The following is a 114,302-nucleotide window of genomic DNA, read 5'->3' as shown; positions in this document are numbered from 1 at the left end:
AGAGGCAGGGTCCTGAGAGGAGGCGGGAGCTCTCCCGTTATGGATGCTTGGGGGAATCCGGCCTCCTTTTTCCCAGGCTTGCAACTCAAATCCGATTTCTTTCTGTCCCTGCGGTGGTGCAGGTCTCTGGCCATGCTGCAAGGGGAGGCATCGGGCACACGCTGGCATGTGAACCGTTTCCACCCGCTCTGCTCCTCCAGCTTGGTGAGAAGCGGAAGCGCTTGAGGTCCTGGGGATCCTCCTAAAATGCCAGGACTTCAGCCGAAACCCCACCGCAAAGACCTCAGCCCTTGTAAACCGTCTGTCAGCCTCTGCCTGGTCCCCCAGCTCGTCCCCCCGTGGCGGATTCGGGCTCGGGTCAGGTATGCGACCGCTTGCTGATGCTGTGGCTGGTGGCCTGCTTGGTCATGTCCTGGTAGGAGGCAGACTTCAGGAACCGGGGATAGGAGTCCTTCTCCATCAAGGTGCGGGTCTTGGCCTGGGCTTCATTGAAGCAAGCGGAGGTGGCACCCGAGAGGTTCTTCCGGGTGATCTCCCTGGTTTCGTGATCGATATTCACCTGCAAGGAAGCAGCGTCCACAAAGATTAACTCGGCGTTAACTCCCCTCCCATGGGGGGAGGAAAACTGTTTTTTTCATCTTCAGAGGAGGGTGAAGATGCTCACAAGCCTTTATATCCCTTCATGTTGGTAGACCACGTGAGGTTGAAATGAAAGCTCTCATGAACAAGAGCACATCTTCCCACTTTAATAAAACCCACTGGGATACTTTATTCCTTTCCCACCCTATTCTATGCCACAGGACAGAGGCAGAAAAATGCTCTCACCTCCCTGGGCGCCTCACTTTGGACAAACTCCTCAAAGATCCTGTTGGCCTTGGAGGCCAGCTTGGTTTTTGACCGGGTCTTTTTGAAGTCCTCGCACGCCAGCCAGAAGTCGAGGTTCTCCTCGCTGAACTCCGTCTTCAGGAAGGTGTGGAAGGCCGTCACCCCACCTGGGGAGAGGAGACAAGAGCAGTTAACAGGGCAGAAGAGGGGGAGGAAGAGCGAGCATCGCCCTGGGAGCTCAGACCATGACATCTGCAGATTTCCTTGCCCTCCGGGCAAATTCCACCCTCTGAGACGCTGCTAATTGGCCTCTAGACTCCAATAAAATCCTTTCCCACAGACAAGTAATCCTCTGTTTTATTTATCTGACCTTTCTGTAATAAGGCTTCAGAGTATTTTCTTTACAGCTTTGGAAAAGAGCTAATTCTACCTAAGGAGAAATCCACTGAAGTATCAGTACGTCTGCAGGAACCAAGCAGCGATGGCTTTATTTTTATTTCTCAGCTGAAATCTAGGAGGAATGAGATGCTGAGGGGTATGGGACAGTAATTGCAGCAAGGATTTCAGAGCCAGGCTGGGGGGATGTATTAAGTTACAAAGCCGGAGATGCTTGTTAGCCATCACAGCGCATGAGGAAGGCTGGGAAAAAAATATACCTAGCCCCAAACTAGCACTATGGAAGGGCTTTCTCTTGCATTGGAATAGCTTTTAAGGTATACAACTACTTTTGTATTAAAATTTGGCACTTCTACCATTGTGTACCTGCTGTAAAGCCCAATGTAAGGAAGGGATTATGTGTGGGACTCAAAAAGAGGTCCCCTCCCTGGGTCTGGAGGTACTGTCTGCATGGGGGAGAGGGAGATGGCACCTTACAGGAACCCTGTGCATCACCATACGTATAGCAAATATTGGAGGGGAAAATGGCTACGTGTAATTCAGTAAAGCAGCCGAATTCCTTCTCCCTGTGGAAAAGCCATCCCCGGAAGCACGGGACAGACAGACAGAGGGCAGCAACGTGGTTTTCTGAGCCAAAAAGGCCTGTGGGGAGCTGACTGCGTTGCTGTGCAAAAGAGGACACTGAGAGCAGACGCGCTGCCTTCTCCTGAGTGTGGAGAAAGGGATGGTCAGGGCATGGCAGGACGTTCCCCCTGATGGACTGCTGCACACGGGACGCCCATGATGATGCTCCTGTCCCGAGGCAGCAGCAAGGCGTTGCAAGACAGCGCTTGCGCTCCCCAAAAAGCACCCAGCCAGAAGAAAAGGATACAGCTTCACAAGCCGGGCAATGAGCCCCGTGCATCAGCTCTGTCAGGGCAGGAAAGGGCCCTCTTTCTAAATCCTAAACCATCTCGTATGAGGAGGAGGCAAGATTTCCTCGTACACTGGCTCCTGGTGTGCAGTCACCCCCTTGCTCACCAGGACCGTGTTTGTCCTACACGCTCTCACTAAGAGAAGAAAACAAGATCCTACTCACTTTTACTCTTCAGGAGCTGGTCGAAGGACTCCCTCCATTCGAGTACCTCTCGTGAGGAGTCTCTGGAAAAGACAAAAGGATGTAAGGCTCACTGTCCCACCGACAACACTTCTTCTGCCCTGCAGCGAAGGATGAGAGCACTTCAGTCAAGCGGCCCCCTTAATGGGAGACAGTACAAGAAGGAAGGCAGCGGCACTCGGTATGAAACCAAAGCAAGACCCCAGTATCCATTACCTGTGGGGTCTCTTTCCTTTCTCCCTTTCTTTTACCTTCCCCGATGGCTCACCAGACCTCAGCTCCATAGTGCAGCTTTGGCCAGGTATCTTCTCTAGAGGATACTCAACGGAGCCCTTTTCTGCTGGTACAAGCCCAGCACAGCCTCCTCTGCAAGAAGATATCTTGCCTTCAGCAGCAATATTTAGTATTTTGTTTTTAATGCTGCCTGAATTCCATGGAGGTCCCAGGCAGTGGTCAGAGACACCAGGAATTGCGGGAGCCCTTTGAGTTTCTGGCCTGTTGCTAAGGACCTGCTTTCTTGTGCCTAATGCCAGAACATCAGTTCCCCAGTCTGATTTTATAACTGGTGGAGCTGGGAAGTGATCCGCCTTCCCTGCCTGCCGGGGTGGGACCATGGGGAGGGCAAGCTGCGTTCTTTCCCCTCTGCTGCACAGATGGGCAGGAGCATCCCCCAGGACAGCCTGGTCCATGGGGACCTGTCCCGGGCTGAACCTGGGACATGGTATCGCTTGGCTTACCTCCACCTGGAGCCCAGCTGCAACTTGCTGGAGGTCCCGATCTTGTGTCCCAGCTCTGGTTTATGAAGCAGGATCCCTAAGCGGGTCTTCAGATCCTTGGCTCTGGAAGGGAGGAAAGGGAGAGGTGGGATTGTGGAACCGCCGGACTGCTGCTGCCACCCCCCGCCTCACAGGGGCTGCACCCCACGGACCCAACACAGCTTGAAGGGGCAGCCCTCGCTCCTCAGCTTCAGCTGCTTCTTTGCCTTCTGATGTACAAAATAAATGCTCCCCCAATTGCTTTTTCTGCTCCCTGGCAACCACGCTCAGCCGTGCATTAAGCCCAGGGGACTGTTTCCTCCCGCTTGCTTCCCAGGTAGCGCCACATGCATTTATAAAGCAACGGCGAGCTTTTTCCTCTGGGGCAGGTAGCAGAGCAGCTGCTGAGTGCCCAGCTGGAGCCTCCCCCAGCCCCCCAGCTCCCTGGAGCTAACCTGGCTCCTTTTCCCATCCCCCTCTCCCAGCAGCGCTGTGCTGCACTCAAAACACTGGAAAAGCACAGTGATTGCTTTCTGCTCAGCAGAGCGGGAGCATCTCCCTACTGCGAGGCTGCTGTAGCAGGTCTGATGCTCCCCTGCTTTTTTTTGGCGTGCCCCTGAATCACCAGTAGCCTGCCACCACGCCATGGAGATGGCTGCACTACCCGGTGGAACCATCCACCTACCCCATATCTTCGAGACCCAGCGAGCCTGGTGGCGGCACGATGCTCCTGTGCCAGAGCCCCCTCTGCGATAGCCTGGGAGGCAGCTGCCTATCACCGCGGCTCTGCGGCGGTGGCACAGAGGCACCTCCCTGCCGGGAAGCCTCTGCGGCAATACGGCAGGAGCTGCTGCTAAATCGGTTCCTCTCCCCGGGGTCCCCCCGAGGCAGCACGCAGCCCCGCTGCTATTTGTGTGCTGCAGCTCATTCAGGCATCCCAAGGCACTCATACAAAAATAAGTGTTTAAATGTCAAGCCAGCAGCGTGGGGCTCTGTAGCCATGTTTGGCAGGAGGAGCAACATGTCACTTAATATTTCGACCGTGTTGACAAAAATAGTCCTGCTGCTCTCAACCTGAAGCAAGTTCTGTGGAGACGGAGCCAGAGAAACAACCCTCGTGTGTTTGTCCGCCCAGACACACGCAGGGCAGCCCTATCCAGCTTCCTCTCCCTCTGCATGTTTTACATCTGTGCTCCCCTCCTGGGGATGCAGCCAAAACAAATCACTCGGACCATCCTTCGCTGTGTGTTTCCTTGCAGTCTGTGCCCCAATTTCTACCGAAACATCACGGCTGCGGCAGCAGAGGCTGGCCTGGCTGCTCCGAAGTTAGGTGCATCTTGTCCGGCTAACCCTCTGCATCCCAGAACTGCAGCGTGGCAAAGCCCCTTACCTTTCCAGACAAGTGATGGGGAGCGCGGCTAACCCCCGGCACATGCTGAGAGCTGGGCACCCAGGCATCCAGCAACTCATCGGGTCCTTACAGCGGCAGCAGGAGCGTGCAACAGGCAGCTGCGGCACCACCTGCGCCTGCGGTCGTGTGCTGTTGGCTGGAAATGCGATGAGGAGCCGTGCTTTATATCGGGTGGGAGGCGGGAGAACAGGGAGGGGGACCCGGCATCGCTCCAGCCTCCAGCCAACCAAAAGCTGCTCTGGCAGCGCCTGGAGAAGATAACGGCTTAGGTAGGTTTCTTTTGTGCTGTTAAGGGAGGGGGGAGTGGGAGGCCCAGGCTTGTCCTTGAGCATCACAGTCATAACTGCTTCCTCGATAACAGGAAAAAACAGGCTCATTTCCACCGACGTGCGGAGCCTGCTGAGTAACCGCTGGCGGGCGGGTACGCAGATGGGGAGAGTGAGAGGGACAGGACAGACGCCGTAATGCAAGGCATTTCGTCAGCTCTGTCCTGCTGCCTGAGGACTTCCAATCCTCCCGGTGCTGTGGAGGCTGGCGTGGTGGCATTGCAGCAGCATGCTTTTCCCCAGGTGGTTTAAGCAGGGGATGCCAGTCCCCAGCAGAGTCAGGCTGTTTTGCAGCATCCCAGGGGCAGACGCAAAGCCTGGGGGAAGGGTTTGCACTCCCCGGGCAATGCAGTACACCCCCCCTCACACTGCAGATAGAGCAGAAGGGTGTAATGCTTCCACATCCCCCCAAATTACACTGCCAGTCCACAGCTAGAATAAATAAGGACCGATGTCTGACCCTGTGTGCTGGCAGAAGTTGCATTTCTTCGTCACAAATTCTCTGCTGAGTCTATGGTGGGAGAAGAGAAGGGGAGGGGATGCGCATCAAAGAAAGTCTGAGCAAAGCGCGGGAAAGCATCCGATAAAGGTGGATCCTAATGAAAACTGAAGATGGAAAGAAGCGACAAAAAGCAGGGGAGAGGTTGGAAACTAGAGGGGAAGGACTGAATCAGCAAAACAGAAGGATGAAGAAGAAGAGTTAAACCAGTGTCAGACACTGCACACCAGTGAACCCCAAGGTCTGGTGCAACAAGCAGAGAGGTCCATGACAGCCAACAGGTCCCCCCCTCAACCCATGCCAAGGTTCATGCAGGGGCCCGGAGAGCTGCCCTCCCTGCAGTTCCCCAGTCAGTGGCTCTGGGAGTGGTCTCCCCACAGTGCGGGGAGTGACCCTAAACCCCCCTGCCCATGGCCATCCCAGGGCAAAGGCGAGAGCTGCCATCTCTGCTCCTCATCCTCTTCCTTCCTCCCCACTTGGTGCCTGCTATTACCAGCTCCGCAGCCAGCACAGACATTTTTCCAAAGCTCAGGTTGTCTCCTACCCTTGCTGCCTGCATTAATCACGCATAGGACATTGCCGAAGCATCTTGCCCATGGGAGATGAGTTGTGCCAGGGGAGGTGGCAGCACACAGCCTCCCCGGGCCGGGGAGAAATGTTCCTCTCAAGCTGCCTTCCAAGAGCAGAAGCACGAGGATATCAGGACAGGAGACTTTCAGAGGAGCACTAGGCACCTCAGCTCCCCTGAACCGTAATGGGGACTCCTGTTTTTCTCCCACCACGTAGAAAAAGCCACTGAATTGTCTTGCCTATGGCTAGCTAGAAAAGATGCATCAGGACTAATGACCGAACACATGATTTTAGTTCCTGTCTTGGCTTTAATGACAAGAGCAGCCTCTTTCCCGACAGCTCTGGTTTTTTTCACTTGAATAAACAAGTTTAAGGATTCTTGGTTAGCAGATATGCAGCTACAGATAAATGTTTGGAGCTACAGAAAGCTCTCATTCATGTCTTCCCTGTGCCTTAAAAACATGATTAGAGCTGTGATCCTTGCTGTGGATTTAAGGAAAGAAGGGGAAGAGTAAGGGTGGGAGGGCTGTAAGATTGCTTTTGCCTGTACAGATGCTAAGACGGTCTGTGCATGCCCACAGCGTGGCCATCACTTGATCTAACACAGGTTTTGGAAGTGCTTGGTCGCATCAGCCTGGTGCTCCACCCCAGCTTACTGCCATGCTGGGAGCACTGGTGTCACAGCAGCAGTGCCATGCTGATGTGGGTACAGGCTCCTGGTACCCACAGGAGAGGGTCACACCTGGGTATTTTGGCACTGGCCATGCACACATACCCTTTGCACTCACCTCCCAGCTGTAGCAGTTGGCCAAAACAACAGCCATGGGCCTGGGGCGGTAACAGCCCTTCTCCTCTGTTACCTGCATCTCCCTCTCTATCTCCTCCCCAGTTCTCTGCACAGATGCAGCACTCAGTGATGCTCTGGTGGTGTTTTGTCTCATCATTTTGGGGCAGGCCTGGTGTTAAGCGGGACTTCATCTGTGTCCTTCTTCCATTTAAAACTGCGCTCACACGCTGCAGCCCGTTCCCCACCTGCAGATTTACAAAGTCACAGGATGTTCTGGTGACTCTCCCCGGTGTTTGAGGCACCCCCTGAGCAGGTTGTGCCTAGAGCAAAACCTCCAGGAGGCCGGACACATGTTATAGACACACAGGACAGATGACTTCTGGCAGCAAGTCCGTGGTCCCTGAGACAGCCACTGTGCTGGGAGCCACGTGCTGCTTGAAGCAGCCGGGGAAACGTAACTGTATGACAAAAACACAGCCGGGATGGCAGCTACAGCCACGGCCCATGGGAGAGGAGCATGGGTGATGTGAGCCAGAGCGGAGAAACTCTGCACATCTCTGCCTTGGTATTACAGCCTGCTGAAACCTCCACTTTGCTTCAGCCCATGTCTCCCCACTGTGTTTTCCCATAGAAATAAAGTGTGTTGGGCAAGTGCCTATGTGGTTTTACCTTGTCCCCTCTGTAGCAGCTTTTGAAGCACTTGGCTCAGGTGAGGCAAAACCGATGGCAAGGCAGAAGTGAGGAAATGCCTGCAGTGGGAGCTTGGTCCCTGCAAGCTCCCATGGGAGGGAAAGAGTTAATCAAAGGCTGTCTCTTCTTGGGCACCACTGTCACTCAGCCAGAAGATGCACAAAGCCATAGGAAATGCCACACTCACGACTGAATCCCATGCTTGGGTGTTTGAAACCAGTGCACGGCTCTAGGACACGCCGCAGTGCCAGTACCATGTGTGCGGGTCTGAGCCCAGGCGCAGGAATGGGATCGGGCTGTTCCAGTGATGTCCTCCCCGCCAAGGCCGGGACAGACCCTTCTCCCGCTCTGCCATAGCCACCAGCGCCCTGCACAAACCACCGGCTGGCAGCTCTGCTCCCTTGGGGCAGCTTTTTTAACTCTCCCCTTCAACAGGGTGGGAGATGCTGTTCAAGGATAGGCAGCTCACCAGTGTGGGATGCAGTAGGTGCAATATTTTACAATGCGGAGCTCTTCAGTAGGGTTATGCAATAGCCTCTGAGCCCAACAATGTATGTGTACTCAGATGTCTTTATGCCACTCTATATCTAATTTAATTACGTGCTTCCTGTCTCAGTTAGCTTAGCAGCCTCCCGCGGCTCCAGCTCGGTTGCCTGTATTATCAGTCCTTGTTTTGGAACACAAAAAAAACTCATCTGTGTCGCAATGCCTGGGGTCGGGCTCCCTTCCCGTAACCGTGCGCAGCCTTGCCAGCATGAAGCCCACCTTCCATCCATGGGGACTGGCCCTCTCGGGGTTTCATTTCCACCAGGGAGGTCCTAGCAACCCAGGCAGGGTGCACTGGGGGGACCCTGCATGCTTGGGCTGGGAGATGGCTGGACCATGGAGGCACCTGCAGTGGGAGAGCTGCACCCACAGCTGCCCTTTGCCAGCTCAGCACTGGCGTTTGCAGGGGTACGGCTACCGGCTTCCCCATCAGAAGCAAAACACGAAACCTCTCAGCCCCAGGTATTGCTGCTGTTGTTTCTGGGTTACTATTTGTGAAGTGTCAGCAACCTTGAAAAATAGGAAAATAAAGTTTTCAGCCCCAAAACTACACAAATGAGGCGGGTAACAGGGAAACAGGGAGGCACTGGTGACAGGGTGCAAAGCACTTTGCGCATGTGCCCCAAAGCACAGCCAGGCTCTGTGGAGAGTTTCTGGTACCAGGTATTTTTGCATTTTTATATGGTTTGAGCGGAATAAGAAGGGGATGATACAGAAATGGGTGGGAAGGGGAGGCAGGGAGGAGGAAAGGAAGAGTCAGGGCGAGCCACGCTGCTGGGGGCTCACTGCATCACAGAAGGTGTGGGCCAGGCAGGCTTACTGAGGAGCCTGACACCTGATTTCTCCTAAACCGATGGGGAACCACAGAGGTGGCAATCAGGAACTGTAAAACCTGAAGACAGTTCCCTGCATTGCTTCAGCAGAGACTGTCAGAAGCCGGACAAGTCACTGGGAGCTGTCTGCATTAAATCAGGGAGATGACTTAAAGGCACCGCTTGTGTTGCACAGCCCCTTCCTCCACCAGCAAGCTGTTGTTAAGCTCTGCTTGTGTTTAAGGAGAGATGTTGGCAAAAGAAATGGGGAAAGGGGTGCTGTCAGGCGATCGCCCGTGGTAGGAGCTTGCTGCTGTGCAGGCAGGAGGACGGCATTGCTTGGAAGGTGGCGATGGTGCCTGGGAGGAGCAGGGAAGCCGCCGAGGCTGCAACAGCAGCGGGACATTTGCAAGGGGTCCCCAGGGAGCCACACTGCAGCTGGGTCATGGCCACGGTCACAGCTTACGAGACAGGGACGGACAGGGGCTGCTGTGGGACACCATGTCCATGTAGTTGCAGGTGAGCCTTGATCCATCCGTGCTTCCCCATACAGGGTAACCCCCACCCCGTTGCAGGATGGGCAGCTGCCTGCACAGGCACAGCGCTTGTCCCTTGGCAGCTCCTGTGCGACAACAGGCCCTCACCCTAACCTGCAGGGCGTTTAATTGATTCCCAACAAAAGCGCACTGTGTGTTCACATGAAGCACGAGAGGAAATAGCTGCTCTGGAAATTTGTAGCAGTGCGGAAAGAGATTATTGAAATAAAAAAATTAGAATTACAAATGAGCTTTTTGAGGGGCAGCTGTTATCCACTCTGCTCGCGTGCTCGCTTTGCACAGTGCCAGAGCACATCTGCGTAGGGAGAGGTATCTGACAGCAGGTATTTTTAATCTTCTCTTTCTGTTCCCAGCACCTGCTCTTTAAAGCCACTGAACAGAAAAAAAAAAAAACACCAATGTCTAAATATATCCTAACTAAGAGGAGAGACAGAGCAGCACTAATGGCAGATCCTTCCCTGGATACATGTAAATTGTTTTGGCTCAGAGGCAGGCTTAGAGGGAAGAAGCAGCAGATAAAAAGGAAAAAACAATTAAAAAAGGAAGGGAATTAAGGCAAAAAAAAGGGGGATAGAAAGAAGACAGAGGGACTAATAAATTCCAGTGCACTGATTTCCAGAGAAAAACAAGCTCATTTAATTTTTGTTTTTAAATGCAACCCTGTGCAGACCATGTAGCAAACACTCACCTTTTGGCAGGGAGGTTGGGCTGTGCACCAGGTGAGGAGTGCCCTCAGCGTGCCCAGGGCCAGGCCCAATCCCAGTCACTGCTTTCCCTCACTTGCCAGACCTGCTGAGGAGATGCTCTGCGTGGCCTCAGCCCTTCCCCATCGAAGCCCCATCTCCAGGTGGGCAGCAGCCCCCACGGAGTTGCTTCAGCCCCGCTCTGCAGCACATCTCCCACCATGCAATTTTCTGCTAACACCCAAACATCACCCCCAGCTGCCCTCACTCTGGTCTCTGCCCCTGCTAACACCTCCCTTCCCCCTTTAGCACCAGGGATTGCCCTCAGCTGCTGCCCGACCCTTCCCCAGCAAGCCCAGGCTCCTCAAAACTCTCTAAACTGGCCCTTGGGACTTGCCAAGCTGCTCTGACTTCTCCAGCTCTCGCTGCCCGCCTCTAGCTCACGCACACCATGGTTCCCAGACATGCCTGCTGAGCCAACCCTTGCCTTTCCCCTTCCTTACTTGTTCACGCCTGTCCCCACTGCCAGCCCTCATCCTGAGCTTTGCTGGTGACTCGTCAGCCTAGTCCTGCTCGCCTCTCCCCAGTTTATCCCCCAAGGATAGATCAAGCTGAGACCTCGATGCGAGCCACCTGCTGGAGCCTGGGACTGTTTTTTATAGCTGGAGAAAGCATTTGTTTGCTCTTCATGGCCTGATCATACTTGATCCATCCGCACTGCTCCATTTCCCAGGAGCGCTTGCTCGTGTATTCCCCATCACTGGTCCTGGTATGAGAAGTAGACCTGGCACTTGTTTTCACGCTTGACAGTAACACAGCGTGACCAAAATGCTGCCAGAGGGGCAGGTGGGAGCCATGCCACCTGTGGCATCAGGTCCGTGGGAAAGGCTGATGCCCGAGCCGTGCCATCTTCATCACAGCCACTTCTGGCTGCGTGTCGGTGGATTTAATGGGCTGATAAAGAGTGTTTGCTCCACAGCTATGGCCACTTCTCCCCGCAGGACGGCAGGACGCACATGGAGATGGTCAGGCTGGAACTAGCTGACCAGCTGGTTAAGCAGCCTTGTGTCCCCCTGCCATGCTTCTGTCAAGGAGAGAAGTGCTTGGTTTTCCATTTTCCCCTTGCAGCATGGCTGAACAAGCAGTTACCCACTGCTGCAGCCCTGGCTTTCCCCCCGGGAAGGTCGTGCAGGTTTGTGTGTGGTTTCCATGAGGTACCCAGTGCAGGGGAGCGGGTAATTTGTGTGTGATGAAGGACTGGTCAGACCACCCATCTGCACTGGCCACCACCGCTCTCCATGCTGCCTGCCTCCCCGGGCTGAAGCCAGCGCTCCTGCTCCCGCTCAGCTCTGGCCACAGCTGCTCCCCGGGCAGACACCAGCAGCCCCTTGCTGCGGGAAACCTTTGCTGCAGCCTTCTCCAAGAATGGCTTCTCCTGATGCTGCTTGTGCTCAGGTCCTTGGTTTTGGGGTTTGGGGTGGGCAATCCATCACAGGCAGCAGCAGGGCATACCCAGAAAAGGACAGCAATGCACCGGTGGAAAACTCTTCAGATTTACCTTCCTTATAGTCTCCTAGATCCTACTGACAATATTTCTGACTCATCTCCCCAAACTATACCTCCAGGGAGACTGCATCTAAATTGCTTCAACAGAGGAGACCGACTGCTTAGAGTTAACACATCCCTTCTTTGCTGCCCCATCCAGAATGTCTGCACCAGTGAATCCAGCACACAGAAGGATGAGGGCAGGGTCCAAGAAGGCACAAGCTTCTTCCATCCTTATCCTCCTCAGCAATTCTGCTAGGAGACACCCCTCCATCCCCAGGCTCGCAGTTCCCATTTTCCTCTCCATGCAGGAAAACGTGCTTGACTTGCATCTTTTCAGACACTCAGGCAGAGAGCAAGTAGTCTCAGGCTGTTTATTATGTCCTCACAGTCTCTATACAGTACAGGTGAGTAACACTTTACAATGCGGTGACAGGACTCGGGGGGATATCATCACTGGTCGGACATCTGGTATGGCTGAGGAGCTTCTCCAGCCTCGTTAGGGGAAGGTGAGCCTAGCAAACGAGCAGCTAATGCAGAGGGAAGGTCAAACCAAACCCGAGCCCATGCATTCCCCTGAACGGGAAGGAATCAGACTGAATAGCCCACGTGTCCTGCCCAAACAGCTCCTGCTGTTATCCACCAGCACCAGCAGCACCCAGACACTGTGGAGGCAGTTACAGCATCAGGACCTAATTAAAATAAAAACATGGCATAGGGAAGGTCTTAAAAGAGCTGGTCTTTCTACCGAGGTACCTGGTGACTGACTTCTGAGTTCACTCCATACAGTAATGCCCTCCTAAATCTCTTCTGAGCCACCCACAAGTGTGTTTCCGAAGGAACAAGAAATCTTTATTATTTAAGACAGACTTATTCGGTACTTGGGTTTGGAGTCAGGTCCTCAAGGCCCCTTCCCACTGGTGGGACACTGCCATCCCACCAAAGATGGAAGTGCCAGAGAGCTTAAAGAAAAATCTGAACTCTGCATGTCTGATTTGGGTTGCTTGTAGAGGAAGGGGGAGAGAGGTTATAGGGGGATGAGATACTTCGATTGTGGTTTTTAAGGAAGGGGGATCTACCCCAGGGAGTACTTGTACCCTGCTCTCTTCATTACCAGTAATCCTGCAGAGGACTGCATAAGTAAACACAACACAAGATGCCTCCTTCCCCTCACTGCTTTTTAGCTGGTAACTGCAGGCACTGATAGAGCAACATGAAGACATTTCTTTTAGGATAACACCGTTATCTTTGCTGTAAATGCAAAGCTGAGCAGCTCCTCATCTGTCATGCTTTAGATCCAGCCTGGGGCACACAGCACATGATGGAAACTGGGAGTTGTGGGGCTAGTGGAGACAAGTGATTCACACTGCAGCTCGTCCCCATACCTCCCTGGTATGTCAGGACCCTCCTTTTCTCCTGTGCCTTTTTGCCAGAAATGTTGGGTTTTTTCAGTAATAATCTCGTCCCCTTTTGCCACCTCCCTCCCATGCCCTCCGTTCCCTGAACTCCAGGTGAGTTTACTGCAGTCTCAAATTAGAGATACATCCCTCCAGTAAAACCAAGAGGAGGCAGAGAGCAGAACGACTGACTTTACTAAGCAAATACAACACACACACCTTTATTTACACTTTTTTTATATCAGAGAGCCAAGAGGAATCACAGCTGTGACCCTCTCTCACTTAGCCAGCCGCTGCCACAAGAGCAGCACGTGGAGCGTGGATGGAGGAAGAAGACACAATACTGGGGACAAGCTGAGCCTCTGCAAAGCCCGAGGAGTGAGTGGTAGAGAAAAGCATTCTGGTCTAGCAGCAAAATGTACTTTAATTCTAGTTCTGTGATATAATGCTTCGATGCCAGAGAAAACACAGTACTAAGGAAGAAGACAACTGAAGCAGCCCCAGGAATGAAAGATAATGCAGAAATTATGTGAAGCATTTTCTTCTTATATAATGGGCAAGGAATAGCTACTAGAAGCTTTATAGCGACAGTAGGAGGTACGCAGGAGAGAGATGGCAAGACCAGAGACAAATATCTGGGGAAGTAAAAGGCAAAGAAGAGAGGAGGGATAGATGGGGATGGAGGGTATGCAAACAGGAGGGCATGGGAGGAGGTTATGTGAGACCCAGGCTCAGATACACCGGGACAAGCAATGCTGGCGGAGAGGAAGGTTGGCATGGACAGGAGTGCTTCAGGGAGGTAACCGTAAGGAGGAGGAGGAGGAGGAGGAGGGAAGTCCGCGAGGACAGGACTGAGAAAGAGAGAGGGGTTTGGAGGGAGAAGCAAGAGGCCCCCAGTGAGGGGAGAGCTTGCACTGGCAGGTGAGAGGCACTCCAGGACTGGCATGAGGTATGGTTTGCTATTGCTCTGAATGCTGTAAACATTTTAGTTTTGTGTCTATCAGTGAACATTCAGTTCAGTTTGATACATGTGCTCTTATGGATAACTGGAAACCTAGCAGAGTTTTATGTCTCTTTTACTAGTCAAACTTACACACGAGGCAAACACAACACTGGCTAAAAATCTCATTTTATGTCATTTATGCCTAATTCTCCTATTTTAACATGCACATCTATGTCTCAGAAAAGCTTCTCTAGTAGGAGACACTAAATAACATACACATGAAGTCACATGCACTCTCACGCACCCACGCCCGCAGACACACGCACCTATTTCCCTCCCCTGCTTAGACTAGCAGGACTTTGCCCTTCACGCCTTCCCAGCGTGGAGGACAGGGACCCATCGGTACATTAACAAGTCCCATAAAAGTGATGCAAATCATCCCAAACCTGGCTGATAGGCCAAAGCAGGAGAAAGAAACTCAAAGCAGATTCAGGTTCTGCATCTGCTTCTGGAGTTAACAACATCCAAAGCTTATAGAAAAAGCTATTTGTAAACTCTTCTTCCCTTTTGCTGTCAAAGGACTTGGGAGCTGACTGGGTACACGCCAGCAAACACACAGAATAAAAAGTGCTGAGCAAAACAATTTTTTTTTCCTTTCTTCATGTGATGGCACACTCCGACATTACTTGAAACAGGAGGAAAAATTTGGAGTTGTGTGCTTGTGGAGAGGGCAAATGGGGTTTGTAAGTTATGAATATCCATTTCACATCAGTAAGAGATGAATCAAAGATAGGATATTTGTCCTTGATGAGGATTAGTCATCACTCAGTGCTTTCTGAAGCTTTGGCTCAGTCATTATTTCCTTAATCAGCCCCTGTTTTAAGGGGAAGAGCTATAAGCTGCCTATTTGAATTCACTTCAGGCTGACATTTGGCATAAAAGAAGCAGCTGGTGCCAATTTCTTGTTTTAAAAAAAAATACTTTAAATAACTAATCTGCTTTCCTGCAAGAGAGACAAACTGTAAGAGCGGCAACAAAAATAACCATGGTAGACTCATATGCCTCAGACAATACTTTTGCTCCACTCTATGCTCTAGGATGTTTCCCGTGGAGGATATTATCTGGCACCAATTTAATGGGCAAAACACTTGTCCCACATCAGCCTGCATGAATACAGTTGCTGTCACAACTGCAGCAATGCCATCTCTGAGTGTGCCTGCTCAAAGCAATTCCCCAGGTTGATGGAGGAGAGAGGGGAGCTTGGTTTTTACAGGGTGTTTGAAGTTTTTCAATGAATTCTGACATGAACTGAAAGGATGCCAGCACTGATGCTGGAGGAGCTTGCTGAGAGGTGTTACCTCCTGGGCTTTCTGGAGTCACACTCTGAATAGGACCAGCCTTTGTAGCCATCAGGGAAGCCTGGGAATTGTCCTCACTTCTGAGTTTCTGTTCCTCATTCCTCAACAAAAACATCTTGGTTCTGCTGTTTCCGCATCGCCTGGTTGTCTCTGCGACCCTCGCTGCCATGGGTGCCTGCACTTTGCTGAAAAGCCTTGTCTGGGATGCATCAGCTGGCACTAGAGGTCAGCATCATCCAAGCCCACGCAGAAGATGTATTGGTGGCTTTGAGAGAAATAACACAAGGCAGTTAACATGGCCTTCTGCCTTCTCTTTAAAAGCAATGACTGCATAAGCCTGCTGGTGCTGCCTCTCACATCCAGGGCAGCACTGGGATGCTGTTTGCGTGTACAGTCAAGAGGAGGCTGAAACGGAGGAAGGCAGGGCCAGACAAGGTGGCCTCCCTTCACCCCTTGCAACTCAGCGTGTTTGACGCCACAGCATTGGGAAGCTGAGCTGCCGTGTTGCAGCGGTTGGATCACAGGTCGCTGTGCCATTTTGCAGTCGCAGTGACACTGGGTACAACTGGCACCACAAGCCATCTCAAGGGGAACTATTTCAGCCAAAGCAACCTGTGCCCCTGAGAGATCCCAGTCCATCCTGTGTTATGCAGGGGTAGTAGGCATAGTGTTTCTTGGAAAGGAGAGTTCTTCCAGCCACTCCTCACAGTCAGTGGCTTTGCATCCTCTCTTGCAGGTCAAGCATTAAGAGTGTTTCACCACAATGTGGGATGATTTTCCCTCCTCCTTCCCTTTCACCTGTAGCAGGAGGGGGCTGTATAGGCGATGTGACTGTTCCACTTGGTATAGCTCGCACACCATCAGGGACAGCCACTGGATGCATGACTCTATGTCCTTTGCTTCTGTCTTTGACTCCTTCCAGAGCATTGCACAGGTTTCCCTAGACACCTGTCCCAGTAGACCTTCTTTGCCAGGTACCTTGTTTGCCATAAAGCTATGGGCCCATGAACAGCTAAACTCACGGCTAGCTGAGCCACTGCATGATATAGACCTCTTAGATGAATCTGGGGCACTTTCCAGTGCCCACCTTTCACTGATCTTTTCCTACAAAACAACTGGAGAATTCTAGAGCCGACAAACCAGATACTGAAAAGCAGGTTTCCCTACAGAACATAAATTTTCCACTTGCACTGTATTGAGACTTTAGTGCCTTAGAGACCACAGAAATACACCTCCAAAATAAAGCAAACATGCTTACCGTCCCTATCTTGATCCTAAACCGATTTGTCTAATAATGTCCTGCACAGCATCCTTACAAGAAGCCTTGAAACCTGCTTCCTACCTAATGCATGGACAGTAACTTTTAATATCCAAGCAGGCTTTTTGTATCTTGTTCTGAACACGTTATGCGTAGCTTTAGAATTCAGTCTAGCTAGTTTACACCACATACACTACATCTTTACCACCAGCTTTCTGATGTATCAAACCTACCCACTGCCCTAAACTAAAGCAGAGGTTTACAGCCTCTGATCTGTGGGTGACTGAGAGAAAGAAAAGATCCACGGGGTCACTTTCCAGGCCTTCATAAAACTAAGAAAATAGACCTCTGGTCTGTAGGCTCAAATCCACAGACAAGCTGTCTGCTTCTCCGCTAGAAAATATTGCAAGAATCTGGCAGCTGATAAGCTGGAAAAGCAATGCCATAGAAATGAGGCCTTCAGATCGTAAGTATTATTGCACAGCACAGAGGAGGTGCTACACAATTGACATCTGCACAGAGTCTTCTCCTGCAGCTGGCTATCCAGGCGATGGGAATAGGGCCAAAGTACACTTCACACACCACTTCACACCCGGACGCTTGTCCTGCTCACTGCATGCTTCTCTGTGTCCTGTTTTCAAGCAAGCACCATGCAGCAGGGTCTGTGTCTTTAGTAGGTCTTTACATGGCGTTGAACCCACAGTGGACAATCGGTAGGTAACAACAGTCAATAATCAGTAAAAAACAAAAATATAATTGTGTTTTTCATGTTACCTCTCCCTGCCAGTCGCTGGTCGGGTACTACATGAAAAATGCTACCTGCCATAGCAGGCAGGTCTTGTGCTCTTCTTACATCTCAGCATGGGGCAGATGGGACACTCCTTCTCTCGACTCTCACGACAGCTGGCAGGTTGTTCCCAAGAAGCCACCAAGCCTGTTAATGTCTCTGGCAGCCAGGAGCCTCTTTGTGTTAGGTTTTGGTATGGTGCCTAGCACAATGAAGCCTGAATGACGACTGGGGTCCTGAGGCTGAACTACAGTACAAATAAATAATATTAATGAAAAACAATCGTTCACACTAGAAGACTTGCCTGACCAGGTCTAGCGAGAGCTTTTGGGATCACTTTCCTCATGAGAAAAACTCAGCTCCTTGACAGTCATACGGAAAATAACTCTTAGTCTCCATCCCTAGAAGATAAGGGGCTGTGACAGGGTAGCAGCTGGTGTCATAAGGTTTGCAACAAAAATGGAAAGGTGAGCTTGGTTCGCTGATGGTTTCCACTCCGGGAAGCAGCATGAATCATGTGCCTTTGCTTTCTCTCTCTCCTCACGGTCTCTGGATCCAGACCCCAGCAGCCAGTGTGGGAGATGGTGCTTTGGACTAGACTTAGCTTCACAAGTTTCAGAACTGCCCTTAGGGCCCCTCCAAACACAGGGGAGACGTGAGAGCCAGGGAGGTGTCTGGAAGGATGGAAAGGTGCAGTGGCATTATTTACACACAAACCAAGGTAGTAATTTTAAAGAAAACCTGCCTTCCCAACAGATGACCCCATGACTAGAGAGGATTATGGTTTTGTGCTAGAGAGAAGCAACAACTGCAAGATGCTACTGCTAACCAGAAAAAGCACAGAAACTCAGAGAGTCCTAATACCACATTCTGGATCACACCCTGGAAGCCTCCTCTTCCCCTTCTCCCTCTTTTCTCATTCCCACTGCTTTTAACACCAAGAAAGTTTCACATTTAGACATGGGTTTTGGCTGTTGTGGGAAGCACATGGTTTCTGAGGGCCCCATCGCTGCTCTAGCTGAGCCTCCTCTGGGTTTGAGACAGCAGGTCTGTGTAAATTTTGGATCTCAGGAACCTGGGGTAAGAGTCTTTCTCCATCAGGCTGTGCACCTTCCCCTGAGCTTGGTCAAAGCAAGAGAGGGAGGGCTCCTGCATGTTTCTTCTTGTCAGCTCCCGTGTCTGGAAGTCTATGTTCACCTGGGAAAAGTAGCAGAAGAGAGTTTGGTACTGAGTGACCAGTTTACCTGCTTCAGGTGGCACATTTTGTCTCAGCCGTGACTATAAAAGCAGCAGCAGCATAACCCAGGTCCTACCCTTGTCCATGCCTAAACCGCCCCCCGAACTCTGTGGGGTTTAGTAATCCAGCGTTACGAATCCTGCCCCAAATTTGGAAAAGTTTAACTAGATTTATAGTGATCTGAGCACTTCTGAAATCAAATTACTTTTATTCAGGCTCTTAAGCATGGGTTTATGTAGCACATCTTCTAAAAATGCTGACTCAGCCTAACCTCTCTCCTGTTGACCAAGATTCCTCTAGTCCCTTTATTCTTCACTGCATGCCCAATATAAGGGTGAATGAACTTCTAGCTGGGTCTAAACTATTAGTACATTCTTACTAAATGTTTTAAACTCTGTTGTTATAAAATAAATGGTTCGATTTTTCCCATAACAGCTTCATGTTACAATATCTCGAGCAGGGACTTGAAAAAATAAAGCACCCTCATGTTATGACTGCCGTTTGTTTGCAGAGCCAACAACGTGAGTTTTCCTGTTTTCTTTCCCTAGCAAAGCAGTCAGTGTTTGTTAGGGTTATTGTTTAAAACCTGGCTGAAACAATGTTATTTGTTGTTATTAACCCTGGGTCCAAACTTAAAGGAGTCTAGAAAGTAAAGCTGTCTGCCTTAACTTGGATGACAAATGTAGATTAGCTCTCTGTGTCACTTAAGGGTCATTTCACATTCTGGCATGCCAAAATTATGACAGCAGGACCAAATTAGAGGAAAGACCCCGTCCAACCTGCGCTCATGTTTCCAATCCATATTCAGTCCTGCAGTCCTGAAAATCTCACCCAGCTTCATGAATAACAGCAGGAAGATGCTCGCTGAGGGCAATGGGGATTGAAGCATGCCCTGAGATGCCCCCACCACTTGGTGTAAATCTGGGTGCTTCTGAGTGGCCTCGCAATAGCCTTCCTAGTTCAAAGATGGAGTAAAGAGAGCCCTTTTAGGGGGACCCCCTCACAGACACCTGTATGGTGACAATCGTCCATGCAATCTTGCAGGAGGACTGCTGTGGGAGAGCAGGTAGATAAGTACCCTCCTGGTTGCGTTATGAATACAATAACACAACCCAACATCACGATGCAGGATCTGACAGTCGCATCAGCCTGTCAGTACTTGAAAGAGGACTTAACAATTCCAGGCTTCAGGTTGTGACTGCACTTTTTGTTCAGCTCTGAGTTATTGCTTGCATCTTTTAGGAGGTCTAATTGAGTTGGGAGTTAGTCAGCAGATAAACACTTCTCCCTGGAGAGTCAACAAGTTAGTCATTCGTGGGATGCTCTTATACAAGATGTCCTGTGAGAAACGAGCCCAATAGCCTGCTCAGGGATTGATAGTAAATGAGAGGAGCAAGGTGAAATACTCCTAGGAAGCTCACAGAGGTTAGGAAATGTAGGTTGCGGTTGCCAGTGAACTCATTGGCTGTGACTAATTTTGTATCGTCAAAGTAGTTGCCCTCACCAGGGGATGAGTCACTGTGAGCAGAGGCAGCTGTAGCAGGCAGGATGGCATTCCCATCCGCCTTGTCCACTCCTTGCCACCACCTCTGGGAGGGAAGGGAGGGCTCCCTGACCCCCTGGCACCCCGCAGGTCCCAGCTGGGGGAGATGGACCTGCTCCCTGCGCCAGAGGGATGCTCTGCCTGCCCAGAGTGCTGGCACACCCACCTCTCGAGGAGCCTGCACATCGATGAACTCCTCGAAGATCCGCTGAGCCTTGGAGGCCAGCTTTGCTGCTGAGCGAGTCTTCTTGAAGTCCTCACAGGCAAGCCAGAACTCCAGGTTTTCCTCGCTGAACTCCGTCTTCAGGAAAGCGCGGAAAGCGGCCAGCCCATCTGCAAGAGAGACACGGGGAGTTACAACGGGAGGAGAAAGAGGGCAGGGAGCACTCTCTTTAATAGACATCCTTCAATCCACCCCTGCCTACCAAAGACTATTTGATTTTTGTCCCAAGGTCTGTGATCCCAGGACATGCCCATAACTTACACCAGTGCATCAGCTGGAGTCTTGTGACCTGCCACAAAGCCAGACGTCCTTTGCTGTTGCTCTGAAAAAATGTTTTGCCAGCTAACATGGCAAAAGGCTTCCTTTGAGATTAGGGCACCTAACCTTTGAAAACTTCCTCTTGAAAATGTCAAGCTTCAATGATACAGTCTCTTTGCCACGGCATCTTGTGCGTGTTAATGCAGCACTTTGTAATGTCCTATCTGTCATTAAGAAAAACCTTTAATAAAACATGGCGTCTGTGGACTTGTCTCCTATGTTTTCTGTCACTTTGCTTTATTGCCTTGTGACATATTTTTAGTTCTTATTTAAACAGAGGAAGGATCTTAGAGAGTCTAACTGCTACAGCTACAATAAAGGGGAGAGGGAAAGGACGCAGCATAATTACTACTTGTCTAGTCAGTGGTAAAAGTGTTCTTATCACTTGTTAATGCTTAGCAATTGTGACATTTCAGTAATGTAATCTGAGTCAGCTGGGACAGATTAGAAATATGGAAAGATTTATTAGGCAATCTGTGTCCTCTTAAACTCCTGCCTGGGTGTATTTATGGACACAGCTATTGTGTTTTATTTCCTTTCCCTGAATGGCACCAGCAGAGTTGAAGTAGCTGAAGGTTTCACACGTGCCCTTTCTTCTTGCTTTAGCCTTGGGATAAATTTGGCTCCTATTTTTTTTTTTTTTCCAGTAACATGTTTCTAACTTTACCTGGTCTTTTTCTATAGGGTCTGAATATTTGTTCATGACTGGAAACATCCTGAGTCAGCACTGGCTACTTCCAAGCAAGCGTCTAAAAATATTGATGGAACTGGGAATACACTCGTCAGACTCCCCGAAAGGGTGAGGGAGCAAGTGCATGTGTGTGTTGCAGGGACAGACAAAGACTGATGAGAGTTCGTAGGATCTGAACTCCTGCAGTGCAGTGGGTCGGGAGCTCTACCTGCCCCCTTTCTGCTGCGGGAGATCTTGGCAGTGCTGCCTGCCCTCCTTCCTCCCGTGGCAGGGGGCGTGGGAGCTAGAATAGAGCCCAAGGGGCGATGCCTGATGCCGGTCATTTTCACATGTCCACAGCAAGCCCAGGCCCACCGGGGACAGGGGCCAGCCATGTCACAGGATCCACCACAAACTCCCTTACAGCTTTGTCCTTGTTTTCTTGCCTGCACCAGGTATGCAAGGAGAAGCAGCAATGTAACACCGCCCTTTTTCTCCCTTGGGTGTTCTAATCTTATTCCTGCTTCTCTCATTTCCGGTAATAACTTAGGATATGGAAATATTTTTCAGTTCTAGGTCCTGAGCCTCAGCCCTAAGAAACGGCCCCAGGTGCTGAACAGCAACTAACAATCCTATTTCTGGCTGCGCATAAGCCAGTGGAGATGTCTGACTTCTGACTGCCCAGATTCTCAAAGGGAAAGGCAGAAAATGTATTAGGCCAGACAGGACCAAACTACAGGCTAAACCTCTTCACTCTATGTTTCTCAAAGCTCCTTCATTAATGGGCTCTGCACTGCTAACTGCTCCATCAGCACGCTGCATTGCAAAGAGCACCGCAATTGGCAACTAAAACAGGTACAGCCAGTCTCAGCTATGCTTGCTTCTTCTTGTCAGCCCCAGGGGGGACAGAAATAGCTGTATCACACTAACTTGTCCTGCCACTTCTTAATTAATATACTTGTAGGAGAAGATCAGGGTTTCACACTGTTACTGTGGACAAAACGAGGGCTTTTGTCCATGAACACTGCAGAGCAATTAACAGTGCAAATTGTGGGTTCAAGCCCGGGGCAATAATGTGACATTAGCCCCAGCGAAGCCTGCAGAGCAGAGAGTGCCAAAGGCATCTCGAGGACGCAGAGGGTACCTGTCAGGATCGTGCTGCACATGGCTGCTTTGAGCCTCTCCACAGGTAGATAAATATGGTGAATGAGAGAGATGTTTTAGGGCTGCTCCCCTTCCTGAAGTCTAGGAGACAGAACAATTTTTCAAAACCTGTGTCCCCTTTAATGCCTATAAAATTCACGGGGCCTGGGTGGGAGCAAGTGGAGGACTTGAGAATGGAGCAGGGAGTCTTTGCAGGTGGAAAAGGAGAAGACATAACAGCAGGCTGACAGGTTTCAGAAAGAAAAAAGTACAAAAGGGAGAAAGCAGCAGTTCCCTGAGATGTATGTCATTTTACATATCATCAGCTCCTAAGACATTTGACATTAAATATTAGAGCACTCAAGCACTGACTATGACTTATGACTATACAGTCTCTGCTGTGTGTTCCTGCAGAGGTCTTGCTCCCTTTTCTCTGTCCTGGTCTTTTTTTTCGCCCCTTTCCTCTACAACAGCCTCAAAGCCCCAGCACTGACAGAGGATCACTTGCAGAAATAGCAGCTTTACATGGCAAATAGAATACCTGGAAAATATAATATCTGATAAAAGAAGGGGACTTCTTCATTATTGATGAGGTGAGAAAGGCGTTTGCTCCAGCCCTGCCCCAGAGAGCAGCCACAGCAGGTCCCTCCTGGGACCAGGAGGTTTCCATATGCTCTGCCTCCTGCTTTCACATCAGTCGGCTCCTTTTATCTTCAAGTAAGTTTAGATGGAGGATAGATAAATAAGAGTGTCTGGTTGTTCTCCACTTCTTTATATATTCCTGTCGTGCCCTCCTCACAGCCTTTGAGGAGCTGGAAACGATGAGGCCAGACCTGGGAGGACCTTGCAGAGGCAGCCTTGGACACAGGAGAGGTCATCCTTGACTCGAGGCTGCCTTGTTCTCCACAGATTTCATCTTTAGCCTTTGACTGCCTGCCAGCATTTACAGCTGTGCCTGGCAGCAGGAGATCAGAGATGTGAGCCCAGATGACTGCGTAGTAGTAAATTGCTGCCCACAAGTTTATCATGGAACAATGACAAATCTAATTGAAAGGGCAGGAGGACAATTAGGTGTGGGGACTGTCACCACCTGAGCTGGAATTTGACCTGGATGCTGACTTTAATCTCCTCCTGCACCTGAAGGCTTATCAAGGGGAAGCTCACAAATGATCAGCATTTCAAAGCTCACCCCACCCAACTGGATAGCTTTTTTGCTGGGGCAACCAGCACTGGATTGCAGTGTGATATGAGCAGGAGAGCATCACCTACTGAGTTAGCCTCCTGAAATATCCTGGAAGATGGTCAGAGCACCTGAGAAGTGCGATTCCAAAGGGATGCTTTACAGAAAAAGCATAGAAATGAAAAGGAGGATTAGAAGTCTTCAGAGGCAGCAGGACAAGATATCCCTAACGTGTAGCCTAAAGGCATGGCCATTCAAGAAGACACAGCTGTACTGGTATAGATGCACAGCCCTTCAAGACAACTATTGGACACTTATTCAGGAATTTGACTCAAGAAGGGTGAGCCTTGCTTGAAGCCAAAGGAGTAAATCAGTACTGATGGAGCAGGTAGGATGAAGGGAAAGAAATGGAGCTCTTCTACTGAGTGTCAAGAGTCTGAATGAGGAGTGGAAGACATTTGCTTTTTACTTTTGCAGTGCAAATGTCAGCTTCAAAATGCTCTGGTCTCCATTCAAATAGACCAAGGGAATGCACAAGAGGATTGTCAGGAAGGATTGTGCAAGTATTTGTACGTTACCCCATCCCAAGATCTTGCAGTGCACCGTACAGCTATAACCCTGCAGGTCACTTGTGAATTAGACAATGACAAGAATTTGTGTTTTATAGATGGAGACTGCCAGGCAGATCAATGACTATGTGAGGACAGGGACTCAGACGCTCCTGACATCCCATTCAAATGTTGTTCTTCAGGCCATGGAGAAGGGATCCTTTCCAGCAAGAAGGGCTGTGGAGGAAGGGACTGAATTGGCTAGCCCAAAATGCAACACAGGTCTAACTAAGGCAAGCTTCAGCAACACAAGGAAGAGCTGAGATTAGTGGCTTAAATCATTCAGGCAGACAGCTTAATAACCAGGCATTAGCCACTGTCAGAGTAAGAAAGCAATCAGCAATCATATATTTAATGCATGCATTTCATGCCATGTAGGAAATAAAGGTAGAATCCTTATGGCTGGTAGATGAACGGATTAGCTCTGTGGAGCATGTTGGGTCCAGGGCTGAAGAGACAACGCCACAATGCTCTGTACAGCATATATACAAGCTCTCATTGCTGCTTAGCATTGCTTTGGTGAGTGTTAGCTGCTTGTCACCAGCACAATGCTAATGCTAATGCTGTTCTGGCTTAGAAAGAACCACGAGTAGGTTGCGATATTCCTGTGCTGTGTAGGAAGAGGAGCAATGTGTAGACAACAGAAGGAGGAGGAGGACAATAAAGTTTGTGCAGAAGAGCAAAGACATCACAAAACATGGGGCGGGGGGGGGGGGGGGGAATCACCCTTGAGATAAAAATGGAAATTCAGCACAAAGGTTTTCTGTATCGAACGCTTCGTTGAAAAGTGACTAAGGGTTGAGGACAGACTGTCCTGCTGGATTCTGGACAAATGACAAGCCATGTGTCCAGCCCCGTGAGGGATGCAGAATGAGACATGCCATTGCTTGTATTTCCCTCCAGCAGCCTGTCAAAAGAAATCTCCATCTGCCTGACCAGCCTGTACCTCCTGGGCATGGGTACAGAGTGGGGATTACTCCTCTGTTACTCACATGCAAGCACACACACTCTGCGGACCACACTGAGCTCCACTTTCCTGGGAGCCATTGCTAATCTGCACTGGCACAAAATGGGAAAAGATGCCAAAATCTAGCATGTTAAAACTACTGCTTTTGCTCCCTGAGCATCCAAGGAAGCATCCTACATACGATCTGTCTCTTGCTCTCTCAATTCCCTGCTGCAAAGTAGGATCAAACTCCTTTCTACTGTCGCTTGCTGTGCTCAGAAGCCCTGACCCAAGGGAACACCACTACGCTGTGCTTGCATCTCTTGCAGTGAGCTCAGACAAGGCTCCTGCTGTAAAAAGGGGATCAGCTGGCTGACCCTATGGTTTCAAGTTGATTTGCTTCACCCATTAGCAAAAACAAGTAGGATATCATCGCATTGACCTATTCATCTGGGGCTGTCAATGAAACGGAGCTGAACTGCATTCTCCTATTCAGCATCAGTTACTCTAAGAGGGCTAGGCTGAGGGATGCTGAAGTCCCAAGGCCAGTGCAAAAGGAAGGTGGGGGTGTGACAGAGAGAGCCTTTCTACCTTTCCTACTCACAATCTCTTGCTGATGTCAACACAAATTATTCTTTAAATGACCAGGGAATGAATCCAAATCAGACCACTGTATACGGAGGGACATTGCCCAGCCCAGGAATCTCTGGAGACATGCAACTGCTTCAAAACCAAGGGTTTTTCAATTCTCCACTCAAGATGCTGCCAGAAATAGCATGTCAGGATCAAACATTACCTACAGAGGTCATTCATTAAAACAATCAGCAGAGAGGGAAGGGGGGGGGGAGCTCCACAGGGCCATCACACTTCAAGGGATATTTGAAAAAAATGAGCATAATGACACTCTCCATAGAGCCTGTATAATGCATAATACCTGTTCAGGTCACTTCCATTTAGAAACCTTTTGGACACTCATTAAAATAGGAAGTGGAATAGTACAAGTTGTTTGCCTTTCCCGTAAAGGGTACTGCAGCCCTGCGAGCCTCCTCCGTGTACGAGGGCAGCCTGCTCACCTTGGCACTTCAGAAAGTCTTTTAGGGAGCTCCAATCCACTTTCTTGCTCCTTGGAGCTCCTTTTTGCATCTGTCCAACCCCTTGCAATATTACCCACAAGGACTGCCCCATTTACAGCTGCTACATCCAGCTTCCGAGTCCTACTTGAGCACTCTGGGTTTTTTTCCCCCCAAAGAACAAGTTGGCTGGAAGGGACCCGAAACCACCGTAACATCTGACGCAGCAGAAAGCACCACTCAACCCCCTGAAATCAGCATCACAACCTCCCTTCCAAAATAGATGAACTGTCCGTCTAGCAAAGAAAGAGTTTATGACAGATGTGTCAAGCAGAAGCGGTCTACCTGCTGATGCTGTAAGCCTCAGGGGAAATTCTCCCTGAGCCCAGCTGGTGCTTAGCCCGTGCCCCCAGGCATGAATTCAAATTTTCCCTGGCTAATATTGTTCACCTGGGCAGTCACAGAGAAATTAGACTGAGACAGTTCTGTTTCTGCTGCCAAGAGAAGGACGGAATATTAGCTGGCAGCTTTACTACAGACAGGTGCAGGCAGGCCAGGCACTGCTTTTCTTACTCTGAAATTTTGGTCAGAGAAGGCACGAGACTTCCTTACCTAACATCACCACGAGTTTCTCAGAGCAAAAATGCAACTCTCTTTTGTTCTGTTTTCATAGCAGATCTTTGGCAATTCTTCTGTGTTTTGGATACAAGTATACATAAGCGAAACCACAATGATTTTACAAGACAGTTCCTTTTATAGATATATGCTCTTCTCTCCTTTAAAACCAGTGTAACTGAAATAACACTTCTGTTTCAACAGAGCTTTTTGTATTTGCATCGTTATAACCTTTGACTGCCAGGCTAGCAATTCCAGAAACTTCAGGTGCAGAGCAGTTGTAATATATTCCTTTAGAAAGCAGTTTATTAAACAATTTTTTTTTTGTCACTGATCACCAGGCAATGTCACCATGACTGCTGATAAAAAAAAAAAAAAAAGATTAATTTAAATTTTAAAGATCGCCTTCTGTTGCTATTAGGAACTGAATATTTTTCATTAGGTGTAAGAGAGTTATCAGAATTACGTTCCATTCTAGAGACAGGAAAAATTCTGATAATTCATTTATCACTCTATAAGGCTAATTTATTAACAAAAACAGACACTCTTGTGGAGGCTGTTGGATGAAATAATTGAAATAAGGTTTGATTTAGCATTCGCAGCAGTCAACTAAAGAGGGAACAGTCTGTATAATGTCAGTAGATAGATGTGTGAATTCACAGGCTTTTGTAACCAAAGCACTTTTGCTGCAGTCTGTATCTAATAAGGAAAATTTCAACTTTTGCACTGGTGAAGGAGGAACAGGTGCTTGAGTGCAGAATTGTAACACTGATGTGAATATCCTGGCCTTCCCCCTCCCCTGTCCCAGGCATCCTATAGTTTCTTTGGTGCATTTTTCCCTTCTTGTTTAGAATTTTGACAAAAGAAATGTTCCCTCTCAGCCGTACCCAGCTACACCATATTTTTTTTTCTACTGGCTGCAAGAGCAATGATCTCAACAAGATACTGCTGCTAAAATTATATATTGCTTTTTCTGCCTTGGACAGCCAGCCTGTTTAAAGTTGTCACTTAATTCCCTGCCAAAACTGTTGTCATCTCAGTAGAAATCCAGCAAAATTACACTTTATTTAAAATAATAATATAATTCCACACTTATATTTTAAAATATAGGTGCGGAAAAAATCTGAATCTCTAAGAAAACCAGACAGTTCCTTATTGCAATAAAATAGTTCACCGCCCACACTGACTTCTCCCCAACCTCGAGTCTCTCTTGCTTTATTCTCCAATAGAAACACATTAATGAATGTATACTGTGAACTTCGCTGTCTTGTTTATAATTTCTCAGCATGAAAACATCGGTGAAGCGGAATGATATTTTCTGAACAGAACTGATAGGATTGATCTGTTGAATGGAGCGAGGTGTGCTGATTATACGTTTGCACAAGGTTTCCAGATGTGAAATTTTCAGGTTTGCCTTGGTAACTGTAAATTAGATCCTGTTAAGGGCTACCATGCATGATTTCTCTGCTACAGAGCAAGTTGTTCAAGGTTACTGAACCACATACAGTGTTGTGTCGTAGCACTTCCAGCACTTCAACATGGCATAGCTGCACAGCAGCTCAGAAGAGCAGCTGGATGGAGAGGGAGACAAGCCGGTGTCGCGGATCCCAGGGGGCTTTAGCAAGCTGAGAACCTGCCATTTCCTGACGTGGAAAGACTGGACTCAGTGGCACTTGCCAAAGGACGGTACGCACAGCTACAGCCTTGAGGTCCTGCCTCCAGTGCATCCCCAGCAGCTGGAGAAGGCTAGACCTTGGGTTGATGACTTTATCAGTTGTGATCACCCAGTGAGAGCCAAGCCAGGAAGGGAACCCACAGAAACTCACTCCCTTGCCTTTTAACCAGAGGACAAGTCCTACCTATAAATGACTGACCATTGCCTAGTAGGTAATAAGCAGCTACCCGAGGGACCATTCCTGTGCTATGCAGTGCTTACTTTGTTTGCCCTAGCTACAACCAGTCCTAAGGCTATGAGGGAAAAAAGAGGTAGAATTTGATCTCTACTCACATTTATGGGACAAAAGGACATCAAAAGAGTCTGCCCATCTTGTTGCTTCTTCTGTTGACAGCCTTCTGTAAAGAAAAGAAGAGGCAAGTTACAGACAGCCCACGGCCGCTGATCCCCTCTGGGGCTGTTTGACAAGGACACCGAGGAAGGCTGGAATTCTTCTCACCTAACTTCGGAGGTCTACAATGTAGAGGTCTCCAGGCGAGCAAGTCACCCTGGGCTCCCTTTCGAGTCAGTGAGGAAATACCAAGGGACTTGCAGGGACTTGACTGTCTTTACCTCATATCCCCAGGTAGGCAGGTAAAATACGCCAGATGAATCACACTCAAAAAGGGAAAAATTTTTCCTCATTGACTCTAAGCAGAGGCTCAGGGAACAAGTTCAGATGTAGACATTTACATTGTAAATGCCAAAAGTTAAGTGAAATGAAATCCACCCCTGCAGAAGTGTTTATTTCTCTCTCCTGACTTTAAGGGGAAGGTTAGACTCTTAGCCTAGATGTAAGCAGTGACTTGTGATCAGATGAATCCCATCCCACTCATCTCAAATCAGGACTCTGGATTGTCTGAAGCATCTACCTGAAGTGTTATGCAAACCAATATAGGACTTTTTGGTAGTGATTAATAACAAGGCTTAGCTAAGGAAGACTGTGACCTGAAAATGCTGGTCACCTTTTATACCGAGTCAATGCTCAGACTATGATTTATGATGACAGGGAGATAAATTACATCTTCAAATACGTGCAGACATGTCCCACGTACAGCAGTGGGGACCGTGTGCATGTCCTGTCTCACAGGAGAACTCGTATCAATGATACAGGTATTTTCTGAGGCTGTTCCTGCTGTATCAGCGCTGTTTTGTTTTCCTCCTTCCTTGTGCCTAAAAGAACTAATCAAAGGTTATACAAAGTACAATAAAAGGAAAAGGGGGTGGTGGGTAGGGAGGGGAAGGACAGAAATGAGAGTGGGGTGGGATGCTGCAGCTATACTCACTTCAAAGCCCGGTTGGGCTTGTCCGGAAGAATAGCTGTGAAATCATTATATGAGTCTGATTTGTGAGACAGGCAGCCCAGGCGTGTCCTCATCCCTCTGTTCCTGTGGTCGGTGTGGGGGAGCAGGGGTGTGAGCAGGGGAAAACCAAAGAAGATGACGATTATAAGTTTAGCCAGAGTGGCAAAAAAACCCCCACAACCCAACCAAAACACCTCAGTGGTTCTGTGCCTCATCAAACCTGCATCCTTGGTTCCCTCATCTGTGGGAGGGACCCTGAAACATCTCCAGTAAGATGCCAAGCAGATGCTAAGGATGGACACAGCACCAGAGCAGCTGAAGGCTCACCCACACGAGACATTCAGCTGCTCTGACTGGCAAAAAGGCTTTTAAAGGCTGCGCTTTGGGATGGTTTCTTGGAAAGACCTGCTCTGGTCAGGTGTGAGAGGAGAGCAAAGGGCAGCAATACCAGAAATCAGTCACCACAATCCAGCAGCACCAGAAACAGCACAAATACCAGGGCTTGTGGGCAGGAGTGGGCTGGAGGAAGAACAGAGGGAGCAAGCACCTGCAAGGTGAGCCTGTGCTGCAGAGCCACGAGACCCCCGCCAGGATCCCAAGCAGCTTCTTTAGACTCGGGGTTACATAAGCAGACTAAAACTGCCTCTTTCCTGACAGGCTTATCCAGGCAGAAAATGGTTTTATTGCTTTTTTCCTCTGAATTTCAAACCAGCCCCAGAGCCTTTGCTCCTCTGCTGGCCCTTCGCGTCCTCACCAGCCCTTTCCCGGGATAGCCGGCGCATCCACAGCATCCTTCATTACATAACCTCGGGATGGGGAGGAACACAAAGGGAGAGGGAAACATTAACACACACATGCATTACACGGGACTGGCATCGTCTCCTCTGAAATACATATACGTGCCGGTTAATGGTTTTACATGGTCTCTAGAAGGGCAGAGCCTGTGATTTGCCTCTCCAGCCCAAGGGCATCTCTTCTACTAGATTCCCTGAACATCAAACAAGGCCATTCTTTTCTGCAGACCATGACAGGAGGAAGGAGGATTTAGCCACCCAGTCTCCACTTCTCAGCGCTGGAGAAAGCCCTTCTCTGAGCCCTGCTGCCAAGCAGATGCCAAATACTTTCTGTGACTGCAGAGGGAAGCACAGTATTTTTCCCTTCCATATGTAATTCTTGCAGAACACTTCAGCACCAGCAACTGAGCCAATCTGTAGCATGCCTGTTTCCCCCTTCTCCCGCCTTTCAGAGAGTTTCTATTATTGCACATTTTAATCTAATCTTAAAGCAAATTAAATGTTAATTAAATGCAATGAGTGTCTTCCTGGCGCAGCACAGGCAGCTCGCAGCGTTTAACAAGCACAAAAACCTGGAGATCGTCAGTCGCAGAAATTGTTGCACAGTCTCAAAATATGGACCCATGACCAGTGGTCTCAGGATGCTATGCTCCATAAACCTCAAACATCAATGCAAAAATACTGTTTGCAAAGTGTCCTGTTCCTAGCTGAGCATGCTGGACCTGCTGTGCTCAAACAGACACCAAGTCCACTACAGGATCTTTCTGGTACCTTTCCTGATAGCTCCTGCCCCCAACCTTTATCTTCCCTGCACTGTTTGTTCTAGCAAGCTCACGAATTTCTCAGCAAGAGGTGTGACATGCATTACCGCAATGCTGCTCAGATTTCTCTCTGATGCCTGAGATCAAGGGACTGCAGCAGGGAATCAGAGCGTATGGGGGACAGAGATGCTGCACCACGAGCAAGGAGCTTGTCTCTCATGGATCACTGATCTCTAGGTGAGGACTTCCAAGACAGGACACAGGAGAAAGATAGGGATAGAAACTGGGTCTGCAGGAGGTGGAGAGGCAAGGGAAGGGCAGGAGGGAAGAGGGGACACTGCAGGGAGCCGAAAGGCTCGCTGGACGAGGTAGACAGTGACAGGATGGGCAGGGGTGAGGGATGCATCATGTCTTTTCAGTTACCTCCGTGGGATCAGTAAGGCAGCCATTCAGGCATCCAGTTATAGTTAACCCTTTAACTGGCTGGCTTGGACAGCAGTCGGGGCTGTTTGCAGAAGGCAGGAGTGCGGAAAGGAGGGATCTACTGTTTCATGTCCTGGCACTTAAAAATATATGAAAGAATCCTTTGCAAAAAAAGGAGGACCAGTTGTTCTCAACCCATTTGATCCTTGCCTCCTAACGTGGAAGGTCGATTTTTCAATGGAAGACGTTCAGAGTTGCGGGATGATCACAGAGGAGAGGCAGCATTTCCTTCTAAGACCAGGACCGTGGGTTAAGTCCAGCTTCAGGTCTAAAGTGATTTGAGTTTGGTGTCACAGCTCACCACGGAGCAGCAGGAGTTGGCATTATCGCACTCATCATTCAACACCTCTGAAGGTCCCTCCTCAACAGGCAGATCTCCGGGCTGACCTCGCTAAGAAGACCAAACTACCTCTTGTCCCTGTCCCTCCAGGTCATGGCTGATGTTACTGGCCAGGCATCATGGAAAAGCTGGCACTGCAAATAAAATAACAGGAGGACTTCACATGTCTGCAGATGCTGGCCCTGTTACCATCACAGGCTCAATCACTCACGCAAAAGTAACTCAAAGAAAGCATCTCCTCTTCGGGGTGGTGGGAGCTGCAAGGAGCCACCAAGGAGATGCACAGTCTGCAAAGGGGAAGGAGAGAGGGAGGGAGGGACAGAGGGGATGACAGGGTCCCCGTGAGCCTTGGCACACAGGCAGCTGGTGGAACAAGTCTCACATCAGAGAGTGAAGGCAAGGTCCACCAGCCAGGAGACCGATGGGACAGAGAGCAGGACTGTATAGTGAGCAAAGGGCAGAGGTTTCTTATTTGGCAGGACAAGGCCAAGCTCCAGATAACCTCCATGTCCTCTTGCCCAGGGGAAACAACTGAGGAGGAGACAAAGGAGCTGATGAGAGCAGAGACTGTGTGCAAAGGAGCCAGGACCCTGCTCTGCTGGGGCGTTCGGAGATCCCAGAGCTTGGGCTGCCCATCGCAACATCCCTTCTAAAACCTGATTACATTAAAAACGCACAAAGCCTCTTTCCAACTAAATTAATGGAACTGGGATTGCACTACATACCAGTGAGTGCATTTCCTTAATCCCTACCCTGACCGGCTGCTTCGATGCGCTTTAACTGAAATCAATCCTTGTAATTCCTTAAGCCCCTTTAAATTTCCTCATTAACAGCCTCACCCGCATGTGGGGCCACAGCACATGATTTCCTAGAGTCCAGCAGGACTCCTCTTTCCCACAGCCACTCCAAAGTGATGGCTGGAAACGGAGCCGGGGTGCCCTCTCCCTTGCAGCCTCCTCTAGCAGCCTGCTTTTTGGGGTACTGTTATGAAAGAGCTTTCTGCTCACCCCTACTCCCACCCGCTTGCCAGCCCCCGCAACAACAACCTGCACAGCCGAGCAGCACCGAACTTCCCTGTGATCCCAAAGTCTGTCTGACTTCACGGACGCTGAGACCTATATTTTCCGTGAAGGCAATCCTGCTGCTAGGCTGACATACCCACAGATATTTCCTCTGATTACAAATAAAGCCAGTCAATTATGACTTTAGAAATATAATCTGTGGCGGCTGGTGAAGGCATCCTGGTAGGGGTCCATGGTGAGATTTTTTGCCTCCTGCTCCATCATTCATCCTACCTCCCCCTCCTATGAAAGGACCCTGGTGGTCAAGGAGAATTGCCAGTCTCATCATGGATGTGTTTTGGGGGTTTCTCCTTGGCAGACAGAAAGGGAGGGGTGTGATTATGACATTCAGGTTATCAAACCACCCCAGGAGATCACCTGAGCAAAGATGAAGCCATCCCAACAGAAAAAATTAGCAGCACAAAGGTTAAAAAAAAAAAAAAAAAAGAGATCTCGGGGGCTTCAAGAGATTAAGACCATCCATTCACATGCAGAGAAAGCCAGAAAAAAATGAACACAGAGGCACTGCAGACAGACAGACACAGAGAAAAAGATACTCACTGCCTTTGACCTGTCCTCTCTGCTGGTGGGTCTGTGCTGACAGCGTGGTCAGAGAGGCTCTGGGGAGAGAGCAGAGCGGTCTTCTTCAGAGACAACCCCCTGCACAGGGTGAAAGTCACACTTCGACACCCCTCCCCTCCCCACCTCTCTCCGAGCAGCAGCAGCGCAGCTCAGAGCAGATCGCTCTCACATCCAGCAAAACCCTACAGCAGCCTCAACCCAGCAGGCTGGAGCTCGGCTGCGCAGCCGGCTCCCACCGCTCATCGGCGGCACTGCCGAGGAGCCCACCTGATCAGCACGTTTCGCTGCATCCCTTCCTCACCCACCTGGCAGCAAAACCCCAGCTTCTCCCCCGCTGGAGATGGGGGACCGCTCCGCACGGGCGGCAGATGCCAAAGGCTGGCAGGGAGCATCTGGGGGTGGGGGATGCCTGCGAAAGCGCTCGCTGTTGTCACCCTCGGTATGTTGGAATAAAGCATCCGCCTGCATTGCTTTAATCAGCTCCTCTGAGGTTTAGGGAAGGCTGCTGCCCTCAGATCATCAGGAGTTGCCACAGACAGAAGGAATGGAAGAGTTTAATTAAAAAGCCCAGGTGTCACCAGGGCCAAATATAAAATCGTTAACAGGCAAGGGAGAACCTTATTGCAGGGAATGGGATGACAGAAGTAAAAATCCACCTGGCAAGTCAGTGATGTGACTGACCCCTTTCATCCATCTCCCCTTCTCTCACCTGATGTGCGAAATCCTGCTCGCTCCCTGCCCCGTAGCAGGCTCCCTGCAACGTCCCTTGGTGCACTCACCCCACGGTATAGGCTCCAATTCCCTTTTCTCTCCCGCACCCACACCTCCATCCTCCAGAAGATGTATATGGGATGTCCAGTGCACCCCCAGTGACTAACGACCACCTAACCCACGGCCCCCCAGCTCTGGGCTTGGCTTAGCTCAGCCATCAGTAACAACACCTGGGTGTCACACAGGCTGCGTAGGCACTGATGTGGGTCACTGACTCACTGAGGGCTCAAGCCATGGGATCTCCATTGCTTTTTTGATCCTGATGAAGTTGATTGACTAAAAAAAATTGTAAAAATAATAATAAAAAAGTCCTCTGCAGTTAAACAAGTCTTTGCCTTTTTCCTTGTAGTCACTTGCCTCTTCTCTGCTAAAACACTGCTGGGCCTGACATCCTGGTGCTACTAGCAGGAAACGTGTTGAGATAGCACTTTATCACCAAGCAACATCCCTGGGGAAAGACAGAGTCCTGCAAAACTTACTACGCAAACACAGGGCTTAGTAGCACAGCAGCGGTGATCCCAGCTCTCCATCATCTTGGATCCCCTCCTTCACAGCTCAACTTGGCAAGGAAATATTTGCCTTGTTCTCATCCTCCCATTGCAAAGGCCGGGTCATCCTGATTTGGATTAATCATATCTCCAGTTATCAGAAGACAAGCACTGAAAAAAATGCCGCAGCTGATAGAATCTCCTCTCAGCCAAGGTCAAAGGTTGAGGTTCATCTTATGCCTCTAGTACAACAGGCTGGTTTGTTCAAGTTAAACAACAGTCAGTTTCAGCCCTTGCCCCAAACCCAAGCCAAATGTAATACATCATCACCAAGGGTTTAACTTCTACCATGTCATTTTTGTTTTAATGCATTTCCACACTTCCAGGTTCTCTCTGGGCTACCGCGGGATGTCACGAGTGACAACGTTTTCATAGTACTTCCATGACATCCCTCAGGTCTCATTTACACACACAGACATTGTGGGGTGGGAGAGGTCAACAAAATATTCAATCAACAAAACTCTAGATAATTCTGGTTCATTATTCAGATACCTGGACATCGGGTCAGTCTCAAACAGATCAAAAACTCTGATCCACTCACTCTGGATGGGATAGATCAGAGGACCACATGAGTGCTCCCGGCTCCTCCTCCTGCTTTTATGCCAGTTTTATATATTGCCATTTCATAGTCATCACCAGTATGGACAGAGACCCCAGTCCCTGTTTCTCCAGTATGTCAGTACACCCTTTTCGTGACCTCAGCGACACCCTGGAGCAACCCACAAATGACTCTGGAGATCAACAGCTTTTTCTTCTAGTTTCCTGGGTCAGGTGTGAGTTAATAGAGAACAAAAATAAGTGAACTGTGTTGACACAGGCGCTATGGGAAATGTAATTAAATTGCAGATAAAGAGAATTATATTTTTACAGGATAATATTTTAGAAAGCTTCTGTGCAGTAGGAGAAGAGGTTTATAGAAAATTCCTTCTCAAATGGCCCTCCTGCTTCTGACTAGTCTGTAGCTTCTATTTAAAAGCTTTTAATAAAATAACTCATTTTGATATTAGGCTTGAATCCCATCCAAAATTTTAAATCTCTCCAAGAAATACTTTAAAACAATTTCCTCATGACCTGCTAACAGCAAACACACAAGCGGTGTACACGTGCAGTGTTGGCTGTCACTGGACAGGGTGGAAGGAAATTTGGCAGCCTGTTCCCAGGACGTTAATCTTCTCTCCACCATCTCCAGGGTCCTTTTCACCCTCCCTATTGTTTTAAATATGTCCCTGCCTATTCCCTGTGTTTTGTCCATTGATCATCATTCAAGTGCTTTTTACCCAAAAACTTTTTCTGGACCAAACACCTCCACCAGTTTCACTTGGTCCCAGTTTCTGCCACCCAACTGCTAGATAAAATTGTGTGGCCTGAAGACATCTGTTCCTTCCAGTATGGCTGCCCTCACATATCCATCCGGACCAGGAAGGCAGCTCTGGCTGGTAGCTGTGTGGCTTTTGCCTCTCCAGATACAGGGATGCTCCTCCTGGGGCTGGCAGCTGACCACCCGTCTCCATTTGGAGCTGGAAGATCAGAGGATGCCTACACATTTGCTTGGTTGACATCTCCAGTGGGTTTGCCTTAAGTAAGCTCCTTCACCTTGACATTTAAGCAGACTTCTCCCTGTCTTCTCACTCTTGCTCTGTTTCCTCGGGGGTCTGCTGCCGCCGCTCTGGGATTCCATTATTTTATGCTTAACGAGCCGTCACGCCAAGCCTGCCTCTGTCGCTTCCACTTCTCATTTCTGACTTCGTGGCCTTGTCATATTTACAGTGATCTGTGCCACAAGGGCTTTGAACTTCTTTGGGGTTGCGTTCGGCTCTTACTTCGCCACTTTTCCTGGTTCTGTGCCAACACATCTCTTTTCTAGTATCGTGCTGCAAGGAGCTTGTTCGAGGGTGTGCTTCATGACTTGCTAGTCCAAGAGGTTTTTCCCTCGCGCCAAGAAAGTGCTTCTTCAGACTGCTGTGATGTTTGGCAGCTACATCCCCACAGCTGAAGTCATTCTTTGGTACGTTTTCCTGAGATGCTGTTGCCTCTGTGATCTCTCTGGAAGATGTTCAGTGATGTAGGCTCTGAGACTGCAAAATGCCAATTACATGGGGCCAGCTGCCTCCCACGGTAGTCACTGCTTTGAGAATGCAGGTGACCCGCATGCTGCAAAGGCTGCCTTTGGCTCAACCACAGGCCTCCAGCCACGGTCCACTTCTGCTGTGACCCAAGGGGGCTTTGGTTTTTTGCTGGAGGACTGGAAGTAACAACCACCCTTGACCTGGAATGACAATCCTAGCAAATTTCTCATGACATGAAGTGTCATTTGATCTCCTCTGACACAAGGTCATTCAAAATTTATCCAGAATCCAGGCTGGTACCTATATGGGCCCAAGCCCAAGGTAGTTCAAATTAGTAATTAATTTATCTCCAGAGCTTGCTGTTCCCCACCACTGTTTGCAATTAAAGCTGGAAGAAAATTGTTAGTAACTGGCATCTGACATGCAACGCCCTGCTCACTGCACCAGGCTGCCTGCCTGCTTGTTTGAGGGTCCAGAGGAAAACACACTTGGTCCAGCACAAGGTAACTGTCTCGGCAGGAGAGACTTATGACTGACACGGATAGCTTCCTAAACTGCAAAACAAATCACAGACTTGTCTTACTTGTGAAGAGAGCCACGATAACAGCTCCCCCTCCTAAAAAAGGAGCTCCAGCAACATCAGGAAACATCCACAGATGTAGCTCAGAATGTTTTTAGGGGGGTAATGTTTTGATTCACCTTAAACCTCAAATAATTTTCCACATCAGCCCAGGCAAGCAGGAAATCCTGAAAGGTGAAACAAGGAGAGCCTGAGTTCCAGGGGTAGGTGAGGAAACCAAGCAGCTGAGGTACTGAATGGGGGGGTTGATAAAAGAAGCCACCTCTCATGTGCTAACGAGGCAGGGCAGGAGGAGACACCCACTGAGTTGAACTCCCCTTGAAAATAAAAGACCATGTTTAAAAATAAAAATGAGTTACATAAAGTGTGATCCGCGGTTCTGTCTCTGGCTTAGCTCAAGAGCATAGCAGCTATTTAAATTCTCCCCTGTGTCAATGATAAAAATGTCTCCTGGACACGTTTGCAGCTCTCGGGCATTGCGATTGCTGCAGTAGAACAGATGCCTCCACTGCGAGAGGGCTCCTGGCCCCAGCCTGCGTGCTCCCGACTCCCTCCCCAATTCCTCCAGGCAGGTAGGACGCAAAACCGACAGCTAAGCTGCGTGGGAGGCTCCGGGCTGAGAGGGGCAGCGCGCGAGACAGGAATCAAAGGGAAGAATTTCCCCTTTAAAGCACTTTATTACAATTTCATAATTGTTCTCTGAGGAAACATGCTCCCATGCCCAGGAGCAGTTATACGTAAAGAAGCGCATCGGTGCTTCTGCGTGTGCATTGGAAGGGATGCTGTTAGTGTGGAGCAGGGAGGCAGAAAGGATTGGAGTTGACACAGAGCTGCTCCGTGCAGCCTTGGAGTCCTCCCAGCTTTCAGCATCGCTGCTGCTGTCAATATGGCAGTGTCTGTAACGCAGTTGGTGTGTATGGCTGGGAAGCCGAGACAGACCCACCCCGACAGACAATGCTCCGCAAAGATCCGCTACTGCAGATGCTCCATCCCTTGGACATTTTGATTGAGATCTGATGCTTGAGACAGGCCAGGGAGTGAGGCTTGCTGACAGACGGGGTTAATTTTAATCTGCTGAGAAGGTGCTTGCAAGCAGCCTGCATTTTGCGAGCTGAACACTGCAAACTAGTCATTTACCGAATGTTAGAAATCAGCCCTGAGATCTCAGGGTTGCAGTCACAAATCCATTTATGACCGACAAGGTCTATGCTTCTTTGCTCTTATCGCTGTTATTTCAAAGGCTCAGGCTTACAGGGCCTTCAGGTCCCACAGCAAGGATTTACTGGGGCTATAACCGCTGTACAGATACACAACATGGCACTGGGAGGTCATTCCCACTGCAGCAAAACACCTGAGCACGTGCTTAACTTTAAACATGTGAGCAGCTGAATGGATATTTGTATGATGAAATATAAACTGAGTTAACCACATGGGTGAGCGGGGATTTCTCTTTCATCTCTGGAGGTTGCTCCTCTAGCCTTAATTAAAACATAAATGAAGTGAGTTAGATGGGCTCATCCTCGTTCTCCAGCAGAGGGTGGTTCTTTCATAAAAATGTCTGCTGCATCCAGCACCAACCTCTCCTCGGGAGACTGGCCTGCAATCATCCCCTGGGTCCTGACAGTCTGGATAGAGCTGCACACCGAGCTCTGCCAACACCTGCACTGGTCAAGCCCTAAGGGCTGGGCAACATCTCCAGAGCTGCATGGAAGGACTGCAGGGCAAGAGGCCAGGCTTGTCCTGTCAGTGCTGCTTCGGAGGAGCCTGGGGCTGCAGGAATGAGTCTCAGAGAAGGGCAGCACAACAGGACAGTGAAAGCACAGCCTTTTATGCAATGCGTACGCTCCCCAGATGGAGGAATGAGACTGCATTCCTCTGGGATGGGGTGCAGTGATAGCCACAGAGAAGGTGCTAGCACGATGGGTCCCTTCTATTTCTTAGCTGTGTCAAATCGCCAGCTTACTTCCCCCACCCATCAAACAGCGAAGAGATGGCCCTTGCTGCTGCAGGGATCCCCATGAGTTACGGCAGCCCCGCTGTCAGGACTGCAGGAAAACGAGCCCCTTCAGGTTAGCCCCTGGTTCTTCACCCAAAGAGCGCACACGCTCCTGCCATCTGCAAGTTTTCGCTACAGCCTCTGCTCAATACAGTTCTCTCACGTTCTCCTTTCGCTCCAATTAGTCTTATTTTTAACTAGCTCAGCCCCAGCGTTCAGCCCGGGTGTTAATCACAATGTCACAGATAGATAGCCAAATATTCAAAGGAAATAACAATCCACCATTTTAAAATAACAACAATAGCGAAGGGAGAAAAAAAATGAAAAGATGGCGAAGATCTCAGAGCTGCAGGCACCAGCACAGACTGATGTTTTCTCCCAGCATCAAAGGCCCACCACTAATCCCATTGAAACGGGGATCACCCCAGAACCAGTCCTGCTCCTGTATCAGCCCAGCCAGGACTGGGCTGGGGTTAACGTAGGAAATACACTGCTCTCTTTCCCCGCCTGCTAATTAGAAACGGTGTCTGTCCCTTTGACCATTCATAAGACGCCACGGGAAGATTAATGCACCAGGAAAAGTGCTGCTGTGACATTAATAGGGGTGACATCTGAGCAGCACCCTTCCCTTCCCGCTTTGCCTGCGGAGCCATCATTCCCCCCCAGAAAACTGGGGCAGAGGCAAGTAAAAATCCCTCCCCTGGGGCCTCGTAACCAAGCAGAGGACCACAGGGCCTTTCATCACCCACCAAGGACCTCCTAGCTCTTACCTGTCTTGCAGCTGGCAGCAGGGTGGTGGCTACGTGGCTTTTGGTGCTTGATGGACATGGCTGGTTGGGACCCTGAGGAACAGTGCCTGCAGACTCCCGGTGCATCAGGGAGGGTGAAGGACCCAGCCCCGCCACAGTTATCTCTGGAGGAGCAGCAGCACCGTGCCACTTTTCCTGGCTCCTTAGCCCTGCATCTCGTGAAAAGAACAAGAGCTGGTGGAAGGAGGGGGGTTACGAAAGAGAGAGAAGGGGGAGAAGGGAGAGTGAGAGCGCGCGCTCTCACAGACGCACACACGCAGAGCAGACAGAGGCTTGTATAGGATGGCACTGCCTGACTTGCTCTCATTATTGCCGCAGGCTGGCTGCTGCCCGTGGAGAACTCGCCAGCATCCGCTGCTGGCCCGGGGCACGGTGGGGAAAAGGGACAGGGAAGAGATTAGGACCTCCTGGACCATTGGAGCAAGGAAAACTACCTCCTGGGCACCGGGGGCTTTGTTGTCTTTGTTTGCTTTTACCTGGGAGAGGAAGGGCCGTACTAGAGGGCAGGAAGGGATTGCGGTGGTAGAGGGTTCAGCTTTTCCTTTGAACATAAAAAAATCCCCAACCCCAGTCCTGCTCAGCTGCACCGAGGGATGGCGTAGGGCTAGCCTGACCCAGAGCTTTTAAAGATAGCATTGCATCAAGACAGACAGAAAGTGGGTTGCACATACCCAAAGCACCAGCATCGTTTAAAGCTCAGCCTCCCCCCGCCATTCCCATTATCCGCGTCGTGCTGATACAGGTCCAAAGGCATGGCAGGGCTGTTGGAGAGTGTGGAAAGACACTCCAGCCATAACACCTCCCATTTGCATGTTGCACAGAAAGCTGTGTGCAGAGCTGCCTGCAGTCCCTGACACTGCTGATCTGCTGAAATGACAGACCCCAAAATGCCAGGGATTCAGAGATCTAGCTATAATCCTCCCCAAAGGGGCACCAGTTCCTCACTCCATAGATTTTTACAATGTGCTTTTCTAAAGCATCACATGTTTAGAAGCGCGTGCCCCTTTGGAAGGAAGCGAGAGCTTTGTGCCTAATGCCTTTTTCAGCTTTTTGAAAGATCCCACACTTCTTCCCCTCTTCTGCCCTAGCGGCTTACCACTCAGAGGGGCTGGGTCTCACCTGAGGTGCTCAGTTTAATCAGAAGGATTAAAATAAAAGCAAAGTCAGACGTTTAAGATATTACACCCTCCCCTGAACCCCCCGCCCCGTCACCCATTTACCGCAGCTCCCCACTCTAAGGTTTCCCACTGATGATTTCAGAGATACACAGACACCGAGCCACATGGCTGCCTTTAATAAATATCAGTAAGTGTGATGCACTGAATTATAAGCACAGAAAGTCTCCGAGTCAATAGCTTCCACAGCAGTTAACCTGAGAATACACTATGTCACCAGGTCCGTCTCTATCTCTAAGTGACTATCTTCAATAATACACCTTCAGGACTCACCTGAGATCACACACACACGTCTACTGCAAAGAGGGATAGGAGCCAGTCCTACTGAGCCAAAATCTTGCACCTCAACCGTCTGCCTGCTCAGTGGGCCTCAGGACATTGGTACCCAGCTCCAGGAAACATCTCCCTCATGGGTCACTCTGCCAGGAGCTGTCAGAACATATTTCAAGTCAGAGCATGCCATCAGCCCTGGAATAGAAAAGGTCTCACTATGGATCCATAGCTACGGATGACTCCTCTGACTGTAGCAGCAGATACCTTGGCCCAGGGGATGATCATTTTGAGGACCTACAATGAGGTATCCTTATTTGCCCTGCAACAGGACTAAGAAGCTGAGATTTGATGCTATGTCAAGATCCTGACAATTTCCCCACCACAGAGAGACCCCAGCAGCACTCAATACCTTTAGGCTGCTGAAGTAGAGAGTAATATCACTGAAAAGGGGGTCGCAGGCATCTGTTTCCCAGCCCTGTGCATCTGTATTACTTATATCACTAATAAAGCTGCCCGGAGTCTCAGCGGATGCAAGTCAGCTTTCTTACAGCGCGGGGCTGGGAGATTTTCAAATGACATCCATTCTCTATAGGGCTGTTTTTAATGCAGATATACTGCAGTGCAATCTCCCAGTACATTCAGGGGGGTGGGGGTAAACCATCTTTGGGGAAAATAATACCCACATCAGTGTCTTCTGGGGAGTGAGGAGCCATCTGCTCTGTGTCCCAAAGCATGCAGCCAACCTTCCAGTCTCCAGGATGCCATGCAGCCTGCCAAGGAGGCAGACCCTCCGTCATCCTTGCAGCCACGTGGCCGGGGTCCGACTTTCCCGGGGGGGAAAATGACAAGTCACCTTGGAAGATTTGCAATACGGTGTCCAGGACTTCGCAGGGTCGTGCCACTGTTTGTCACCACCGTGAGGCTTAATATGGGCAGGGATGGCTTCTTCCCGGGTGAGCCAAGATTTCCAGCTGCGTGTGAAAAATCAGAGGGTTTGTTTTGTATGTGTGCGAAAGCCTAAACTTAGCGAGCAAGATGTTAATTCGTGAAGGGAAAATAGGCCATATTTATGTAACTGGGAAAAGCTGCAGCGAAGGCTACGGATCCAATGGGAAAGGAGCGTATGTTCAGGGCTAACAACAAATGCTGCTATTCACTCAGCTTTGTCGAGAGCTCCAGCAACTGCATATTCATTGCCCTGCACCCCAGAGAACCAGCTTTGAGGCTTTCCAGGCTAAGAATAGAGGTCTCGTTGTGTTTGCTGCTCCGTGGCCCGGGTTTTGTCCAGGATTAGAGGCACCGGGGTGTGGAAGCCTGGCTGAAGGAGCGCTGCAAACGGCAGCATCTATGCATGCCTGTGAGCGGTGCAGGGCTCTCGGCTCAGCAGGGGTGGAGAGTGCTGAATAAAGGGCGAATTCATTCACAGCCACGCAGGATGGCATTAGTGCTGGCCCTTTGCTCACAGAGACATCCCCTGTGGTGGATGGGGCACTCACAAAACACAACTCCCTTGTGCATAAACAAAACTTGAGCATCTTTCAAAGCGGGCAGCCGGGGCAGTGCCATCACTGAAATTAGCAGCTCAGCCTGGCTGTAAAGTTTGATGGCTTGGATCCACCTTGGGAACCCTGGTCCCTGCAGGGGCAGTTTCACCGGCAGTCCGCCTGCCCGTGATACTTCCCTTCCCCTCACACACACATATTCTGCCCTACTTAAACCAGGTCGTGAATCCAGCAACACCCAGCCTTGGAAATATAAACCCAGAGCTATTCACTCAGGTGTTTTTCAGATTCCCCATACCCTAGGAGGTCTTTTAGCTCCGGGTACCATAATGCGGCAGCGCTGGCACTGGTAGGAAACAGCATGATACCACCACTCGACTGGCTTTGAGTTTGAGACCCTGGGACTCTGGTAAAGCCCTTTATTGGCTAAACTGGGCTTGCAAATGGCAGAAAAGGCAAATTCACTCCCATGGGGAAATCAAGAGAAAAAGCACTGAATTGTGGATGCTTGTGTAGCCTCTGGTTCCACTAGTGCCCAGTCCTGGGGCCATGTTCCTGGACACCTATCTGAAAGCAGCGGGGGATGAGACTTCCAGAAAGGATGGTGACCCAGGGCTTTGAATGTCTGTAAGTAGAGTCCAAGCCAAGGGCAGTACTGAACAAAGGCATCGGCTGCAGATGGCTGTATCGTAACTTCTGTGTGACTGAAGTCCAGCCTGGGAGGTAAGAGAAACCACCATGTCACAGGAGACCAACAGGCCAGAGGCTACAACCAGTATTAAGTGTTCTTTTCAAATAAATGGAGACAGAAATGAGTTTTTTGAAACATACAAGGAAAACCTCTGCAAAACAGCTTAATCTCCTGAGGGAAAGCATAGCCTCTGGAGGTCTTTTTTTGCTAAAACATACGTAACAGAGAACTCTTTTGGGAAAGGACTCTTGAGATAACCTCTCTCTCTCCTAAAGTAAATGCCCCTGGGAGCAACACTCTTGATAAAGTGTTTCTGGAGAAAAAAAGTCTTAAAAACCCCTGCTATTAATTCTGCATTTACCCTTGCTGCGGCAGCAACACACAGAGCTCAGAGGTGAGCCATCGTCTTCCAATGCTCCTTCCTAATCACAGCTGAGAAGGATATAACAACATTCCTGCTGCTCTCTCATTTCCTTTAGCTGTAGCTCATCGCTCACTCAAACTAACCCGCTGTGAGCAGCAACTCTGTAAAATGTGTTTTGGAGTCACATTCTGGCTTTGTGGTGCACAACAACAGGGGACTTCCCATCTGTTGCTGTTTGTTTAGGCCTTGCATTGCTGAACTAACATCTGGGGAAAATGCTGAGCCTCTATTTAAAGAGTGGTGCACTTGGAGAGGAGACACGCGTGTCTTTACCCTCTGTGGAAGATGGTGTGACCCAAGTACCATTTGGCAAAGAACAAGAGGCCCAAGAACTAAGTCATCCTTCTCCACTGCCTAGACTGTTGCATTTAGATGGTCTTATGACACTGGCCAAGATACATAAACAGTCCAGCCAATTTGATCCTGAGAACTGGCTTGCATGACTGGAAAATCACTTGCCAGCTCTGACTAAGAACCTGCAGGTTAACTTGTCTTTCGGATTTCTATCGCTGCAGCCCAGCAAAATCTGAAGCCACGCTGTGAGGCAGCAGAAAGTCCCTTCTAAGCAGCCATGAGCTGGGAAGGTCTATCGCCTAGGAAGGCAGGCAAGACAATCCCCAGAATCAACAGGGGTGGTGAGATGGGGCTGGCTCTAGTGCTTAAGCTTGGCTTTTACCCTACTCCCTCCCTGCCAGCCTAACCCATCACTTGCCTGACATCGACACTGCTACCGGCTTAGCCTTTGCCAACACCACCTCCAAGACTGGGGACAGTGTAATCCTCTCTCTGTAACCTTCCACCACCTCTCCAAGGGGTTCAACAGTGTCCAAGGACCCAAAGCCTAACTTCAATGCAGCCCAGCTCCCTAAAATAGGTGGAAAAAAGTGCCAAGAAGTGAAAAAAGGTATAAAATAGAGCTATGCCTGATAAGACAAAGTTACAGGATTGTTGCAGCAGGGAAAGTCAGTAGCTCAAAGATTCAAGGGGAAAAACATCAATATTGAAAATTCTATAGGAAATACTCACAGAGGCAGAAGACAGAAACTGAGCACCATTAAGGATCTGCTGCAGCAAGCATTGGAGACCAACCCTTCTGCTCCTGGCAACGCCTACAGGGCCAGCAAAGACTCTTTGGATGTCTTAGGGAGAGGAGCTTGTACTAACACTTGGTCTAGCAGCTGGTTAAAACTGACCTGCCCTCACTGTGTGCTAAAGCCATAAAGCTATATTTATTAGCCAAGTTGTGCATATCCTGCTTGTAGCCTCCTTATGCACGACTAAAGATGCCCAAACAAGGTGACCCACAGAGAGAGGGTTATATTTCAGGATTTTCCATCTACCACATCTGCTTTTAGACACTGTCTGACTGACAGCAGGCAGACGAGATGTCCCCAGGTCCCCACAGCTGCATGGGCAAGTGAGGTTGATCCAGATGATCCTGAGCTCAGACTGCCTACAAAGGCAATGTGGATGCAAGTTCCAGGAGTCCTGTGGACTTGAGGCAGCACCCAGAATCTGCAACAAAGGTACGATGTAAACATCCCTTCTGCTCTTAAAAAAATACAGTATTGGGAACATGATCATCCGCTGGGTCTGTAAGGTTAAGTCTGAGAGAAATATGCAATGAGATTAAGTAAAAAAATATAAGAATGTACTTTCACAACTACTTGAATATCAGTAGCTCTCACTCTTGGAAAACATCAACACCTACTAAACAAGACGGAGTAGTCAAATGTAGAACTAACTATCAAAGCACACCGGCATAACAGGTCAACTCTGCCTGAGCGAGGAATCAAGCTTTGGGACAGCACCACATGCAACACCAAAAAGAGAACCCAAGTTGTTCACCTGGTCAGCTCTCACATCAGTCTCTGCCTTCCCTGCTCGCAGACAGGAGAAAACAGCTTTTCTGTATCAAAGTGAATCATTCAACAGCCAAGTCACAAGGCAGCAAGCGAATAGCTCTGCTCTTTACTGGTCTAGAAGCGCAGACTGGGAATTACGGCAGCATGCAGGTCCTCTTCAAGGGCACAGCTCCAAACCTCAAATCAGGTATTGTAGCTGAAACCACACCACGCTGAGCAGAACGAAGAGATGGCAAGGTGTGTTTTGCTGTCTGCATTAGTGTTTACACCCCAGCATGGTATTTGCTTTTTCACAACAGGACAAGTTTGTTGACTCGTGTTTAGCTTGTGACCCAGTATAAACACCAGCAGTTTCTGCTGTCAGAACAGCCGGTCGGCTGCTGCTGTCTACATAGCTGTTTTTCCCTCCTAAATAGAGCATTTATCTGTATTGCATGGCATCCTAGTTTTTCCATGACTATTTCTCCATTTGTCAGAGTTTGAATCCCAGCCATATCCCTCTCCCAACAGCCTACAGATTCTCCCAGCTGCCAAATTTGTACTAGTTTGTTAATAAATATATGAAACTACATTTTTTATTCACCATCCAAAATTGAAAGAAATGTTCCTGTGACAAGCACCTGAAAATACATGTATAAATGTTTTTTTCCCCTGGGTATCATCATCTAACCGTTTTTTGCCCAGTTTCATCTAGGGTCACATTAGGAATGACTATGCCAAAAAAACTTGGTATATTGTCACGTACTGCCTCTGCCCTAGCAATAAGACCATTTAATCTTGTCATAGCATGATATTACTTTGGTTTGAGATTACTTTTCTCCAAAAAAACCACATGGTTTACTTGTCCAGCATCTTCCAGACTGCTTTCGTTTCAGATTTTTTTCTTCTGTAAATGAAAATTAAACTGATCTGTAATTACCCAGGTCCTCTTTTTATTCCTTCTAAAGATAGATACTGCACAACTTTTATGGCAGTCAGGTGCCTCACCTACCAACCATAGTTTGTCAAAAATCACCACCAATGATTCTGAAATCACTTCAGCTAACTTTTTAGCAAGATTCCTGACACTCAGGCAGCTTGAGACCACCTGATTTCCCAAGAGCCCTCTTGAATGTATTTTTTCCTCTATTCTAGGCAGAAATCTTACTATTTGTCATTATCACTAGCAGTGCGAGTCAGTACTTCTTTCTCTTGAACTTCTCAACGGTGACTAGCATGAAGAAATAAAGCATTAAACATTTTGGCCTTCTAGACATTTTTTGAATAGGTCTTTCTGTTCCCATGATTATCCCACGTGTACATTAATAGTATGAGGAGGACCAAGGAAAAAAGTGCTGACCTGCTCATTTGTTGTGCTTACCGGGACTACTGAAAGGAAAGCTTGTCACAGTCGTAACAAGTATTTCTTACATTAAGGGATCGTGACGAAGCAAAAAGCATTTGTCCTGCAGGCTTAGAGATATAGACTAATCACACGCTTACAAAGGGAGAATTGTGGTTATTCATTTAGTAGCGGCACTTTAGGTCGCTGTCACCAAAGGCTCGCTCCCTTTGCTCAAGAGGCGAGCTCCGAGTTAGGCAACCTGGAAGAAGCCAAGCGGTAATACTGAAATAGAAACCTGAAGGGGGGGGAAATTAAACCTCATTTGGCCATGCAAGCTATGCAGCACAGTCCAACATACCATCTATCAAATATTACATTAAATGTTATAAATGACAAATGCCAACAGTTAAGTGGTAACCATTTGTATAGTCTCAGAGTGCCCTGAAGATAGATCTGGATAAGCCCATGGAGCTGCCAGGAGGCATTGCCTCCTGAAGTCTCTGCCTGTGCCTGCAACAGGGACCGCAGCGACTAAGGGAATCGGAGGGAATCATCCACAGACAGAGAAGAAATTAGAGACATTAGCATGAGCAATCCTAGCTCCAGGGAGGGAAAAAAGAACAAAGACGAACCTACAGCAGTTCAAAAGCAAGGTCAAGTGAACCGCAAGAGCTGCCAAAGAGGTCATAAAAGTATTAAGCTCAGTTAGAAACGTCCTACTGTTCAGTAGCATCATGTTCAAGCCCTGACTGTTGAAAGCAAGGAGAGTTAAGTAACTCACCCTCCTGATCACCCTCAGTGTTTCTTCTTTTATGACACCAGGGTGGACACAGCCTTCAGCAGACTTTGGTGAGACTTATACTTAATAAATAAATGAACACTATAAACTGCCTTTCATGTTAAATGACATTTTCTGTTTATGAATTTTTTTAAATGCATAATAATTTTTATAACTGCACATTATGTGATGTCTGTTCTCCATAATAAGATGTATAGTATCACAGAAGATACAAATAAACACACACTGTACACCTCCAGTTTTTAGTTTATGTGACCGTGAAAGGCTAAGGAAAAAAATGGCATTCCACTCTATGATTTCAAAGGGAACAGTAACTCCTAGGAAAATGCACAAAAATCTGTATCACTGGCTATTTAAAGAACAGCTTCAGTATTTCGTACTGTTGCATGATAGATTCTGATTATTTTGACAATTTCCAGTATTTTAATATCTTTCCAAGCAGGAGCCACAAGATGGCAGCATGAATTAATCGCACATTCTTTTACTTCAAGTCAGCTTAAGCAGTCCTCATTCCTACATTCCCCAAACCTCAGTCATTTATTCCTATTCTTCACCTGTGCTGCAGCTGCTGTTTATGAGGCCATGCAGTGTGCTGGACCCAAAAATTGGTCCTAGTTGAAATAATGAAGCACTGCTCACCAGGCATCCCTCAAATGCTTTGATCGGCACTGCCAAGGAAGCAGCCAGGAGCAGAAAGGGGGGATGGAAATGACCTTGACATGAAGAAAAAGTCTGCAGGCTCACAACTTAGATTTAAACAGAAGGTTGTTCAGGTAGCATTAATAAAATGATAAACTCACAGAAATTGCCTTTCAGAAAGTATCATTCCAGCTGACTGTCATCCTGACTACAAAGTACCTCCTTGCGTATTAATTTAGTCAGCATAGTTATTTAACTGGTGAGTCTACATTTAATGGGTGCTTATATTCATTACTATTTATCTCATCTTCCACAAATGAAATTAGTAACAGCATGCCAGACATTTTCTTCATGTGGCTCCTGCAACTGCATTAAAACCAGCAAGCTACCTCCAAAGGCAATCGTGGGTAGAGCCTGGTCCTGTATATTTGTGTGGCAGCTGTACTAAAATTATGCTCCTCCCTTTAAAAGAATCATTCCCCCCCCCCCCCCCCAAACATTTGCCAGGGATTTGCTGGATCTGTCTTTAGTTATACAATATTAACAATGAAAATACGACCTGAGAATTCATGGCTTTATATCCTTTCACTTTAACTTCTATTTAAAGCATTCTTGGGATTTTTACAGGACATCCCAAACATCCAAATCAAGCTCTTACCTTCCATAATTGCTTTTTAAACTTTTACTATGAATATGACATAGTACTTTTTGTTTAAACCCCAGCATTTTTTCCTTGTAAAGAAGCACGGGAGGCTAGAGATGAGTTAGCTTCCTATGTGAGCTGTTACAGTATTCCTGGGATGCTCCCTCTGGGACTATACCCTGTGTGACCTTGAGCTAGTCAGCCTGTCATCCACCCACCTCTCCTATTTGTTCTCTGATATGTTTGTACAGAGCCACCAAAAAAAATGGCATTCTGCAGTTACCGGGGGCTGTATGACCCACAAGAAATATCACACCCATTTTGCTCTGGACACTGTTGTTTTGCTCCTCAAAGTGAAATGATGCTGTTTGAAAGGATTAGAGTTGCTCAGTACCACCCTACTCAGAGCCCTGGCACTGTAATTGCTGTCAAATTAGTTCTGTTCATGCTACAAGAAAAAAAAAACAAACAACAAAAAACATTTAAGGCTTTTCTTTTACAGAATGGTACTGGACGTATTTTTCTTTATACACAAATAAAGATCTAATGACAAGAAAAATTGAACAGGTGACAAAGGAGGAGCCTGCATTTCAAGGGACACCATCAAAGAGCTGAAGCCTTCAATTACAATGCTCTTCAAACTGCTAAGCAAGCAAGTAAAATTCTCAGGACTGAGAGTGCTTTAAATCTATCGCTCTCCAAATAGAGAATAGTATTAAAAAAATCCAATAGTACACTATGATTGTTGTTCCAGAGAAAACTGTCACTGTATGTGCCCCTTGTACTAACTGTTCTCAGGAATGTTTTTTTTATATCATTCACTTTGGTATACGCCTGCTGCTTGGGAAAGTGCAAAGTGTTGCCAAAGCCTGCCACTTCCTTTTTCAGGTACTTTGTGATCTTTCTGATAACTTTTTTGGTGCAAAACCTAGTATTAACCATGTACTTCAGTTAGTATTAAGAAAAAAAAAATTATCTATACCTTTACACAGTACAGAGCAGAAAGTGAAGGTTGGTAAATACAAACAGTAACATATATGGGGGAAAAAAAAAAGACTCCAAACAGCCTACAACAGCATCAACTTTTGGCCACTTCAGCTGTTGATGGGTGTACGGAAAGTCACGGCTGGTAGCACAGGAGGTACGCAGTGATTTCCACAGGAAGGTAGGTGAAATCGCCTAAAACTGTACAGCTTGAAATTGATGTGATTGAAAAACAGAGGATATTAATTCATGAAGTGATGAGCAGAATGGAAAACAGAAGAAATTTGAGTATTCATTCCTTCTAATAACCTACATGGGAAGGTACTTTGTGAAATGATCAGATAAGAGATTTAAATTAAGCAAGAGGAAGTACTTTTTAGAATAACACGTAATTTAACAGAACTCATGGCTATAGAAATACAAATATATTTAAAATATGACCAAATTAATGGGAGAACTGTCCATAATGCTTTTCTTCAACTCTACTTTATCATTACAGTAAACACAAAGGTTATCAAAACATAACAAGAAAGCTGGAGTCTGATGGATTATTAGAGGCAAATGTGACCAATTCATCTGAATATAGCTGTCACGGAGCTCTGTTTGCTGTAAAATTGTGGCTGGCACAGCTGGTGACTGCATGTAATCAACATTTTTTAATTACATAAAACAATGCTTTGAAAAAACCCAACAAACTAGAACACAAGCCTAAAATAAGAGCCCAAATATTTAGAGGTGAAGCCACGTGACGCTTACACAGGGGATTTCCATCTGGTACCATTTAGGTGGCTGTCAGTTATCTACACCTTTTCTGCTGCTGTTAACACATGGGCCAAAGAGCGTACCAAGCATCCTCATGAGACGGCTGGTTACATACACTGACAACAGCAAGCAAGTGCGGTCAAAACAAATCATTGTGCAAGCAACTAAAGGTATAAAGTAAGCAGGGGAAAAAATAGAAACCCTTACCTTTGAGAGCATAAGCTCTCCTTATCCTTCCGCTCTTACCATTAAAGACTTTTTCTGAGGCTGCCTGTATTCACCAGATGCTTGACATCAGCGTAGCACCACCTGATGCCTATACCTGCTCCATTCGTCCCAGTGGGAGAGATGCCGGTAAAGTACAGAGCAGCGGAGCCATGCCTTCCTGGGGCTGGAGATTCGCCGCACGAATGTACGAAGCACTGCCTCCTGCTCACATGCAGCAGCACCGGGTCTAGCATACAGTCTAGCTCCAGGGGTAGCTTTGTACACCCAAGTAACGTCCTCTGGCTTCCACCACACTGAGTGTCCTTTCACCAGGTCCGAGCTAAGGTCCCCGTGCTCTTCAAGACAGAAGAAAAGTATACACAAACATCTTCCTGTCAGACTTGGGCTACAGGAGAGTGACGGTAGAGAGCAGCAGTTCCCCCCTTTTCCTTATGGGGTAAAACAGTGGGTACAAATCCAGCTGCAAACAGCTGAAACCATTCCTTGAAAATTTCTGCTGACTTGTTACAAATGATAATACTTTCATATAGCAGTGGTCTGTTTTCAACAGAACATGGAATTAATCAGCACCCTGACCCTCTGGGTATCTGCAGCGTGGGATTACACAAAGCTGCTGTGAAGTTACGTTGTAATTTAGGTAACTCTAGAGAAATAGATACCAGCACAATATAGGATTAAACTCCAGCTTGAGTTCTGAAAACAGTTCCTGTCTTTATGGCAGTTTGTACGAAACCCTTGCCATCTGGGGTAGCCGAAATCAAATGCTGCAATCTCTCTCCAGCTTGGCCCAACCTAAAATATTGTGGATAGGCTTGGAAACTTTTCAGAAAAAAAAAGCAAATAACCTCTGGCTGCTGAGAATCCCACCAGCGTGCTACATTCCTGAAAAAAAATACCGAAACATACCAGAAACTTATCTCTGGTATTACAAAAGGGCAGTATAAACTTACTAGAGGGTTGTTCTAGTGAAATCGATTGAAACACGCACAGAGCCACTTCCCCTACAGGTGGGGAATACACTGTCTCTCCATTTGACCAGTGTTTTGTTCAGATCTAACAGAAGAAAATCAGCCAGCTGGTGGGGTTAAAGGAGTACAGAGGCCTTAGATACAACTCTGGCTCCTGCAAGAGCAATCCTTGTACAATCCTATCGCCCACCCTAATGTTCACCTCCCATGTATGCTAGTCATTAAGTTCTCTGGAGCTGAGAAGACCACGTCAGGGAACACACTCAACCATCACAAGCTGATCCATACCAGCAAAGACCCAAAACAAATCCTCAGGCAGCACCTGTGTCCAGCTGGTGATTCTATTTCCAACAAAGCCAGCTGCTCCAGGTAGAGCACTGTCCTGTCCATCATATACACACACAGACACATTGAAAAGAGGTTGAAGAAAGAGCAGAGGAGTCACGAGGGCACATGGAAATCAGTGCAGGAATCTGGAGATAGTAACGATATGGGTTTTGTTACTAATTTTACACGCATGCATGCCGCAGCATGGGAGGCTGTTCTGTGTGCCGGGGGCATTTCTGGTACCAGCCAACAGTCTCGTTAGTACCTCCAACACAGGGAGGAGTCTGTATGTACTAATTGTATTACTGCTTGCTCTTTGGACAAAAAGAAACAGTGTAAAGGCACCCTCACAGACTTTGGATTCTCATTAAGTTGATGAGCAGATTTACACTGCTAGTTTGGCTTGGGCCTGGAGACTTGTGCTGTGTGAGGAAGGGAAAAAAAAAAACAAACCAACCAACCCAAAGCACACAGCAGTACAGATTCACCAATCTTTTCTTATGCACCACATCTCTAATGAAAGATTACTTAAAGATTAACTCTTAATAGAGGAGTCCAGGACTTTGCATTTTCTAGCATAGCTGACATAGCAACATTTCTCCATAAGTTTGTCTCGTACAGGAAAAAGAAAGGAGGGTAGAAGCAACAAGGGCTCTGTGAAAGCTTGCAGTTTGTGGTTGTGCTGTAGCTTATTTTCAGCACGTCTTTCTGATGGACGTTGCGCTGAACTGAAGTAGTGGCTTTAACATCTATTTTCAGGATCACAGGCCAGCAGCTTTTCTCCAGCAGACACGAGATGTTGGTCTGCAACATGACCGCCCCTTATTCCCACGTAGTTCTTTGTAATGTCTGTCTACTCTTGCTTCTACCAAAATAGGCAGCCAAGTATGCCAACTAGATTGTGGTTTAAAAGTGACTTTCTGTAGATCAGGCTTCCACAAGCCCAAGTGAAACCTTACGCAACGCTCTATAAAACACAAAACAATCAACATCTCTGTGGCAACATTCACACAACCACTGGCAAATTCACACACTTGTATTGTAAGCCACCTTCATTCACAAATCCAAGCATAGATGGCTTGCATAAATTTGGGATACATCTTTTCTGCTGACCTAATTGCGGCAGGACCGCAGCAGCTCAGATAACACGTTCTGTTGCATTTTTTTCGCTGTAACTAATCGTAGCTGTGTCACACACTTATAACTGCAGTGAGTCCTTAATACAGCAGTGGGTAAACAAACATCGCGCAGAACAGCTTGCACAAGAAAGAGGGATGTGTTTGCCTCAGAGAGAGCTCGCTCACATGTTTTAACAAGCGCTCTCAAGAAGAACGTTCCAGTGTTACGTTTCTGCCTAAGCCTGTTAGGGCATCAGTTACCCTTTGAACGCTTGATGATAATCCTAATTTAAAGAACTGGGACTCTTCAGATGTAAACAGCATTTGCCTTTGCAGTTACTAACCAAATGATACAGCACTCCTTATTTCACAATTGAAAAAAAAAAAAAAAAAAAGAGCTCAGCAGATTATGTTTACAGTTACTATAAATAATAGTCTGGGGGGAGTGAAGAACTCTTCAGAATAACTTATTTTCTGTGATTCCATGTCCTCAAACAAACCTCTGAGATCCCTGCTTTAGGAACACAGATGATCCTCAAGCAAATTCCATGCAAATCTTAATCTCGCTAGCAGTAAAGAAACTAAACAAAATCCAGCACACTCTAAAAAGGCAGTCTGAAAAGAATACATAGCCTTGTAGTGGCTGCATTCCATATCGCCACTTACAAGTTAAGGGAACAAAAATATCTGGTATCAATCTCACAAGGTGACTCTCCTACCCGCAAAAACAACAAAAAATTTAAAAATTGTTTTTAACATGGATCTGCTTAGGGATCCAATTTTCAGCTCAGCTTCTCTCTGAAAACTGATCCTCGCCCCATTACTGACAGCTTCTACTTAGGAAAAAAAAACTGGTGAAACAAAGGTGAATTAATTTCAAGACAAGAATGAATAGCTCGTACAAGGAAAAAATTAAGGTGTTCACAGTGTTTGGCTAGAATGAATATGAATACAAATCCAGGATTGTGTTGGTTTTCTTTTTTTTTTAATAGTATTTAACCATGCTCTGAGACTGATGATAACAATCATACCATAAAAAAGGTTTAAGTTTTCTCTTACACACAACTCCATCATCTTATAATCTGCCAAGCAGCTGCACGTCAGCTCTACTATTGCTTGTCTATGGATGGTACTTTTAGCCTGTATAAAGTACTCAAAAAAAAAAAAAAAAAGACCCAACCTTAAGGAGAAGAGCTACCTCCCTTACTGTTTCATAACAACAAGACAGTCCAGTATTTAAAAAAAAAACCACAACAAAAAACCAAACCAAACAGCGTGCACCACCACATCGTGTTATCCCACAATGTGGAGACTGAATAGCCAATAACCCTTGGAGCAGCCCCGAATCTGTTAGAACCTGCAGGATAGGATCTCCTGCAGAAGGCTGGAGTTCAGTATCAGCTCAGACAAGAACTGCAGTCTTCCTTCTGTCCTCATGCACTTTCACTGGCAGGTGCCTCCCGCTGTCCTTACCAGATGGGACACAGTAGCTTACCCTTTTCTTCCTTTGCACCATCTTCCTAGCTTCTCTTTTCCTCAGTTTCTTCACCTTCCTCCCTCCCACCAATTCTCTGCTTTCTCCAACCTAAACACAGAGTTAAGAACACCTACTGGAGTGCCTCTGCAGAGGGCCTGCTGTACACTACAGAGCAGAGCCAAGTGGCTTGGTCTGGCAGGATGCTGCTAGAGCCCACGCTCCACTCAGTACAGAGTCGCTCCTGTGCTGTGGCTCTTCTGGTGCGGGACCGGGATGGAGACAGTTACTTGCAAGGAACTTGCTGCTGCATCACTCACCACTGTAGCCGCAGGTTTGCGGGACTAGGCAAAATGCACAGCAGATTGGTAACCCTGCTGTGCTGTCACAGATTTCTTGTCTCCTGAAGGGATCAGGGGTCATAAAGAACTGGTGGCTCTTTCTTCTTGTAGAGAAAGCCCAAAGCCAAGCTCAGTCAAAACCACATTGTCAGATAAATTTTATTTACAAACATACAAACTTCAGAATTAGTGTGCTGAAAAGCAGCAGGACCACAGGCCCCAAGGACAGATCACCTCCTGTTTGACAAGTATTATGAGGACAACCGTTGCAAATGATAAACCCTTCCCTCCCAGTCTTTGAAGAGAGAACACAGCTGAATATGAACTCCCTGTGTCAAGTTCTGGACGATCTTGTATCCTCCAGCATGAGATAAGCTGCTGGTCGCACTGAAGTTTTGCTGTGAAGTCTCCAGAGCTCTTGGCCCAGCACAGCACTGCTGTATTGTCACAGCCCTCAGCTAACAGATTCAAGGATCATCAGGAATACAGACCATCTGCCAGGGAAGCTGACACTGTCTCCTCTGGATGGGAGGAGAAATACTTTACAAGAGCCATGGAAAAAGTGAGGAGTGAAAAAAATTACATCTCATCATCACTCCGGTATGACATCCCAAAGCCAACATTCTCAATACCCTATGTTAAAATTATGCTCTTTTCTTTTGCTCTTCTACTTCTCTTTCCCATTACAACCTAAAGGTGAATTCCTATCGGGGAGCCCTCGTATCTATTTCCCATTCAGTCCTGAAACTGCCATGGTGCAGTGGGGTTGCACTGCCCTCCACCCTCCCATAACAGTTGGTTTTCTGAACAGAATTCTAGTATTTAGAAGCTGTAACCACCTCTGGTTAAACAGATCAGCTTACATCACTGGCTTTAAGTCAGTTTTGCTTTGCCTCTTTTTCTGCAAGAGGCCAGGAAACCTGGATGTGATATGGCTCTAGTTCTTCTGGAGTGACATAGTCTGGAGCATTGCCCATCAGGTCCCGTCCTCTGAAGGATTTAGGAAAAGCAATGACATCTCTGATACTTGGAGCATCAACAATGAGAGAGATCAGCCTGTCAAGTCCTAGAAGCAGAAAAGAAATTGGTGAACCACTTGAGTTATGGTCCTATTTTACTTCCTCCGATTCAGAAAAATCAGAAAGATGGAGTAAGATAATACTACTGAGCTTGAAGAATAAAACTGAAGCAAGTAAGGGGAAAAAATAATCTCAACCAGTAGCAGAGAAACAGACTTGCCTGAAGAGCAGAAATGCCTAGCAAAATAAAGCTTTTCAGTATTACAGAAAGTTCTGCAACACACCAAGGACTGCAAGACAGAAGCAGTGCCGTTGCAAAGACAGCATAAAAAAACCAGGGCAGCTAAGTGGCCCAAACACTGTCAGGGCTCTGCTTAACTGCTCAAACAAAGTTCTTTATCAACCAGTTCTGAAGGATTACAACTAGGAGGAATTCAAAAACAAGAGCCTCTGGGTGACTGGATGGAGGGAAATCACACTGGAAGACTGCAGGTTAAAATGCTACCTTTGTTCTTTGTAAGTTTTTTGTTTGTTTGTTTTGGCAGGGGGTTTTGCTTTGGTTTTTTTCTTCTTTTTAAAACCACAAACTTGCAAGGTTCTAGGAAAAATATTTGACATTATCTGAACTAGTGAGCAAAACAGATAAGGAAGAAGGGAAGTGAGACTGAAGCAGAGGGCAAGGTTGTGGCTGTGACCCGGGCCATGAAACAAAGTACCATGCTGTCCCAGGCCTCTGGGTATGCAGCACAGGGATCCTGTTCTGGCTGCACAGGAATGAGAATAAAGATGACCTACTCTTAACAAATATACTGTTTGTAGAGCAGCGCATAAGGATCATCTTTAGAGCCACCAACATGTGATTTGGGCCTTGCAAAAGAACTAAATCACACTATGATGCTGGGGAGGAACACCAAAACATTCTGCGCTTGGTGACAAAACCTTGGTTTCCTTCTACAAAGCAGCTACAGAGATGGAAGCACTGTGTAAACCCACACAGTGTTACCATGTTGGTGGTGCCTAATAGCAAAACAGCCCACTTTGTCAGGAGGAGACAGGGCTTTTGCTAACAAGCATGAGGCTTGTTCCTGGGATCTAATACACCAAAAAAAAAAGTCACAAGACACCGGCATCCTGGAGAGCTACAGAGCACTCACCTAAAGCGATTCCTCCATGAGGTGGAGCTCCAAACTCCAAAGCCTCAAGCAGATGGGAAAGCACCTCAGAATCCTCCTGCAAAATTACATAAGAAGTGTCACTGGACAAACGACACTCTCCCTACTAGCAACGTGAGATGAAGGTATGATGAAGTCATATATCACTCAGGGCTGGGAGTTACATTTCTTTATCTGGAGAAGCACACGAGTGTTTCTTTCAGAATTTGAAATGGATATTTAAATTAATGAGTCCTTTAAATCTCCAAGAGAATGTTAGAAACATCCATAGGTGTTACCTTCAGCACTTTCTCCAGCACAAAACGCTGCTGTTCTGCGCTATGAATTCTGATGGAGCCACCTCCAACTTCACTGCCGTTCAGCACAAGGTCATAGTGCTGGCTACGGACCTGCAGAAAGAAATGAACAAGCACCTTAGCAAGGCTGGGGCACAGCTGCATTTAACACCAACCTGCACACAGACAGCAAAGAGACTGGGAACGAAGACATGACACACTACAACACTACTCTCTCAGTGGTACCTTGCAGTTCAGCTATCAGAGTCCTATCAAAGGTATCCTGCTGACAGTGGCAGGAACAGTATAAATGCTTTTGCAAAGTTGATCAAAACCTGAAGCAACATGGGATGGGTCAGAACATAAGACTCCTCCCCTTAAGCAACTGTTTCCTATAAGCCCCTTTTGTCAGGAGCACACATGGATATTTTCCACTCACAGGAGCCATCTCTTCCAAACAGATATGTACAATATGCCGTCAGTTCCATGAAAGAACATCCTTTTTTACAGTAAAAACAGATGCTACTTGCCCAGTTTTCCAGGACACACAGCTGAAAAAGAGCCAGCATGACAGGCATGAAGTTAGTTACCTTTGTGGGATCAGAATAGAGGAGGCTGGTATCTGAAGGATGAGGAGCAGTGAAAGGGTGATGGGCAGATTCCAGTTCAGTGGGATTCTCTTCCTTGGGGAGAAAAAGTGGAAAATCCACCACCCACAGAAAGTGAAAAGTCGTAGGACCACGGAGTACCAGCCCAGCCGCCTCAAGGAGGTCAGCACTCTCCAACCGTAGGCTTCCTAATGCAGAGCACTGCAACAGAGAAGGAAGAGAATGAGACAGGGCAATTTTACTAACAGGGAAGTCACTCAAACACCAACCAAGGAAAGAGCGTTTCATAAAGGTAGTATCACAGACAGCATCAGTTATAATGCATTGTTGCCTTAAACACTTTTGCCTTGTCTCCTAAAAGATATCACCTTCCTGCTGAGGCAGCAGCAGCAGCTCCAGGGTTTGACAAAGAAAGACGAGTAAGGAGCTGGAAAGCTCATTTTCTTCCAAGTGTTCCATCCTCACAGAACTCTCCTACACTAACCTCAAGCTCTACACAAACATGGATTAACTGGCGGAGAACAGGCCAGATCTGCACTTTGCAGACAGAGAAATGAAGGCACAGAAAATTTTGACTATCAAGCAAAGCATGACACCTTGTCATAAACCAATGCCTGGAAAGCAATGTCTGCTGGCAAGAACACAGAAGGGGTTAGGGACAGAATCTCCCATCACTGCTGCTAATAAGCAGCTGTGCTTCACTCTCATCATCTGCTTATGGGAGATGAAATTACCTAGTTGACCTTGTTTTCCTATCTGTTTGATGCTTTAAAAATTACGGTGAGAAAAAAGGAGGCACTGATTTGTTCCTGTTTTATATTCCAGCCTTTGTTTCAGTTACAAGTTCTTCACAGAATTTGACTGAAAGAAATAAAAGCAATAGGTACGTTTCGTGCATTATTTGCTGTTGCTATAGCTTCAGCTCCAGAGAAACATAGAATTAGATGATGACCTATTTTAATAATAATAAGAATTAGAATAAGGTCAGATAACATCAAAGGCATCATCAGCAACATTCAACTCACACAGCCACCCAAGAAATGCCTCCTACCACTTGCTTGTGTTCACCAGCTGCCAGCAGTACCACATCATCCACCTGCATGTTCAGCGCTTGGATAAGCTCTGACTGCTGCTTCTCACTAAGAAACTTTGTAAGCAGAGACTTCAAGCTTCCATCAGGCTTGCAAATAATCTCCATGATTTCCTAGAGAAAGATAAGAGTATGTTCAGTCCAGTGCTGCCCTCTCTGGTCTTGAAGCATCACATGCTCAGGCACTGACTCTCAGCTATTAAAAAATACTCTTCTACCTTCCTCTGCCTGCAAGTGCCTTTATACACACCTTGTCATTCACCATTTCCAATGCCTCAGCAGTGTTTCTGTCTCACCTGGTTAAACTGGGATTTTGCAGACTCCTTTAATGACTCCAAATCTTTATTTTTAAGGTATCTCTGGGGAAAGAGCAAGAGAAGACACATTAAACATCAGCAAAATATATGGAAAGCCTGACCAGGATTCAAATCTACTGACCAAGCTGTTTCCAGACTTCTCAAGTTCTTTTGTTTCCAGTGAGTTCTTATGAGGGCTGTGGAACAGGACACTAGGCTGCAGCTAGGTGTCTTCTCCAAGGGCTCCTTTCAGGAAGAGGCCCCTCTAGATTGTACATCTGGCTGCAGTTTTTCCTCCCCGCTCACAGATCAGATGTAGCTGGTCAGCAGAGTGAGATTATGCCAACTAACTGTCTCCAGCATGCAGGAACAAGGTTATAACACCACAGTGTTGATGGGGAAGGCATAGCTCAATTTGGAGAAACAGAGGGAACCAATTGGGCTGACTCTCACATGCAAAGAAATGCAGTAAATGAGGACCTGCATCAAGATCTTTATTTTCTCAGCTACTCTAATGTTTAGAGAGGCTCAAGATTCCACTTTTGTTTTGCTCAAACGCACACCTTAGTGCCCTCTTGTGGGAAGTTAGTAACTTGTGTTTTGTGCCAAAATTAAAGGAATCCCAAGAGAAACCATGGTCAGAAAGTCCTATTCCCCAAATAAAACTCGGTGGTTAGTGGATTTTTTTTCCCCCCCATACTGCCCAAGCTGCTAATATAACCACAGCCAGAATTATATCTGCTTGCCTGCCAAAATAAATAGCTGTGTCAATCTTCTACATCTGTTGTCAGCCTTGGATTTGGTCTGTGACATTCTCACTACAAGACATGAGTTGTGCCCACAAACGCATCAAAAGCAAACATGAGAAGGGCTTGTAACCACCTGACTTTTCTCTCACTAGTCCAGAACAGAGTTGCGCCATACCTGGCTCTATTTCAATCTCTTGCCACAGGGCACAATTTATTATTGAGATGCACATCAGAAGCCATCCTTGACAAAAGCAAGCTGATGCTCCAAGAGGCTTCCCTATCTTCAAGGGACCTTGCAGCTCTGTGTTCTTCCGCTCCTTCCTGAGGACAATATATTCTTCCCGTCACCTGATCATCTCCATTCCCCTCTTCTAACACCACTCAGCCCAACCTGACGTCAATCACAACCAATCCCAAGTTCCCTGAAGGGCACTACTCCCCCAGTAATAGCAACGAACATTTCCATACCAGCGAAGGAATTCAAATTGGTATTTTATTTATTTCACATAAACCACAAGCAGTATGTAAAAGCATCACTTACCACTCCCTGAGGGATACAAATGGCTTTGACAGTACCGTGTGGGTAACTGAGTGCATTCTGCACAAACTGAATGTCCGATCTTTGTAAAAAGTCACTGATATCCACTATCTGAGAAAGGAAAGATCACAGGAAAAAGCAGTGGTGGTAGGAACATGAAGCAAAAATCCTGCACCTGTGTCTTAACACCTTCAACACCATTCCCTGGGACATCACTTCTTCATTCAGTGAAATCAAATGGCTCACAAAGAAGTGAATGGGGCCAAGCTGGAATAACCATTAGGAAGCTGAACACTGCAGAAACAGAAACGCAAGACAGCTGGGAAAACCCAAAATTGTGTTTGAGCCAGGAAAATCCAAGGTTGAGATGGTGACATCCTACCACAGTAGGAAGAGCTGCATACTGAAAAAGAAACCCCCAAAATTAATTCCTGGGACAATACAAGATGCTTTCTTGCTTTTTAGCACTGTTCCTCTTAATACTTTTGTCAATACTTATTTCATACTTTCGTACTCTTGTTTCATATACAAACAATGTATGCACATAACTGCTGCCAGTTATCTTGAAAGTATCTTCAGGCCATTAGAAGGCTGGAGAAGCCTGTCATGAAGCATGCTCACCAGGAGTATGCTTTGGAGTGCAGTAAACAAAAGCACTTACAGTATCTGTGGATGCCTTATGGGCTTCTGTTCCTAAGGCAGCCAAGATGCATTGCTTCCTAACACTACTTTATCTTTAAAATAAAGCTTTCTTAAAACATATGTTTTCCCACAGCCAAGAGATGATTACCTGTACAAAGCAGCGATGATGGGATAAACACCTTGGGTAAATTACAGCATTAAGAACCCCAGCCAATCGTGTATACATGATCCAAACAAACATTATTAAAACACTAACAGAAAGGAGAAGCTGCAAGTTTCCAATGGGCAAACCCTCACCTTCATCCCAAAACGAGTGTCTGGTTTATCAGTCCCATAGTCAGCCAGTGCCTCCTTGTATGTCATGGAAGGGAAAGGAGTCGTAATGCAGCCTCTTTCCTCAGGCCAGGAATATTGCAGGAGGCCCTCTATCAATCTCTGGATCCCAGCTTGATCTACAAATGACATCTCTATATCTATCTTAAAATAGAAAATAAGAGGGGGGATTCCACATTAGCTACAGGTTTTGCCTTTGCATTGCTACTTGCAGAAGCTCTTGACTATAAAGCCAGCATAAAAAGAAACAATATACTACATTAAATCATAGCACGACTGCATTAGACTGAGGGCGTGCTTACGATCTCCCTACAGCCTGATGACTCAGGACACTATCTCCTCAGAGAACGTGAATGAGGTAATGATGACAAGGACAGAAGAAGCATTGAATGAACCAGGCTAACTCTGCCTGGGATCTCAAGGCTGAGGAATGGGATGCCCGAGCCAGCAGGACAGGAGGAGATTGCATCATCAAGTACAATCACTGCTGCGACACAATTCCCACATCTACTGCAAGTAGGACTGTGCAGTCATCCAAGGACAGTAACCACTCTGTGCATGTCCCATACTAACTTCAAAGGGCTGTGTCTGTGAAACATGCAGCAAACAACACTGTGCCCCCCAAGCAGCACAAGAGCTAGTAGAAACTAAGCCATCAGAAAGCAAAACAGCTACAAGCTGTTTGGGGTGAGGAGGAGGGTAAAAGGCAGTGCGAGCTGGTTACCTGAGTGAATTCAGGCTGCCTGTCAGGCCGTGAACCTTCATCTCGGTAGCAGCGAGCAACCTGAAAGTACCTGCAATAGGACTTTTACTCAGATAACAATTTAAAGTACCCTAAACTAAATTGTGGCTATAGAATTGACCATTAAAAAAAAAAAAAAAAAAAAAAAAGAGAGAAGAGAGGTCTGTTCCCTTTGCAGCAGATGATCATAGCCCCGGTCATTCCCATCCCCTCAAAGGCATGAAACTTGGGAGTGGAAGCAACTGTATCGGTAGCTGTATCCATCTCCAACCATACCTCCAGAGGCATGTGGAGGCTACCAGGTGAGCTGCGTCCCAACAGGGGCATATGCAACCCATTTTCCCACCTTCCACTCCAAACCTGGACTCTACTGATGACCACGCAAAACTCACTCATGATGAAGACCTGGCCTGCAGTTCACTGCATGAACTGTCTCCCTCTCCTTCAATTTTATTTGGAGGACCAAGCACAGTTACAAGCTTTGTACTCATGCACCCTGAGAACATGCTTTCCTTGTCTCAGTCCTGTTCAGCTGCCCAGCCTCATCTGAATTAGTTCTATAGGTTATTGTAGAGGGGCTTTTATCACACACTAGATTTTCTGCCCTTCAGGCAGACTGCTTCAGATCAGGTTTCCATTTAAAACAACAGTGAAGACTTCAGCCTTCAAACAGGATACATTTCCTCTTACTGGGAGGCATTATTGCTGGGGGGCGGGGGGGGAAGGGCCTGGCCTAGCTGAAAAGTCCTAAGTATTTAAGGATCCCTCTTCAAAACACAAAACCCTTGGCAGTAAGTTTTTGGGGAACTATCTAAAACCTCACAGATCAAAGCAAGCAAACCCTGGACAGCACATGCAGAGGAGTCCAAGAAACTCTTACCTGTCCAGGCCTCCAATCATGAGCAGCTGCTTGAACTGCTGAGGACTCTGCGGCAAAGAGTAGAACTTGCCTGCTTCCCTCGAGGGCACAAGGAATTCTTTTGCTCCCTAGCATCAGAAAGAAAAGCTTACACAGTTCAGCAAGTGGCCTCCATTCCTGACAGAGAGCACAGACTAGGAGAGCAAGAGGACAGGACCTATTTTCCCCGTTATGAAATCCTGCCTGTGAAGGAATGGCTGTTTGTACATTACACTTAAAAAAAAAAAAAAATCTGTTAACGAACTTGGTCCAAAATATCCCAAAGGAGGATTCTCCATCTCCTGCTCTGAGAGACTAATGCATAACAATACACCATCCAAGACAGGTGTTTAAATGCAAGAAGTCCATGTGTTAGCTGCATCAATAGTTCCTGGGCTACAGCTCTGTCCTCTGTGATTATTTTTGAAATGAAAGAAAGAAATATAAATTCAGAAATTAAAATGACTCGAGTAGTGCCATTGCAGTAACCTACTAGTTAAGAGATGTGCTGGGGGAACAGCGCTTACAGGAAGTTGTTTGGTTTTATAATCTGGCTGTCCCAGGACAGGACTTGCATTCAACATGCACTCTACAAGACAGAAGCTTTATTCATTTGAAGATCCCAAATTAAGACACAAGATATCACCTCTTCCCTTTCGCACCCTCTACTTTTTAAAAGATCCATGTATCATATCAGAAATTTGCACATGAGCTGTTACTTAGTGAGGGAACAGCAATGAAGGACGAGTGGCAATTGACAATAATTCAACCATGAACTGCCTATGCAATTGCAGGAGGCTAAAATGCATTACTAACAGAATACATACCCCTGGGGTTCTTTTAAAGAGCGTTGGAGTTTCTACATCCACAAACCCTGAGGAACAGAGACATGCTTCAGACACAGAATATGCTAAGAGCAGGAAGAACTAGTATGACACAAAGTAAGATAGAGCAGGGTTAGTCAGCAAAATAGGTAATCTAGCAGACCATGTAGCCTCTCCAAAATCTACAGATTTTGCTGCTTCCAAGAATAACTTGTGTAATGACAGATTTAAAGGCTCTGAGCTACCCTGATGTCCTGCCAAAACTCTTGATGACAGAGGACTCCGTACAGGCTGAAGAATTGTTAATTCTCTGTTTTGAACTAGGCTTTGCTTTTCCAAAAAGGACTTCCTGATTTTAAGATAAGCAAAAGCCCTATAAGAAATCCATCTCTTTGACATGCCTGAAGTTGGGTGACCAAAAGAGGGAAACTACCTGCAAAAGGCCTCTTCTCACTGGATATAGCTTATTTGAAACAACTGGTTTGTACCACGCTAAGGAATTTCAACATACTTTGTTCTTCAGGCCTGCCAACATCCCTCTAAATACCCCACTGCAAGCAGACATGTCCTTACTAAGTGGGACCAGTTTGGAGCAGCAAGTTGATTAGCAATCTCTCTCAGCAATAGAAAACAGAAGAAGGAAGGGCTAAAATGTTGTTTGCTGCACACTGTTCTTCAAGCACTTTTCTTACCATGGAGGTTACACAGATATTCCCGCATCCTCATCACTATCTGTGATCTCAGCCGCAGGTTATACTGCAACTGGAAGCTACGCAAGTCCAAGTAGCGATACTGCATCCGTAAGGCCTCTGATTTCTGGAGATAAGAGATAATTAGGATTAAGAGACAAAATTCAAATTGCATGTCCAATGAAGCTGCTCCTAAAGCCACAAGACAAAAGGGGGAAGCTAAAAAAGGAGGCTGCTCTATTGCCACAACCCACCCATTACCTACAGCCTACACAGATGAACATCAGCCACTGAGAGTGTTTCCATGCTTGATAATTACTTTAAACAAAACAAAACAGACATTTATGTGATAAGAGCTGCCTCAATGAAGCTCAGGATTTCAGACCTCCTTATTCTCAGTCCACTGCAACAGACTGTAGCAATCCTCCTTGTGATTTTTAAGCAGAGGAGTGGTATCATACATAGATCTACAGGACCAACTAAATGGTGATACATCCTTATTACAGACAGGAAAACTAAAGCAGTGCAGATGACGGGACTTGTCCAGGACCCATAACATGGAAGAAACAGGACCCAGTTCTCCCAATTCCAACACCCATGTATCAGTCAAAGTTTGAATGGCACAGAGAATATCTTCAGTGAACAGTGATGTGACTCCTACACCATGGAGCCTGCACTAAAACTAACCTCTTATAAGGCTGTGTACTTACAGAGGAAGAAAATCCTCTGGCTGACTAGCTACTTGTCCAGATAAGACTAAGCACCCTTGCCTTAAAACACAGCAGTGCATTGGCAGGTTCTGTTTCACACTCTCAAAAAAGCTAGCATAGCCTGATTTCTTTCACTCTTCCCTTTACCATCTGGTTCTTACAGTGATATTAGAAAACCCTGTGCACTGGAATCATTCAAGCCTTGTTTTCTGCTTAGCTCTAATTAGAAATACATCCTCACAGCTAACAAGCAGCGCCTCTATTTTAAATACCATCCTTCCCCCAAAGCAGAGCTGGGAGAACCAGACGAAGCTCTCAGATGTTTTGCCATCACTCTGGGCAAATTTCCAATTTATTGAAAAGCCACCACTTTGGTAAAAAAAAAAAAAAAAAACAAACCACCAAACAAAAAAACCACCAAAGACACCTTGATAAAATCCTTGATTTCAAAAGGTAGCTTCTTGCAGGGGTTTAGGATCTCGGCAGTCTCCGCCTTCACTTCAATATCTCCTGTTGGCATTTTCTGGAGCAAAAAGGCAAGAAAAAAATTAGATTCAAAATGTAGGGAAAACTATTGGACAAAAATATTTCACAGATGGTTGGGGAAAAAAGTGACCCATGTGATTATCCTCCCTGCCTTCTAACACAGTATAACTCAGAGAACTTCTCTCAAGGACAGATTTCTCCTAGATCTCCCCTCTGTTCAGAAAAAGACAAGTCACCTCACCAAAGACAGCATGCTCTTTCCCAATAGCATACGGATCTCTACAAGAAATAGAACTACTTTTCCTTTGCCTTCTCCTTGAAGGACATGCTGAGCACAGAGGAACAGTCAGGCACAGACCCTTCTAGGGCACATGCATTTGGACAAAATACTAGTTCCATCAGCTTCAATGAAATCACACAGTATACATTTCAGCATGCATTAGCAGCATCAACATCAGTCCTTAATGCAAGTCAAAAAAGGCAACTTCTGAGGAACTTCTCAGAACTTCCAGTTCTGAACACCAGTTCTCAGAACTAGTTGTCTTTTTCTTAGATCCCAAGGGAGAACAGCCAGCTTCCCCCACTTAGCACTGTGCCATATCAAAGTTCATTTGATCCTACGGAACTCCTGTTTACCAGAGGAAAGTATATACAACCTTCCAAGAAAATGATAAATGATTAGAAGAAACAAAAGCATTGCTTGAAGCCTACATTCTTTATTGACATCTATAAGTGGTCAAGCAAAAAAAGTTATGGTCATAAATCCATGTTCTCTTTTTAGACTTGTCAGTGATGGGGTATGTACAATCCTGACAGATTAACCTACAGCTGATTACAATGAGAGCTGAGGAATGCATAACATTACAAAATTATTCAACCTGTTTCCTATACAATGAGAACAGCAAAATCTATTCTGAGTGAGAAACAGGTCATCACATGCTGTGGAACTTGTGATGACAATACTTATTTTCAAGAAAAAGAAATTCCCAACCACACTTTGAAAGCCTGAAAAAGCTAGCCATTATCCTTTCAAAGGGCTGGAATACAATTTAATTCGTGGGTGTATAATTTGCTTTGAGGTTCTCCTAAGCTACATATCATAGCAGTTATTTCACCTCACATTATCTGAAGATAGGCTGTCGCATGCCCAGAACCCATGGCAAAGCTATGACACAGAACCCAGCATAATCCTACTATCCAGAGCTCTTTTCCCCAAGGAATAAAACCCCTGCAAGACCTCAACATCCTCACCGGATTCTCCTGCCCAGGGGGCCGAGGGGACACAATTCCAGTCACTCGCACAACAGACTCCACTGGGGCATTAGACAAGAGCTTCTTCACATGGGAATGTGCCTGCAAGATGACGACAATGTCTCACAGAAATTCAAAGAGCAGGACAAACGCACCATGCTCAAGGGCCTCATTTCTTAATGTCCCACTTGAATCCGGGATCACTCCTCCTAAGCCAGAGGAAACAGCATTAATCTTTCTGTTGCAGTATCAGATCAGGGCTCTCATGACGCTTAAATCCACTTGTGAGTCAGAACGCTCAGTCTGACAAAGTACTTCATTCTGCTCTCCATGTCTGCTGAACCCAAGCTACCAAAGGAAAAATAAAAATAGTACTCGTACTTTGGTAGCACTTACCTCATCCTGTGGAATGATGATCTGGGTCAGTCCCTGGAAATCCCTCAAAACCAGAAACAGGCCTTGTCTGATCCATGAAAAACACAAAAGAAAAAACAGTTTTTGCAAAAATTCAGTAGTCTTCTGCTTTTTAAGCCAAAGCACATCGCAACTAGCTACTTTCTATACCTTGTGACTAATCTCAAAGCACTTCCAAGTAATGTATGTACAGATATTTTTCACACATCTGAATCTAATCCAAATAATTTGTTTCAGATTTTGCCCAGTGACAGACAAACCATGTGCAAATAACCAGGAGAGGCAGGATTTTAACTTGAACATTAATCCATGTAGAGCAGGGATTCTGAACACACACAGTTTCCTGCTGGAAAACATCGTTCAGACAAACACATTTAGATGAGCAATAAAACTAAAGTTCACATGGATACAAAAAAAAAAAATCCAACCACAAAACAAGGAGAACAACACTGGTCCCATAAAAAGTTTCATATGAACAATCCACACTCCTAGACCCAGAATCATAAATTTTGATCTCTTCAGCTGCAGTAGAGACAGCTACCGTTGTACTTAATCCACCAAGAAGCTGTCAAATGGAACACGCTCTGGCTGTCTTTAAAAGCAAGAGCACAACAATCTCATTGCAATAGTCCTAACTCTCTTTCCTGGAACTCCACCCACAACTGTTCAAAGATGAGATGCCCAGGACTGACAAAAAAAAAAATCCATGCAGACCATCACTGCAGAACAATGCTGGATAAAAACCAGCCTCTCAACTGTAAAATGCAAAACAAGACTTTTGATACAAATTAATTTCATCAAAGCCACAGGACCTATTTCCATTTTACAAGCACATACTCAGGATCAGAATACTTTGGAGCATCGTCCATGATGTATGCAGACACGCTTTTCACCCTACATTTACAAAACGTACAACTCTATTAGGAGTGATTATATCACACCACCTATAGCGAACTATTGGAATTAATGTTTCATCCTCTATTTACTACCTTTTCTTAGTATTTCTTTTTATAAGCAAAGCTTGCGTATTTTAAAATAATTGCATCATTAGATCCTGTAGTTGAAAAGACAAACATCATCTGCTTAAAATTCAAGGACAGTATATAAGAGAATTATTTGCTCATAGCTGTTAGAATTACTATAAATATGCTATTACTTGTTTTCTCTCCTATACAACAAGGGTAATAATATTTAAGTGCTTTACAGTGCTGTAATGAGGATCAATTAACATTTGTATGAAACTCTGAATTTTTAAGTACTGATCTGGCACAGTTCTCAACTGTTTTACTCACTTCAGAAGTAACTACTGCAGGATATGAAAGGATAACCTGAAGCATAAAAAAAGTGTTTGAATCCAGGCCTAGAACATACATTGCATCTGGCAAATAAGCATCTCCATTGCCACCTTGGTTTCCATTTACCTTTGATACTGAATCCATCCATACAGTGTGACCTCTTGTCCCACGTGCACAGAACACAGCTCTCCACAAGTGTTGGTCCGAGTGACAAAGCTATTGAAGTCTTGAACGAAAATAATAAATTCTTTTGTGGCTTTTGCACACAAGGCAGGCAAAACCGTTACAGAGTTCCCCCAACACCAATATAATTTAGACATATACAAAGAAATTACTCCATATATCCCCAATGCGACTGTTGTAAGATATTAGGGCATAAATATGACATGAAATTATTCTAAATACGTTTTTAAGAGGAATTATTTCTATGTGTCAGTCAAATTTTCATACAGAAATCTGAACGCAGTCTTGCTGCAAACTGTTGCCCTGCAAACTTCAGGGGCAAGAGAAGGGGAACCTGCAGATCAGTCCTGAGGCATGTTAACAATTCCACATTTGAATCTAGAAGACACAGCAGAAAGGGGGCTTGACAAGCCAAGACTGAAACACACTGACACGCATCATGTGGGTGTACATTGAACAGCTTCCTGCCTGCAACTATTGGTAAAAGGCCTGAACCATGATTACAGAAGACTTTTGACAGACCCTGCGTGCCTGGTGTCATGACTTAGTTGTAAAACCAAGCACATCGTTTATAGAACGTGCTAGAATTTCAGCTTGCAAGGAGAAATTTCAAGATGCTATTACCTAGACATATATAGATGTATACAAATATATGAACTAGTCTCCCTTGCTACCTTCATCACAGCCTAAAGGCTGTAAAGTATAAAGTAGAGGGCAAGAAGATTTGTCTTTGTGTTAGGCATCCAGCTACCCCTGTTGTTTATAGATTGTGTGCTACAGAAGAAAGAAGAAAAAGCAAAGTAAAAGGAAAAAAAAAAGTTAGACAAATTAGTTTTGATACACTTCGAATCGCAATCCACTGTGAGATGCCAAAAGTCAAATAAAAACATGGTTTGGAGAAGACACTTAAAAAATTGATCTAGAGAAAACAGTTTATCATGACTGTGCCTTCAGTCTCCTCTGCAGACTACCCTGACCTGGGTCCCAGGGAGAAAAAAAACCCAACCAAAACCCAGAAAAGGCGGCGGTGGGGGTAAGACAAACGCTTCTTTCTCACCTGGAGCCGCCGGTGCCGGGGCAGGGGCTGCCCGGTGCAGAGCCCGCCCGCAGCGCGGCCGGGCCAGCGCCCGGGGCAGCGGGGGCAGCAGCCGCAGCAGGCGGGGAAGGGCCATTCCACAGCTTGCACCTGAACCAGAAACAAGAGGGGCCCGTCACAAACCTGACGGTTGTTAAAGATCAAGACGCAGGAGGGAAGGCGCCAGCCCCCGAGCCTCAGCCTCTCCCCCTCAGGGGCAGCCCTGCCGCGGAGCCCCAGCTCGCAGCGGGGCCTGCGGCACCGGCGCGGGGCAGAGCCCCTGCGGCCAGGGCCGGGAGCGGCGGGGAGGCCCCCGGCCGCAGCAGATGGGCCACCTCACAGTAACGCCCGCCTCCCCCGCGCACATCGGGGAAAGGCTCCTCACCCGGAGCCGCGGCAGAGCAGCCGGGCCCAAGGAGCCTCGCCTCACCTCACCTCGCCCCGCCAACCAGCCAGCCAGCCACCGCTACCTCATTCCCCTCCTTCCGCCCGCCACAAATATGGCGGCCGGGACGGCGCCCCGCCCGGCGCGCCGCGGGGGCTGACGGGAAGGGGTTTCAAACGGCGCTCGGCGGGGAGCGGTGCCGGGCCTGGTATCGGCTATGGAGTCGGTAGACGGGGCGGCGCGGACGCTGCCCAGCATCGGGCGGCTGTCGCGGGGGCCGCCGTTTGGGCGGACGTACGGGCGGTTCGGGCTGAGCCCCAGCGGTCGGCTGCTCCCGCCCCCGCCGCTCTCCCAGGTAGGGCCGGGGTGGTGGTAGTGGCGGCGGGGCCTACCTGTCCCCTCAGCTGGGCTGCCCCGCCGGTGCCGGCGCTTCTCCCGCGCTCGCTCCCCTCCGTTCCCCACGTCCGCGGGACTCGCCGCCGCCTCAGCGCCGCTGCCTCCTGCTCGGTGCTGCTAGGCGGGAAAACCATCCCTGCTCGGGCAGGGAGCCCGGGCCCTGCGGGCCCTCTGCAAGCCCTGAAGGGAGAAGCTATCCTTGTTTGTTGGGTTTTAATATTGTTTTCTTATTTTTTTTTTTTTTAAATTAGGAAAACGCAGACCCCCAGAGAACAGCGTTTCTGCTGCGCAAGCAGTGGACCTTATACAGCGTCACCCCTCTGTACAGATTCTCCAATGCTCGGCTGAGGGACTACGCGAGACTGCTTAGTGCTTTTATTGCTGCCGAGAAGCAGAAAGGACTGGCGGTGGAAATAGGCGTTGAGCTAGACATCAAAGTGGCTGTCTCCAGCCTTCCAGACCTGAAAGGTAGTGACCAAGACCAGGCTGCGATTCTGGTGCAGGTATGGAGTCTTCCTAGCAGTTTTGATAATTATAATTGAGACTGGCATTTTACAAGTTGCTTTTGCTCTGTCTTTTAAGAAAAAAACCTAAACCCTAGCTGTATGGAGTAATTACTGTAGTATCTGTTGAGATTTAATGAAAGTGAGTCCTGTCTATTTTTAACTGGAACAGAACATCTCATAAGCAATGGATAGGTTTAATTGCAATTTTGAGTTCAACTCTCTGATGAGATCAGAGTAAGACTATAAGGAGCAATCTTTGTCCAACTTTCTAGTTCAGTAGTCAATTTACTGCGAGAAGTCAGACAGGTTATTTAGCTTTCTGGATAATGTTGGTAAAATCCTACCTCCTGGCCATAGCTCAAGTCTAATTAGTATTTCTGAAATGCTTTGCCTTAAGCGAAACATGCTACTGAAATGCCAAGGTCAGTATGGCAATGGTTATAGGACATACCACAGATTGGATCTTCTTAAGCAGCATTAACTCAGATGTCAGGACTGTTCCCAGTGAAGTTAAAAAGTGTTTTTCCCACTGTTTTTGACAGAATTGCCCACATCTTTTAGGGATGTAATGGATAGACTGAGTAACTGCATGAGCTTTACAGAAAATAATGTTGCATGCAAGGCCCTGAGAAAAATTTTCTACCAAACACTTGAAATTATAAACCAGAAACCATCTTTGGCTAAAAAAAGTCAAACTTGCTCTGTAGCATTCAAATGCTGCTTCTCCCTATCCCAGCTTTCTTCGAGATCACCGGCTTCCCCAAAAAACTCGGAAGAGAAACTCATATGGTCGGGCTGGTTCTGCTGTGTGTCTGGAGATGATCTTTCTGAGAACGTGCCAGAGGACTTCACTTGTTTACCTTTGTTTCTTGCTAACGGGGCAGAGAGTTACACATCCATTGTTGGAAGTTGGTTTCAGAAGACCTTTGACTGCTGCTTCCGCCGTTTAGCCATCAGCCCTCTCCATCTCAGTTGGATGGCAGCTATGTGGACCGGATGCAAAGTGGACAAAACTGCATGTGCCATGGAACTTGTTTTCTCTGTCCCCCATCTGCCCCAGCCTCTGGATATTTCATATGCCATTCATCCAGAGGATGCAAAAGCTCTGTGGGACACAGTCCAAAAAACTCCAGGAGAGATCACTCAAGAAGAGGTGGATGTCTTTATGGACTGCCTTTACTCTCACTTCCACAGACACTTTAAGATCCACTTGTCAGCTACAAAACTGGTGAAAGTTTCTACAGCAATTGCCTCAGCACACTGTGATGGGATTATAAAGGTGAGTTTAAGTAGCATGTTGTCCTAACTAATGCTGGACAAATAAAATAGTTGTACCTGACTAGAAATGCCTTACTCTTAAAAATGAAGGTTTCATGTTTCTTATGCATAATTTCCTGCAAGAAGTTAGTTAAACCCTCAGCTTTTAGTCATAATTAGTTCTGGTGTTAGAGCACCAGTATTTTACTACTATATTGCAGCAGAAGCTAGTAACCCTAGTCGTGGGCTAGAAATAGGTGTATTAGCTATGGCATTAACAGGAAAGTTTCTTTGCCCATTGGCCAAAACTTAGGCTTAAAAGATCCCAAACTTAATAAAAAAATCTTTAAAAAGTTAATTAGTTTTCTAGTATTGCAGTTATTAAGATACAGACAGAAGATGCATATAATTACCTGCTATATAAAAAAAATGGTGTGTGGGTGAGCCAAGATTCAACAGATGATCTTAAGTGTCAAAATATATTGTTTAAAACTATTTCACTTGTAACCCTTTTCATAAAGGTGCTGGTCTCCTTATAGAGGCATCTATAATATACTTTAAAACCATAGAGAATTAATCCTTTCTGAAGTTTCTTCAAGCACTACAATATGGTCTTCTGAGTTAAAGAACAGTTTGTGTGAATACAATTGCTTACATTTAGTCTGTCTATGATGTGCTGACTTCATTGTTCTGGGTACAGAGGGAATGTTAGAGGCTACAACTGGGCCCCCACTCATGTACCTCTTTCCTGGAGTGTGAGTTCATCAAAGGAAAGAAAATAAGCTTTGCTGGGAGGCATCTCTTAACAATTTCAGCCTTTGGTAGGACAACTGCAAGCCACTAACTGTTAGTGTTACATTGCCTGTTTTTTAAAAGTGGCTGAAACAACTTTCTATGTTGCAGGTAAGTAAACATGAGAGACACTCAACTGAATAGGCTTTCTGAAGAAGGGTTCTCTTCTGGAAAGTATGTTGTGTAAATTCAGTTATGGCTCTTCCATAATAGGGATAATGAGTTCAAGTCAGACATAGATTCAGTATGGGAAAATATGGGTATTCAAGGAAACTGGCCTAGTCACCTTCCTACAGAAGGAGGGAGGTAGCTAAAGGAGCAGAAGTCCTAGGATTCTCCCCTTCCAAAAAGCTGGAGTAGGAGCAGGGCATTTCTTAGGTACCCTGCTTCACACGCGACAGGAGCAGAAGTCAGAGGGCTCTGAAAGGAGCAGAATGTAGGCATGTGCTTTCTCCATATCCAAGGTTAAAATAGTAACAAAGGTACTTTGCAAACAGCAACAGAGAAGCTAAATAATCACACAGAACACTGGATAGTTGGTTTCTAGCCATTTAAGGGTGTGGAAATATGGCAACTGCAATTCTTGTTTTGACATGCTTTTTTTTTTCCTTCTTACAGTTTCTACAAAGCCAATACCTAACTGGAGTGCTGATGCTACTGACAGAACTAGCAATCTCTCAGATACAGTGAGAGTCATTTCAGCAAGTCTTCATGCTAAAAAGGCTTACTGTTGGAAGATGTATGCTGAGAAACCAACTGGAAACTCACTCCTGCAGCGTCGTCTTTCCTTTCATGCTGGCTGTCCAAAGCTGGACTCCAACTCCTGCACTTGACTCCATAGCTAGCTGTAATTCAATGTCATGCACAGCAAAGACAAGCAAACCTTCTGCCCTGAAGAAGGGCTACAGTACAAACTTCTGATAGCTTATTAAGCACCTTTGTTTTATCATAGTCACTTTGTTCACGTAAGTGTAGATATGAGCCAGGGGCTACGAGATAAACTTTCCTAAGTCTTGGATGCAACTTATTGACAGGTATTTCTGTTTCAAATAGCAGGTTGATTTTCACTTAACTAGATAGACTGGCCCAAGGGTATAGCTTAGGCTAAGTGCAAAGTCAAGCACACCTGAGAAAGGGTGCATGCTCTACAACCCAAGGCAGAAAAATCCAGTCTCTAACTTCCTTTCAAGCTTGGTAAGGCTAGTTGGTAATGGTTAGAAAGTGTTCATCTGCATCGTGGTTGGGCTAAGGTGAACAGCATGAGACTGACAACTGCCTTGTGTGTCCAGCCTGTTGGTCCTCACACAGACAAGTTAATACATAAGAAACTGAGGTTTGCATATAATCTAGATGTTTACTGTGCTTTGCCTGATGTTTGCTGCCTTGGATGTAATCCTGTAGGCCAGAGAGCTCTTGGGCTTGGAGCTATGGGTGCTAAGATTTTATACTAGATCTCTCCCTTCTACAGCCGGTAGGAGCTCAGAGAGCTAGTGCACAGTGCCTGACTATAGCTTAAATAAGCAGAAAGGAAGTAGCCAAGTGTTATGATTTTTGTATTACAGTACTAAATAAAGTAAATACTCACCATCTTTTGCCAATAGATGGGTCTTGAGCAAAGTAAAGACGACCTATACCTGATTAAATATATATTGTGTGGTGCTTATTTCCAATTATAGCTTACCTAACTAAACTACTGATTGTTACCTATTAAATAATACTGTAAGCAGCTAAATTTAAAGTCTCATTTCCTATGCAATTCACTTGTAATGGCTTCACACTTGTGCAGCATCTCTAAGGTCTGATGAGTTTGTGCTGTGACCTTCTGCCTAAGCTGGGATGCAAGTTTTCCCTTCTTTGCCCAACCACATAATTTTAGGATTTATTTGTCAGCTGTCACTAAAACCATTCTTTATCTATCCCCAGCAACATTGAGATGAACCAGCCATGCAAACATGTAACTGCCTAACATGACATAATTGCATGCCTAGTTCCTAATCTACTTTTAATAGCTATTTCCAGAATTAGCCAAAGAAACATGCACTTATTTTTAGTTTTTGTTTACTAGTTGAAGATGGATTATTTTTGCTTGTAAAGGTTGCAGTCTGTAAAGTGATAACTCACCCTGGTAGAAGCAGCTAAGCAATCTTCTGAAGGTCTTGACAGCTCAGCAGCTATTTAAACTATCACTTCTGGTGCTTTAGTTTCCTTTTATGAAACATCTTAGACAAAGTTTGCTATCTCGATTCAGAGGAACACTGGGTAAAGCAGGAGTAGGAGGTCTGACATAACTGGCACCTGTATTTGATTTGAAAACAGGACTGTTACACCTATGGCTTAGTTTTAAATCTACAGCTCAGCTCTTCCCAACAAATTTGCATACATAATCTCTAAAAAACTAAATTCCACATAGCCTTTTTTAACCTCTTCCTTGCCTTCAGAATGTAGACTAATAGCATATGAAACTGCAGTGGAGTATGTATATGAACTACAGCCATACTCAGCCTTCAGGAGTGATGCTTTGCTATGTATGTGTGGTATCTACTACAGCCTAGCTGTAAGGTATTGCTGGAACAAAAAGCTACTTTCTTTTTTTTTTACATGCTTATCTGCAAATTGGGGTATAGCCCTCATTGATAACTGTAGTTAAGTGAACAGAGCTAGCTTTAGCCAGATAGTGCAGATAGATACTTTCTTCCAGAAAAAGCTGGTTCCAAATGATGTGCTTCTAAGCAATTGAGGGTAATGCCAAACAGCAGAGTTTTAAGCCAGTTTTACTTGGACTGGTATCTGAAAAAAACCTCCAGCATCTATGTCCACACAAACTATACAAAAGCATAGTCCACTGCTTTCACCCAAAGGAACAAACAAAGAAGAGCATAGAAGAAATTTATTAAGATAGCACTATTTATACAAGTTACTCATGCTAGAAAAAAGCATAAATGATACATGTAAACATTTGTTTACAGAATACTTGTTTTCCTTGTAAAGGTGCAAATGATCTTCATATGTAAACACAAGAATACCAACCTTTAGGGGAAAAGGGGCTTTTAAAAAAGTTTTACTGACCCAATTATTACTGTAGTGTAATTTTTACTATATTCAAGCATATTAAAATGCTGAGTTACATGAATCAAACTATGAAGTTAAAGAACTTAAGATGTCAGCACTGCCTTTTTCATCTCAAGAATTTACAGTCCTCTTACTCTTCTAAAATCAGCTTTAATAAGGTCCAAAGTTGTATCAGGTGCAAAAGGCCATTCTTTCATACTAGACAGGAATTACAGTACAAACATACCAGAACCTTTGAGTCTAGAGTTCCTCCTTCCTCTTCCCCCCAGCCCTAGGTGCCTCCGCAGTGACAAACATGACAGTTGCTCAGTGCCAGCAAACCGTCCCTCCCCTCCAAACTCTTTAATGAGCCTCATACCTTTCCCTGCTCTACACAAACACAGGCAAAGTGCATAAAAATCACTAAAAGGGAGGGTACCATCTCATCATAGTCAATGTTTTACAACAGGAATTCTAAAGACACAGACAAGAGGCAGGAAGGCAGCTAAGATGATGCTGGTCTAAGCCTTTTTCAGCAGGAGCTGACTGCGGGTCTGCCATTCTAGCCAGAACCTGAGAAGTGAGGGTTGATCTAGGCTAGTCAGAATTAACAGATGATACCTGCGTCCCAGCTTCAGACAAGAACTGATATCTAGCAATCAACGTGAGAAAAAGGTTTTTATAAGTAAGCAACAACTAGTTGTTTCTGGGTTCATATACAGGGGAGGGGAGAGAAAAAAGCTGAACTTTTGTACCATACACTGTACAGTAAAAAGGCATAATTTGAAACCCTTTTCACTCTCACCCTTTTGGGCACTTCACTGATTCAAGTCGATAGATGAGAGTTCCAGTTCTACTTCTTGCCTCCAGCAAGACTGAAAAGATACTCAGGGCACCCATCCTCATAGCTCTCCTGGACTCTAAGAGACCCTAAAACATACCACAAGGGTTGGAACCACACTAGCTGGCAGGACATAGCCCTGCCCTAACCACCAGCTTGTCAAAACTCAAATCGCACACGCACATATACATATATATAAAATACATATATATATATGCACACATATATATGTATATAAAAAGCTGGAATTATCGCTGTGAGCGATACAAAGAAAATACATGATACAAATTAAATGAAAAAATAAATATACTCTGTGCACAGAAAAGCTTCTGTGCAAAGGTGGCACCTTGCAGGGTCAAGTACTTTTTTTGAAGCTCTCTGTAAATAAGGCAAAAGCAATGTTTTCTGTATCACTTTCCTCTTTCGCCCACCACACAGCTGCCACATCCACTGCTCACAGCAGGAGGGAAAGCAGGAAACCCGCCTCCTCGCCAGACTCCCAGTATAGCACATGGTCTCTACATCAGCATTGTTTACGCTACAATAACTTTTACAGTTTGGTTTATTCAAAAATGTAGACTATTTAGAAAAAATACGGACATAAGCAACACTTCTACTTTTGTCCAGTGGTTCCCTGGAGTCTGACAACGTGGTCTCCCATTGGGCACACTCTCACTGAAGTCATTTTTATAATTCCATAGAAAGAGTCACTGGCAAAGAGTTACATTGGATCTAGACCGTGCATACTAGAGCTGCAAAGAGGTCCAGTGTCAACAAGTCTCTTCAGTTTTTCTAGGAATGAGAACCAAGGGGTCTCCCTCCCTCTTGATGCTTACCATATATGGGATTCACAGTGTGTCATTTTGATAACACCTACTCCTCCTCCCAGCCGCCGATAGTTCATCCCACCATACAACCTGCAAAGACAAGGTTTCAGTGGTCACGCTGGTTCAGCTCCTTCATGGAGCTACCACGGGAAAGGCTGAACCAGCCCTTGTAAGCACAATTACACCATCGTTAACCTCTGGTTAAAGCAGACCATGACACGTAAGTTGGGTAGCAGTCATTTTGCATACTTCCAAGGTAAACAGCTGTATCTGCTCATGCCTTTCTCTCTCAAAACAGAAACTGCTTCTCGTTTTGACACCATGGTTTTCTGTTACTCGAGTAATCCCTGGCTTTCTCCCTGTCTGGTAACGTGCAAGATAGAAAAGAACTTTGCAGGCTGTAGCTGACCTTGGGCTACATTTTGGGTAACATAAGAGCAAGAATTGGTTTGCTGCTTACAATTCAACTAATTTCTTTTATGTTTCTAATACCCTAAATTCAGCTGATCCAACCAAGATGTAACACATCCCAAGCACCATCTGTTTCTCCAAAACATATTACTGAAATGGTGCCTGCATTTCATATGGAAATCTGATCCCTATAGACTCCAGCATCCTACTCACTTCAGCTGCATATTCCCCTCTGTGCCACTGAAGTCTGCTGGCAGAAACAGGAGAAGCAAGTTCTTCAAACAACTCCTATCAATGCAATTTGTTAAACCCGAACTGTGTCAGAAGCATTTCTCAGTCGGGCTACACAAATAAAAATATCCTTCCTAGAGCAAGAAGTACAGCAAACAAAAGAAAGACAACCACATATGTTGATCAGCTATACTGAATTCAGTGGGAGAAAAAACCCACAAGCTGTTACCTTGAACAACCTCCTAAACTTCTGTGATTGCTAGCCCAGGCAGTAACTCCTAATTCTAGACATCTTATTATTGTTACTGTCACTGGAAGCAGCTGAAACCATTCAGCTACAAAATATGAAGTATATATTACTCTCTACTCAACTGGTTTTCTCAGCAGTTCAAAAGACATCGTCCATAACTCAACAAATAAGCGTAAGTTCCTCCACTGCTTCTTATGACAGCTTATCTCAGCAGGAAAGGGTTAGTCTACTAGTATTACTAGGCTGGAAGGAATAAGGACATTAATTTCTTTCTATTCCACACCGCCAACAGATTACTAAAGCAGCAAGAATACAGACAGGAGCTTGAAATTTTATACTAATCAGATTTGGGAATAAATATACAGGCAGTTGCTTTCAAGCATAGTTATGACTAGAAAAGAAATAGGAAAAATAGCCTTTCTGCTCAGTATGCATTTTTTGATTGGCAATTTCATATCATTTCTCTCAGGTTGTAAATCAAATTAAATTCTTCTAATTGCTGTCTTGCAGATTTAAAGGGAAAGAACATCATATGCTCAGTGTTCTGTTTCAGCTCCTCCAAAATGATCTGGAAATCAGAGCCTCAGCTTGAAAGCAAAAAATGAGTAGGCCAAATTCTACATCATGACTGTGAGCTCCTTCTGCTAAAGGCAAGCTTAGTTTTATGGGAAGCAGAAGAGACTCAGCCCAAAATAAACAGAAGGGGATTATCTCAATGTCGTTTATTTTTGTTATGTTCAAAAGCAGCACTTAAAATCAAACTAGGTTTTGGTATGCCCTTTTGCTTGCTACCCAACAAGCCTGCTAAATAATTTAGTTCCTCTGGGTCTCAATAACCTACCTATACACCATCTTCCTACCTGCAAAAGATGCAATAAGACTTGATTCATTAAGTGTTGGTTAAATCTGTTGGGATACTCGGATGGGAAAAACTATGAAAAACTCACTCCCATTTTACTTAAAACGGAGACAATGGCTGGAATTCAAGCAGAAATCTGCAAGAAAGTGTTTCTCAACTGCCTGCTACTCCTGTAGTCATAGACATGGGGATGCTGTAGGTAAATGGCATATTGGGATGTTTTTCAAAATGTGATTCTCTTTCTTACACTTTCATGCAAGCTAACAAGCCACAATGTGAACATTATGCTGGCTACCACACTCGAGTTAATCACATTTCTAATTTGGCTGGGACAGTTCCAGCAACTACAGCTGGAGATTGCTATTTGATTGTTTCACAAACTTAACAGTTACCTCCACGTGTTAGCATCTGGATCAAACACCTCAATGGTCTTCAAGTACGTTGTGCCATCAAAACCCCCCACTGCCATCAGCTGTCCATTCACCACTGCGAGGCCAACCTGCAAAACAACCATCACAGAGAACAGCTATTTATCTGGGATGTCCTGAAAAGACAGGTCCTAAAAAGAAGGGTTAAAACGAAAGTATTAATAGAAGAATTTAATAACCATGTTTGGTGAAAGGCAGTCTGCAGTAGAGTTTTTTTTCTGGGGAGAAAGACAAAGAAAATAGCCTAAAAAATAACGAGACATGAAAAGTTAAATATTTATCTCAAAAGAGAGAATCTCTTAAAGAAAAAGCAGAAAGTTCCCCTTATTACCAGCTACAAGAACTAGAACTGCTTGCATGATAATAGATACATGAGAACCTAAGCCTTTATCAGCCAAAACTTACTATGTCCTGAACTGAAATTCTTCAAGTATGACATGCATGCACCAGAATACCTAGAGCCTACAGCCTGGAACGCTTGCTTAAACTAGGAGAACCATATGTAAGCCCCGGCCTGCTCCTCTTGGGCTGGGGCTTGGACCATCTGTAAGCACTTTGGCCTCCAGCCTTTCTATTTTATTTTTCTGCTGAAGCATGAAATCACTGAAATCTCAAACAGTTCTATGGTTTAGGAAGATCACTTCCAGTGAAAATATCTCATGGCATAACAGAAAAAAAGACAACAAGAACACAACGTAAAATGGCCCTTGTTTTGGCTTTGAGGAAGACAGAAAGCTCAGGAGGGCTGCAGATACAGATGCATCTGTTTAGCGGTTTCTACAGAAAGCAAATAGAGAAGCTGCTCATGAAAAGCCAATGCCTGATCAGTAACTAAAAGGAGAGTGTTGGACAGTGTACTATATGCTTTGAGGACAGAAATAAATATGTATTCTCTGCCTCCAAAACCAGTAGTTGCTCAAATTATGATTCATACTTGCCTCACCAGACACTGAAATACTAACATACAGACAGAATTAATCAACTCTTTACTGTATAATCCAGTATCCAATGATAAATATTCATAACATTTGCATCTGCCCAAACACGATGATTACTTGAAACACTATGTTAGTCCTTTCTTCATGTGTCTACAGAAAGGAGGAAGATTAGCAGTTGATGAGAACATGCCGTCACGCCCCATACTCACAGGATTCGTTGAAGAGAGGCAATACTCTAAGTGAAAGCCCAGAAACCCTATTCTCACACATCTCAGCATTGAAAAGACTTTGCTGGAAGTCTGTATCTAAACACACGCTTGTCCAGGTTCCCAGCTCTTTCTTCTGGGCAAGAAGGTACCTTCACCTCTTAATTCATCCAAAGTGCATTGCAGGATGAAACCCAGGTGTTAATTTTGATACTGTTCTCTAACAGTATCTCATGCCAAGTATGGCTACTTCACCAAGTAAAAAACTAAAGAACTCCTCTGTTTCAGGCCTAAGTAGTTGACTCCGTATAAGGGACCAAAACTATTAAGAAGGACCCTCAAATGACTCCATTTCCCCATCCTCACGCACGTTAAACAGCTGTCTATGGCATGACATGACTACCACTTCATTTTCTAGTCTTGCTAAAGAGCTTTGACTTTTTGCAAACCTTTCCCCTCACAGAAGAGATGTGAAGGTACAGAGGAAGCAAGAGAGAAACCTCCCAAGATGACACTACCCTGTGCTCTCACCACATGATTATGTATAGTATAAGCAAGCAAACCAAGCCAAACTCACTCCACTTCGGCGGGATGTCATGGCCACAACAGGAGACCACTGGTTGGTTCGAGGGTTGTATCTCTCAGCGCTACTGAGCTCTGTCGTATCATCTCTGCCTCCCACAGCATATATCATGTCTTGGTATACCGCACAGCCCAGGTGCTTCCTCCTCGTCCCCATGGGTGCAATTGTGTGCCAGCGGTTCTCCTGGGGATTGTAGCGTTCCACTGCAGAGGAAATGACACATCTTTGGACAACAGGGTTGGCAGGCAGTGGGGGTTAGCACTTCTGAACCTGCATCCAAAGTATTGCTCAATCTGTAAAGACACTGCAATTTCTACACACCAAAAGTATGATGAACCAGTTTGTTATCTCTCACTCTAATGCTTTTCTTCTATAGAAGGCTTGCTATTCTCTCTCCAGTCCTACAAAGTCAATCGCATTCACCATCTTCACTCAAGAGCGAGCTGGCAATGCTACAAACTGACCTGCATCACCATCTTGCAGTAGTTTTACCTTTGGCACCTCCCTTCCTACAGCAGAAAAGGGCTACTGTAGGAAAAAAGATGTGCTTGCAACTGTTATGCAAATGATCAAAGTATTTTATTCAGGACACACTGCCAAATGCAGCATCGAGAAAGAAAAAAACCACACACATAATCAGGCAGTAGGGGCTCACAAGTCTAGAGAGTGAAGTTACTGTATGGTAAAAATCACATTTAAAGGAGAAAAAAACCACAGCAAACTGATGACTAACTTATTCAACAGCCATCTGGGGACACTAAGGACAAACAGGACAATGACAAGTGCTGACTGCAATGAGGAACAGCAAAAGGCATACCAGTATTGAGAGGAGAAGTCCCATCAGAGCCTCCCACAGCATAGAGGAAGCCCCCTAACACGGCCACTGCAACTCCCAGGCGCCTGGTGCTCATGGAAGCCACTCGAGTCCATTTGTTTTCTTTGGGATCATACCTGGCAAAAGAACAAACACCAAAGCTTAGTGAAGTGTTGACATCTTCACAAAGGGGCAGGAAGACTGACCTTATTCTCTCCAAACAAAAATCCCCAAAAGATTTGTACAGTACTTACCTCCTCTCCAGCTCATCTGCATCAACTGCACCTTCTAAGAGACCCTTTTCTCCCTGTGCCCCACCTTTTTTTTTTTTTTTTTTTTTAATTAAATTAAAAAGTACCTTTCCACAATGTTGAGACAAGAGACACCATCCTGGCCACCCACAGCATAGAGGTAGCCCCCAAGAACCGCTACTCCAACACTGGTCCTGCAGGTGCTGGTGGGGGCCACATCACTGCTCCACTGATTGGTCTTCGGATCATACCTAGAAAAACATAAACAGCACAAATTGCCTGTCTAGGTATGCTTCAGACTCCCCATGCTTGGGAACTACTAAGGCAGTGAAACTTGCCTATCTTGAGGTTTAACTGCAACGCAGCTATTTGCAAGTTGGATAAAACCCCTGAAGTGATATAATGCATCCAATACATGTTATTCCAGGGACGTTCAAATGGCAGCTTGAGATGATTCAAACTGAAGATCAAATGTTCAGATTCATAAGACAGTAGGTTACCAGGGACTGGCTGACATGCGGTAACTTGCATCTATGCAAAAAGCAGCAGCCAGAGTTACTCTGCTGTATGTTCTCTGCAGTTCACACAAGAACTCAGCTAGCACTGGGACATGCACTTTGAGATAAAAGACAAAGGAACCAGATGGACTTGGGAATCCAGAAACAAGGAAATATGGTGCATAGCAGAAAAGTGCAGGACATGGGAGATATAAGGCTAAGGTCATGATTTGGGAAGCTGGGAGTATGCAAGGATACACATGGGAAGAAGGGGAGGCTTGAGGAGAAAGGAGATATTTGTATAGCTCATTGGATTTGTTACAGGGCCAAGATTTAGAGTACTAGGAGTGCTTGAGTCATGGGGCTTTTCGGCATGGGGATTGCCATATGCAGCTCCCAGAAACAGGAAGCTTGGCAAATATTGTTTGATTTATGTCTTTCACAGATCTAAAACTGACCTATTTTCCTTCTTCTGTGTAAGTGCCAAGGTTCCTTAATTCTCTAATTACCACTCCACAATAAAATTCCAGGCTCTTTCCCTCAACATTTAAGAAATGCTTATGTAACCTCACCTTCCTCAACATTGCTAAAAACAATCCAGCAATTGCAAAGAAGGTTAACCAGGATCATCACTCCTCCCATCAATTATACCCAGACCCACCTCTTACATATGCCTTCCTTATACCAAAGGCTACGTCTTGTCTCATTAAGCTGGGGAAAACATGACACAAGCTGTTATGCATGAAGTCCTAGCTCAGCAGTAAACCAACACAATATTGAAGGTGTATGCAAGGGAGGAGGAAATGTAGATAACATGTAATATAAATTTCAGGTTTTCAGCAGAACAAGAACACAGATGGCAAAATAAACTCATTTTTAAGAGGCTGCACCCAGGTTTAAACATTCAGAGTTACCATTTTGCACATTGGCCTTATGGAGACCTACCTTTCTACGCTGTTAAGGTAAGAGGAACCATCATGGCCTCCCACAGCATAGAGGAGATCATCCAGAACACTGACTCCAACGCCACAGCGTCTTTTGCTCATGGAAGCCACCATCCGCCACTCATTGGTTTGAGGGTCATAACGCTCGACACTGGAAATTGCATCCCCGCTACACCAGCCCCCCACTGTAGGAACCAAACACAAGAAATAGCGTCATAATAACACACTGAGCTCATGTACTGTATGTGCGCCTGGTACAAATAATCCCTCCGGACATTGTCAGCCTTAACCCAGTAGCCCCATCTCCGAGTTACTCATTCTGAGGATTATAATTAGAAGACAGAATGTGATTTTCAAGAGGATTAGCATAAATTGGGAAGTACTGTGGCATTCATAGCACCAAAGAAATCACACAAGTAAGAAAGTGTAAGTTAACTCAAATCTCCAAATACTAATGCACAGGCCACTTCAGAAAGATGTTGTAAAGACTAGCCTTATGGAAGCACTATCACCAGAAAACCCAGACTTGAATCTCCCGGCCTAAGCCAGCAGGAGCTATACGCACCTGCAAAGAGCACTTCTCCACAGCGTATGGGCTTGCGTGGTCTAGTTCTTGGTCCTTGCATCAGTGGCCGCTCTTGGGGCAACAGCAGATAGTTTTTAGCTTCATCCACTAGATCCCTGTGCAAGACAGGAAAATATTAATCCCCAAAGTTCACCTGATACCAGTTGCAGGAAAAGGCATGAATCAAAACCAATGGCAAGAGCAGCCAGCACTAGTCATGCGCTTCAGGTATTCACAAATCACATAAGTGCATGAATAGCTCTAGTTAAAACTAACGCTGTCACTTAAATACTCAACAGTTGTTTACAAGTCATTTACAAAGCGACAGCAGTAGACCAGTATCAATATTTGGCCAGAGTTAATAATAGATATTGCTTGCTATAAAGACCACTAAAAGACTGTGACAAGAGATTTGTCAAGCTTACTATGTAGAAAAGAAAAGCCCAGACTGCCTCAGCTAAAACTTAACAATCAGTTTTGTCTAGGAACAAATCAGGAGTTGAAAAGCACACAAATACATAATACACACACATGACCAATAGATGGAGATAGTACCCTTCTGATGAATATTTTCTCCATCAGCTCTGGCCAGCTCACACTGTCCATCCATTCATGACTTGCCACCTGGACTAATCCTAATATTCCAAACCCTTGAATGAAACAAAAAAGAAAAAAAAGTCCTCCTTCCCTCTACAAATGTGGAATTCCCCCACTATGAATGCTTATTCAGGAAGAGAACAATTTAACCTACCCCCTGGACTTTTTTACATTAAGCACAACAAGAAAAATTGCGTGCTTTATAGATGATACAGAACTCTGTAGAACTAGAAAGGTAAGACTTACACCGTAAGAGGAGGAACTAAGAGTTTCCCTGCACTAGCATTGTGGGAAATAGTAGACTCTAATCCCAGAGTCCAATTCAGTTATCATAAAAGTACAGATTTTTTTCACATACAGAAACTACTTTAAGTCATAATGAGATCGTGAATGCCATGGAAGTGGTAACCTGTAATGAAAGGCCGTGACCAGAGAAACAAAAAGGTGAAATGGAAAACAGCACACTGAAGGGTATTTTACCAACAGTCAAACTCTGCACTCAAAGTTTGCTATTTCACTGAAAACTTGAAAGAACAAAGACACTTCTAGGGCACACTGTTGACTATTATAGAAACGGAAAACACACTGTCTTGCATCTGTTCTCCTCCCAGTTGCAAAAGAGGAAATTGTGAGATAAATGATATCTCACATGACATAAATGCTGACAAATCAGCACAGTTTTAGAGAACAGATGCAAATAAGGCACTCAAATACAACAAAATCCAGTTTTGTAAATCAGTGAGGAGATTTACCGGCATTCCTCATCGCTTTTAATAAGTGGATCAGAGCCCACTGTACCCACAAGAAACTTGGGACTCAGCAGCGGTAGACGGACATGCTGCAGGACCTAAAACACAAAACAGAACATATATGGTAAACCACATATACCCACAGAGATGCAAGAGGCCAAATGGAAAACCATAGCGGCTAACAAGTTTTGATAAAGAGTTAATAATTCCTCTGGCAAACATGCACGGTCATTTACACATCCAAATCCTGGCATTTTAGTGAAATGCAGCTCATCTTACAGCACCTTTGCCTTTTCAATATATCAATTTAGATACCCAGCAGAAAATCAGTATTTGAAAGGGGACAATCCACTGGATCTATTAACAGATGAAAACAAGGTCACAGTTGAAAACCTCTACAAAATTACACGTCAATATGTCTGCTTGAAACACTACTTTAGTTAGAAGTTTTATCAACCATTTAGCTCTCTCAAATGTGACTGGTATTGTGCAGTAAATGAACAATAACAAATAACATGCCTTTCACAACGGCTTAGAATTTAGAGGCGCATGCAGGTATAGACAGAGGGGCCTAAAAAGGCACACAGTTATAAAAGCTTTAAGAGCTACCTTGAGAACAGCAGGTTTTTCTGGTTTGGTTTGTTTAAAACAGTTTTCAAAAGCTTTCCACTAAATAAAGTTGCATTTAATGTCTATTTCCAAAGCAGAAACACTGAGGCAGGCAGACTCTCACCTCTTTTGATCAGAAAGCCTGAGACTTCAGAGGCTTTCTGGCTGACAGCTTTGTCAGAATGGGTGCTTCTTCTGGGAAATGGCTTGGCTTAGATGAAGCATCGTATTTCAACAAAACCATTCTGACAAGCTCCAGTATAAGATCATGAGGGCTGAGGCATAAATCAAACAGCAAAGCTTAAAGATACACTGCAAATGAAGACAAGCTTTTTCTTATACACTATGTTTTTTTTATACAACACTCCAAGCAATGCAGGCAGGTTTGTCTGGACAGACTACTGGAATGATCTAGTTTGGCAAGTCCTACCTGGAAACAATTCAACAAAGTCCCTACTGAAGGCTCTAGCCACTGCACCTTCCAGCCTAGACGAAGGGAAAGTGCAAGCCACCTAACACAGGTGGAAGTCAGAGAGAATTACTGTGGCTTTGCCTGCATTCAGAACTGCGACACTGGTGTGGCACCACCATATCAGCCCTCATTACTCTTCCCCTGGATAAAGCGGTCTTGAATGTTAATGCACTCAAGATTACCTGTGGCAGCTGGGGTCTTCTTTCCTGAATGCTGTATTTCACCCAGGCCATCACCGCATTGAACACCTGCTCTTCACTGCGAACGTTTAACTCATCACTGGATATAATATCTATGAGCTGATTGGCAGGAAGCAGCATGAACTCCTCACTCTCCATTACCTGGTTAAATGGAAAGGAAAGAAAAGAAAGTAAGGACAGTGGCCAAAGCACCACAGCCATTCACCACTCCAGCGCAACTCTAAAGTGGATACAGTCCACTTGAATTAGAGTCTAATGGACTGATTCAGTAAAGTGTCAAATACCCATCACTGTTTTGACACTGACACATGTGAAGGGTTTGCTGCACAGAGCAGAATGTAGACCCTGGCAACACAACACAGACACCTTTAGATGGGGATGCAAGTGAAAGGGAATTTTACACAAAGTTTTTTTGTAGGACACTTAAAGCATTAAACCACAGAACACACTGATTAGGTTTCAAAACTTAGGAAAAACACAGCCCTTCTTTAAAAATCAGTCTCCTTGTTTGCCATGTCTAATATATAAAGAAGAAAAAAATGTTGCATAGGTGATAAATACGTGACTGAAAAGTGGTATTGGAATAGAGAGGCTCTATTCACAAGATATTCAAAACAGAGCACAAAAATAAGAGTCTCAGAAACAAGTTACCAGAGGCATTGTAGAGAATGCGGGAAGTCTTCCTGAATGCTGATTTGTGGCAGAACAGAAAATATTTCAGGAGAGGGTGACGGACTCATTTGATTCTGCCTCTTTCATATGCTCTAAACATACACATACAGTTTGCACAAGTCCAGATGCACTTAAGAGGGAATCAGAGCCTCCTAAGGCCCTAAGGACTGATTTCTTGTGAAATTCAAGCCACTGACAATCTGCAAACATGTTCATTCCTTCAGTACCCAAGAAAGCGACCGAGTTTCTCAGGAGGCTTTAGCTGCCGCTGGAGGACCGCTCACACACCACACCACAGAGCACACGTGAGTCAGCCTTGAGAGGTTACAGAGCTCACGCACAGCCACATCTTCTGCACTGATACCAGGTAGATGGGAAAGACGCAAGAATCAAAATAAAAAGAACTGCAGAAATGGTTTGATTGGTAACTGTCAGCTTGGCTTCCCTACAAGCACTCCCAGTCTGTAGCCTGTAGTCTGAGAGGTTCAGTGACAGAAAATAACTGAGTATTGGCTTGTCCTTATCATTTGCGACCACTTTAGAATTCCAGGACTTATTTTATGATTTGCAGCATAAATGAAAGAAAAATACATTCTTTAACACGATCATCTCAACAGCAGTCAGCTGCACAGTCCTGTTAATTATCTGAAGAAATTAATTAAGAGCACTGAATGAATATACAAAAATTGCCAACCACTGACAACAGCAAATATAGTTAAAAGGAACATAACAGACAGTGAAATCAGTTATCAAACTTTGGTCTAGGACCCCGTGGGCTTTCAGGGGCAGTAAGAGCCACAGCGAGGTTAGCCCACACACTTCTTCAGCCTTAGAGTAAGAACTGGGCTAGTCATTAAAGATCTTCATCAGCATTTTTACATAGTCTCCCTCCCTTCTACATAGACTAGCTTATGTCTAAACTCTACCCCAACAGTTTGTAAGTGCAGTCTCAGACTCTGAAACAGAGGCTCTGGAAATGTGAGTTAAGGATGGTCGTCCAGAGTCTCCCTTCCTCCCTCAGAAAACCCAGCTGGCATCGATGGAAAACCAAGTTATTACTGCTACGCAGCTTGTTAGTTTACATAGTAAAACAAATAATGATTTAAAATGCTTTGGCTTATTTTGGCTTAATTATCAGGACACTAATAATTAGCTGACTAATATTAATGGTCTATTTGACTGACTTGCTTACTAAACAAGAATTGGGTAGGCTTCATTTCCTCTACAGTATTCATGTGCATTACTGCATTTACAAACAGACAGAATACATGTCAGAGTATACAATATGGAGTGCAATTTTTGTCTGTTGATACAAAGTACAAGTTGTTCATCCTTAAGTATATTTTTTCCCTTCACACAGATGTCAGAGACCAAACAAAAAAATACGAAGGCTGTTCTTCTACAGCGGAGTTGTTAATAGAACCATTTCACATTACACGCGCAAGATTCACTAGGGGGTTTAGGCAACAAATTAAATTGAGGGGAATGGAAAACTTGGAAAAACATTTTACCAAGAAGTTAATGATGTAATGCAGCAATACACATAAAAATTAATAGAACTAGAGGTTAGCACAGCAGAGGACGTGAAGCAATTCAGACTGCATTCAAAGTAACTGCATGGGTTGGCCTGATGCCTAGTGCTTAATATTTCACATTGCCATTCAGGAAATTCTCATCTCACATTTCTTTTTGCCAGCTTGGAGGAACAATGACCATACAGCCTCTGCAGAGGAGGGCACATGTTTTTTCCTCAGTTCTCAACCTCCATAGTGGAGGATGATTAAGCAGCCAAGTCACTGGCTTCCATCAGGGATTACCAATCCACTCTCCAGATGGAAAATAATGGCAGAACAGAATACAATCCCAACAAGCAGCACCATTAAGATTGTCTGCAGAGAAACAGTGGAAGCTAAAGAACTGATCATTAAGGATGAGGAGCTGCAAAACTCCCTGGGCACTGAAAGGGACACCAAAACCTGCCCAGGCCAAAGAAATAGTGCTCTAATCTAAGCAATTGTTTTCCAGAGGCTGTGATTCAGTTAAGTCAATTATAGTTTGCATGACCTTTGAGGAGGAGAGTATTTTCTGGACTCCAAAACTTTTGTCTTTGTGTGCTTTAACAGGGATAAGGAAGACAGGAAGCTGTCTTCGAGGGACTGCAAAAGAAAAGAACCCCATAGCAGGCAGCTCTTCACACCCAGCTGCATGTATTAATGCTAAAACATTTAAAAACAAAATTGTTATGCTGTTAAAAAGTTTAGAGGCTTGTAAGCATGCCCTACTCATGTAATAACGAGAAGAGCACAGATCTAACCATTAAAACAACGAAGCACTGAAAATAAACGACCATCTGGTTACCATCCTGTTCCCAAAAAAACCACAGAAGAAAAGAAATGCAGAGCAAGCACAGAGCACATGAAATGGCTAGCTAAAATGTAGGGCTTTTGGGAAATCACCAAGTTCTACAAAAAAAAAGCTCTCATCTTAAACATCAAATTCTATTTTCTAGTCTTCATGGTTAGGAAAGACATATTTAATTGCAACTTTTAGAGGAAACTGATGTCATGTGTCTACAGTTAAATACCAAGTATTGTCTTTAATGCATCCAACAGTCAAGTTCAATTGTGTTTGCTTCTGCTCATAATTTCTTAAGTACTACCTGACTAAAATTAATACAATTCCAATCTATTTCCTGCAGGGGGAAAAAAGTCAGCAAGCTGCAATCAATCACAGCACTTACATACTGCCACTGCTCTGGAGAATCTAAATTAGCATCAGGAGTCGATACTGGAGTTACTCCCTTTGGAAAGGATCTACCTGTGAAGCAGGTGGAAAGAGGAGATTTCTCCACAGGAGGCTACCTGTTCCAAGGGATGGAAGAGTGCAGTTTCTGGGAAAGGTAAGAGACTAATCTGTCTCGTAAGGGAACAGACCTTCATGCTGAGCGCACTCCTAGAGAGTAGCTGCTTCCAAAACATATGCAAATTCTTGCCCTTCCAACCAGCACTCAGGAAAGACACCAGTTAAAAGTGCTGGTCTCCTTTCCACATCTGGGTGTAACAGTTAAGTAAAGACCCACTCTTCTCAGACTATTGCTCACAGAATCCTTAATTATTATGCTGATCCTTCCCTGAACCAGTTGCTGGCAATTTTTTTCCTCCCAAAATCATCTAGGCAGAATTAACAAAGGAGAAGAGACTTGGGTTTATAAAGGCCAGCTACAAAATTACACATTTGAATTACTTTCAAACAACTTCTGCTGAACAATACATGCAAAACCCTAGTTCTGCTACAGCAAAGGAGTTGAAGACTCCACTGAGGCAGCTGTATGCTCCCCCATACACCCACATGTCCAATCCCTAAACTGAACACCATTTTTTTTGGTTCTATTGATGTATTGTCCTTACTTTAATACCTGTCTCCCCTCCAGTCCTATAGAATGCAGAACATTTCTGAAAGGGGAGTGGAATGTCACACCATCGTGCAGCCATGTCAGATATAATACCAAACTCCAACTATGCTTGCGACCTTGCCTTCCACATAGCACTCACCACGCAACTCTAAGAGAAGCAATGCTGTGGATCACATACAAACCACCAGTGCAAGGCAGTCCTGCAAGTACCTCTTCCCTTTCTTCCCCAACTAACAGCCTGTATCCATCGCTATTAGGGCACGCAGCAGATGTAAAGGCAGGATTTGGAAAGCAGAAAATCAGAGCTGCCCAGGCTCTCACAGGACACGTTTTACACGATTCCAGCATACTAGCTTCTTACCTCCTGGAAGTTATGCTGTGTGAACTTATCAGCAATCCTCAGCAGTTCACGGCATGAATGAGTGTCAGCAAAAGCTCGGATGCCCAGGCAATTGGAAGGGTCCAACTGTCTCTTAAGGAACTCGCAGCAGGCCTCCTGGATCTCAGCCAGCTGGAGAAGGCAAGCAGCTGGCAACAAGGTCTGGACATTTCCCTCTTCCACAGTGATCTGAGAGGTGTACGCAAAGTCAATCAGCAGTTCCATGGCCCTTTCGTCGATATCTCTGATCACTACTTCTGTCTGCCGACTCTCTGCCAGCTCCCCAGTGAACATGGCTCGGAAGTAAGGGCTGCAGGCTGACAGAATCACCCTGTGGGCGTAGATCTTCTTCGCACCGACTACTAGCACCACATCGCACAACTCCCGGTGCTTCCGGAGAAGGTTGATGACTTCCAAAGTTTGTCGAGGGTGCTTGTCAGAGATGTAGGGCATGCGAGCAGGCTGCGGCACCCCTTCTGGCAGTTTGTTAGGATCTCCAAGTGTGCAACGGCTAGTCACGTCCATTCCGGTCTCTCCTGGTCGAGTACTGGTACACCTGCAGCGGAGGAAGCCGTAAGACAGGACCATCATCAATTAATCTATCACCAGCTGTCAGCCAAAGCTCTAGGGTTCGCACCGATTACAAGCGCAAAACCAGCAGTGCCCATAGCTCCATGCTGGAACGTGGAAACCAGCACATGATCAGGTGAAAGGGGAATCCGTCTCAAACCAAAGCGTACCTAGAAGTAAACAAATGCCAACTTTAAACAGGCTTATATTTATACCTATTTTTATATGCTTTCTATGACACACCACTTTAATATCCAACTACACATACATATTTATTAGCTGAACCTCATAATAGCCTTGCGTTGCAGAGGAATATTAGCCCCGTTTCATAGACAGTGACTCAAAGCAGAGAAGATTAGCTGACTTGCCCACTGTCAGTTGAGTTTTCTTTGACAGAGCTGGACATGGTTTTCCATTGAAAAGAATTCCAGTTGCACAATTTAACCAAATTTCTCTGTTGTTCCACCTACATTGTTGATAGGGTCGCTCATCACTGTGATATCTGAACACACTAAACTGTCACATAGATTTCAGCAACTTAAAATGGCCTGCAGCCTACCATGAGTATCTTTCAGGTTCATGGAATATCCATTTAATCATCACCTCTTCAGTTATTTTTGAATTATGGAGGCTTCTGACTCAATCCACCTTCCCTTACATGTTTCAAAAGAAGGTTAATCTTTCCCAAGAATGTCAGACTAAGAACTGCAGAGGGTAATTGGGATTATCAGACCAATCAGGAAAAAGTAAAAACAATCAAAGCATCCACGACTATTGGCCTACCAAAAAAGGAAGAAAATAAAAGTCAAGATTGTAACTTTAGAGATGAGGAACCACTTGAAAATATATAAACCAAGTTTCTGGCACAGATTAGGAAAAACATACTATCTTCCCAGCTCCGCATGCAGCATTCTACCTATCCGATGTCCTTCTTTACTAAAGTTCAGGTACCTTTCCTTTATCCCTCACATCCCTGAGCAGATGTCAGCTCTGCCACGGCTTAAGTGCAATACCCCTCTGCACGGCAGCACAACAATGCTGACAGATCACGCTTCACACCATGTATGCTACTAACTTGAGAGAATGGGAATGCAGTATTGCCCCGAGCCCTTCTGCAGTTCTGCAGGGATGAACCAAGATGACACATCTCATACCTCACTTTGCGAGACGTCTGCCTACACCTCAGGCTTCACTATCACATTATGACCAAAATCAGTGCTAAACAAGAAGAATTAAACCCAACTCTATTTTCAGCAATCAGACTAAATAAGCAAATCAGTGCACACTAAACACACCACACACGTACCTGAGATACCATTTTGCGTGTTTGGAGCATATTTGAATTTCTGCCACATATCATACGAACAATTATTAAAAAGATGCATCAGCACCAGTGACATATCAATTACTACAAAAATAAAGAAAATACAGGAAACTACTGCCTCTTCCCACTTCAAAGAAAAACCATCACTTAGAGCAATTAAAGCATATTGAACAAAATATCAGAATACTGATGGTTATGAATTATCCAGTGAGTGCACTGGCTGTTGAAGATATACTGAAAGACCGAATACATCTTATTCATTACCAGCTTCTCTGGTACACAGGCATTTGTGAGCTGTCACTACCCCACTTTGTTCATACTAAGAGTTAAAAAGAAATCTAACTTCGCTTTGCCATTGCTCAATGTATTTTGTGGCATGCTTGAAGGAAAGAATTAAAAAAAATAACTCACATCTTTTCCTCTCATTATTATGTCAAATGAACTTTCTAACCACAGGGAAACCAGTCTCTTTGCAGCAGTTCAAATTATTCACTTGCATCTTAGACTGTTTTCCCATTCTCCCCACACCCTCTCCTTGATCATCACATTCAGATGTTTCAGACCATTACCTCTTCCTCATATCTTAGTTACACAGATCCAGCTGGGTCTCCCCTCTGGGTTTTGCTGCTTGCTCCTGTTCAGCCTCTGCACCTTAAATGCCTTGTTTTTTTATCCCTACTCCATCTTTTTTATATCCATCACCATTCTCCTTTCCTGACACCTCTGACAAATCCTTCTGCTGTTATACTGCCTCTCACTCTCCTCCACCCACTCTTGTCCCTCACAACCCAAATTCACCTTGTGGGGTTTGACAACCATTTTCAAAGCTCTGCCAAGTTCCTCCCAAACAATGCAGCTAAGCTCTCCTCCCAGCAGTATACACAAACTAAGTTTAATGGTATCCCTGCAAAAACCCCAAGAAACCTTGACTAAAGATTAATTTACCTAATTGGCTTACTTTCATAGTCCTTAGCAGCTAAGGCCAGAGGGTAACTAATTTAATCTCTCTACCAAGAGATGGAGAAAGGTGGTGACAAGAATCCCTCTGTAGAGTCTAGCTCTTGCTAAGCAAGCCCAATGGATTTTATTGTGCATTAGGGGTTTCAAGCTATGTCAAACTAACCCCTGGGAGAAAAGAAAAAATAAGAGCCTTATTAAGACACATGCTACTGTAATAACTTTGGACAGTTTGTCTTGACCAGGTTGTCAGTCAAAGCATCTAAGCACAGAACAAGCATTCTTCAAATAAAAACCCATTTCACAGAACTACAGACCACAAGAGATGGCCTAAATACAGGACAGGACCTCCTTTTGGAAAGCAGAACCCCTCTGTTACACCTGTAGGCTTTCCTCAAAGACGACCCCCACTAAAAACAGCCCTAAAGCAGATCTCAAAGAACTTTTTAGACTAGCACAGATACTAACTACGATAAGATTAGATTAAAGCTACGCTGCCACAAGGAATACAGTGTACCTTGTCAATCCCACCACCCAAGACTCTTTGCTGACACAGGGCAATGGGGTGGACCAGCTTATGCCATGTGAACAGTCGGCCAGATTTAGGCAGTAGTCCTAGTCTTTCCTAGCCAGCACAGAACAGGATTCTTCTGCCCAAATTAGACTCTGCTGAACATGTCTTTAAATTAACTGAAAAGGAGTCTGGCTAGGAAGAACTGGAGGCATTCCTGCATTGTTCCCATCAGCATTTATCTCAGCGCCTGCATTGTATCCAGCCTCCTTCCTCCAGGAGAGAAAGTGCCGGTTAATGATTAAAGAAAATTGAATGGATGGAAAAGAGAGTAATAATCAAATTGGCACTCCTGATTCATCCATAACTTATCCCTGGGTAACGCAGAAGCTAGTGATCAATAGGTTTGGGAATTTCCATACTGGATCAAACCAGATGCTTGATGTTAAGCACTGTCGGTTGCTGCTACACACAGGCACAGACGTGTGAATTAAAAGGACACTGTCTGATGGCATGTCTCTCCACAAGAATAATAATTTAACTGCATTATGTGTGCATTATGCATAGAGAATGAAATGATGAGTCAGTAGCTTAGAGGTGTGAAAGACAGAAGGCAGCACTTGATTCTCACATGGCAGGCTAGCTGCCTCCCCCCCCACACACATGCAAAGCTAAGAGCTGCTCCTGAATACTCAGGGTGATTAAGAACGGTTGAGGATCAGAGAGGAAATGTGTATGCAAGGATAAAAGATTCACGCTCAGCTATGCAGATATTCTGGATTAGCTTCCATCAAAATGCAGGGCTGGGGAAATCAGTAAATACAATGGGATTAAGAAAGGGCTGACAAAGGATCAGTTTTTGTAGCACACTGCTGAAAAGTACAAATAGGAGCATAGGCAGCCTGCAACAGTAAGTCAGTTAAATAAATAGGCTGCTCTGCCTCCATTTTATTCAGCTATGCCAGTTCCCAAAACTTTATTCATTAACACAGCCATCTATGAGACATCCATCCTTAGAGCTTACAGCAGCTTCTTTCAAAGTTCAAAAAAAATATCTAATAACACATATCTAAGAAAAATACTCTCCGATACTGTCATAGAGCTCCTTAACTTTCAAGTCAGAGTAGCCTGCATTTTTTGTTTAAGATAATGTATGTTTTAGCATGAGATTACAAGCAAGGTTTAACACAGTTCAGCAGAAAACAACAGGCTGACCTAAGGCCTATGAAACAGAACAAGTCTCAGGCTGAAAGCATTGAATGAAATCCAAAATCATACATTGCTCTATGGGATTTCAGTAGCAATGGATTTTGGTAGCAAATGAAGAAAACAAACCAAACCTGTAGTGATTTCTGCCAATGCCTTGCCTTGAATTTAATGCGTACACAAAGAAAATATTTCCTATACTCATTACAGAACTGCTAGAACAAAGATCTTTGATTTGGCCCAGCAAAAGGCGATACCCTCAGCAACAGGAGTGACCACCACAACACTGCCGACTAAGTAAATAGAAATGTTTAATCGTGGCAATCAATACTCTAGGAATTAATTACCTAAAAGTCTAACTATAAGTAAAAATACCACTGACTCCTTTTCTTACCTAGACAGCAAGGTTTAGGTATATGTACTCAATGAGGCTGAGTTATGAAAACAAGCAGATAAACCTGACTGCAATATTATTTTAGATTACTCAAAAGGAGAACAGCAAGGATCTGGTGTATATGTCCCTATTTACATTGTTTAGTTTCATTTTCACTGACCAAACCCAGAAAACTCAGTTTCACCAAGAATGAGGATGTCCACACGCAGAAAGATGAAGTCATTACTGGAGTCTTCCAAAACCATCCTAAGCCTTTTGCAGTTTGTCTTGGGCAAGAGCTATGTCCAAGCAATTGGTTAACTTCCTGAGAGCATGCGAGGGCCCCAAGCGCACCATTGGAGTCTGCAGCCTCTCCCCCTCAGCAGGGTCTGGCTGCCTGTGCCCCAGCCAGCTCTGATAGCGCACTGCTGTAACCTGGGATCAGGCTGCCAGGAAAGTGCTGGGTGAGAAAGAGCTGGGACGGCCTCCCCACTTTCCTTGGGAGCTGCTCGAGCCCTCAAGTCTGGCCTGAGCTATGGTAAAGGTGCACCTGTACCTGACCATGTACCCCACTGATACTGACTGCTGCACTGGCTTCCTGGCTTGACCTCAGCCCTTCCTCATCACTACAGACTTGCCTGATGAACACCGGACTCGTGGCTGACCCTGGTCATCAGATCTGCTCTGTCCTCCTTGCTTGGGTACTGTGGGACTATGCCCTTCACTGGAGAGGTGCCCTCTGCCTTGCTTTTACCTTCAGCAAAACAATGTTCTCTTACTGCTGCCTGACAGCAAGAAAGAATAGCCTGCCCCAACTATCACTTCATTTCTAATGCAAGATAAATCCTGTTTGAACATCAATGCATTTTCTCTACTATAATCTTGACAGGAATAGCTGCAATGCCTTTTCTGTTCAAATTGTACTTCCCATCCTCTGAATGCTGTACACATTTGATACCAACTCACCATGTTTACTAATACAGTACTGACCAAGTCTCACTCCCCTCTTCCTGCAATATCTAACAGGACTCTCACATGTGGTATTAAATGGCGGCAGAGCCCCGAGTAAAAGGATAAAAGAAGTGCTCCGCCATCTGCTTAGCTGGGCTTCACAGGAAGATCTGTGAGCCTGAAATCCAATCAGGAACCTTTTATCATTTTCTGCTAAGATACGCAGTAGAATAACAAACAGGAATTTTAACAATCTGCACAGAGGCCCTTAAAACATGCAAGCATATTCAAGAACTGAAGTCCACAGCTCATGATAGAGCTGTGCTTGTCAGGCTAGACTGCAGCAATTATAACACATCTAGGCACAGAGATCAGCTGAAAGGTTAGTTCAAAAGTAAAGCCATGAAAATATGTCAAACATGTTATCCATGCTCTACCCTGGCTTGCCAGACAGGGCGGGAAGACAAAAGGTACTGAAAGGTCTAGTCTGCACCCATTATTCACATTAAAAAAAAAAAAAAAGAAAAGAAAAATAAAAAAGTCTGAAGTGCCAGGATCAGCACCACAATAGAAAACCTCCACTTCTGTTGCCCACCACTAAAACTACCCAGTCTGAGTGGCAGACAGAACTTCCATGATATCAAGTCTAAGGCCACAAACCCACAAAAGACATACGAACTTCAGCACTTGAATTCTCTGCCTCAATGTGACATGCAGAAAATAAATTTACAACATCAATTTTTCCATTAGGAACACAAAAAATAGAGAGAAAACAACAACATAAGCCAAGCCAGTCACCAATTTTATGTCATTTTGCAAAAACATTTTGATAAATTGAATACAACATAAGAACCTGAAAAGCTGTGGGTTTACGTTGGTTAAGATTTAAACAGTCTCCACTGTGGAAGACTAAGATGGAAGAGAGCTTGTCTGCTACTTAATCTATCTTGGAGAATAAGGAACTCACTGTAAAAGTCACATACAGCTCTGCACTGTCAAAACCACATTTCTTATCTTGGCAAAAAATATTGAACAATATATAGCCCCAGTGATGCCCATATCATGCCTCAAGGTTTACTCAGCTTAACTGAAGCAGTGGCACAGTCTTTGTTGCGATTGAGAGTTCATTTCATTAAATAATAAACAACGTAGTGTCACTCTTCAAGGGTTTAAATGACTATTTACTTCTTATCTCCTTCCACAACACAGAACCCAGGCTAATGGTTTCTGCAAATGTTGTAGCTAGAAATGCTCTACATATTTATCTATGGTTAAAATTCCTTGCCTTCTCTTGCATGACTGTTTACAGAATTATCCATAACACAAGTTTCCCTACTTTCAACAGCCCAAAGAGTGCAGGCAAACTAAGCAATTTGCATGAGTGCTCTTTACTTCATTTAGAGGTGGAGAACTTCAGGAAACTTTGCTTCCACACAGCCTGTATAACATACATAAATATATCTCCTGTTAAGTTTTGCCATGGGATGGCCATCGGATAGTGAAAAGCAACTAGAACTAGCAGACAATCCTGTTTGCCAGCCTGTCATCATGGTGATTTACCGTGACAATTTTTTCTCTATATAACAGAGAATGTTTCTGACATAACCACAGCAAGAACTCCCCGGAATTAAACTTCAGCTGCATCTTCAGCTCATTAGAACTGAGGCAGCTGGCATCTGTAATTAGAAAAGGAAATCTCCTTTTTACCCAAGACCTCACTCCAGCAAAGGGACTAAGCTCCTTTAGTTAAGGGAAAAATAATGCCCCTTAGAAATCAAGTTTAAATTTATTCCCAGGCAGTTCACGTGACACAATTTGAATACCTAAGTAATTAAATACTGGATTTTAAATATGATAGTAAATGGGGGAAGTAGGGAGGGGGGATGGAGAATTATGATAACTTGTCTTCCGTAGTCTTCCTAACAGCATATTCCTTTAAAGACATCTGGTCCTGTAAATATTGAAAGCTAAATACGTTTAAGTAAGGACTAAAGATGAACGCTTTATATTCTAATTCTCCTAACCAGGTCTTTAAAGAAACCAAAAACAAACAACATTTTATGGTCTAGGCACTTATGAAACAAACTCACAAGATTTATCATATCTAGATAAGAGAAGGACAGTTGTTTTTCATATCTTACCTGCGCATTGGCTTTCCGTCCATGCACCGTGAAAAGAAACCTTCACCCTATGCTTCAAGACCTGATCCAAAAGAAAAAGGAAAGAAAAAAAAAGGGTGATATTCTGAAGCAAGAAAACCTTCTTTCCTCTCTTGACTCTGGCTCTAAGACAACAGAACTGACCACATCCTATACTAATATGCCTTCAAGCTCTTATCCAGCTATAAAATTCACAGCCTAGATTAACAATGTCTGGATTGCAGATAATAAAGCAGAAGAAAATATAATCACCATTAAAAGTAATTTCACCACAGCTGCATAATGATTCTTTAGGCAAATGGAACACACACATCATAAAGTCAGTAAACTGCCTCCCTGAATCCTTAAAATTGTTCTAGCAAAGTAAAAAAACATCTTAAGTAACAGGGTGCTCATTCTTACTCCTTGCTCAGAGCCAGGAGGTATCTCTCCCTCTTACATTTACCAGAGATTTAAGGCAGGCTGACACCTAACAAACAGCACAGTGCTGCTCAACAGCCACACTGCAGAGCCAGAATTTGATAGAAGATAAAACTTGTGTCTAGAAATTGACGATAACTATGTGCCCCAGAGGTAAGAGGGATGCTAATAATGGTACTACATCTGCAAAGATTAACGATGCTGCCTGATACTCACTACAATTCCACTCCCAATACTCATTTTCTGAGAGGAATAACAGTTGCAAACTACACAGGCCTTCCACAGTCAACCACTAACTTCTAACTCTAACGTAGATTAACCCTTTTTACAAGGGCGTCACTCATCCCCATTTCATTTTTAATGACTACTCAATTAGGAATAAACTTAATTCAATCATTGTTTAAAGCAGGAAGGCTAACTTTTTCTCATGTATTAAAAGAACAGAAGGGTGTTCTGCTTCCATACAGATATTCACGGACTTCCTCCCATCCAGAAATGGAGCGAGAAATGGGAAACCAGTGAAACTATAGGAAAAGCGATGACAGAATGAGACTGAATAACTCTTAAAATAAACAGAAGTAGCATTTAGGATAGAAAAACTCAAATTTAGGAAGAATAAAATCACTTTTAGAAGACTGAGATTGTCAGATTGGAGCCCTGCATCCAACAGTAACAAAGTATTTTTGGCACAATTTAAATTAAACTACAAAGTGTTTATATCTTTATTTGGCTGCGTGACCAAGCACCTTCTTTTATATGCAGCATTCTCCAGGTACATTATCACAGAAACACAAACGGAGCCGTTTGCCAGTTAATGAAGAATACGCTCAGACTTGCTGTCTTCCACAGCTGCAAATTACTCAGTTGCGTACCTTCCTGCAAATAAAGAAAGCTAATTCCTCCCGGTTAGGGCATGGCATACCAGCTTAAACCCGAGCTACGGCTGCCCAGCCTCTCCCCGCTCGGACTCTGCTACCGCTCCTCTCACCAGCGTCGAGGGGCTGGGTGGAAAAGGGAGCCTCGCTGCTTGCAACCGCGGGGAACGCCAGGTGCCCCTCTGCAAAGGAGCAGCTCCGCAGCCGCCCGTGCGCAAGAACACATGCGAGAGCCGTCCGGAGCAGTGTGCACATGCTAGGAAACGTGGACGATGCTATTCTTAGACCCTTGATTGCATCAGATTTAATCCCCTTAAAAACCACATTAAAAGTCGTGGGGAAAAAAAAAAAAACAACACCACATTTTGGCCCAGGGTCCTCCATTTAGTGCTCTCCGCGGGGCAGCAACTGGGGGAAACAACGGTTTTCCCAGCAAAACCCGGCCCTGGCTCTCCCGCCCCCGCAGGCACAAGCAGGTTCCCCGAGGCGTGCGGCTGCTCCCCCGGGACTAACGCCGCTTCCCTCCCGCACCCTTCCCCCGAGGGCCTCACGCCGGCAGCCCGCGGCGCGCAGGCCACGCCGCCAACCGACAGCAAGCGGCGGGCAGGGCCGCGGACCCCCGGCCCGCGGGAGGAGACCGAGCCGAGCCGGGGAGCCAGGCACACTCCTCCAGGCCGCCGCCCCACCACCGGCCCCAGGAGCGGAGGGCACCGGAGGCCTCCCGGGGCGGCGCGACGCACGCCGCTGCCCGCCCTGCCCCGCCACCCCGGCGGCACCCGGGCAGGGCTGCGCGCCCGAGCCGACGCCGCACCGGCGGGAGCAAGGGGGCCCCGCGGGACACCCGCACTGCAGCGGGCGGGAGGCCGCCCCCAGCCCCGGGAAGCCCCCCGCCGCCGCCCAACGGCGCAGGCGCTCACTCACGCCGGGCGCGGGGTCCGCCGCCGAGACGCGGTCCCGCAGCAGCAACCGAGCCGAGCCCGCCCCGCCGGGCCCCCCCGTCAGCGGCAGGAAGTGGGCCGGCCCCGCGCGCCGCCGCCGCCAACCGCCGCCGCCGAGCGCCGGGCCGCGCCCGCCCCTTCCGCCCCCGCCCCCGCCCCGCCCCCCCGCGTTAACGGCCGCGGCCCCCAGCCCGCCCCGGCCCCGCTAGGGGCAGGGCCTGGCGCGGCCTGCTCCGGCCTGCGGCCTGCCCCAGGAGATGGCCCTGTCCCGGGAGGGCCCGTGACAGCTGGGGTGTCCGTGACGGCCGGGTGCACGTGTCCCGTCAGGCGGCAGTGAGCGTGGGATACCCGTGCCCCATGGGGTGACCCTGTCCGAGTGGCGTGCCCATGGCCTGGAGAGGTTCTCAATAGGAGGCCGTGTCCCAGTGAGGTGGCAGTGGCTGCTGCGTGCCCAGGACCCCGTGGGTCATGTCCTTCCAGGAATAATGGACCAATGCAAGGGAGCCCATCAGTGACATCAGGATTGGAGGCGGCCTAGGCTGCAGTGATCACACACTGGTGGAGTTCACAGTCCTGAGCAATAAAGGTCAAGTGAAGAGTATAGTCAGGACCCTGAATTTTAGGAAAGCAAAATTCCTGCTCTTCAAGGAGTTAATCAACAGGACCCCCTGGGAAACTGCCCTCAGGGACAAGGGAGCAGAACAGAGCTGGCAGACCTTTAAGGAGTCTTCCCATAGAGTGCAAGAGCTCTTGATCCCCAGGTGCAAGAAATCAGGCAAGGAAGGGAAGAGGCCGGCATGGCTGAGCCATGACCTGTTGGTCAAACTAAAGGACAAGAAGAGAATGCACAAGCAGTGGAAGAAGGGACTGGTATCTTGGGAAGAGTACAGGGACACTGCCCGGTTGTGTAAGGATGGGATCAGGAAGGCCAAGGCTCGGCTGGAGCTGAACCTGGTGAGGGATGCAAAGAATAATAAGAAGGGCTTCTGTAGGTACATCAACCAGAAAAGAAAGGTTAAAGAAAGTGTACGCCCTCTGATGAGCAAAGCTGGCAAGCTGGTAACAACAGATGAGGAGAAGGCTGAGGTACTCAACAACTTTTTTGCCTCAGTCTTCATGGCAACCTCTCTCCTCACAGCTCTCGAGTCAATGGACCATATGACGGGGATCAGTGGGGCAAAGTTCCTCCTGCTGTAAATGAAGATCAGGTTCGCGACCACCTGAGGAACCTGAACATACATAAGTTTATGAATCCTGATGAGATGCATCCCAGAGTCCTGAGGGAATTGGCTGATGTAGTTGCCAAGCCACTCTCAGTGATACTCGAAAAGTCATGGCAACCCTGGATGTACATACAGACTGGGGAACGAGAGGCTGGAGAGCAGCCCCGCGGAGAGGGATCTGGGGGTTCTGGTTGACAGCAAGTTGGACACGAGCCAATAGTGTGCCCTGGGAGCCAAGAGGGCCAACCGTGTCTTGGGGTGCATCAAGCACCATATAGCTAGCTGGTGGAGGGAGGTGATTGTCCCGCTCTACTCTGCAGTGGTGCGGCATCATCTTGAGTGCTGTGTGCAGTTTTGGGTGCCACACTACAAAAAGGATACAAAGCTACTAGAGAGTGTCCAGAGGAGAGCCACAAAGATGGCGAAGGGTTTAGAGGGGAAGCCATAGGAGGAGCAGCTGAAGTCACTTGGTCTGTTCAGCCTACAGAAGGAGAGAGTGAGGGGAGAACTCATTGCGGCCTACAGCTTCCTCACAAGGGAACAAGGAGGGGCAGGTGCTGATTTCTCCCTGATGACCAATGATACAACCCGAGGGAATGGCAGGAAGATATGCCAGGGGAGCTTTAGCTTGGACATAAGGAAAAGATTCTTCACCCAGGGTTATACTGTTGTCCCGATCCAATGTCGGGGGAGGTTTCGATACGATCCCAAGGACGAGATTAAGACACTGGAATCGGTCAAATGTCATACAACCTTTTACTTTTATTCGAGGGGAGAAGAGAACGGAGGGAGGAGGGAGGAGGGGAAAAGAATAGGGGAGAGAGAAAGAGAAAGAAAGAGAAGGAAAAGGAGGAGTTTATCGCCACCACCTCGAGTCCTGACGATCTTCTGCTGGGTCTCCGGTGGCCTCGGGCGTCGTCGGGGACCGAAGCGGGGGGGGGAAGGCTTGAGGGTGCAGGAACAGAAGGAGTGGTCTCTCACGCGCCGCCGCTGCCACCCCGCCCGAGGGGCACGTGTGCTCCTTAGATAGGGGCTCACGCATGCGCGGATCACAAATGCGTACGTGCGGCTCGCCACGGATGTGCTGTCCCCGCCTCTGCTCTTTTCGCGCCTTTTTGTCCCTGCCTCGGCTCTTTTCGCGCCTTTTTGTCCCCGCCTCGGCTCTTTTCGCGCCTTTAGTCTGTGCGCAGGCGCACGAGGTTGTTTCTCTTAAAGCTGTGGAGAAGGTGGTCTTTTCGAAGCGCGATGCTGGATGGCGCTACGGCGGCAATGTCGAGACAAAAACCACGTTTTTCTATCGGTCCTTTACAACTGTGCAGGGACAGGAGTTGGACTCGATGATCCTTGTGTGTCCCTTCCAACTCGGGACATTCTATGATCCGCTCCTCGTTCTCAACGGTTAAGATTTTTGTCAAACCAAGAGGGAATTTTTGGCTTTCCTCTTAACGTGGGCTGCCACTTTGCCCCCAAGAGGAGGCTGAGCGGAACCGTGTCACGGCTGCCCAGCTGGGGCACAGCGCCGAACGCAGCTTGGATGGAGCTCTGGGCACAGTTCCTTCTCGCTGAGAAGTTGGGGGCACAGCCCAGATCACGCGGGACACAGTCCCGCTCCCCTGCTGGGCTCCGTGTCCGCTGGCGGGCACAGCAGTGGCAGCAGCAGGCTTCAAAATCTGCCTACGCAGGTCCTCCCCAGCTCCGCCTCAGCCTTCCTTGCCTGCCGGGCGGGCGGGGAAAGGCCTTGTGACATCACAGAGCCTTGCGGGACATCAGCCTGTGACTTCTTGTCACATCAGCAACCCTTGCAAGCACGGACACACAGGGCGGCCACTCGGCGGTCCAGGTGGTCACTGCCTGACCTCTGCTCAGGGTGACGGCCCGCGACAGCTCGCGCGCCGAGATTTTCTTCCTCGGAAGAGACCACGATGAGGCTCATCCTGGTTCTCTCCCTGACCGTGGCTCTCTGCGTGGTGTCTCTGTTCACCAGTGGCCTTGGCCTTTGCATCCTCCCCAAATGGGTCATAGTCAGGATGGGAGCCCTTCCTGAAGACGTGAAGCAGCCACCCATTGTGGCGGAGAGCTGGGCCCCCAAATGGAAGAGCAGCATTGGCCTTCGTGGCTGCCGCGGCTGGGTCAGGGTCAGGATGGGCATCGCTCCTGAGGGCCTGAAGCAACCGCCTGTTGGTGCAGAGAGCATGGCCTCTGACCTGCCCTACCCTCTGGGCCAGCTTTGGGACTACCTTGCCCAGGTGGGCATGACCTGGCTGCTTCACAGGGCCTGGCAAACCGCGTGGCTGCTCTTCATGGCGTGGATTGCACTTGGCCTCTGGACAATTGTGAAGAGGTCCCGGGGACAGGTGAGCAATCGAGATCAGCCACACGGAGGGGGACCGGGTTGCGGGGCGCAGGGAACCACAATAGCCTTGGCCAGGGCGGCTTGCAATGAAACAACAAATCCCAGCGTGGGCAAAAACGCCTCAGCAGGCTCCAAGAGGTCCTCTGCCACTTCCCCAGGGACACGCCAAGCCGCAGGGCTGAAACCCTCCGGGAGCCCCCAGCACGAGACGGGGCCTGCCAGAGGTTTCCTCAGCCCAGCGTGCTGCCCGGAGCAGTCCTGCGAGGCTGGAGTTCTTCCAGAGGAAGCCTAGCCCAGCAGGACACTTCTCGGCCCCCCATTCCCCACCCGCTTCATTGTGCCCCTGGCCCTCTCATTTCCAGGCAAGGAGACAGACGGCCTCATCTCCCATGGGGACAGAGGGCTGGGAAAAGGGCACCTTTGGCCGTTACGACTTGCTCTGCCGGCTGGAGGCCAACACTGCCCTGCTGGCCAGGTGCGTGAGGCATGTCCACTGCTACCTCCTGAAAGAGCTCCGGCACCAGCACGCCAAGAAGAAGGTGTGGAAAAAGGCAAGAAGAGGAGAGCCTTCTCGAGCCCCCGTGCAACTGCAGCTGCAGCTAGAGCGTGTGCCTGGGGACTGGCAACGTGACAGCGGTGAGTGCGGCTGCCCATGCGGCGTGGGACCTGAGGCAGGGGAGAACGAGACATCTGTGGCCGTGCGGTGCCCCACGGGCGCCCACATCCCAAGAGGAGGGGCCCATGCCCTGGCAGGGTGCCCACGTCCCCGTGAGGTTCCCGGCGGGTGCCCGTGTCCCGCTGAGGTGCCTGGTGCGTGCCCATGTCCCGGTGAGGTGTGCGGTGGTCGCTCCCCATGTCCCTGTAAGGTGGCAGTGGCCAGCGCCTGCCCGTGACCCGTTGGGTTCCTTAGGCCTTAGGACCTCCAAGGCTGGTGCGAGGGCCAGCATCACACCAGGAAGAGGGGCAGGTGTTAGGAAGTGGGTGGATAACAATTCCAACTGTAGTATTTTCATCCAGCCAAGAGTGAATTCTCTTCAGGCTGACAGGCGTCAGGACATGCCTCATGCCACCGAAGGCTCTGCGGGTGAGGGCACCTCCACGGACTACAACCTCTCCTGCTGGCTGGAGGCCGTTATCGCGTGATGGTGATGTTCCTGCGGGGTGGCCATGACCAGCGGGTGGCCACATCCGGGTGGGTTGCCTGTGCCCACCCAGCACAACCGCCAATGGGCATTCGGCAACTCTCTGGTGAGGACCTCTGGGGAGGGTCCCCTCTTCCACCCTCCCAAAGGTGCTGCCAGGGCCCACTGGCATCCATCCCAAAGGCCAGGGCTCATCGCCGTCTCCCCGAAGGGGCCAGCCAGAGCATGCCCGTGCAGCAGAGACGTCTGGGAAACTCGGCAAAACTCCTGCTGGGAGCAGCCTGCTTCCTCAATCTTCTAGTACTCTTTGGATCAATAAAGTGTATTGTTCCTGTAGCACGTGTCATGTCGGTACCGAGGGCATCCAGGGAAGCGGCAACATGAGAGGCAGTGCTGTGAGCCCGGCTGCTGGATGCGGGCTTGCGGAGCATGCGCTCCGGGAGCAGTGGGAGAGCTGGGGTGGGAGAACGGGCATCCATGGGTGTGGGGTGCCCCGCGGGTGCCCATGTTCCAGGAGGAGGGCCCCGCATCCCGGCTGAGTGCCTTTGTCCCAGTGAGGTGGCAATTGGTGCTGCATGCCCAGGTCCCCATGGGTCACGTCCCTCCACGAATAATTCTAGACTAATTGCGCTCCTCGTTCTCAACAGTCTCGACACGTGCAGCAGTGCTGGCTGGGAAACACGGTGAAACTCCTGCTAAGAGCACCCTACCAGCTTCATTTTCTAGCACGCTCCAGATCAACAAAACGCATGCGTGCGTCACATGAAAAGTGAGACATTTTCCTGTTGGCTCATATACTGCCCAACTCTGGGTCAGGAAGGTGCTGGGCTTTCTTCTAAGATTCCTGGCTGTTGAGGCACATGACCATCTCTGTCTCGGTACTCAGCAGGCTTCTACAGGGTGAAAGTCAAGTTGGGTCAATCACGAAAGAGAAATAATGAAATGCCTTGTTGCAAAGCATGGCTTTTTGGTCCATGCAGTTTTCTCTTTTGAGCAGAAGTGACTGTGGCTGCAGATGTACGTGACTGGGCCTGATCCCCTGGTTGTCCCGTATGTGCTGCGTGATGGCGCTCAGGATGATCTGCTCCATAACCTTCTCCGGCACTGAGGTCAGGCTGACAGGCCTGTAGTTCCTCAGATCCTCCTTCCAGCCCTTCTTGTAGATAGGCATCACATTTGCTAACTTCCAGTCCACTGGAACCTCCCCGGATAGCCAGGACTGCTGATCGACGATGGAAAGTGGCTTGGTGAGCACCTCCACCAGTTCCCTCACTACCCTTGGGTGGATCCCATCTGGCCCCATAGACTTGTGTGTGTCTAAGTGGTGCAGCAGGTCGCTAGCCATTTCCCCTTGGATTATGGGGGCTTCATTCTGCTCCCCGTCCCCGTCTTCTAGCGCAGGGGGCTGGGTACCCCAAGAACAACTGGTCTGACTATTAAAGACTGAGGTGAAGAAGGCATTAAGTACCTCAGTCTTTTCCTTATCCTCTGTCACTGTGTTCCCTCCCACACCCAATAAACGATGGAGGTTCTCCTTAGCTCTCCTGTTGGTGCTCATGTATTTGTAGAAACGTTTTTGGTTGTCTTTTACAGCAGTAGCCAGTTTAAGTTCTAGCTGGGCTTTGGCCCTTCTAATTCTCTCCCTGCACAACGTCACGACATCCTCGTAGTCCCCCTGAGTTGCCTGCCCCTTCTTCCAAAGGCCGTAAACTCTCCTTTTATTCCCGAGTTCCAGCCAAAGCTCTCTGTTCAGCCAGGCCGGTCTTCTCCCCCGCTGGCTCGTCTTTCGGGACATGGGGATGGCCTGCTCCTGCGCCTGTAAGATTTCCTTCTTGAAGAACGCCCGGCCTTCCTGGACTCCTTTGCTCTTCAGGACTGCCTCCAAAGAGACTCTGTCAACCGGGCTCCTGAAGTGGCCAAAGTCTGCCCTCCCAAAGTCCAAGGTAGCAGTTCTGCTGACCCCCCTCCTTACTTCTCCAAGAATCAAAGGGAGGAGGGGAAAAGAATAGGAGAGAGAGAAAGAGAAAGAAAGAGAAGGAAAAGGAGGAGTTTATCGCCACCACCTCGAGTCCTGACGATCTTCTGGTCTCTGGTGGCCTCGGGCGTCGTCGGGGACCGAAGCGCGGGGCAGGGGGGGAGGCTTGAGGGTGCAGGAACAGAAGGAGTGGTCTCTCACGCGCCGCCGCTGCCGCCCCGCCCGAGGGGCACGTGTGCTCCTTAGATAGGGGCTCACGCATGCGCGGATCACAAACGCGTACGTGCGGCTCGCCACGGATGTGCTGTCCCCGCCTCTGCTCTTTCCGCGCCTTTTTGTCCCCGCCTCGGCTCTTTTCACGCCTTTAGTCTGTGCGCAGGCGCACGAGGTTGTTTCTCTTAAAGCTGTGGAGAAGGTGGTCTTTTCGAAGCGCGATGCTGGATGGCGCTACGGCGGCAATGTCGAGACAAAAACCACGTTTTTCTATCGGTCCTTTACACCACCCCGTGGCTCGACATTGCAGCTTGGTGGCATAGGAGGAAGAGAAAGAAAGAGAGAGGAAAGAAGGGGGGAAAGGAAGAAAACGGGAGTTGAGGGAGTTGGGAATAAGGGTGGAGGAAAATTGTGGGAAGGAGGAAGGGAACAACATTGTTTTAGGAGAAGGAACATCTTAACACAGAAGAACTGGGGTACTGCTCAATGCAAACTCGTTCTCGATCAACTTTAACAATTCTTCAACTTTGGAGGACAAACATTAGGAATGGGGTTAACAGTAACTGGCAATATGTAATTTCTTCCTTCAGGAGGAATTGGGAATGGGTTTAAATGATTGGTACGGAGGTAGGTTGTGGCTGAGAGACGGTACGGATTTTTGTTGCACCATCAGGTGGAGGGCTGGGAACAAATTGCATATTTGACACAACATGTCGAATTAATTGAATAAAACAGGGAATTATGCAGGGTAGGAACAGTAAGGTGGCGGTTGCACATAAAAGATACAATATTAATTGTTTCACCCAGGGTGCCCCTGGTAACCAGGACCACAAATCGCCGTTCCAACCACTCCAGGTTTGAACAGGGACATGGGCTATTTTCCTGATATCTTGGGTCAACTGGAGAACTACTTCTCCCACATCATCAATTTCTAAGCAGCAGTTAGAGATATTTAATTTTCCACACACCCCTCCCTCCTCAGCCAATAAATAATCTAAAACCATACGGTGTTGAAGGATTGCCGTGCGCATTTGTTGCGATTGTCGAGTTAATAGGTCTATGGCATCAGCAGTTTTGTTGGTGATAATTTCTAGGGCTGCTTGTAGTCTAATTATTCGATTTAGATTATAAATTGGTTCTCTTGCCCCTGCAATGGGCTCGTTAGGATTCCAGGTTGCTGGCCCATAGTGTTCAATTATTCGCTCAGGGGGCCATTCGTCATTTCCCCATATTTGTGTCCCACCTAAATTTATCTTGGTAGATCGCGTCTTACGGGCAATCCTTCTATCCCCGAGGTTATCATACACTTTTATGCCTAGTTGGGGTCCACCAGTTTCTGGCAGGAGAAAAAAGAGGGGCCTTATAATCCCTATATAACAAACTCCCGACCACCCCGCGGGTAAGAACTTATATGCTGTGTTCCCACAAATCCAATAATGCCCCTTTTTGGCTTTATTTCCCTTAGCAAATGGCCCATCTTTCCCCGGTGGAAACTGAAAATAAGTTGTGTCTTTGTCACCCAGAGGGCTGAAAAAGGTGGTTGCCCCATCCCTTATTCGGCCAGTACAATACCAAGCCCCATAAGTACCCCTCCATTTACAAGTTTGTTTGTAATGTCGGAGAATCAAGGTTTCATTTTTGCTTGACCAATATCCCTTAAACCCCTGGTTACGCCCTGTTTCATTAAGCCACACCCACAGGTCCTTTTCCTTGTCGAAGGGCTTACGTGTGAGAGTCCATTGACATTTGCTTTCTCCCACTTCGACCCCTCCTTTCTGGGTGCGATTCAAACAATATTGCCCCTTCGTTGGAAACTGAATTGGCCAGGTGCCACTGTCATCCCATGGATCGTCTGCGGCTTCGCTATATTTGCTTACAATTTGGTCTGGGGTGAGAGGTGCAGATGTCCACGGCCAACTTGATAGCCCTAGGGGTCCGCCGCAAACCCAACAGTGGCTCAGATTGAAAGTTTGACTCACGGCTTTTGCTAATAGCACGAACTCATTGTTCTCGAAGGGGTTGTATGGAGGAGGGGAAGGTAGAGGGAGTGGTCGTTCATCATTTTCATGGAGGTGTCCCTGAGTTAAAATGATCCAAAGTAGCAGGTGCATCATGATCACATCGCCGCCCTTAAAAACAAACAGGAACAAAACTCGCTCCTTGGGTTAGAAGGAGGGAATAATCCATTTGGTGTGGATTTTGTGGGTTCTCCCACCGGTATCTTTCGCTCTCCATGTATGTTTGTTTAGAGGGGTATCTAATACAAGAGGCACAGTCCCCATGGTGGGAAGCTCAACCAGGACCGGCTGGCCAGGAGAGAAAAATGATGCACTGGGGAAGTTGGGGTTTCGAGAAACAGGTACCATGGTTGGGGCTTGCGGGCAAAATGCCGCAATTTTCGGGCACCCGTTTGTACCCCAGCGATTATTGACATTGGTCACCGCCTCCCCCACCCGCTCGGCCCATCCCGGTTGGTGGGGTTTTAAAAAGCGCTTAAGCAGCCCGTTGGTCCGTTCCACAATTCCGTTTGCCTGCGGGTAATACGGAGTGTGGAACACCCACGAAATCCCTTCCCGAGCTGCCCATTCCTGGACTATTTTGGCGGTGAAGTGTCTGACTGGATGGTCCGTGGTTTAGGGAAGGTCCCAAACCATTCTTTGAGGGCCTTTACAGTATTTTTCCCCAGTTGCTTTTGCACAAGCCCGGGCTTGTACGAGTCCGGAGACTATCTCAACCCCCACCAATATGTATCGTTTCCCTGTGGATTTTTGGAAGGGCCCGATATAGTCAATCTGCCAGGCCTCCCACAAACCCTTCCCTTCCCTGAGGTGCAGGGGGTGTCTGTCCAAACGGACACGGCATTGTTCACAGGAGGATATGCAAGTCTTGCACTCCTCTCTAGTGACTGGCCACCCCCGAGCTTGTGCTTCCCGGTACAAATCATTGATCCCCGAGTGCCTCCGCTTTACATGTAGCCACTCTAGTAGGTGTTCCCAATTTTCCTGTACTTGGGTGCTCTGTAGCAGGGCTAGTCGGGCCAACTCATCCGCCTCTGCATTCCACCGGCCCGCTGGGCTATCGGTTTGTTGGTGGGAAGCTACCCACGCCACCGCAAATGTCCCCCGTTTTGCAATTTCGAGAATGTCCTGCCACTTCTCTTTCTGCCAGATTGGTAGTCTGTTGACTTCCCAGCCATTCTGCTCCCAAAACGGGAGCCACTCCGTGCAGCCCTTGAAGACAGCGTAGGAGTCTGTATAAATGTGCACAGGGGAGGTGGTCTGGCTTTCGCGTTGAAAAACGCTCCACACTGCGACCAGCTCCCCTACCTGTGTACTGCCTTCTCCCTCCGTAATTATTTTCTCCTTAGTTGTTACTTGAAGGGCTACAGCCCAGTATCTCCAAACTTTCCCTTCTCGCTTCGAGGAAGCGTCAGTGAACCATGCGTTTAGGACCTGCTCTGAAAATGGGGGAGCTACTTTGACCACGGGGGGCAGTGGAGGGTTTTCTTTATTTAAGTCTGCCTCGTCTTGTATAGTTAGCATTTTAGCAGCCCCTTCGGTAACA

General features: G+C 46.6%; 6 protein-coding genes across 22 annotated transcripts; 2 read left to right on the top strand and 4 right to left on the bottom strand.

Annotated features, from left to right (window-relative positions):
• Positions 1 to 210: 210 nt before the first annotated feature.
• Positions 211 to 4,604, bottom strand: RGS16 (regulator of G protein signaling 16). The gene is made up of 5 exons (XM_009462487.2): positions 4,463 to 4,604; positions 3,055 to 3,156; positions 2,300 to 2,361; positions 826 to 992; positions 211 to 559 (listed from the first exon to the last, which is right to left on the bottom strand). Exons 1-5 carry the CDS (start codon positions 4,540 to 4,542, stop codon positions 359 to 361), a joined length of 612 nt encoding a protein of 203 aa, XP_009460762.1. The 5' UTR covers positions 4,543 to 4,604; the 3' UTR covers positions 211 to 358.
• Positions 4,605 to 11,858: 7,254 nt separating this feature from the next.
• Positions 11,859 to 41,314, bottom strand: RGS8 (regulator of G protein signaling 8). Of its 7 annotated transcripts, none has more exons than XM_087734080.1 (8): positions 40,565 to 40,683; positions 35,084 to 35,220; positions 33,813 to 33,871; positions 29,795 to 29,896; positions 28,803 to 28,867; positions 20,188 to 20,354; positions 18,317 to 18,438; positions 11,859 to 17,915 (listed from the first exon to the last, which is right to left on the bottom strand). In XM_087734080.1, exons 2-8 carry the CDS (start codon positions 35,135 to 35,137, stop codon positions 17,681 to 17,683), a joined length of 804 nt encoding a protein of 267 aa, XP_087590206.1. In that variant the 5' UTR covers positions 35,138 to 35,220; positions 40,565 to 40,683; the 3' UTR covers positions 11,859 to 17,680. The 7 variants fall into 7 exon arrangements, with proteins under 7 accessions (XP_087590206.1, XP_087590210.1, XP_087590208.1 ...); XM_087734084.1 differs by lacking the exon at positions 35,084 to 35,220 and adding an exon at positions 31,791 to 32,324 and having other exon boundaries at positions 40,565 to 40,643; XM_087734082.1 differs by lacking the exons at positions 35,084 to 35,220; positions 40,565 to 40,683 and adding exons at positions 31,791 to 32,324; positions 34,139 to 34,536.
• A 1,574-nt stretch (positions 41,315 to 42,888) lies between these two features.
• On the bottom strand, positions 42,889 to 72,346 carry DARS2 (aspartyl-tRNA synthetase 2, mitochondrial). Of its 9 annotated transcripts, XR_015699156.1 has the most exons (20): positions 71,860 to 71,943; positions 71,412 to 71,540; positions 70,298 to 70,397; positions 68,859 to 68,925; positions 68,463 to 68,564; positions 67,153 to 67,248; positions 66,019 to 66,142; positions 65,330 to 65,376; positions 64,485 to 64,591; positions 63,587 to 63,656; positions 62,827 to 63,006; positions 61,891 to 61,998; positions 60,601 to 60,663; positions 60,266 to 60,418; positions 59,197 to 59,415; positions 58,610 to 58,720; positions 58,314 to 58,389; positions 57,004 to 57,206; positions 51,892 to 52,247; positions 42,889 to 43,022 (listed from the first exon to the last, which is right to left on the bottom strand). XR_015699156.1 is itself a non-coding variant. In XM_087734071.1 (19 exons), exons 2-18 carry the CDS (start codon positions 71,524 to 71,526, stop codon positions 57,019 to 57,021), a joined length of 1,926 nt encoding a protein of 641 aa, XP_087590197.1. In that variant the 5' UTR covers positions 71,527 to 71,540; positions 71,860 to 71,943; the 3' UTR covers positions 50,424 to 52,247; positions 57,004 to 57,018. The 9 variants fall into 9 exon arrangements, 8 of the variants coding, with proteins under 8 accessions (XP_087590197.1, XP_087590196.1, XP_087590194.1 ...); XM_087734071.1 differs by lacking the exon at positions 42,889 to 43,022 and having other exon boundaries at positions 50,424 to 52,247; XM_087734070.1 differs by lacking the exons at positions 42,889 to 43,022; positions 51,892 to 52,247 and adding an exon at positions 56,282 to 56,661.
• CENPL (centromere protein L) lies at positions 71,909 to 76,294 on the top strand. Its single transcript, XM_087734077.1, has 4 exons — positions 71,909 to 72,169; positions 72,462 to 72,713; positions 73,453 to 73,995; positions 75,384 to 76,294. The coding sequence occupies exons 1-4, from the start codon at positions 72,032 to 72,034 to the stop codon at positions 75,453 to 75,455; spliced, it is 1,005 nt and encodes a 334-aa protein (XP_087590203.1). The 5' UTR covers positions 71,909 to 72,031; the 3' UTR covers positions 75,456 to 76,294.
• Positions 76,295 to 76,305: 11 nt separating this feature from the next.
• On the bottom strand, positions 76,306 to 103,933 carry KLHL20 (kelch like family member 20). Of its 3 annotated transcripts, XM_087734076.1 has the most exons (13): positions 103,816 to 103,933; positions 101,582 to 101,642; positions 93,531 to 94,104; positions 89,068 to 89,226; positions 87,808 to 87,902; positions 86,459 to 86,574; positions 85,895 to 86,078; positions 84,560 to 84,703; positions 84,205 to 84,338; positions 83,382 to 83,590; positions 81,625 to 81,731; positions 79,491 to 79,571; positions 77,638 to 79,406 (listed from the first exon to the last, which is right to left on the bottom strand). In XM_087734076.1, exons 2-13 carry the CDS (start codon positions 101,602 to 101,604, stop codon positions 79,376 to 79,378), a joined length of 1,857 nt encoding a protein of 618 aa, XP_087590202.1. In that variant the 5' UTR covers positions 101,605 to 101,642; positions 103,816 to 103,933; the 3' UTR covers positions 77,638 to 79,375. The 3 variants fall into 3 exon arrangements, with proteins under 3 accessions (XP_087590200.1, XP_087590202.1, XP_087590201.1); XM_087734074.1 differs by lacking the exons at positions 77,638 to 79,406; positions 101,582 to 101,642; positions 103,816 to 103,933 and adding an exon at positions 76,306 to 77,060 and having other exon boundaries at positions 93,531 to 94,136; XM_087734075.1 differs by lacking the exons at positions 101,582 to 101,642; positions 103,816 to 103,933 and having other exon boundaries at positions 93,531 to 94,136.
• A 3,044-nt stretch (positions 103,934 to 106,977) lies between these two features.
• Positions 106,978 to 108,551, top strand: LOC148052193 (uncharacterized). Its single transcript, XM_087730451.1, has 3 exons — positions 106,978 to 107,409; positions 107,771 to 108,044; positions 108,319 to 108,551. The coding sequence occupies exons 1-3, from the start codon at positions 106,978 to 106,980 to the stop codon at positions 108,549 to 108,551; spliced, it is 939 nt and encodes a 312-aa protein (XP_087586577.1).
• Positions 108,552 to 114,302: the final 5,751 nt, after the last annotated feature.

Source organism: Nipponia nippon, unplaced genomic scaffold (genome assembly GCF_047370975.1).
Source record: "Nipponia nippon isolate SJK-2023a ecotype South Korea unplaced genomic scaffold, ASM4737097v1 scaffold_5, whole genome shotgun sequence".
NCBI lineage: Eukaryota > Metazoa > Chordata > Aves > Pelecaniformes > Threskiornithidae > Nipponia > Nipponia nippon.
The sequence above is the reverse complement of the archived record's forward strand: the minus strand, read 5'-3'. Positions and strand labels throughout refer to the sequence as shown.

What these genes read in the sequence shown, in the direction of transcription:
- CENPL (XM_087734077.1), top strand. Translation starts at nt 72,032, where the DNA reads ATGGAGTCGGTAGACGGGGCGGCGCGGACGCTGCCCAGCATCGGGCGG. An exon ending in CGCCCCCGCCGCTCTCCCAG is followed by an intron (nt 72,170 to 72,461) that starts GTAGGGCCGGGG and finishes TTTTTAAATTAG; the next exon opens with GAAAACGCAGACCCCCAGAG. An exon ending in ACTGTGATGGGATTATAAAG is followed by an intron (nt 73,996 to 75,383) that starts GTGAGTTTAAGT and finishes TCCTTCTTACAG; the next exon opens with TTTCTACAAAGCCAATACCT.
- RGS16 (XM_009462487.2), bottom strand. Translation starts at nt 4,542, where the DNA reads ATGAGTTGCTGGATGCCTGGGTGCCCAGCTCTCAGCATGTGCCGGGGG. An exon ending in CCCATCACTTGTCTGGAAAG is followed by an intron (nt 3,157 to 4,462) that starts GTAAGGGGCTTT and finishes CCTCCCTTCCAG; the next exon opens with AGCCAAGGATCTGAAGACCC. An exon ending in AAAGTGAGGCGCCCAGGGAG is followed by an intron (nt 560 to 825) that starts GTGAGAGCATTT and finishes GCTTCCTTGCAG; the next exon opens with GTGAATATCGATCACGAAAC.
- LOC148052193 (XM_087730451.1), top strand. Translation starts at nt 106,978, where the DNA reads ATGAGGCTCATCCTGGTTCTCTCCCTGACCGTGGCTCTCTGCGTGGTG. An exon ending in TGAAGAGGTCCCGGGGACAG is followed by an intron (nt 107,410 to 107,770) that starts GTGAGCAATCGA and finishes TCTCATTTCCAG; the next exon opens with GCAAGGAGACAGACGGCCTC. An exon ending in GGACTGGCAACGTGACAGCG is followed by an intron (nt 108,045 to 108,318) that starts GTGAGTGCGGCT and finishes TGGGTTCCTTAG; the next exon opens with GCCTTAGGACCTCCAAGGCT.
- DARS2 (XM_087734068.1), bottom strand. Translation starts at nt 71,526, where the DNA reads ATGGCCCTTCCCCGCCTGCTGCGGCTGCTGCCCCCGCTGCCCCGGGCG. An exon ending in CCCGGCACCGGCGGCTCCAG is followed by an intron (nt 70,398 to 71,411) that starts GTGAGAAAGAAG and finishes TTTTCGTTCAAG; the next exon opens with ACTTCAATAGCTTTGTCACT. An exon ending in ATGATTGGAGGCCTGGACAG is followed by an intron (nt 63,657 to 64,484) that starts GTAAGAGTTTCT and finishes GTCCTATTGCAG; the next exon opens with GTACTTTCAGGTTGCTCGCT.
- RGS8 (XM_087734078.1), bottom strand. Translation starts at nt 34,291, where the DNA reads ATGCTTTATTCCAACATACCGAGGGTGACAACAGCGAGCGCTTTCGCA. An exon ending in ATGTGCAGGCTCCTCGAGAG is followed by an intron (nt 18,439 to 20,187) that starts GTGGGTGTGCCA and finishes TACTTTTCCCAG; the next exon opens with GTGAACATAGACTTCCAGAC. An exon ending in GAGAAAGACTCTTACCCCAG is followed by an intron (nt 17,916 to 18,316) that starts GTTCCTGAGATC and finishes CCATCCTTCCAG; the next exon opens with ACACCTCCCTGGCTCTCACG.
- KLHL20 (XM_087734074.1), bottom strand. Translation starts at nt 94,136, where the DNA reads ATGGTCCTGTCTTACGGCTTCCTCCGCTGCAGGTGTACCAGTACTCGA. An exon ending in TGTCTCAACATTGTGGAAAG is followed by an intron (nt 84,339 to 84,559) that starts GTACTTTTTAAT and finishes TTCTTTTGCCAG; the next exon opens with GTATGATCCCAAAGAAAACA. An exon ending in GACTTCTCCTCTCAATACTG is followed by an intron (nt 83,591 to 84,204) that starts GTATGCCTTTTG and finishes TTTCCTCTGCAG; the next exon opens with TGGAACGCTACAATCCCCAG.